Here is a 144,179-nt window from a genome sequence, read left to right as displayed (position 1 = left end):
AGCTTGCTGGATTTCAGTGTTTATTTTTCTATGTAAAGTTAATTTGAAATTTGAACATTCTCTGTTTTCTAGTTATGTTGAAGACATGGGCATTATCTAGTGTTATTTGATCTTCTCATTCTTTCTTTGTTTCTTTCTTTTTTTTGAGTCAGGGAGTATGTTGGTAGATTCAGATTTATGCCATCACCATTGTGTTGGCTACTTCAAATTCTTCCATAATGTTTACTCTAAATATAATTTACCAACAAGATATATAGGAATCCATTGACTCAAATTATCTTATCTTTCTGTTTAAGCTTCTGTATCTGTTAAGAATTCAATTGGGCTTCTGGTTGAGGGGACCCCAAAACCAATGGTTTAAACAAATTAGGGGTCTTTCTTGTGTAACAGGAAGTAGGGGGTAGTGGGCATTAGCTCAGCAGCATAGCAATGTCAGTGTTGATATCTCTGTGACATCTTAACCTTTTCCTTGTTGTTGCCATAGTTGTAATAAGGCTGCTCCACCTCTAGCATTACATCCAGAATCCAGACAGGAAGAAGAACAAAATGCAAAGGGCAAAAGGCGTTTGTGGACTGTCAGCTCCATTTTAAGGATCTTTACTAAAAACCCCATCCAAAAACTTTTGCTTATGCCTAATTGTCCAGGGCTGAGTTAATGATAATCTCTCGCTGCAAACAAAAGTGGGAAATGTAGTTTTTGTTCATTTTAGGGTTTTTGTTTGTTTTCCTAAGTACCTTATTGCCCATAACAAAATTGGGGAGCTATTAATAAGGAAAAGGATACTGAGTAGGCAACTAACAATTCTCCTCTACAGCTCCCAAATTCCAGAGTCAAGAGTTGCTGGTCTTGCACCATTGACTCAGAAACAATTCCCAGACCCATGACTATTGGCCATCTTTGGGAGGCTCTAGGAAAGCCTATATCAAGAGAGGTAAGAGAACGACAGAGGGACTAACCAACTATAGAAGAGAGCAAGAATAAAGCAAGACTGAAAATTGTCCCAGGCTGATTGACCCTTATCTCAGAAGAGGGCCAAAAAGCAAATAAATAGTTCTTTTTTAAGAAAAACAAAAAGCACATTAAGAAATGCCTTAGTTTATAAACAAGGACATAGTTATTATCATATCTTTGCTCTTTTCTCCACTCTTTCTCCAAATGGAAGTAATCCTATAATGGAACAACTTCTTGAGGAGATAAAATCTAGCAGAAGATCATCTGTTCTCAGCATGGAAAGATCTAATGCGCTAAATTCATTTCCAAAATGGCCCTCAGTCATCTCATCTAACACACACACACACACACACACACACACACAAACACACACACAAACACATTCATAGAGACTTTCATGAATGATGCCCGCATAGATACATATATCCAAATAACCATTAATTCAGCTACTTGTCCATTTGAGTAACCTCATTTGCTGAAATATGTACATTATTCATTATTCTTTTGTCTTAAATGCAAGCTACTTTTGTAGGTACCCAATTATTTAAGATTCATTTCAGAGAATAGGGAACTAGATACTGAAAAATTCCCAGACATAAAGACAAACATCCAAGTTTATGAATACACCCATTTATTTACTCCAGCAGACAGAATCTTGGCATATAATGATTGCATTTTGATCCACAGAAAATTCTCAGGAGATATGAACTTCTTGTTCTACCACTAGCTAACTGTGCTATTTAGAGCAATTTACTTAGCCTCTCTGAACATCATTCCCCATTTTTAGAAGAATGATGTCGGTATTAGTGTTTCCTCTAAGTTTCAAGATCCTATAATTTTAGATATTCTTATATTCAATTAGTATTTGTTCAATGTCTGCTATGTATTAGGCACTATTATGTGTACTATGAACACATTATAGTCTAGTAATTATAATGAGGGGGGATTTCAAGTCAATTAAAAGGAGAAAGTAAATTAAATACCTAGGAATAAATTTAAACAAAAGGTGAAAGACCTATACACTGAAAACTACAAAACATTGCTGAAAGAAACTAAAGGGCTAAATGAATGGAAAGACATCTCATATTCATGGGTAGCAAGACTTAATGTTTTTAAGATGGCGACAGTACTCAAAGCAATCTACAGATTCAGTACAATCTCTATCAAAAATCCAACTGCCCTTTCTTCAAATTCATATGGAATTGCAAGGGGCCTTGATTAGCCAAAAACAGTCTTAAGAAGAGAACAGTAATGGGGCGCCTGGGTGGCTCAGTCAGTTAAGCGCCCAACTTCACCTCAGGTCGTGGTCTCATGGTCCATGAGTTCAAGCCCTGTGATGGGCTCTGTGCCGACAGCTCAGAGCCTGGAGCCTGCTTCGGTTTCTGTGTGTGTGTCTCTCTGCCCCTCCCTGCTTATGCCCTGTCTCTATCTGTCTGTCAAAAATAAATAAACATTAAAAAAATTTTTTTTAAAAGAGAACAGTAAGAGGACTCACATTTCCTGATTTCAAAATTTACTATAAAGCTACAATAATCAAAATGGTGTTGTACTTGCATAAAGATAGACATATGAACCAATAGAATAGAATTGAGAGGTCAGAAATAAGCCCATGCATCTATGACCAATTGATTTTTGACAAGGGTACCAAGTCCATTTAATTGGAAAAGAGCAGTCTTTTCAACAAAAAGTTCTGAGACAGCTGGATTTCCACATGTAAAAAGAATGAAGTTGGACATCTACCTCACATAATATATAAAAATTAAGTCAAAACGGTTTAGTAAACTAAATATAAGCACCAAAACCATAAAACTTAGAAGGAAACAGGGGTAGGTCTTCATGACCTTGGATTTGGCAATGGATTCTTAAATATGACACCAAATGCATGAGCAATGAAAGAAAAATAGATCAATTAGATTTCATCAAAATAAAAAACTTCTGTACATCAAAGGACACTATCAAGAAAGTGAAAAACCAACTGACAGAATGGGAGAATGTATTTGCAAATCATATATCTGATGAGGAATTAATATGTAAAATATAAAAAAGAATTCCTACAACTTGACACTAAAAAAAACCAAACAACCCAATTAAAAAATGGGCAAAGAACTTGAATAGAAAATTCTCCAAAGAAGAAATACAGATGGCCAATATGCTCAACATCACTGATCATTAAAATCGTCATGAAAAACCACAATGAGATACCACTCTTCGCATCCATTAACATGCCTATTATTAAAAAAAAAAAAAAAAAAAAAAAAGGAGGAGTGCCTGGGCAGCTCAGTTGCTTAAGCATTGGATTCTTGATTTCTAGTCAGGTCATGATCTCTTGGTCATGAGATCAAGCCCTGTGTTGGGCATGGAGCCTGCTTGAGATTCTCTCTCTCTCCATTTCCCTCTCCCTCTGCACACCCCCAGAAAAAAAAAGGGAAAATAAAACATGTTGGCAAACATTGGAAGTTGGAAACTTCCACTGCTGGTGGTAATGTAAAATGGTATAGCTACTATGGAAACAGACTGGTCGTTCCTCAAAACACAAAACATAAAATTACTATATGAGTCAGCAATTCCATTTGTAGGTATATAGCCAAAAGAATTAAAAACAGGGACTTTAATTTTTTTTTAACGTTTATTCATTTTTGAAAGACAAAGAGAGAAAGTGCAAGTAGGGGGTGGGACAGAGAGAGAAGGAGACACAGAATCCGAAGCAGGCTCCAGGCACTGAGCTGTTAGCACAGAGCCTGATGAGGGGCTCAAACTCATGAACTATGAGATCATGACCTGAGCCACAGTCAGATGCTCAACCACCTGAGCCACCAGGCTCTCCCAAAAAAGGAATATTAATAAATATTTGTATACCAATGTTCATTGCAGCATTATCACAATAGCTAAAAAGTGGAAATGACTTAAGTGTCCATCAACAAATGATTGCATCAACCTATGCACATAATGGAGTATTATTCAGCCATAAAAAGGAATGAAATTCTGCTATATGTTCCAATATGGATGAAACTTGAAAACATGTGAATTAAAGTAAGCCAGACACAAAAAGGACAATTAATATAATTGTCCACTTTATATGAAATATTAGAATATGAAATATCTTCTATGAAATATCTAGAATAGGCAAATTCATAGAGGCAGAAAGTAGATTAGAGGTTGGGAGAAGGAAACTGTTGATTCATGGTCACAGAGTTTCTGTTTGGGTTTTGAAAAATTGGGACAATAGGAAATGGTGATTATTCATCCAGTGTTGTGAATGTAATTCCACTGAATCATACACTTAAAATTGGTTAAAATGGTAAATTTTATGTTACATATATTCTAACCACAATAAACATTTTTCCAAAAAATAAAAATGAGAAGGTAACACAGCTAGGTAAGAAGATTTGGAGACAGATGCTCTCACATTATAGGAAGCTATTGGCTATGCCTTGAGACATGCATGCAGATGTATACAGACGCAGACTTATACATGCACAAACACAACTAGGTACCTAAACACTGATAGCCAGATGAACACAAGAGTTACATACCTACAATTTGCACTTGAAATATAAAGATGGTTGATTTTAAACCTCCATCAGAATTCAACCATCCACACAAAGGTGCACACACCTACACACTACATTATGTAACATAGCTACAAAGGTTGCCAAAGAACCTGTTAACCTACAGAAACACATGTTCTACATGCCTACACACACAGAAAGACATCCCACAGAAACCATGATGGATGATGTAACAGCAAAAGAGTTCAAGGGCATGTAATGGATTCACTGATTGATAGGTAGGAGAATCTGGGTAGTGAGCAAAAAGATAAATATTGGAAGCTAAGAGTTGTATGGAAGGGAGGGAATTGGAGGATGGGTCAAATGGGTGAGTGGGAAGATGAGTGGCTGTCATAAGAAAACATCATACGGCTTCTTTGTCAAAGAGATTCAAATCAGAATAAGCTTGAGTTGCCAAGTTTTACTCTTTCTCTCACCTGTTACTATATGATCTCTGGTTATCAGAGAACAAGCTATATATTCAATTACCTTTATAATTACACTAGCCCTTCCAGCTGGTCCCCACACAATTATAGAGGAGTTCTCGGGTGAGTTCAATGAGCTTCCTGCTGTCTTCTTTCTGCCCAGATACAATGAATCCTCCTCATACATTGTCTGAATTCAGCAGTGGGAAGGCCCCATGCCCACTGGCCTCCAGCTGGGGATGGTGGGTGAGGAGGGAAGTCCCAGACTGACCAAGATCTTTTTACTGATGGTTGAGCTGAGGAAGTGATCTGGAAATGGTGAGTCAGGAGCCAGTGATCAGCATTTAGAGCTGACATTCAAAGGGAGTAGCCAATGAGAAGAGAAACAAGATCTTCAAGACGAGCAGGAGTGAGGCCTGAGTGCAAGACATCCCCCAGGACATACCTATTGTGTTGGTCCTGGTGTCCTTTGTGGAGGCAAAAGCTGTACCTGGGGCACCTGGGTGACTCAGTTGGATAAGCGTCTGACTTCGGCTCAGGCCACAATCTCACGTTTCGTCAGTTGGATCCCCACATTGGGCTCTGTGCTGTCAGTGCAGAGCCTGCTTCAGATCCTCTTCCCCTCTCTTTCTCTGTTTCTCTCTCTCTCTCTCTCTCTCTCTCTCTCTCAAAAATAAAACCTTTAAAAAAGAACAACAGAAAACAAGCTGTACCTCAGCAGAGAGTTGCTTATGGCAGTACTTAGCTAGAGCCTGCCAGGAAATCACGAAGGAGGCACAAGGGCTCTGCCTCTAGTCTCTTTCCTGGGCCTTTTCACCTCAGCACTGGCACTTTATTTTTCTCTCTTCAGAAACTAATTCCCTTCTACCTCCTATTAAAATCTTGAATGACCATGAGAATTAACGTCATATCCTTGTCTGTTTGGAAAGAGAATCCTCACCGCTAACCAATAAAAGCAGAATGAGTTACATACAATTATCAGTACTTCCTCTTTTTCAACCTGTTTTGAAAAGCTGAAAAACAGCCTAGGCTAGTATAGGGTGTTACAATTTAGCAAACAAAGTGACATCTTGGTCTGTTCTGTTTTTTCCTGAGTTTCATAATACAGTAATTTTCTGAAGAGAGCATACGGATTGAATAGAAGTTGGTCTTTAATAGAAAGTCAAGATTGGCTTTGATTTTTGACTATAAGTATTATCTTTTTTAAAAAAGTACAGTACTTTTTAAAAAATGTTTATTTATTTTTGAGAGAGAGAGAGCGTGAGCAGGGGGGGAGGGACAGAGAGAGAGGGAGACAGAGAATCCAAGGGGGCTCTAGACTCTGAGCTGTCAGCACAGAATCCAACGTGGGGCAGAACTCACGAACTATGAAATGTGAGATCATGACCTGACCTGAGCTGAAGTTGAAAGTTTAACTGACTAAGCCACCCAAGCACCCCCAAACTACACTACTTTCAGTGAATTTTTAAACGAGTATAACTGTTATAATTTTAACAGATATTAATAACATTTGGGATGGGTGTTTGTGTGTATGTAAGTGCCAGAGATATATGATTTTGCTGGGTGAAGTCTATGGTTCATGAAATCACTATTCTCAATACCGAGAGCAGTTAAAAAATGTTTTTGTCATTTGGCTGTTATAAGTCCATAGTACAAGTTATTTGAACATAAAGGATGTTGATTCTTAGATAAAATTATCATGTTCTGGCTCTTCACTTACTTTGAATTCAATTGTAGTAGAAAAATTATTCTATCTTTGAAAATAATTTAACTTTTGTAAGCATGCATGCATGGATAACTCCAAAATGAATAGTGAACTTAAAAAGCTGAAACCTCTTCTGACAGCAGCTTAACTTAATTCTGGAAGAAATTAAGGAAGAGAAACATCAGAAGTATGTCCCCTCTTTTAGATATAATACAAACTCAAGACAAATATTCTTGACTTGAACCATCTGAGAAAAGATTCTGACTGTCTTTCCATGTGATTTGCATATAACTCACATGCCTACACAAAATATCACAAGCCAGCTGCCTCTGTAGGTTTCCTATTCAGAGGAAAGAAAGCAGACCATTGTCAGAGTGAGGGAGGTGAGGAATGAAGACCAGCAGCTAGGTATGGACTCCACGGTTCGCCTAAGCCCGCACTGAGACAAGGGCCTACCAACTTCGTTCCCCAACCCCCATCCCGCCCAGCTCCCCTTACCCTGATGACAGGGACTACTCCAGGTGCTCCGGCCAGGAGGCCTGAAACATAGAGCCAGTGTGGATAACCAGGTGGTATTTTGTTTTGTGTTTTTCTTTAAGATGTGTATGGATTAAAAGTCTGTGTTTCTGTTTTAAATGTTAGGAGTTTTCATTTTTTGCTTTGAAGTAAAAACAAAATGTCTTTTTTAGGAAAATAACACTTGTTTAGAAAACATAGAAAAGCATAGAAAAATTAGAAAACATAGATAAGCAGGGGTGCCTGGGTGGCTCAGTCAGTTAAGCGTCCGACTCTTGATTTTGGCTCAGGTCATGAGCTCATGGTTTGTGAGATTGAGCTCCACATCCAGCTCTGTGCTGACAGCATGGAGCCTGCTTGGGATTCTCTCTCCCTCTCTCTCTGACCCTCCCTGGCTTGCTCGCTCTCTCTCTCTCAGAATAATTAAATAAGCATTAAAAACATTTAACAACAGAGAAACATAGATAAGCAAAAAAATTATATATATATAAAAAATATCAGTTTATAAACCTATGTCTAGAATATTTCCATTTTGATTTGATTAGATATATATTGTGTGTATATATAATCATTTTTTAAAAAATAAAAATGGTAATATTCTAGACATAGAAATTTGTAAACTGATAATTTTTTACAGAATATATAAGGAACATTCTTCGATATCACTATATAGACATTTATAACCTCATTCATGGGCACATGATATTTTATTAGAAGTAGCATTATTAATTTACCTTCAATTGCTGGACACATGTTGTAAAAGTGTTTCACCATTATTTGCAGTACTATGCTAAAACATACTTGTACGTGCATCTGTTTATATGAACTGTTTACTTCCTCAGGATAAAATTCTAGAAGAGTTGTTAACTATACTCTTTTTAAGGTTTTTGATTCATTTAGATAAATTTCCCTACAGTAAGATTATTATCCGTCTACATTCCAACCAGCTGAGTGTCATCATGTTCATTTCTATACACTGTCAACAAAACAGAATATTAAAATTCTTAAAAAACTGTTTTCAGAAGAAAATAAAATGAAGACTTGTGGAGAAGAAACGTATAACTATAAATGAAGGAAATAAGGACAAGGCAGGAGAAATAATGTTCTTTTTCCCAGACACCTCTAACTCTAATCAGATTCCTTAGTTTTTCTTCCTCTTATTTATTTATTTAGGTCATGTTAGGGACATTGTAGTAGACACTCACCAAACTGATTTCTTTTCTTCCTATGCACACAGCCAGACTACATTTCCCAGGCTCCCTTGAGGCTAGGCATGATCATGACTTCCGTCTAGCAGAATGTGGATGGGAATGCTCATATGTTGTGAAGCCTGGCCCCTGATCCTCTCCTCAGTTCTCTTTTTTTGTCTGCTTGATGTAGAGGCCTCTGAAACTTTGGAAGATGGCAATATCCCAGAAAGAAGGAGCCCAGGTCCTTAAATCACTTTATGGAAGGCCATTTGTCAAATCCCCATACTAAATTGTAACATGCAGTTAATATGTTTTCTTAACCACCGAGATTATAGAAAAACTGTAAAATTCAGATAAACGAAAGAAAAAATTACCCAGAATTCTGAATACCAGAGGTTAACTAATTGTTACAGAAATTAGTCTACTCTGACAAATCCAGGCATGTTGCTGCTTTTAGTCAACCCACATTGGAATTAGTGTTAAAAAAAAAAAAATGAGGGCTTAGGAACCCCTGGGTGGTTCAGTTGGTTAAGCGTCCAACTTTGGCTTAGGTCATGATCTTGCGGTCTGTGAGTTGGAGCCCCGCGTTGGGCTCTGTGCTGACAGCTCAGAGCCTGGAGCCTGCTTCAGATTCTGTGTCTCCTTCTCTCTCTGCACCTCCCCAACTGACACTCTGTCTCTCTCTCTCAAAAGTAAATAAACATTAAAAAAAAAAAAAAAAAGAGGGCTTGGTATTATTTTCTCTTTCACAACATCATCCTCTGTTTTGAATACCTATTGTGGAAAATAATAAGCTATTATGTATACAGTAATTATATAGAGAAAACTGTGTTTATGTGGAAGGTGTATTTTTCCGTACATACATCTCACATTCATATATTCATGCCAAAGGAGTAGAACATTGACATAAGTAAATAACTTAATATCACTTACTTGATTTTGGATGTTGTCAGCCTGTGGTCAGAAATGTACACTTAGGTTTGAGGGAGACAGTTTTGTTTTTTTTTTAATTTTTTTTTCTTAACGTTTATTTATTATTGAGAGACAGAGAGAGACAGAGCATGAGCATGGGAGGGGCAGAGAGAGGAGGAGACACAGAATCTGAAGCAGGCTCCAGGTTCTGAGCTGGCATCACAGAGCCTGTCGCGGGGCTCGAACTCACAAACTGCAAGATCATGACCTGACCCAAAGTCGTCCGGACACTCAACCGACTGAGCCACCCAGGCGCCCCGAGGGAGACACTTTTAACGAATCATTCCATTTGTTCCCCAAATTCCTAGCTCCTATGAAGTTAGGAAGATCATGTGGCCAATGAAGTGTGAGCAGAAGCCCCAGATATTCCTTCTGGTTGGAAGTAGTGAAAAAAGTACCTGAGATCCTCTTGTCTCTGTTTCTGCTGCTGTGGAGGGTGCAAGATACAGAGAATTGTATGAGCCTTGTATTTAGGACAAGATAGGTTTATGTTGCAGTTATCCAATTAATCTGAAATCCCAGTGTTTTTTTTATGTAGTTGTTTTTATGTAGTTGTTTTTAGTTATGTAGTTGTTTTGGATTTTTTGAGCCCCAAGTAACTTATGAAATAAATTTAAATTACACTTACTCTATGTGAGAACCGATGATGGTGTAGAGACATAAAGACAGTAATGACAAAGAATGAGTGGGATTTCTTGCCCTGCTAGGCAAGTACATGTATCACCTATTTTCCACCTGTTAATAATGAAAAGTGATGTATGGCAAGGAGTGGAGAAATTAGTTTACAAAGAGATATAAAATGAAGCACAGACGCTTTGCTCCGTTAGTATCTAATAGCTTTAAATGAATTTTCCTCAAATCAATGAATGATACTTCTCTATTGTATCTGAATTTTTTATAATGAATTTGCATTATTTTTATAATTAGAAAAATGTATTTCTATTTTGAAAAGAAAAATAATCACTGTTAGTGAATGAAGAATGCGTAATTGTTTCCTCCACTGACCTGTATTCAAGAGCACCTAACACAAACAATGCTTATCAGCTTCTTTAACTGTTTAATTCAAAGCCTGAATTCCTTGAGGGCAGATGCAGGATTGGAATTTGAGAAGCAAACACAGTGAGGGGGCACCTCATGGAGGCTCAAATATGTGAGTTGCCTATTGAATGACTGTACCTACACGGTGCATATTTACCTATCATCTCTTTCATTTCTGGGATTATTTGCTTCTGTTTCAAGTGATATTCCAAAGAGCTTTATGGGCTCTGGACTGGCCCGTAAGTTCACACTTAACAGGGTCCAGCGATGCAATAATAGAATTGCCAAAAACAGCATCTGAATTTCTTGTTAAATGGAGTCTCTGTGCGCAGACTCCGCTTCACTGGCATCATTACTCTCCCAGAAAAAAACAGGAAACCAATTATAACACCAGTTCCCTACCTTTTTATACTTTTGTATTGCCCAATTACTACATGTAGGTAAGTACATCAGAAATCATCTTGTTATAGCTATAGATAAAATTCTTGTTATCCTGTTACCCATTTTAGCTCCTTTTTCCTTTGCAAGTTATTTGCTGCCATGCCTTAGTCTATGAACAGCTGAAGGTCATTTTCTAAATAAGAAACTCAGCCAATTTATTTCAATTTTCCCATTTTTAAAAAGTTTTGGCTACCAGGAGCATAAGATTTCATTTGTGATAAATTACCAAATTTCAAGTAAGTGGTAAATGAAAATTGCCTGGTATTGTGTAAGGAGGGGTAATTTAAACTCTTTGTGGGAAGCAATTGGTATTTTAAATAAGCCTTCTGTTGACTGTCTAAAACTATTTTAAAGGGCTTCATGCAGTGCTATATCTTTAAATTTACTTTACTATTATAGTCATTTTACTAGCTACAGAACTACAGCCATCTATCTCTGGTTGTCTCTTTCTGACACCCACAGATGTATCCACCCACACACTCACCCACGCAAACCTACACTCTGACTCACATTCAGAACAATTGTCAAAAAATCCCCACTCCCTGTCTAACTAAAATGTTCCTTTCAAACACAGGCTACTTGTTTGATCTATTTCCCTGTATCTGTGAGTCAGTTAAGTCTTGTCTGATCTACCCAGTAGATGAGAGCCTACATGTATGTTTTTTTTTAATATGGATTTGGCAAACCTGATACATATTCAAGCATTTGAGATCATAAAAGCCTGGTGAGCAGTTTTTTACTCCCAACAGTTTTGACATCAAATCTGTGGGTTTTTTCCTAACACCAACCAATTTTCCAACTCTCCAAACACCAACGGTGTGTCCTACAATGCAATTCTGACACTAACTACCAGAGTTAGCACAGACCCAACAGGTTAAGAGCTCATTCCCACAAGACTGCCCTACTTTAGACACCAATCACACATCCCAGGCCAACCATATTTCTGAGGAATAGGCTATAAATTAGATGTTCCCATGACCCCTTTCTAAGATTCCATTAATTTTGTTAGAATGGCCCACAAATGTCAGAAGCAGTTTACTTGCTATTACTGGTTTATTACAAAGGATACAATTCAGGAACAGCCAAAAGGAAGAGATATGTTGGGCAAGATACAAGATGGGATTGGGAGGGCAAAGAGCTTCCATGCCATCTCTGGGCATATCACCCTCCCAATACCTTGATATGTTTATCTGCCACGAAGGTCTCTGAATCTCATCATTTAGTGGTTTTGATGGAGATTGCCCTACATAGGCATGGTTGTGACTAAGTCTATCTCCAGCTTCTCTCTCCTCCCTGGAGGTCAGCGGGGTGGGGCTGAAAGTTCTAGCTCACTAACAAGGTTGGCTCCTCTGGCAAGCCCACATGCTAAAGCCACATAGGGGTCCACCAGAGTCATCTCATTAGCATATACAACTCAGGTGTGGTTGAAAGGGTGTTCTTAAGAGGGGTGCTCCTAGCACCTGTTTCAGGAAATTCTAAGGGTAGAAGCTCTATGTCAAGAACCACAAAGACCAAATATACATTTATCACATTTGGGAACATTTACTATAAATTAATTCTTATCCAAATGCTGGCAATTATTTCTAATTTAAAATATTATTCTAGAACTGGCAACAAGTCCATGGCTATCATTCCAGTTAGCCTGAAGAATGAGAAGAGCTCCAGTTTAATATCACATGCATCTACCTGGACTATTGAGCACTTTCATGAGGGAAGGAAGAAAGGATGTACTTCATTTCATTAAATGAGAGCAGAGCATCATTTCACTCATATATATCTTTTATCCAGTGTCATCTAGTATCTGAATCACAGCTGGGATCCAGATAGAAAGGATAAGACTGAAATCTCCAAGTAAATGCACTAAAGCTTTTTTTTTTTTTTTTTTTTTTTGGTACATTGCTCATAGGAGTGACCCGTGGACATATACTCTATGCCCATTTAATTTAATTTTACATAGATTATTAACAAGTTTGTTTATGTGACTTACCAACCAGTCAGCCAATTAGGAGCATCAAATTAAAACAACAAATTTGAAAGAGAGGCTGCTAAAGATAGGTGGAATTCTGTCAGTCTGAAATGACAGCTAACAATCTCAAAGCAGACAGCAAGAAATTTGTGAGAAATAAATTAAAAGTCTGAGGACATTCAGTGTAGGAATGAACCATTCAGTACATTCCAGGACTACCTGAGGGTATCATTGCTTTATAGTATAGAGAATTGAGTTTTATAATTCTGATAATGAATCTTCAGTAGAAAACTCAGTTTGGCTCTGTTTGAGAGGTTAAAATATGTAACCCATTTATTTATGTAGAAATAGTTTCAGGGGTGCCTGAGTGGCAAGTCATTTGGTTGACTTGATTTCTGCTCAGGTCATGATCTCACAGTCTTGAGATTAAGCCCCACGTAGGGCTCCACGCTAGCCTGCTTGGGATTCTCTTTCTCCCTCTGCCCCTCTTCTTCCTTCTCTTCTCTCTCTCTCTAAAAAAAAAAAAAGGAAGGAAGGAAGGAAGGAAAGAAAAAAATAAAGAAAAAGTTTCAAGTAAATTTTTATTATTATTTAATTGATTTTTTTTAAGTTTATTTATTTATTTTTGAGACAGAGAGAGCACAAGTGGGGGAGGGGTAGAGAGAGAGGGAGACACAGAATCCAAAGCAGGCTCCAGGCTCTGAGCTGTCAGTGCAGAACCCAATGTGGTGCTTGAACCCACAAACAGTGAGATCATGACCTGAGCCAATGTCGGATGCTTAACCAAATGAGCCACCCCACCCAGGTGCCCCTCAAGTAAATTTTTAAAAATAACAAAGTAGTATGTATTCATTTTATTTAAAACTTCATTCTTTATAGAAGAGCATAAAGAGAGAAGTAAAAACTTTTCATTTAACTGCCCCTACCCCTTCAATTATACTTCACAGATGTCCTTACATTTTCTATAGTTAATTTTTTTTTTTTTTTACATTTTGGTACTTAATGGGGGAAACCCCAGAAATCTAGGAAATTCATTTATCTAGAGAACCCATTTTCTCATGATCTTGGCTAAAGGTAGCAGGGCTATATCTATAACCACAGTCCCCATACACTAATCTGGTTAGGATGTTTTCTTACAGAAAAAGATAATACCAGCCCTAAATATGGAGATCAAAGATAGTATTATCTCTCCTTGATACTAGCTTCTGTATTCACATCTCTTTATAACCACTTCTCATTGGTTTTTTGGATATAAGACAAAATTCTTCAAGAGTACCACTGTTTATTTCAAAGATGAGTTCAATCATTGATTGCCTGTGTGGCTCAATGTCCTTTTTAAATTATGCCAACAAGTGCTCACTTCAGCAGCACATATACTAAAATTGGAACACTATAGAGATTAGCATGGCCCCTGCACATGGTTTAGCAGGAGGGGCTAGCCTCTTGGCCTGACCACTTCCTGTCTGCACCAGATGGAAAAAGCACCAAACTTCCACTGCTACCATCATATCACCTTCAGAGGTAGCCTCTAACAGGAGCTGACTTCCCATAGGCCCCAAATCAGTCTCAGTCATGGGCTCTAGGGTCGCAAGTGAAGGCCTGATAAATCTAAGCAGGAACCTGATGTGTGCCAAAAATTTCTGTCAGAATAAAAACAAAGATTTCTTATTTGCTTGTTTTTTTAAAACAACAGGCAACGTTAAGGTACAGAATTTCAATATATGCTTATACCATTTGAGGTCAAAGTTTGCTCAGCAAGAAACAAATTTCCATTTGTAACCACTCTTTTCTTATGAATTCTATGTAGATTGCAATTGAGGCATATCTATAGGAAACTTAAAACTTTCACAAGTAACACATGAATTTTTGATGCATTCAAAATACAGATTGGTGAGGTTATCAAAATAGAATCATATTTCAAAATAAGAAATACTGTGAGTCAGGACAGTCCTACCAATTATAGCAAACTTGTTTCTGAAAGACTTAGTGCCTGGGTCAGCACGATGATAGCAAAGTAACGTTTTATCAAAATGGTGTCATTAGGAATGGGTGGCAATATTTTAACCCTTTCTCCCAAGAGTTCCAAAATGCTTTTTTAGCATGTTTATAAATATTTGCTTTTGTGCGATTTCAGGAAAAGCTTTCCATACAAACATTTGGCTTCCAATGAGTCACCCCCAGTCTGGTTCACATCCAGAAGCTTCCTGTTTGGCTATCAGTGAATATTGGGCTCAATAACTGCCTTATTTTTATAACTTTCTTCAATGAAGATCAGAAAGGTGGTGGACCGAGAAAGACCTACTGAGATAAATATAAGAACACTCTTGTTTTCTTGAGAGAGTTTGACAACTATGTGCCAATACCCTAACTACCATTTAAGCTGAGCTTAATGCTGGGATTGTGATGGATTTGTTTTTGACCTTTTAAAAAACATCCAGATGGGGCGCCTGGTTGGCGCAGTCGGTTAAGCGTCCGACTTCAGCCAGGTCACGATCTCGCGGTCCGTGAGTTCGAGCCCCGCGTCAGGCTCTGGGCTGATGGCTCGGAGCCTGGAGCCTGTTTCCGATTCTGTGTCTCCCTCTCTCTCTGCCCCTCCCCCGTTCATGCTCTGTCTCTCTCTGTCCCAAAAATAAATAAAAAACGTTGAAAAAAAAAAAATTAAAAACATCCAGATGATGTTGTTACTTTTTTTAGTCATCATGTATATTTGCTAGCTAAGGACACCCCAGAATTCAGAATTACAATATGCAATTTTACTTTTACTGTTATTGGATCTGAAAACCATCAACTGAAAGCAACAGTAAGAGTAAATTACTTTTCCCCAAATTGAAATTGAAAAGAATGAGGGTCCTTAGTTAAGAATTTAAATAAATATTTCTTCAGCTAGAATTACAAAACCTTTAAGCAAACAAGAAAGCAACAGTGATGAAGCATATGAATTAGCAATAATCTTTCTGTATTTTCATTCCTAAAGGGAAAATTTTGGGGGTTGAAATGGCACAGTATGTATCTTGGGGGTAAAATGTCAATATGATAAAAATACTAAAATTTCCAGGCACAATAATGTGAATTACAGATTTTTAAGAAAAGAAATCAGTACCTTGCAAATTATACAGTAGGTAGAATATATTATTTATTCCTCTTTATTGGATTAGAATAAGGGTTGCAAATTCATGGTCCTTTTATCTTGAATTGCACTCATGTACCTAGTCTTACTTTGTTTGCATATTATATATTTTTTAAATGTTTATTTATTCTGAGAGAGAGAGAGGGCATGAGTGGAGGAGGAGCAGAGAAAGAGAGAGAAAGAGAGAGAGAGAATCCCAAGCAAGCTCTGAGCTGCCATTCGTAGAGCCCGATGTAGGGCTCAATCTCACAAACCATGGGATCATACCTTGAGCCAAAATCAAGAATCAGACGTCTAACCGACTGAGCCACCCAGGCACCCCTGCATGTTACATATTAAATGCTTAGGAATAGTCTCTGTTCTCTCTTACCTCCTAAAAACTCTCTCCCCATTGTTCTTGAAATGTGTATTTCTCTGTCTACATTTTATTTTTCCAAATTTTTATATGGACTTGGATATAAAAGCTCCATCACTTTTTCTTCACTTCTTTCATACATTGGTGAATGATAACTTTCACTTAGCCTTCAAGTGAAAAAGGCAATGAAGAGTGGTGAAGACTGTGATGAAATAGGAAAGCACATGCCCATTTAATATGAGGGTACACTGCTAAGCACCAGTAAATATGTCAATAGCCATATCTTCCAAATTTTCAAGAGAAAGCCTGAAAATATTTAAATATTTTATGATTCAATGCTTTAAAAACAAGAAATGCCATTTTAAGAGGCCAAAAACACCAACAATTACCACTGGAAAATGTGAGAGATTAAATATATGTACTTCAGTTCACATTAGGAGATGAGAGAGAGAGCGAAAGTGCTGAGAACCCTGGAGTGGTGTCCCTCACGGGCTGCCTTCCACCTCTCAGTCCACCACCAGAGCATACATTGTTCTGTGGGACATTTAGTGCCATCAGTCATCTCTGATCCACTTATAGAAACTTTCCCCTAATTTGCTCCAGAGTGAACATTCCACACTTGAATTCGTACTTGCTGGGAGAGATGGAAAAATCAATCTTAGGGCAATTATAACAATAACAGTAATGAACTTATGTTGAGAGGCACTATATAATCTTTCATTTAACAAATATCTACTGAATATCTGCTATATGCTAGAACTATGTTTTTGTGATGTGTTAGGCACTTTGTAGGCATTGGAAATAAAACAGTTTTTTAACAAAGAAAAAAATGCCTGTCCTTATGGAAATTAGATTCATTGGGGAGACAGATAATAAATAAGATGAATAAGTATATTAAGTATAATGAATTAAGTATATTAAGTTATACTTAATAAAGTACTATTAGTGGATGGTGATAAATGCTATGGAGAAAACTAAAGTAAGAAAGAATAATTTCTCTGGTTCTCCAGTGTATAATTGGAATAGAATACTTGGTAACTGGCAGAACCTCCACATTGATTTCCTTTCCTTTTTTTAATGTTTATTCTTTTTTTTTTTTTAATTTTTTTAATGTTTATTTTTGAGGGACAAAGCATGAGCAGGGGAGGGGCAGAGAGAGAGGGAGACAGAATCGGAAGCAACCTCCAGGATTTGAGCTGTCAGCACAGAGTCCAATGTGGGGCTCGAACTCATGAACCATGAGATAATGACCTGAGCCAAAGTCAGACATTTAACTGACTGAGCCAGCCAGACACCCCATGATTTCTTGCACTGTGGGATAAAAGTTGTATTAGTGGGGAAGACAAAGTGAAATATCTGAAACTGATTTGCACCTTCACATGATAGTAACTAAAAACAATATCATGTCCTGAGGGAATGGCAGAGTTTTATGCTACCGTTTAAGACCTAAAGAATACTGGCCCTCATTTATCCCCATTTAATTCACTAGTCCACTGGCTCTTAAAAAATGTCTGATCCTAAGGAATAATAAAGTCAGCCATATAGTTGCCCTGATTGCAGTTGCCATGCCAGATGTAATCTCTGCTGGAACAGAGGTTCCAGCCTCTGGTACCTTGCATTGATTAGCAAATACATTCATTTCTATTGCTATCGAGGAATGGGAACAGAAATATATGAATGACAGAGACATTTACACTCCTGACAAGGGTTAAATCTTTCACCCTCTGTCATAATATAACCCAAGGAACCTGGACTGCCTGGGCATTCTGCATATCACTATGATCCACTATACTGAAGGTACCATGTGTGATGGTTTTAAATATGCCCACAAATTCTTTGATATTTCTTCCTTCAAGAGAAAGAGCTTAATGCCTGTTCCCTTGAGTGTGGGCTGGCATTAGTGACTTAGTTCTAACAAATAAAATATTGCAGATGTGATAGTATGTGTCTTCTAAGACATTACAGCTTTATTCCTTGTTCTCTCTTGGATCACTTACTGTGAAGGAGGTCAGGTACCATACGATAAGGACACTGAAGCATCCCTTTCAGAGAGATTCATGTGGAAAGGAGCTAGGCTTTCTGTCAAAAGCCATGTGAATGAGCCATGTCAGAAGCAGTTCCTCCAGCCCCAGTCAAGCCTTCAGATGACTGCAGCCCCGGACAGCATCTTGCCTATAACTTCAAGAGAGACCTTAAGCTATACTTCCTGGCAGATCTATGCTGTAAGAGGTATCTGTGATGGGAAAAGACATTTTATATAATTTACAGCAAGCCCTAGTAAGAGAATCACTATGTATACTTTAGAGTTCTGGAACAATGTTATACCATCTACAGTAGACATCATTAAAAGTACGGTTCCTGATGTGCTACTAGGCCCTGGTATAGACAGAACACCTGATCTTGGGACATACAGTGGCTATGCAGCCAGAACTGTTCATTACAAGGTGTGTTCTGTCAGATCCACTAAGCCATAAGGTCATGTGAGCCCAGTAGAAGTCCATAGTGAGATGGAAATGGTACATTTAGGGTTTTAGTCATGAGCAGGGCCAGAGGTCAAGTTAGCTGCATATGTAGGTGGCTTAGACTTCTGGTTCATTCACCTCTATGGCACCATTGCCTCTCTCTCAGGTTACACTCATGTGGTTTTTTGGGGAGGTGGGGAACGGTAGAAAGGAGGACAGGCAAGTCCCTATGATCACTTCATGGAAAAGAAAAAAACCTGTTTTGATATACAGTTAGATCAGCTTGGTATATGGTGAAGCAAGAAATGAGCCACTATATTAGAATCCTCATTCAAAGATGGCCCTAGAAGGTAGCAGTAATTGGAAGAGCTTTGGTGGTACACCTGGTCATCTATATTATATGGAAAGAAAAGTAGCCTAAAATATAAGACTCATGTGATGAATAGTGTAGCTGCTTAGTCAGGGGTTTGGAAGAAAGATTCAAAAATTGGGAACAAGCAGGTCTAGAGAAGAAGCATGTGGATAGATCTACAGGAGTTCATTCTTCCAGCTGTTGGAAGTATTGAAGGACTCCCATCCAGAATATATTAAAAACCTTTCACATCTCAATTATAAGGAATGAAACAATCCATTTTAAAATGGGCAAAAGATTTGAACAGACACTTTATCAAAGAGGATATATGGATGACAAATAAGCACATGAAAATATGTTCAAAATCATTAGTCATAAGGAAATGAAACACTATTTCACAGGAGAATAGCTGAAATTAAAAAGACTGAACACACTGTACACTTAAAATTAATACAATGTTATATATCAATTATATCTCAGTTAAATTTTTTTCAAAAAAAGACTGAACATCCCAAGTACTGGTGAAGATACAGAGTAACTGGAACTCTTTCACCTCTGGTGAGAATGTAAAATATTGAAAAACAATTTGGCGGTTTCTTTAAAAGTTAAATGTACACTTACTATATATGATCCATCTATTTTGCCTCTATTTATTTACCCAAGAGAAGAGGAAGCATTTGTTTACATAAAGACACATATGCACATATATGCTTACATAAAGACCCACATATATTATGTGTTCACAGATGCTTTAATTGTATAATGCAAAACTGCAAACAACCCAAATATCCATCAACAGGTAAACAAATTTTGGTATATCAATACAATGGAATACTACTCAGAAGTGAAAATAAATGAACTCTAGAGTCACACAACAACATGTATGAATCCAAACTAATTACACTGAGTGAAAGTAGCCAGATCAAAAAAGACTATGCTGTAATGATTCTATGTATCCAATATTCTAGAAAATATAAATTAATCTATAGTAACAGAAAGTGGTTGCCTGGTGATAGTGTGGTGGGTTGGAGGGAAAGAGGAGGAATCACAGAAGGGCTTAAGAAATCTTTCAGGAATGACCAAATTGTACATTTTAAATATGTGCAATTTATTGTGTGTCATTATATTAAACTTTTAAAAGAAAAAAGATTTAATCTCATGCCAATGGTGTCAAGTACCTGATCCTTGGGATCAAAGACCATAATCTGGAAATGCTTTTCCCATTAACACTCAAGGAAGTGACCCGAGTCAAGCCAGGGAGCTTAGATTATCTTTAGGTCAGGTCAGTGTGGAAGCCTATTGGGAGCTGTAAGTCAGGAGATAGGTGGTATTCACTCATTCATCCCAAGAAAGTGTATGTCCAGGTAAATGGAACTTCTTAAGTCTGAGACCATCCAGAAGCATGTGAGGATAGGATGAGCTATGAATGTGGAAGGGTCAGACCCAGGTTAGGCAGAACTGGGTTTGGGCACTGAAGTAGAGCTACATTGATCCAGGAGGTGTCTCTGAGGTGTCTCCAGATTCTGACCCTTTGATATCCAAGCTTGAGTCACTTAGCAAGGGTTGTGGGCAGGAGCAGACTCCCTAACAAGAGGTGGGGTTGGGTAGATGCCCCCAAATGTGTCTGTACAGTGAGCCAAAGAATGAAAGGAAGCATGTAGGAAAATGATCAATGTGAATAATACCAAAGAGGGGCACCTGGGTGGCTCAGTTGGTTGAGTGTCTGACTGGCTCAGGTCACGATCTTGCGCCTTGTGAGTTCGAGCCCCATGTCAGGCTCTGTGTTGACAGCTCAGAGCCTGGAGCCTGCTTCAGATTCTGTGTTTCCCTCTCTCTCTGCCCACCCCCCCATCTCTCTCTCTTTCTCAAAAGTAAATAAACATTAAATTTAAAAAAAAAATTTAAAAATAACACTGAAGAAACTAGCTGGCCCAGAGTGAAAAGTCTAGTACATAAGAGAGAAAAATAATGTACCAGGGAACACTTTGGTGAGAGGGACAGTGGACGCAAACTGGAATCTGAGGGCCTCTTAAAACCTAGTCTGAATAAGTGGAGCTCAGTGGGTACCAGACAGGAATTAGCACAGATAGGGAGTAAAGTCTACTCTTCAGTGTAGTGAGGGGTATAGTCATATCAGAGGATGGATGGGAATCCTTTCTTGTATGAACCCAGTAAGGATAGAAGAGCTAATAGCCAATCAGAAGAATATATTCAAAACAAGGCCACTGTTTGATAAAATGCCAGGGGGAGGAGCCAGTCCTTGCTCACCAGTAGGGACACAGAGACCATAGAAGAATGAAAGTCCAGGGATTTTGACCAAGAGCCAAGGAGAAGATATCCAGGTCAGAGCAGAAACTGATTCTTATGGGGTGCTGATGGGAGATGTTCAGGTGGGGCCAAGCTAAAAGGCCTAAAAGCCATTGATTACAGCCAATTTTAAAGTTGGTCAGAAAGAGATGAGAAATTTACCAACAGATCTCTCAAAGACACAGGCTACTTTTGAGATTGCCAAGGAACTCTGACTCTGCCCATTATGTCATATTCCTACAGTCATGGATTAATACCAGATTACTGAGGGCCTTGGCAGCAAAGCAAAGGAGTTTAGACATGAAATAATGGGCACTAGGGACCACAGCAAGCTTTTAAGCAAGAGTACAACAAATGAAAAAAAAAATCAATCTGGCAAACTGGATAGAGAAAGAGAGAGCTTGTTAAGGAAGTCCAGTTTGAAAGCTATTACAGCAACTCAGGACTTATATGGTGAGGGAAGCAGCTGTGAGAAAAGGAGATGCTGTCAGAGAGGTGGGAGGTGAAGCCAGATTGCAGGTGATGAGCTGGTTGACTGTATGTGGTAGATGGTAACAAAAGCCATAACTATAGATGGATAGCTATGTAATAACACAAATATAGTAAAGTGTTAGCTGAAGAAAATAGGTGGTGGGCATGCAGTCTTCATGGTACAGTGCTTTTAAATTTTTTGTATGTTTGAAAATTTACACAATAAAATGGCAAGAAAAAATGGCCAAAAACTATTCCCCTTCTTCTATCTGTGCCCTTGTAATATGATTTTACAAATTTTCCCGTCAAACAGTGGACTCTTTTCTACCCTGTGAATCTGAGTTAGCCACGCAACTTGATTTGGCCTGTGGGACATTAGCAAATGTGATAATGCACAGGCTTGAACATTTGGGCATTGGGGTTTACCATTTTTCTGATCTATGGAACCTTGCAACTGCTATCATATAGATGATCTTGGACTAGCTTGTTGGATGATAGACACATGGCCTTGTTACTCTCATCACTCTAAAGCCGACAACCAGCCACCACTAGACATGTTTGTAGGACCACTGACTGCCAGCTGATCACAGATGCATCAATGAGTCCTGCTGAGAGAAGAACTTCCCAGCTAAGCCCATCCCAAATTGGCAACCCACAGAATTGTGAACAAATAATTGACTACCATTTTAAGCCACTAAGTTTTAAAAAAATTTCTATGCAGCAAAAACCAACTGATACATTCTTTTTTGGTATCCCTTTGACTCTATTCCAAGGGAACTCCATATTGAGCCCTGCCTGTCTCTACTTGGCTCTGCAAAGTTTCAGGGAGAGGCCAGTGGTATCTAGGGGTTAGAGGGAGGATGACATAGTATGGGGACAATGTGACAGAGGATGCCATGGGGTGGAGCCAGTGTGACATTAGAACAAGAGTCAATGTGACATGTGGGAAGACTCAGCTTGTTAGGTGAGGGGGATCTGTAGCTCAGAGAGGAGGGAGTTTATTTGAAAGTTGAGGGCTATTAATGTCACACAGAGAGGTGAAGATCAGCCACACTAAGTGAGGACAGGTAAGTAAATGTAAGGGAACCAGGGAGCTGAAGTATTATGGGAGACAGTGGAACAAGGCAGACACAAATGGCCAGTTGAGATTTCTCTTTGCTAATAAAGTATAGCAAAGCTCTTGGTTTATAGGCCATCCCTCAGTGGTCAGGCATTTCACCTTGGAGAAATTTCACATGCTACAATGGGAGGACAGACACTCTAGAGAGATAGGATCTGGCCTGGCTATCTTTCCTCCCTTTGGTGGCATACTACCTTGGTTGAGAGAACTTTGCTCCCTTGAATGTCCCTACACCTCCTTGATATTTCTCCCTTTGCAAAGCTTCCAGGAGACCAGGTTTGTTGTAGTTCACTCCCTTCCCAGATCTTCTTACTGCAAGAGAGCATGGAGATCACAGATATGAACCGCCTCTTTCTAGTCTTCAGCATTCTGACAGTGACTGGTGAGTGCAGGTTTCTATTTTGGCTTAAATTTTGAAAAGGTCATATTGGAGAAAAGTGTAGGAAATGGGTCTAGATAAGGTGGATAGAGAGTACATTACTTAGATAAGAATTTAGGACCCCAGTGATTAGAAGTTTCCTAGAACACTCAGAGATATCTAGAGCCCACTGATTTTCCTCTGGCTTCATGGGTGCAAGAGAAGATTCAGACTGAGATAATAAGACTTTACACAAAAGATGGTGGGTCTTGGCAAAAGAATGTGATTTTGCTATATGGCTAGGAAGAAAGCTTGAAGAAAATAGGTATCAAGAAGAAGGAAGGAAGGAGAAGAGGAGTGAATAAGGAGTATATAAATTCAGAGGAAAGCCTAAGGGAAAATTAGCAGAAGGACCCTGAGTGGTCCAACAACACCTCCTATATCAGTAACACATTGACCATTTCAAAGCACTTCCACATAAAATATTCCAAACTTCTTACTCTGGAATGTCTGCACCTGTCTCTAAAATTCTGCTCTCCTTTCCCTTATCTGACAGTGGTAACAATAATTGTAATACCAACACCAACACAAGTAAAATTAGCCCAGCAATTCAACCAGATGAGCATAGAAACTGCACCAACCTTTCTGGTTTTCCTGAACTCAGAATATGAGCCTTGTTTGGGGACCCTGATCCACAAACAGTGGGTTCTCACTGCAGCCCACTGCTTCTTACCGTGAGTAATGGAGTCCTAGAAGGAAAAGTGGTCCCCCTTAGTCACTGAGATTGTTAAAGGGGTACTGAGGCTTAGCCGTGAAGAGACTTGCCCAGGGGCTCTCAAGCCTGAGAAGTTATTGGAAGGAGGCAGGAAGTAGATGTAGGTGGTTATGAGTTCGATTTTTGGGTGGGATGATGTAGACTGAGGGAATTGGGGAAGCCGAGGACTAGGGGATGAATCCATTGGGATAAAAAGCCTATATACAATGTGGTACAGATCAAAGAATTATAGAACTGCAGTAGCAATTGCTCATTTGCCAGACAAGGAGATGGAGGTCTTGCCAAGTTATGGAAGGAACTCATGCAAAGTCACAAAGCAAGTTGGGGTAGAAAAGAAACAAGTTGAACAATAGGAAAATATCTCCTTCTTCTACTAATCCTTCATGGCCTTTTCCAGATTTCTTGAGATAAACGTTGCGGCTTCAAAAGAGAATTTTCAAAACAAGATGGGGAACTTAAGACCCACATTTATTGTCCAACACCCAGATTTTACCCGGGATTCTGCTGAGCATGACCTCATGCTCATCAAGCTGAATCATCCCCTAGAGCTCAAGGATCAGGTCAAGCTGGTGGTTCTACCCAATACCACGAATGACAGAAGAGGGGAAAAGTGCACTGTCTCTGGCTGGGGCTGGGAATGGAGGAATTTCAGTGAGTAACCCTCCCAAGACAGACCCTTAGTGCTCCTTGCGTACCCACACAAAGGGGATTATCATATAATTATTATTATAGATTATGAGATCTGGAAGAGCCCTGAGAACTTATAATATCTCAACCTCTAGTTTTATTCATTTGGAAATTGAGGCCCAAATTGGTAATGTAGCTGTTAAAGGAATCCAGTGTTCTTGCCTCATTCATCACCCAGGTGAGGGTGAAAGGGTGTCTGGGTGAGGAAGGGATTGGCAGGTAATCCTACTGGTGATGCTGAGTGTGGCTCATTCATTAGTAACTTACAGACAAGCATTCACAAATAAAAGCATGTACACACAAGCCCAAGGCATGCAGTTTTACAACACTGGGACCAGACTTGGTTTATTCATTTCATTATTTTTTCTTCCTCTGTGGTTCCTTTTCATGTTGGCTTTTTCTGAATGATGATTCACTGAATGATGGAACGATTAATAACAGAAAAGAGGGAGGGAAGGGGAGAAGAAAGAAAGATGAATATGTGAAGGATCAAAGAGAAACAAAGCCTCTTCTGTCTCTCTCCCTCTGTGTTTGTGTGTGCGCATGTGTGCACACTCATGTGCTCAGACCCAGAACCTGATATCCAGATAAACCAGACTGTCTTTTGGTTTTCTAATGATGACTGCCAAGAGTCCCTTGTAAGACAAATTCCTATTAAAATCACAGAAAACATGTTTTGTGCAGGATCATCTCTGGAGAACACACACTCATGTAAGGTAACTCTTTTCTCTCTGCCCATTTGAGTTTGGGGCTGTTTTGGGGTCCACGTATCTCCCTCAACCATTCCAATCTCCTGTCCCTACATTCAAGAAGAGATCAATGTATATGGGATCCAGGAAAGACTGTGTCCTTCCAATAATGAATGAACTTAGATGCTAGGGGGGAAACATCTCAGAGTGTTCTTATCTCTTTATGGCTAACTCTGATGTGGCCTAGAAGTAGTTGGGTGGGCCCAAGATGTCCACCAGACATTTCTCCCTGTCCTTATCCCCTAAGTCTTTCTATTCTGGGCCCCTCAGGGACTTGGCACTAGGTCATCTTTGTTTTGGCTATCCTGTCTGACCCATCTGTCCTTTTTCTAACAGGAATTAGATGCTGTCCCAATCCTGTGCCAAAATCAGCTCCATGGGATCCTATCTTGGTCAGCAGGGTGTATTTTGAAAGGTGATATTGGCTACTACACCAAGGTGTCCCGCTATACAGACTGGATCCACAAAGTTATCCACAGCAACTGAGCTCTCTCTGTTCCCTCTCCCAGTGGCCTCAGAACTGGGTCTACCATCCTTGACCCTCTTTTCCCTTTAGCCTCAGAACAAGATGGGAATAGAGCCTTTAGCTATAAGAAATTTTCGGTTCCTTCTATTATTTTGACTTCTCTTATCCTTTTTCAGTCCTAGCCTGATCACCAAAGGATTTGAGCTGGATAACGTTCTCCTAAATAAGCTACCTTCTCACCACTCTTTTCCTCTCCTTCAACTTCCTACTCACCTGCAATGGTTTCCGCAGACTTTTATGGAGAAGTTCTTCTCCAGCCCCTGCCATCCAGAGGACATATGGGTCCCAGAAATGTGACAGTGAGATGTGGCAGCTTTAGGGTGTCTCCTTTGTTTCACACCACTTAGTGCTGAGTCAGGCCTCTGTGTCAGGCCTGTGTCCTCTCATCATACCCATCATACCTAATAAGGCTCAGTAAATATTGCAATGTTAAGTAGGCTGCTGGCAAATAATTGTTAGAAATAGAGGTTAGAATTTTATGCTAACAAGCACTATAAGGGTTTCAGAAAGGGTTAGGAGTTGAAGCAGAAGTAGGTACAGAGAGGAATTAAATGGGTCAGATCTCCTGACAGATCTTTCCTAATGCTAAGCACAGAAAAATAAGGTAAATGGCTAGAAAGAGAATGCTAGAAGGATAATAAGGAAATGCTGAAATCTAGGTGAGTATAACTGTGTTTGTGTGTGTTTGCGAGTATGCACATGTACATTTGTGTGTATAGATTAGTGGGAGTGTGGCAAATAATGATCTCACTGAACCAACCAAAATCTATCGTATACCAGTTCAGCTGATTTTCTCCAAATCCTGCATTCACCTGTTCTTATCCTACCTTTATCAATTATCAGATTTTTAAAAACCATTGATATAGGTCCTAATAACATTTTATTTTGAAATTGTTTAGGATAAAAAATTGTAAAAATATTACAAGAGAGTTTCTGTGTACCCAATCTTGCCCCAATGATAATATTTTCTCTAACCATAATAAAATGCCAAAATCAGGAAATTCACATTGGTACAATGCTGTTCAATCAAATTCAGATTTTATATGGATTTCACCAGTCTTTCTTTACATACACTCGTTTTGAATGGTGAAATTTGAAATCTTACTGCATGCATAGATTCCGTAACCATTACCACAAACAGGATCCAAAACTATTCTATCACCCAATCACCAGAAAGAAACTTCTTTGTGTTACACTTTAATACACTTCTCCTGGGACATCTGGGTGGCTCAGTTGGTTAAGCATCCAACTTCGGCTCAGGTCATGATCTCACACTCCGTGAGTTTGAGCCCCGTGTCTGGCTTTGTGCTGACAGCTCAGAACCTGGAGCCTGCTTCGGATTCTGTGTCTCCCTCTCTCTCTGCCCCTCGCCCGGTTGTGCTGTGTGTCTCTCTCTCCCTCTTTCTCTTTCTCAAAAATAAATAAACATTAAAAAATATTTTTTTCAATAATAATCACACCTTCTCCTGACCCTAACCCTTGCAACCACTGATCTAGTCTCCATCACTATAATTTTGTCACTTCAAGAATGTTCTATAGCATGCAATCTGTATAATTCCACTGATCTTTTTTTCATTCATGATGTTCCAAGAATCCTTTCATTGCCATTTCCTTTCTATCTGAATAGTTTTTCAGCCATTCTTTTAAAGCAAGTCTGCTGGTGATAAAGCCTCTCAGTGTTTCTTCACCTTCTTTCTTGAAGGATATTTTTTACGGGATAAAAAATTCTGGGTTGACAATGTCTTTCTTTCAGAACTTGGAAATTGTTTGCCTCTTCCTTCTGTTCTTCAAGGAGGGGAAATCTGCTATCATTTGATTCATTGTTCCCCAGTTGGGAATGCGTTGTTTCTCTCTGGCTCTGGCTGCTTTCAAAAGTTTTTCTTTGTTTTTCCTTTTCAGAGATTTGATTATGACATGTCTGTGTGTGAATCTTTAAAAGTTTATTCTGCTTGGGGTACATTCAGTTTCTTGAATCTGTAGGTTTATGTCCTTCGCCAAGTTTGAGAAGTTTGAGCCATTATTTCTTCAAATATTTTTCAGCTCAGTGTTCTTTTTCTTCTCCTGAAACTTTGATAACACGAATGTTAAATCTTCTGTTACTATCCCACAGGTCCCTGGGGATCCATTCATTTTTAAAATATCTCTTTTCCATCTGTTGTTCATATTGATCATTTCTATTGCTCTATCTTCAAGTTCACTGACTCTTCTGGCTTGCCAATTTTGCTATTGAACTCATTATTTTAATTATGTTTTAATTTTCTATATTTATGATACTTTCACATCTTAGGAGTCTTGCTGGATAGGAAAAGACTGCCCTCCCAGAGCTAACTAATTCCTGGAGGTAGTGACTCCGTCTACCACATTCTTTTTATATGCAAACCAACCAATCCAGATCTGTACCTCAACCACTTCCTTTAACATTCATACACTAAGCCAATGTTTCCCCTGCTCTAAATCACCCTGGGTCCAGGTACTGAACAACTAGAGATCACCATGATAGCTCAGAGTCTGCTAAAATTATTCCAACTATTTGATCCTAAACCTGCTTCTACTTGACTACCCTGCGTCACCCATTCCTTCTTTCAGAAACCACAATAAAGACTCGTACCTATGCTTCCCTCTTGCCCCTCCTGCCTCCTCACTGACCCTAGTACTTCCTCATGTAGCCCTACATGGCTGGGCATGCTTCTTAATAAACTCTTCTTTTTTTTAAAAAAAAATTAAGGTTTATTTATTTTTGAGAGAGAGCAAGAGCACGTGGGCAGGGGAGTGGCAGAGAGAGAGGGAGATACAGAATCCGAAGCAAGCTTCAGGCTCTGAGCTGTCAGCACAGAGACTGACATGGGGCTTGAACCCACAAACCACAAGATCATGACCTGAGCCAAAGTTGGAGGCTTAACTGACTGAGCCACCCAGGTGCCCCTAAACTCTTTCAACAGCATTGACTTGTCAGTGTTATCATTCAGTAACCTCTAAAAATTAAGTCCTAGGTTCAGTTAGAACACCTATCTAATGAATTTTTTATTTCAGTTACTATATTTTTAAATTCTAAAATCTCCATTTGGTTTGTCTTTATATCTTCTATAAATCTTTGCTAAGATTTTCTGTTTCTTTTCTATTTGATTCAAGAGTATTTGTAATTGTTTACTGAACATTTTTTTTTTTTACTTTTTACACATTTATTTATTTATTTATTTATTTATTTATTTATGTTTTAATATGAAATTTATTGTCAAATTGGTTTCCATACAACACCCAGTGCTCATCCCAAAAGGTGCCCTCCTCAATACCCATCACCCACCCCCCCTCCCTCCCACCCCCCATTAACTCTCAGTTTGTTCTCAGTTTTTAAGGGTCTCTTATGCTTTGGCTCTCTCCCTGTCTAACCTCTTTTTTTTTTTCCTTCCCCTCCCCCATGGGTTTCTGTTAAGTTTCTCAGGATCCACATGAGAGTGAAAACATATGGTATCTGTCTTTCTCTGTATGACTTATTTCACTTAACATAACACTCTCCAGTTCCATCCACGTTGCTACAAAAGGCCATATTTCATTCTTTCTCATTGCCACATAGTATTCCATTGTTTATATAAACCACAACTTCTTTATCCATTCGTCATTTGATGGACATTTAGGCTCTTTCCACAATTTGGCTATTGTTCAGTGTGCTGCTATAAACATTGGGGTACAAGTGCCCCTATGCATCAGTACTCCTGTATCCCTTGGGTAAATTCCTAGCAGTGCTACTGCTGGGTCATAGGGTAGGTCTTTTTTAAATTTTTTTAAGGAACCTCCATACTGTTTTCCAGAGTGGCTGCACCAGTTTGCATTCCCACCAACAGTGCAAGAGGGTTCCGGTTTCTCCACATCCTCGCCAGCATCTATAGTCTCCTGATTTGTTCATTTTGGCCTCTCTTACTGGCGTGAGGTGATATCTGAGTATGGTTTTGATTTGTATTTCTCTGATGAGGAGCGACGTTGAGCATCTTTTCATGTGCCTGTTGCTGAACATTTTTATAATAGCTGCTTTAAAATCTTTGATAACTCCAACATCTTCATCATCTTGGTGTTGGCATCTGTTGATTATCTTTTCTTTTCTTTTTTTTAAATTAATGTTTATTTATTTTTGAGAGAGAGAGAGAGAGAGAGAGAGACAGAGCACGAATGGGGGAGGGGCAGAGAGAGAGGGAGACAGAATCCAAAGCAGGCTTCAGGCTCCGAGCTATCAGCATAGAGCCGAATGCAGGGTTCAAACTCACAAACCTCGAGATTATGACCTGACCTGAGCAGAAGTCAGACGCTTAACCGACTGAGCCACCCAGGCTCCCCATATCTTTTCTTATTTGAGTTGAAATTTGCCTAATATGATGAGTAATTTTGTACTATATTCTGGGCAGCTGGGTATCATAAGACTCTGATTCCTATTTAGATACCCTAATTGACCATGTAGTTAACTTATTAATGTTCAGAATGTATGTCCTAGCCCACTTTTGAGGGCTGTGATTCAAATGTCAATTTGGTTTATAAAGCCTCTATAGTGTTATAGTAGGGAGTTGCAGTAGACAGAATAATCCCCCCCACCCCACCTAAACTGTCTCTATCCTAATCCTTAGAACCTATGAATATATTACTTTACATAGTAAAAGAGACTTCACAAATGTGATTAAGTTAAGAATCTTGATATGGGAAGATACCCTGGATTATCCAGATGGGCCCAATGTAATCACAAGTGTCTTTATAAGAAGAAGGCAAAAAAGTCCAAGAAAAAGAGGGGCAATATGATCACAGAAGTAGAGGTCAGAGTGATGTGCTTTAAAGATAAAGGAAGGAACCATGAGCCAAGGCATGCAGGCAGCCTCTAAAAGCTGGAAAAGGCAAGGAAATGGATTCTCTCCAAAGACTCCAGAAAGGTTTCCAGAAAGAAAGTGGCTCTATGGACACTTTGATTTTAGCCCAGTAAGACCCATATTGGCCTTCTGATTTCCAGAACTGTAAGATAATAAATTTGTGTTCTTTTAAGCCACTAACTTTTGGTGATTTTTTTACAGTAGCAACAAGAAATTAGTACACAGTAGAAGTTCTGCCAACCAGCCCTACTATTGCAGTGCCATAGGGATGAGGACATACATGGCTTTTTCATAGGGTTTGTCACAAGAACAAGGACATTACCAATAACTTAGTGGTTTAAAACAACAAAAATTTGTTATTTCATGGTTTCCTTGGTTAAGAATCCCATAGCTCAAGGTCTGATAAGGCTAAAATCAAGATGTGGGCCAGCTACATCCCCACCTGGAGCTTCAGCTAGGGAAGGACCCACTTCTACCTCTTTCACATTGCTGGCAGAATTCATTTCCTTGCAGTTGTGTGACTAAGATCCTGGAGTTTTGCTACCCGTCAGCTGGGGGCCAAACTCAGCTCCTAGAGGCCATTCTCAGATCCTTGCCATGTGGATTCCTCCATCTTACCAATAGAAAACCTCCCTCATGCCAAATGCTTCTCATGCTTTGACTCTCTCTGATTTCGCCTTCTACTACCAAGCAGAGAAAACTCTTGACTTTTAAAGGGCTCATGTGATTAGGCCAGGACCACCCGGATAATCTCCTTATCTTTTCTTAAGGTCCACCATGCTGTATAACATAGCCTAACCATAGAGGTCATGTCCATCAAATTCATAGTTCCAGGGCAGGCATGTATTCAATGACAGGAAGCTTGGGTCAGTACTTCTTAGAATTCTGCCTACCACACACAATTCAGAAGTTTCTGTTCTATTGGGCTTCCCCTTTCCCAGTCCTTTGGCTAGAGAAACAAGATTTTCTTTTTTTTGTTGCAGTTTTCTTTTGTTTTGTCTCTGCCCACTGTTGTTTCCAGGTTGCAAATATTTGTATCATACAGACACGGATATATAGAGGGCAAGAAAAAAACCCAGGAAACTCACTACAAGGTCATTCCTCAAGTCTCAAGATGTCTAACTAATTTGCCTTTTTTCCACTTTTCAGATCTTCTGGTAAATGACTTATTCTGTTTAGTGTTTTTTGGTATTGTTACTGTTGTTAGAAGGAGGTGTAAAATGGGATGCACTTACTCCATTTTGTCTGGAACAAATGCCTGCCTTATGCTTTAGTTATATTGGGTATTAGAAAGATGAAAGACAATGCAGTTAAGAGGAAAGACTACTGAACTATATAAGTCAGGAGATCTGAGTTCTGGTCTAGACTCTATTATTGACTAGACAATGATTTTCATGTTGTGTGTGCATGAGCCCTAGGAGGATGTAAGAAGTGAATATTAAAACTTCTATTTGCAATTTGTTTAACTCATCCTTTAAACATTTCTTTTTTGGTGTATGTTTCATAATGTACACAACATGCCAGGAGATATATATATATATATATATATATATATATATATATATATATATATATATACACACACACACACACATACATAGATATATAAATAAATATACACATATTGGTGGTACATGTTCAAAAATGTTTTGTAGGATTGGTGACAATATCAGATATCTAAAATTAGACTGTCCCAGATTTTCTGGGACATCCAGTTGCCTAAATATGTCATCTTTGATTTAGGACAGCTCTCTTCAATGTGAAACAGACTGCAATTCATCAATTAAGATTCTTTTATATATCTTTAGTTGAAAATATAATTCTTAGCTCAAATAATGCTTCCTACATTCCTTAGAACTTTCATATGGAGAAATGATCAGATGGGGGTGAATCATTCCTAGAAAAGTAACCCTTTAACAATAAAATCCAGTAAATAAAATCCAAGTCCATAGTTCCAACCTAATAAAATTAGATGAGCTGAGTTAAAAGAAATAAGTGCTTTATGGAATGCATTTAAGATTATATTTAGTCAATTTGCTAATCATAAAATTCCATTAGTCTAATCTCCATCTTTAGCCTTAACTTATTTACATATATTAACATTAACGTATTAACACATTTACATATGACTCTCTGAAACTATGATCCACAGTTGTTTCCAAGTAGCTTTTCCTTTGCTTTTTCATTGCCAGAAACATTGTGAGAAAACTGGTACCCATTGCTCCAGTGTCTCAGACCTTCACATGGCTGCATGTGACAGAGGCCACTCATTGATCTATCCTATCTCCTCATCTGTTTCTGTAACAGATCCCCCTGAGCTGGCTTCTGACTGCCTTGCGAGAAGCTATCTTCTTCAACATTCTTTGTAGCTTATTGTAGCCACATAACTAATGTCTAAGGGGATGTGAGTAGAAGAGATGTGCACAATATCTGTATTACATTCTTAAAAGGATGCTATGTGCCTATTATATCTTGTTTCTACTTCCCATGGGCTGGAACATAGTTATGATGGTGGTCAGCAAGCTTCAACCATGCCCATAAAGAAAATAAGGGAAAGGTGGAATAAGATAGAAGAAGGCTTCATGATCTATAGGAACAGAGCTGCCTTCCTACCAAAAATTGCCCAACAGCTCCAGACTGCTTTGTGAGAGAGAAATAAACATTTGTCTTGTTTGATCCATTTTATATTGTGGTATCTTTGTTACAGCAGCTGATCCTATAACCTAACTAGTACACCTATTTAGTTTTTCAGCACACATTATTTTTACTATGTACTAGCTACTGTCTTAGGTTCTAGAGATTAAACAAAAATAATCACATGTACTTCCTATTTTGACTAACTTTAAACCTAAGAAAGGAAAATTTGACTCAAAGGAAAATGAGATGATAATTGACCTTTATTAACCACCTATGCTTTCACATGCATTGGTTTATTAATCCTCACCCAAAAAAAAAAAAGTTGTAAGTGGTATAATTGTACAGCCAAGGAAACTGATGATCCAGTGGCACATCTGTCTTATAAATGGGGTATTCACTCTTCATTTTTATCATCACCTTTGATCTAAGACCACTTGTTAATTGGTACTGACAGAGCAGGTAAAACTATATCTCCATGGCCACAATTGAGATTCCTCATATAATAGGCATATGTCGTTTGATATTAGAATCCCATACATTTCCATCTTCCAGTAAGAGCTCCCAATTTTCATATTAATTTTTACTCTTTCGGGGCACCTGGGTGACTCAGTCGGTTAAGCATCTGACTTTGGCTCGGGTCATGATCTCACGGCTTGTGGGTATGAGCCCCCATGTCCAGCTCTGTGCTGAGAGCTCAGAGCCTGGAGCCTCCTTCGGAATCTGTGTCCCTCTCTCTCTCTGTCCCACCCCTGCTTGCACTCTGTTTCTCTCTGTCTTTCAAAAATGAATGAACATTAATTTTTTTGTTTTTTTTTTTTTACTCTTTCTTCACTCTTCCTCACTATAGTCCATGTGCTTGAGCAAGACTAAACCTCTGTCCTTACTCAGAGGTGAAACATACTCCTTAGGCCTAAGCTAGTCAGTGTTTCATGTTCCTTTAGCCACAGTAGTTGGCTCAGGGATGAAAGGGAGATTCAAGTCAGTAACTGAGTTCTTGGGGAAGCCAACTTGCTCTTTTTTTTTGGTCTTGAACCTAAGAGGTTGGAAGGACTGGAGCACTACTGTGTGGAACCTGATACTGAAGCTATTCAGAAGATAAAATTAAAGGATGGAGCACTAATGAATCGGTTTGCCTGAAACCACCTAGACTGGAAGCTTTAGGACCTATCACTTGGGATTTTTAGTTATACAAGACAATAGATATCCTTTTAGGCCAGGTTGGGTCAGGTTTTCTGCCACTAGTGACCAAAAGAATCCCACTCATTCTTTAAAGTCTTAGCCTGTGCTGAAGGTGAGCTATTTCTACTCATTAAGAAAGTATGCATCTTTCTATCCTGTTGTTCATAATTGTATTGCTTGTTAGAACTGCAAGATTCTCAATAAACAAAATTTATGATGTAAAATACAAATGCTTTGTCAGCAACAGTAATATAGAGTCAATGGCCACCGCTTTTAGAGAGACTTTAAAACATCTATTTTACTCGGTAATTTTGGATTTGCCATGGTTTCTGGATTATGTATTTTTGATGTCAATGGTTTTCCATGTTTGTGTGCTTTAAAAATCTAATATTTGATCTAATTGTATCCTAAATCTAAATGTAATGCACAATCAGAAAGATTTCAGGCTCCAGGAAAAAATCACTAGGGAGTAAAATTTAGAGTTTTTCTGCACCATCAGGACCTCTCTTCATAAGGCTATTATCACTAAGAGCAAGAGAAGTAGTTTACTTTCCTAACACAGAGACACACATGCAGAAAGTCAGACAAAATGAAGAGACAGAGAAATATCTACGAAATGAAAGAACAGAAACAAACCACAGCAAGAAACCGAAGCAAAATGAATACAAGTAACATGCCTGATAGAGAATTTAAAGTAATGAGCATAAAGATACTCATTGGACTTGAGAAAAGAGTGGAAAACATTAGTGAAACCCTTAACACAGAGATTAAAAACAGCCAATCAGAGATCAAGAACACAATAAATGAAATTTAAAATAAACTTGATGGATATAGCGGCACTCTCAACAATAGCCAAATTATGGAAAGAGCCTAAATGTCCATCAACTGATGAATGGATAAAGAAATTGTGGTTTATATACACAATGGAATACTACGTGGCAATGAGAAAAAATGAAATATGGCCTTTTGTAGCAACATGGATGGAACTGGAGAGTGTGATGCTAAGTGAAATAAGCCATACAGAGAAAGACAGATACCATATGGTTTCACTCTTATGTGGATCCTGAGAAACATAACAGAAACCCATGGGGGAGGGGAAGGGAAAAAAAAAAAAAAAAAGGTTAGAGTGGGAGAGAGCCAAAGCATAAGAGACTGTTAAAAACTGAGAACAAACTGAGGGTTGATGGGGGGTGGGAGGGAGGGCAGGGTGGGAGGGAGGGCAGGGTGGGTGATGGGTATTGAGGAGGGCACCTTTTGGGATGAGCACTGGGTGTTGTATGGAAACCAATTTGACAGTAAATTTCATATATTAAAAAATAAAAAAAAAATAAAAATAAAAAAAAAAATAAAATAAAATAAAATAAAATAAACTTGATGGAATAAATAGCAGTCTAGATGAAGCAGAAGAATGAATCAACGGCCTGGAAGACAGACTAAGGGAAAGTAATGAAAGAAATGAAACAAATGAACAAATGAAAGAAAATTAGGCAAATTAAGAATAGTCTTAGGGAACTCAGTGACTCCATCAAGCATAATAACATTCACATTATAGGGAGGTCAGAAGAAGAAAGAGAGAAGGGGACAAAAAATTTACTTGAAGAAATGATAGCTGAAAACCTCCCTAATCTGGGGAAGAAAATAGATGTCCAGATCCAGGAGGCACAGAGATCCCCTCAAAAACAACCTAAGGAGGTCCACACCAAGACACATAGTAACCAAAATGGAAAAAGTAGTGATAAAAAAATCTTTTTAAGAAGCAATAGAAAAGACAGTTACAGGAAACTGCATAAGGCTATCAGAAGATTTTTCAGCAGAAACTTTGCAGGCCAGAGGGGGTGGCATGATGTATCCAAAGTGCTGAAAGGGAAAAATCTGCATGCAAGAATACTCTATCTAGCAAGCCTATCATTCAGAATAGAAGGAGAGAGAAAGTTTCTCAAACAAAAACTAACGGAGTTTATGGCTACTAAACTAACTCTACAAGACATATTAAAGGGGACCCTTTGAGTGGAAAGGAAAGACTATAAATAAAAGCATGAAAAGAAAAAAACACAAAAGCAGTAAAAATAAGTATCTTTATAAAAATCAGTCATGAGATTCATAAAAGAAAGGATTTAAAATATGACACCATATACCTAAAATATGGAGATGGGGAAAGGAGTAAAGAATGGGTTTAAACCTAAGCAACCATCAACTTAATATAGATTGCTATATGCAGAAGATGTTATATACAAACCTAATGGTAACCACAAATTAAAAACCAGTCATAGATATGCAAAAAATAAAGAGAAAGGAATCCAAGTATATCACTACAAAAAGCCAACTAACTGAGAGAGAAGAGAGCAAGAGAAGAAAGGGAAAGAGAAAAACTACAATGCATCCACAAATCAAATAACAAAATGGCAGCAAGTGCATACTTATCAATAATTACTTTGAATATAAATGGGCTAAATGCTCCAATCAAAAGACATAGGGTGACAGAGTGGATAAAAAACAAGAGCCATCTATGTGCTGTCTACAGGAGACACATTTCAGACCTAAAGACACCTGAAGGTTGAAAGTGAGGGAATGGAGAAACATTTATCATGCAAATGGATGTCAAAAGAGAGCCAGAGTAGCAGTAGCCTTTAAAACAAAGACTGTAACAAGAGACAAAGAACGACACTATAAAATAATAAAGGGGATAATCCAAAAAGAGGAGATAAGAATTGTAAATAATTATGCACCCAATATGAAAGCACCCAAATACATAAAACAGTTAGGGGACCTTAACACTCTCCTCAAATTGATGGACAGATCAACCAAACAGAAAATTAACAAGGAAATGGTGGCTTTGAATGACACACCGAACCAGACATATTTGGAACATTCCATCCTAAAACAGCAGAATACACATTCTTTTCAAGTGTAGATGGAACACTCTCCAGAATAGATCACATATTAGGCCACAAAACAAGTTTCAACAAAAAATTTTTTCAGTTATCTATTTTGAGAGAGAGAGAGAGAGAGAGAGAGAGAGCAAGTGTGATCAGGGGAGGGGAAGAGAGAGAGGGAGAGAGAGAATCCCAAGCAGGCTCTGCACTGTCAGCACAGAGCCCAACACAGGGCTCAATCTCACAAACCATGAGGTCATGACATGATCCAAAACCAAGAGTCAGATGCTTAACCAACTAAGCCACCCAGGCGCCCCAACAAATGTTTAAAAATCAAAGTCATACTATGTATTTATTCTGACCACAATGATATGAAACTAGGAATCAACCACAAGAAAAAATCTGAAAAGACCGCAAATACATGAAGATTAAATAACATGTTACTAAACAATGAATGGGTCAACCAAGAAATCAAAGACGAAATAAAAAATTACATGGAAGAAATTAAAATGAAAACACAACGGTCCAAAATCTTTGGGATGCAGGAAAAATGGTTCTAAGAGGGAAGTTTATAGCAATATAGGCCTACTTCAAGAAGCAGGAAAAATCTCAAATAAACAACCTAACCTTATACCTAAAGGAGCTGGCTAAGAAAAGATCAACAAACAAAACCCAAAACCAACAGAAGGAAGGAAATAATAAAGATTAGAGCAGAAATAAATGATATAGGGGGCACCTGGTTGGCTCAGTCAATTAAATGACCAACTCTTGGTTTTGTCTCAGGTCATGATTTCATAGTTCATGAGATCAAGCACCACATCAGGCTCTATGCTGACAGCATGGGTCCTGCTTGGGATTCTCTCTCTCTCCCTCTCCCTCTGCCCTACCCCTGCTCATGCACTCTAAACAAACAAACAAACAAACAAACATATTTTTAAAAAGAAATAAATTATCTAGAAACCAGAAAAACAATAGAACTGTTCAATGATACCAGGAGCTTGTTCTTTGAAAAGATCACAAAATTGATAAATCTCCAGCTAGATCCGTCAAGGAGAGAGAGAGAAAGAGAGAGAGAGAGAGAGACAGAACCTAAATAAACAAAATCACAAATGAAAGAGGAGAAATAACAACCAACACCACAGAAATACAAACAATTATAGAGGAATATTATGAAAACCAATATATCAACATATCAGACAACTTAGAAGAAATGAATAAATTCCTAGAAACATATAACCTACCAAAACAAAAGCAAGAAGAAGAAAAAATTGAACAAACTAATTACCAACAATAAAGTTGAATCAGTAATCAAGAAACTCCCAACAAACAAAAGTCCAGGAACAGATGGCTTCTTGGGGGATTCTTCCAAACATTTAAAGAAGAGTTAATACCTATTCTTCTCAAACTATTCCAAAAAATACTAGAGTCAGAAAAACCTCCAAATTCATTGTATGAGACCAGTATCACCCTGATACCAAAACCAGATAAAGTCATCACAAAAAACCCCAGAAATATATGCCAATATCCCTCATGAATATAGGTACAGAAGTCCTCAACAAAATTTAGCAAACTGAATCCAACAATACATTTAAAAGAATTCGCACACCAACATCAAGTGGGATTTATTTTTGGAATGCAAGTGTGGTTCAATATTCACAAAATAATCAGTGTGATACATCACATCAGTAAGAAAAAGGATAAAAACCATATGATCATTTCAATAGATGCAGAAAAAGCATTTGAGAAAGTACACCATCTATTCATGATAAAAACCCTCAGCAAATTAGATTCACCTCAACATTTAAAAGCCTTATATGAAAAACCCATAGCCAACATCATATGCAATGGTGAAAAATGGAGAGCTTTTCCCTAAGGTCAGGAAAAAGACAAGGATGTCCATTCTCACCACTTTCATTCAACACAGGAGTAGAAGTCCTAGCCACAGCAATTAGACAACATAAAGAAATAAAAGGCATCCAAACTGGTAAGGAAGACATAAAACTCTCACTTTTGCAGATCACATACTATATAGAAAACCCTAAAGACTCCACCAAAAGAACTGCTAAAACTGATAAATGAATTCAGTAAAGTTACAGGATACAAAATTAATGTGCAGAAATCTGTTGCATTCCTAATAATGAAGTGGCAGAAAGAGAAATTAAGAAAACAATCCCATTTACAATTGCACCAAAACAATAAAATATCTAGAAATAAACTTAAAAAGCTGAAAGACCTGTACTCTGAAAACTATAAAACACTTACAAAAAAAAATCAAGACAATGCAAAGAAATGGAAAGACAGTCATGCTCATGGGTTGGAAGAAAAAATACTGTCAAAATGTCTATACTATCCAAAGCAATCTTCAGATTTAATGCAATCTATATCAAAATGAACTAGAACAAACAATCCTAAAATTTGTATGGAACCACAAAAGACCTCTAATAGCCAAAGCAATCTTGAGAAAGAAAAACAAAACTCCTGGAAGTATCACAATTCCAGATTTCAAGTTAGACTATAGAGTGGTAGTAATTAAAACAGTATGGTACTGGCATAAAAATAGACACATAGATCAACAGAATAAAACCCAACCCCCCCCAAAAATCCACGACCCTATGGTCAATTAATCTTCGATAAAGGAGGAATGAATATAAAGTAGGAAAAAAGATAGTCTCTTCAGCAAGTGATGTTGGGAAAACTGAACAGCCAAATGCCAAAGAATGAAACTGGACCATTTTCTTTCACCACACACAAAAATAAACTCAAAACAGATTAAATACCTAAATGTGAGACCTGAAATCATAAAAATCCTTGGAGAGCACAGGCAGCAATCTCTAGCATGGCCATAGCAACATTTTTCTAGATATGTCTCCTGAGGCAAGGGAAATAAAAGCAAAAATATGCCATTGGGACTATATCAAAATAAAAAGTTTCTGCACAGTGAAAGAAACAATCAACAAAACTAAAAAGCAGCCTATGGAATGGGAGATGATATTTAATGAAATATCCGATAAAGGGTTTGTATCCAAAAAATATAAAGAACTGATACAACTCAATACCCAAAAACAAATAATCCAACTTAAAAATGAGCAGAAAACATGAACAGACATTTTTTCAAAGAGGAAGAAGCCATATAGATGACTAACAGACACATGAAAAGATGCCCAACATCACTCATCATCAGGAAAATACAAATCAAAAATACAATGAGTTATCACTTCACATCTGTCAGAAATGGCTGAAATCAAAAACTTAAGAAGCAGCATGTGTTGGCAGGGATATGGAAGAAGAGGAACTTTTGTGCACTATTGGTGGCAATGCAGACTGGTGCAGCCACTATAGGAACCACTATGGAGTGTCCTCAAAAAGTTAAAAATAGAACTACCTTATGATCCAGTAATCACACTATTAAGTATTTACCCCCAGAATACAAAAACATTAATTCAAAGGGATACATGAACCCCTATGTTTATAGCAGCATTATTGCATTATTTACAATAGCCATATTGTGGAAGCACCCCAAGTGTCCATCAATAGATGAATGAGTAAAGAAGATATGGCATGCATGCATATATATATATGTAAATATATAATCCCCATATATATGTATATATATAATCCCCAACCCCTATTTCCGCTACATATATATGCATACATGCATATATGTATATGCATGTATGCATATATGCATATAGTACATATATATATGTATATATGCACTATATGCATATATATATGTATATATATAATCCCCATATATATATATATATATATATATATATATATGTATATATATATAATCCCCAACCCCTATTTCCTCTATATATATGTGGAAATAGGGGTTGGGGATTAAAGAGTACACTTATGATGAAAAATATAAATAAAAGATGATATGAGCAAAACCAAAAGAAAAATATTTTCTTCTTTTTAGAATTATTAGAACTAATTTAGTAGTACTGTTTTAAGCCCTTTTCCTCAGAAATTATCAATTTATTGTATTTGTTGAGATATATTATCAAAAATGGATTGGATTAAGCTCTGAATCACGATCTTCCTTTCTAGTCTCATGAATTTAAGCTGGAGGAGCTGACTCTATTTTCACTGATTTTACTAATGTTAATTTTTCTGAAATAAACTATTACTATTTCATTGAAAGCTTTTTTCCACAGGCTTTGTGTAATACACACATTTATACATCGTGCAGCTGTGCTCCTGGGTTTCATTTCTCCTTCACACTATCTCCCATAGATGAAGGACATGGAACAAATGTGTCAGAACTGTGTGTGAGAGGCAGGTGAGGGGCTGAATGTGTAGGTGTGAACGTGGGGGCGTGTGTTTTAGACTGCATCTGTTGGTGTGTGGGAGCAAAGGTTTAAAGAACAAGGATGTGTGTTAGAATTCAGTGGCTACTGAAAACTCTGCATAATGGCTTTATTTTTTATATCAGATTTCCATTAAAACTCTAATTTTCAGGTTTTTGAGTGTGTGTGTGCACACTATCACAGATCTCAAGTTAACAAGAGAAGATCTCTAAAAGAATCCATAAAATTTTAGGAAAGGGCTATATAGACCTTGATGTGATATGTCATCTGTCACACTTATAATGTAACTTGACATTTTACAACTCTATATTACCATCCTCCAATATGTTTCAATTCAAATTATTTATATATCTTTTTTCTCACATATTGAAACTAGAAAATGTCATTAACACTATCACACACACACACCAACATACTCCTATTCTTATAACATTTTTTTTACCTGAATTTTAATGCTATAATTTTCTGACAGGCTGATTTTATAAACACAGCTAAAGTATATTTTTCAGTGTGATACTTTTTCACAAAATGTAACTCATCAAAAGCACCTGTACAAGAATCAATATTCTTGGATTCTACTTCTAGCCCTGACGTTAATGTTGCACATGACGCTGAACAAATAAAATCCTGTGACTCAGTACTCAGACTTCTCATCTAACTGAAGTGGTTAATTAAATAATTCCCAAGGTCCTTTCAAGGTCCATGTCTCTCTAAAAGAGACATTATTTATAAATCACCAATATTATGTTTGTGATTAACAGGAAAGAATATGAAGTAGTTTTGAAGCCTTATCCAATTATTTAATCTTAATCCCGGATAATAGATTTACATATTTAGCAGGGAATAAAAATGCTTGAAGTTTAAATCTTGCCTGCCCTTCTTATCTCAATTTGAGACAGCCTTAGAGTACAAAGGATACTATATAATTATGCAATAAGCTTTGCAAAGGAAATGACTTTGTTTTGGTCACTGCTAAATCCCCAGTTCCCAGAATAATACCTAACATATGGAGGGACTTCAAACTTGCTAAATGAATAAACAAGAAAGTGTGAAGACGGAAGGTTTTATAAAACCCAGTGAGAAAACAGAGCGAAGGCTTTGCAGGAAGGATGATAATTGAGCTAAGCCTATAGGGATGAACTAGAGTTTGCAAGCAGAGAAGGAAATAAAAACACTCCAGGCAGAGCCAACCAAGTGTGTTGTGGGGCAAAAACAGTTATCTTCAATATCTACTCTTCTTCCTTCCTCAGGAACAGAACTTATACGCCCATCACCACTGGAATGAAGGCTATATCAAAACCTAGCAAACCCCAAGCCACCTTATCAATTTTAACATCATTTTTAAAATGGAATTATAGTAGTTGCTATAACAATTAAGTAAAAAACAATTGTCCGTTACAAAACATTTTATATGCAAATAATAGTCAAGTCCCAAACCACTCTACACTGTCCCTGCCCTGAATTTCCTAAAATGGTGCAGGAAGCCTTCAGTTGGGAGTCCAGAGATTTGGTTGCAGGCCCTGAACTATCATCAGCCCTGGGACTTTGGGCAAATCTCTGTACCTTTCTCATCCTCAGTTTTCCCACTTGTAAAATGACAGTGATCAGTGATGATCAGTCCCAATCCAGGAATCATTACCTACCTTTGCAGTACAGCTTGAAGTATAATTTTAAAATGAAAAATTATAAAGCTGCCTTTAGTGAGCTGCTTCATATATATGCCTATATAGTCACATTTTAGTGGCTAAAAAGCAAGACCGCTCTCTCATTGATATTTTTCAATTCAATGAATTGGGTGATGTAAATCCTAAGATTTTACCTATTTTACAAAAAAATACCCTTAAATTTATAGACTACCATGAAAATTACCATTGGCTTTTGGGAATTTTTAACCCTTTTAAAGAAGTCTCTGGTCATGTAGGTGTATACAACAGAAGTTGGTGGCTTTCTAAAGTGGTGTTGGATAGATGAAGACATATAAATACAGAGGGGTGTTTACCTTATGCAAATTTAGCTATCCATGATAGAGGGCAAGAGGCAGAGAAAGGAAAGTTTACACAGTGAGAATGATTCTGCTCTCTGTTAGACTCCAAATGTTTAAGCACGGGTATGATTATGGTATGAGAAATCACTTTCATGCCATTCTTACAATGAGACACCATCTGCATGCTCTAAGAAGGTTGCCAGCCATCAGGTCTGCATACTTTTCACCCACGAGCAAAAGAAAAGGCAAAGAGAAAACACACTCACAAACTGATTTTGCCCTTCCCCCCAAAAGGGTACCTAAAAAAAATTTTTTTAATGTTTATTTATTTTTGAGAGAGAGAGCGTAAGTGGGGGGCGGGGGTGTGTGCAACACAGAATCCAAAGCAGGCTCCAGGCTCTGAGCTGTCAGCACAGAGCCCAACATGGGGCTCGAACCTGCGAGCAGCAAGATCATGACCTGAGCCTAAGTTGGATGCTCAATTGACTGAGCTACCCAGCCACCCCCTAAAAGGGTACTCTTTTAGATGTCCCTCCCAACTATTCTTCTGAAGAAAAATTAGCTCCAAACTTAGCAATGTAAAGCAACAAACATTACCAATTTTACCAAATATGTCAACTAACTAGAATGTAAATCAAAGCTTGAAAAGAAAAGAAAAAAAGCAACAAACATTATCTCACAATTTCTATGGCTGGGAATCTGGTATGGCTTTCCTTTCAATCAAATCATCACCTGGGCCTGCTGTCGTTTCAAGGTTCAAATGGGGAAAGATCTGCTTCCAAATTCACTCATAGTATTGTTGGCAGGATTCAGTTCCTCCAGCCTCTTGGACTAAGGGTCTCAGTTCTTCTCTGGCTGTTGACCAACGATCTCGTTTGGTTTCTTGGCACAAGGGCCTCCCCCAGGGCAGTTCATAGCATGGCAACTGGCTTCAAAATGAGCAAGTAAGAGACCAAGAGAAAGCAAATAAGACACAAGCAAGTGTCCTGTTGTTGCCTGTCCTGGTGGGGATATCCTATCACCATTTGTTCCACTTATTAGAAGCAAACCACTAGGTCCAACCCACACTCACAGGCATGAATACCGGGGGAAGGAGCATTGGGAGCCATGGTAGAGCTGCTAACCACACTAACCAAAGGATAGTTTTCCAGAATTATTATTTCAAAACTGCAATGCAACACTCTGCCACAAAGACACAGAAATCTGTTCAGAATCTTTGTTAACGTATGTCTCTGTATATTGAGAATAATTGTAGACTTTTAGAAATCAGTGAAAGGAGTTCCAAGCAGAACTAGACTCAAATTTTTGAAACCCTCAATAGGCAAAAACATGTCATTCTTCTTGGTCTTGAAGCTAGAGCTGCCCAATTTGTGCACAGCAAGTGGATGCTATTGTATTCTGATTCCTTAGCAGAGTGGGGTGTGAGTGTGCCCCAAGACTCCTGCAGATGGCAAGCAGAGCAACATCTTTTACCCCCACTCTGCCAAGATGCAGGGATTGCAGTCAAGGGGGTACTTGACCACCTAGCCCCTCCTTCAGTGGACTACTTAGAGCACACTAACATAGACTTCACAGAAGGCTGTGGTCCTGCTGGGAGAGTTTGTGCTGTGCGTGCCCAAGGAGCAGAGAAAGTGGAGTTGGGCAGCTTGGGCAGGGGCTTCCAACCAGTGTAGCTCCCAACTTGGCATTTGCCCTAAATCTCTATTTTCATCTTTATTCAATGCTCCTGTGTCTTTGCAACCAATGTGTCACTTTAGGGATATTCAAGCTAGCTGTAGAGTAAATATACTGACCATGGTGTGTGTGGTAGAAACACATTAAATGAATTTGAAAATTTTTATAGAATTCAAAAACCATGTTATCACAAGAAATGTCAACATTATGTTTGTCAATGAAGAAGAGTTAGTTTTTGTTTTCAACAGTAGAGAATTTTTGAATTGTTATTTAAAATTGTTTTCATTTTTTCTGTCACCCATTTGTGAACAATTTCTTATTAATATTGACCATAAACAATTTGAAGAGCTCTTTATTGAACAGCATTGATAAGAATTCATGTGGCCACTTTGAGTATAAATCACACATAAAATGTCATGTTTAAGGAGGCAAATTCAAGTTTATCATTGAACTTAAATATATTTTATTTGGAAATATCAGACAAATTCAATATCTAATATCTTCCTTTATACTTTGTATTGTACTTATTCATCATAATTATAAGCAAAATGTAATAGATGGTTTTACCAAGCCCTATGTAGAGCGCCAAATGTCCTCCAGTTTATCGCAATACCTATATATGCTATGAACTATAAGAAAGTTTAGGAAGCTTTAAGATTAAGAGGATATTGCCTGACTATGTTGATTATTTACCTACTGCTTTTCACCTTCATAGTTAACCTTTTATAATCTGTTCTGTATTCCTTAGGGCCTGGGGTCTGCAAATTACATTTCTCAGACTCCCTGCCAGTGGTTTCCTGTTAGCATCTGCCAACACAGGCATTGGGAAAGATTGGAGGTTGGAGGAAAGGAAAAGTGTTGTACCTCTGAATTCAACAGCAGCTGAGGTGGTAGTGTGGTTGCAGGCTCCCGCTGCCCAGGCAGCAGCAGAATCTCTTTGTAATTTATAACCCTAGCCATGGAAGGAAATTTTTGACAATTCCAGTCCCTGATGTGGCAGAATCCATAGCTGCCCAGGGGCAGGAACCGGCTCATGGGCACCAGCTTAGAAACATCAAGAGCTTTCAGATCTCTGCAAATCTCCCTTTCTTCCTTTTGCTCCTTCAGCCCCTCCAACACTTTGTAAACAATTCCCTGTATTAAATCCCTCATGTTTGAAATACTGACCATGGTTTCTGTTTTCCTGACTGAATCCAGAATAGTAAATTGAGTTTTGTGTAAGGAGGAATTACTATTCTTTTCTTAAAGGCTCTAAGAGCCCATGGGAAAGGAGATGTGGAGTTCAGTCAGTCTAGGTCCATGAAGAGTATTTGAAGAGTCACTCTTCAAATCGTCTAAGGTGTCTTCTCTTTCCTAAAGCATGGAGAGAGGGCATTGAGGATGGGCAGTGAGAAAGAAGAAAAAAGAGAAAGAAGCACAGTAATGACACATGGCTCACAGTTCCACTGAGTGGACCTTAAAGCCACTGGCAAATTCTGACTGGCTGGATGAGGACTCCTGCTTCAAAATTTATGTTGGTGTCAGAAAAAAAATCCTCCCATATTGTTGATCTCTCTTAGTTTCAATCTCACCTCTTAGTTACTTATCTATACTTCTGTTTGGTGTTTCCTTCCTTGGTATTTTATTTAATGTTTATTTATTTTTGAGAAAGAGAGACAGAGTGCAAGTTGGGGAGAGGTAGAAAGAAGGAGACACAGAATCTGAAACAAGCTCCAGGCTCTGAGCTGTCAGCATAGAGCCCGACGCGGGGCTCGAACTCACAAACCACGAGATCATGACCTAAGCTGAAGTCGGATGCTCAACCGACTGAGCCACCCAGGCACCCTCCTTCCTTGGTATTATTAGCGGCTTTGCATCCTATTAGAAAACTGAATGTTAAACCATTCACATTCAGCTTGGATTACAAATATCAAATATTAGTATTTTCCTAGAATTAGAGGAAAACTTAAAAGTCTTGGTGTATCCCTTCTCTTGGTTCACCAGCTACTGAATAAGTGAGATGCTTTCTTCATTCCTTATTTGATCTAAGATCAACAGAACAAAAGATCTTAAAGTACACCCTATAACTCCACTCTAGAGAGACCTAAAAATCATTTCTTTCTTAGACTTTTTCTGTATGAACTGACTAGTTACATTCCAAGATATCTGTAGCATTTCCAGAAATGTCAACTATTGTATAAAATACCGTATGAATTCTATTTCATTCTTAAATTCCTCAAATGCTTGCAGAAAAGGCAAATACATCCATATTAATTACCTGTGCAACTTGGTACACATTTGTTTCTGGTACCCAAGCTTTGCTGTGGAAGAACACCATGACCTAGCAGCCTCTAACTGCGTCCTCATGGTTTGCCTCTACTTCATCACGTGTTGGAGTGATTGTTAGAGAGGATGAAAGGCTTTTCTCCTGTCTTCCTCTGGAGCTATGCCCCTGCTTCTGCCTTCCCTGGAGCTATGTGAGAATGGCGTGGTGTATGAGGCAAAGTCTAATGCCCAGGGATCCCAGGTAGACCAGCACAGCTGAAGAGAAGAAAGCAATTAATTATATTCCCTTTCTGCCTCATTTATTCTGACCTCCAGTGAAATGAAATTTACCCAGGGAAAGGTGCATTTTGCTAAACCCCAAACTGTCCATTCCTAGTAGTGGCCTGGTGATTGGATTTGAAACATTATACTCAGAGCTAGAATGTGAACTGCAGGCCATCTTTACCTCTGTTGTGTGTGGGGCGTGGGATGTGTGTGAAATGGTAATGATGCTCAGCTTGACTTTTGGAGTCATTGTGGTATCTGTATGTTTTAATGACTTTCAGTGTAGTGGTTTCCAATAAACCTTGTTTGTAGAAGTAGAAAGAGAGTCCATTTGTAAGTACAGAATTCTCAAATTATGTCAATATTAACGCAATCACCTTAGAGTTATATGGAGAAAGTGTTCCAGAATACCAGACCAAAGATTTATCATACAACAGCAATTTTCTGCCTTTCTGGATCTCTTTCCTTGATAATTCAAAGATCTCATTTAATCTAAAGTTGTGTAAATGTTCTTTTGTAATATGCTTTTTTTCTGAACCTCACTGTATCATATTCTCAAGTTTATGCTTGATGCCAATATGCATTTGACCATTTTTCCAAAAACCTTTCTATAGTTATTTTTATGCCACACACATACCCTTTACATATTTCTTGGAGTTGCAGTGGCTTTTTTGTTTGTTTGTTTTGTTTCTGCTTGGATTACTCAAAAGTCTGTGGTGACAGCAAAGTGAGCTGAGAGCTTCACATTTTTTAAGGTCACTGCCACTTAAAGTTGTGCATTATCAAGCTGTGTCTGTCAGTACTAAGGGAAAAACATTTTGCCTCAACCTGCCTGCAGCCCAGCCCAGACTTTGAAAAGTCTTTCTAATCATAGAGCATATCAGGTTGTGGTTTGAACACACAACCACCCAACAACAACAACAATAAAAGTCTTCAGGGACTGTCTGAATATGCTCCCTTCTTTAATAAAAATAAGACTCAGATGGCTTCTGGATAATCTCTAGCTACAAAGGGACAGCTAAATCACCACGACCTTCACTGCTGGTGAAATTCACCTTTCCGTTGAGAAAGATAAACCATTTGCACGCCAGCCACAGAGAAATTATATTTCCTAACTTTGCTTACAACTGAAAAAAGTCTTCTGATTCGAGACAGGGAGTCACAAAGGGGAAACTAAGCACACAGTCCCGGGAGTGGGGAACAGGGCTCTTCAGAAAGGAATGAACACACCTCCATGTAGGGGGAGTCACTGGGGAATGGCATGGAAATATTAGAACTTTCTACAACTACTTTTTATCTCTTCTTTTGAATATCACTATTTATGTCTGTTCTGTGATATGCAGAAAATGTCAGTATAATGTACATGCATGTAACATATACATAATGACACATAAAGTTGAAGATTCATGTTCAAATTTATTTGGGGGTACATAAACGAGAACATTTGAAGACCACTGGCCCAGAGTATACAGTTTATAAACTATGAATAGTTCTCTATCCCATAAGGAATAAAAACTCTTGCTCAAGAATTTTCTCTTGCTCCTGTTTAGCCAAGAAACCATCTATTGATTCAGCTATACAATCTATAAATTCTATTGAATGTATTGATTCAGCTCAAAGAAGAAAGGAGAGGAAGCCTTGTTATTATGTTCAGAGACATACATCAAAGGGGGTAGGAGACACAGTAATCTATTTTTGCTGTAGAGAGCCAAGGATGAGACTTTAATTCTGCCTTAAGGAGGCAGAGTGGGAAAGTTTTATGGAGGAGGCTTCTAAAAAGACGTTAGGCATTTAAAACGGTGGTAGAATCTTGGTAAGAGAAGATGGGTAAGGGACATTTCGAAAGGGAATTAATAGCATAAACAAAGGAAAAGGAAGCGAAACCACAAAGTTTGTTTATTAAGCAACCTAAACAAGGCTACAAATGTAGCCTAATGAGTGGGAGAAAATAAGACTGGCATAGGGGCTGAGGCCAGTTTATCAGGGCCTTGACTGCCTGGCTGAGAAGTTTAACATTATTCTCAAATCAATGAGGAAAAAACTGAAGTTGTTTTGGTTTGGGTTGGCTCTAAAGTTAAAACCTCACTTATTCCAAGATATACATTAGAAAGATTAACTTGGTAGCCACGTGTCAGTACGATTGGGAAGAGAACATTTAGGGAACTAATACGATCTACATGGAAAGTATCATGGTCTAAATTACATCAGTAATGGTGGTGAAAATGTAGAGGACACATTTAGGAGATGCTGAAGATAGAGATACCTTTGGATAATAGAGACATATCTGGATGGGCTATCAGGCAGTTGGATGGGAGGGTTTTGATTCTGAGATTATAATATTAGTGGACTGGAAGAATGGTGGTACAATTAACTGAAATAGAGCTGCAGGGAAAAATAGGTCTTGGGTAGCAGTGAGGAAGGGGGCCACTTAAGTCAGTTGCTCTAAGATACTGGAGATTTGCATGCAGAAAGTTTTAGGGGGATTTCAGTGATTCACTAGAAAGACTAACAGGACTTGGCACATAGCTGTAGTCACAGATGTATGTTATTACAATGAAAGGATGTCAAGAAAAATCAGCAAGGGGAAAAAGGTGCATGGGACAAAGTCCTGAGGAAACCAAGCACAAGCTTCCAAGAGTCCTCTCCCCACAGAGTTACACAGGACTTGTGGGGCAACACATGTGAAATTGTGTCTACTGGGGAAGCTCATTAGAGATTCAGTGCCTACATATTTTATCGCAGGCTGGTCACATACGTATCCCTGGTCTAGCACATACCAAAATCCAGACTCCCAGAGGGAAAGGAGGTGTTTAGCATACATCACATTGTTTTTGTAAATAGTTTAGGCACAGTGAACTGCTCTTATCAGTTCTGGGAATGGTATAAACAAAACTCAAGTTCCCAGGCCAGCCAAGGGCCAAACGTATAAGCAGGTGTTTCAAAGGATAACAGTCTCAGGCTGCTAAGTTAACTCTTTTCTGCATAAGTGGAATATCACCTATATGAAAGGAAAGGAAGTAGGACTGGGCAGAGGCAAAAGTTGAACCATGAAGCGGTTGCGGCAGAGGCCTCACCCAATCCCACAGAGAGCTCTGGAGCTGAATGGTCCTTTAAAGATGTCCTAAATGGAGCCCAGGGGTCAGACCTTCCTACCCCCACATTGACCAGGCATTGTCAGCTCCCTTCAGCTGAGAGAAATTCCTAGGCAAGGAAGAAAGGAATTGAGCCCTCTGAAGGCAACCCCCCAGAAGGCTGGTTCAATGAGTGTTTTGGTCCTATGGTCAGCATACCCCAGCATCCACCTCAGAGGGCATGATGAATTGAGTTGGTTGTATAAACGGCACTATTGCTTCTTTGCTAATTTGATCCAACCACTTTGAAGACATTGGAATTCTAATGGCAAAAACTCAAGTTCCAGGGTATATAAATTCAAACCATAAGGATGTATAGGTATATAAGACAAGCTATAAGAGTATATAGGACACCTAGGACAGAATATTTTTAAAGCATCTCAGCACCTAAGGGCCCTCAGTACAGCCCTGACTTTTCTCCAGAAAACCATATGGGAAACTTCACTGACCAGACATTGACATCTGCCTAAATCCTATTACCAACACCACCAACTCCTTAAAGGAATTCTACATTGGAATGCTTTGCCCAGGAGCATGGAATCTGCTTCTTGGGTAGACAGAGGTAGCACCCTATCCCTTAAGTGAGAAAGTGTCCAGTTTCCAAGTAATCACACTCACAATAATATTGAGACATTATTTTGCCTGATATCTTGGTGTTCACATCTCTTTTGCAAATATGAAGTCTTCTGATCTCATGTAAGCTTCAGCAGGCAGCGTGACAATTCTTATAATTGAGGAAATTGAGGCTTAGGGGTTACAGGATGAGCCTAGAGTTCCACTGCCAGTAAGTAACAGATGCAGTCCTGAGATCTGATGAGTCTGATCTCCGGTCTTCTTTCCGCTACCCCACACATGTCTCTTCTGCATCATCAAATCCCTCTCCTAGAAAACAGAACCAGAGTCCTGGATGTGCATCAGGGAGACTGGAGATTTTTTTTTTTTAATGAAAAAAATTAACATTTGAAAGATATATTCTTTGTTTTATTTGGGGCTGAAGTGCCAGAATCACTAGCACAGAAGAGAGCAACAGGCAAAACACTTCATGAATGAGGAGATTGTGGAGGTCTACAAAGAGCAATTCCTGCCTTGGGAATTCAAATATTCTGCTGTATGAGAGAAATTCTGTTGGTTTTGGAAATATCATGAATCATTTCCTGAAAGAGCGAAATAATGGAAGCTTTTCAATCCAAGTTTCCAAGAAATGTTGTCTAAAGGCAGAAGACACTTGGGAGCACCAGGCCATGTGTAGAGTTCTTTGTTGTGTCCTGGGCAGGACTGGATCTTTCCTTTTATACACTGGGTACCTACTAGCAGGGGCTTCTTCCTCCCAAGTGGTCATGTGGGTAAAGGAGAAGATTTGTTTCTCTTTGTTCTCACAAGTTACATTGGTCAGGGATGCATGGCTTTGATGGCCAGTGACAATATCAGAGCCTGGAGACCCACTTTTCAGAATATTAGTAAGGGTCTTTTTACCAGGGAATTTCCAGTGAAGTCAGTATGTGTGGTGTCTCTCTCATCAGTAACCCCACAAGAAACTCAAAAGTGCAAGATTCGTGTTTGCATCTGTGAAATTTCAGTGGAGTAGCTGCTTGTCAGCATCAGTAAAGTCAGAATGTGGTCAACATTTCCATTCTAACAGACCTCTTGTGCTCCCCCTCCGTCTTTAGCACTTTATAAGTCAACCATAACAATTCACCACAGGTTGAAATTTGAGACCATTTTTTTTTCAGTTGGGAATGTTTTTCTCAAACGATAGAGTTGAGATCAATGTGATCTTTCCCAGTGAGCAACAGAGAAGGAGTGTGGCTATGAGGCGTACAGGGTCCTGTCTCCAAGATGGAGACTGAGTAGGTAGCGATTTTGTCCTATAGGGACCATCTTTTTGAGTTTCACCCAGAAGATACAGAAAATTATGAGAACTCTGTAGAGCCCAGAACGATCTTCTCCCCAGAAGCCTTGCAGCTATGAAGAGGCAGGTAGCAGTTAACAAAGTCAGTCTTTAATTTAGTTGTCAAAGATGATTTCCCAGTTCTGCCACATTGCCTCTCCTGATGATCAAGATTAGTCTTCTCAATTTGACTCAAATCATCTGTTTGTATTTCTATGCTATCTTCTTATTGGGGAGAAGTGAAGAGTCAAGTTTTAATGATTACAGTTGGCAGTGAACCCCTCTAAACAAGTTTCTTTTCTAAATTTTTTTATATTTATTTATTTTTGAGAGAGACAGGGTGTGAACAGGCGAGGTACAGACACAGAATGAAAGCAGGCTCCAGGCTCTGAGCTGTCAGCACAGAGCCTGACATGGGGCTCAAACCCACAAACCGTGAGATCATGACCTGAGCCAAAGTCAGACACTTAACCGACTGAGCCACCCAGGTGCCCCTCTCTAAACAAGTTTGTTAGACATTGTTGAGATCTTTGTTGCTTTTTAGAACAAAAGAATAGCAGGGTATTATAGGGGTTCAGGTGACAAGAAATCGTGACCTCCAGTGGTCGCTTGTTCAGAAGTAAAAACAAGCTAACATGCTCAGATGTGCTCTGTTCCTGCAGTCATGTCCAGATGTGACTTTTTATTTTGATAGTTATCACCTGTGCCTCACACACTGGGCAGGTGTCTAAGGAGAGGATTATGGGACTGGTGGAAGCTTCTCAGGATTTCTAAACTTTTTTTTAAATGTTTATTTATTTTTGAGAGACAGAGCATGAGTGGGGAGGGGCAGAGAGAGAGAGGGAGACACAGAATCCAAAGCAGGCTCGAGGCTCTGAGCTGTCAACACAGACCCTGATGTAGAGCTCGAACCCACAAGCTGTGAAATCATGATCTGAACAGAAGTCAGGTGCCTAACCGACTGAGCCACCTAGGTGCCCGAACCTCAGGATTTCTATAAACACCAAAGATGCCTCTAGTGGCTAAGACTTTTATAGCCCTCTAGCTAAGCTGCTTGTTTCCTTAAGCCTACATTGAAAATTTGTTTCTTAAGGTAATATATATGTGAACTTGATGGGTTGCATGCAAACCAATGAACCGGACCTATATATTTTCACTGCACCAGGTTATGGGGTGTTAGAGTCACAAATCGACACTGTGTCCTCACATCACGAAACTGAAATGCTTAATTGGGTATTATTACAAAAATCACAGGCTTTGATCATAACACCCTGGCAGTATATTTGAGAAAGCTGAGTAAAACAGCAACTTTTAATTAGGCAACCAGCTTTTGTATAATGATAATAGGCATGTTACAAACACATTCATTTCAAGAAAAGCCAGGTAATTAATAGAATTACAGATTCTTAATGTCGTAAGGAATCTCCCTAGCCTCAGAAAGTTGGGATGTTCTTCAAACTCCAGTGACCTTTACCACCTGTTTATTTCTGACAACACTGCCACGGTGACCCAATGCATCTTCTCATCATCTGAAAGTGCTCCACCTCAGAGATCTTACGCTCCAAACTCTGCTCTCGGAAAGCAACCTCCAAACATTTCCGCTGTCCCCACAGCTGCTTTTCTTTAACCATCTGGCTCATGGTCTTCCAGGATAACTACAGCCTCACCGGCACTCCCTGACTCGCCCTTTGCATTTCTGGCTGATGAGTTTGGAGTGTCCCCACTCCTGTCTTTGAAAAGCTATGTTGAGTCTTGACCTGTCCATGCTGTCATTCAGCTACTTCAACGAATATTTATTGAACTGCCCTTGTGGAAGAATCATTTCCCTGGCCCCTCTGGAATGTCAGCCTCCTCTCACCAACCCCCATGATGCTCCCTCCTTCTTCTAACTCCCACACACCATTTAAGACACAGTCTTGGAGACACATCCTCTAAGAAGCCTCTCCTGACCATCCACTCCATTCCCTCTTCTCCTTCCCTTATGTTATGTGCCCATAACAATTTGTGCATATCTACACAGTGGATCAGTCTATAGTTGTTTCATCCTCCCCCACTAGACTAGTGGGCTCTAGCATACTCACCTTTGGAGTGAGTACAGGGTAGTGGTTAGCATTCAACAACCTGTTGTCACACCCTATCTCTACTGCTTATCAGCTGTTACGATCTTAGACAACTTATGTAACTTTTTTTAATGTTTATTTTTGAGAAAGAGAGAGAGTGCATTATCGGGGGAGGGGCAGAGAGAGAGGGAGACAGAGAATCGGAAACAGGCTCCACACTGTCAGCTCAAAGCTCAACATGGGGCTCGAACTCAGGAAACCTGAGATCATGACCTGAGCCGAAGTCAGATGCTCAGCCGACTGAACCACCCACACGCCCCTACAACGTATGTAACTTTTAAGCCTTGGTTTCCTCATCTATAAAACTGGTTACTAATAGGGACTGTGAGTAAACTTAGCATAATGCTTGATACACAGTAAATGCAAAATAAATACATTTGAATAAATGAATGTCACAGAAACACCCTTAGAAGATTCCCTAATAGGAAAATATTTATCTTTCAAATACTTGTAGCAGCAAGGAGCTCATTCCATGGTTGGATAACTCCAATTATAGCACAGCTCAAAAGTTTTGGCTTGGGGCTCCTGCGTGGCTCAGTCGGTTGGGCATCCGACTTCGGCTCAGGTCATGGTCTCACAGTCTGTGAGTTCGAGCCCCACGTCGGGAGCCTGCTTCAGATTCTGTCTCCGTCTTTCTCTGCCCCTTCCCCACTCTCACTGTGTCTCTCTTTCAAAAGTAAAATGAAAACATAAAATAAATAAATAAATAAATAAATAAATAAATAAATAAATAAATAAAAACTTTTGGCTTGACTCACACTAGTTTTATTGACATAAAGCAGTCCCCCACCCTCAGCGTCCCCTGCTGTGCTTAAGAATCTTGAGAATCTCTCAGTGTACCCTGTCATGTGCATCAGCAACCTGTCCCTCGGGTACCCCTATTTTTGCCACTACCTCTGGTGTAATTGGCTGCTGTGAGATTATCACTTCTGGGCAAAGCTCTTCTCAGCTAGTACCCAAGGCCGGCTGCAGCTGCCACCACTGTGGCCTCAAGTCAGGAGTCACAACCCTCCTCTGTACTGGTTAAGTACCTTTCCCTTTAATTCTCAGGACATCAGAAGTCAAAATATGTAAGAAGTTGATCAAATCTTAATGACAGTCAGGGACAATGAATGGGAAAGGGAACACAGAGAATGAGTCAATGCTCCAGGAGGAAGCACGTCGTGGCTAGCAGCCCACGTGCCCAGGAGCTCATCAGTGCCTCAGAAGGTGCCTTTCCTGGGAAATCCAGCCAGTCTGACTGTAGATGCGAGAGTTCTGATTTCCTGCCCTACCACTGACCTCTTCTGAGGACAGCTGGCTGCGAGAAGTTCCAGTCCCTTCAGGGGAAACCCACCCGCATAATCACACAGTGACTCATCACCAGCGCATTTTCCCCAAGCTGTATCATTCAGTCGTGCCTGTTGCCACTTTGTTGTTAATGAAAATATTAGCTACCGCATCTGGTTTATCAAACACTCCTAGTTCATAGGAGGGTGAAACCTGGAAAGATTTTGTTTTTCTACGATCCCCGTCTTCAACTCTGCAAAGTCTGCAATCTCCCTGTTGTGTCCCCTGACAAGATCTCTGGTAGACCTGTAGAGTTCTTGTCACTTTCAGGGATAAAATGCCCTGTCCAGTTTAGTCCAGTTAAAAATCTGGCTTTAATACAATGACCACGTTCCCTCTCCCAGCCCTGGCCAGCTCCCCAACCACGGAGGGGCTTACCTGCCTGCCCCCCTCTGCTGCCTACTCTCCTCCTCTCTGTGTCGAGACGGGGAAGAGGGACGGAACGGTAGACAAGTGTTTCTTACCCACCTGGGGTGTCGAAGGCCTCTCTGGCGGTGCTGGCTGTTGGCTCCCTCTCTGTGGCAGATGTCCAAATCTGTTTCCCTCACTGTTGCTTATGTGAATTTTCCAGAGGCCCTATAGGAGGCCCCTCACTTCACCTTCTGGACCATCTGCCCCATTCTTGGTGATTCACCCCACTGTTTCCTGTGGCCAGGGTCTACTTTCCTGGCAGCCAGTTCTCTTGGATGTTAGTGAGACAACCTCAAGCCTGGCTGCCTGCCACAGCATCCCTCTGATCCATGGTAAAATCATACATCTATCCCCAAATGCTAAATGTGGGTCATGGAAGCTTCTGGCCTCTACCCTTCTCTCTGCTCTGCCCCTCCTTCCAATTCTCTTTTCCACTTAACAAATAGACAGAGGTAGACCAGCCCATTGATGGTACAAGCAGATGCCCTATTGGTAAATGTGAAGAAAGCAGAAAAAACATCTGATCAGAATGTACCCCCCAAGGATACAATGACTCTCCAGAATTCCCTCCTCCTGGCTCCTGCCTGCTTCTAGGGACTGGGAGCAGGTGGCAGAGATGAAGGATAGAGAAGCAGGACTGGTTTAGCCACTTCTTGATAAGTCCTGAAAGGATATCTGATCTTTGTTCCTTTATTATTGTTGGGTCCTTGACATCTTTGCCCTCATCTTTGGATTCCAACTGTTAATTCCAGAGCAACAAAAAAACTTCCCATTAACATTCTGTTTTACTTGCTCAATGCTAGACATTATATTTGGGCCTTTATGTAAATGATCACAGATGAGCCTCAAAATTGTATTATTACCTATATTTTTTTGGTGAGGAAATATTTTACTGATGAGTTATTCGTTGAGTAACTCATGGAGTTTAAGTACATTTCTCAAGATCATACAGCTATTAGTGGTAGATCCAGGACTTAGACTCAGTGCATAAGATTAAAGCCCTTCTACCCTGATAAAATGTCCCTCATACAGAAAGTTCTTCTTGTGGTTGAGCTGAATTCTTGGAGGGCATCCTTGGGACTTTAAATCCCTCAATTCTAATTCTGCTTCTAGAGCCACACTAAGGAAGTCTAACCCCCTCGACATGCCAAGAGTTTTGGATATTTCTTGCTCTAGAATTTGGAACATGGCTGGCTTTATCAGAAGATCAAGCAGTTAAGACTTTTCATTCAAACATTTACACACAATTGTCATGGTCCCTGTGGCTTCTTTTCTCCAAGCTAAGCATCTCCATCTCCTTCACCTGATTCTCTCATTCATCCGGACCCTAAGTAGTATTTTACAAACATATTTAAGGACTGGGAGGGGCGCCTGGGTGGCTTAGTCAGTTAAGTATCCAACTTTGACTCAGGTCATGGTCTCATGTTCATGGGTTTGAGTGCCACATTGGTTTCAGTGCTGACAGCTCAAAGCCCGGAGCCTGCATCAGATTCTGTGTCTCCTTCTCTCTCTGCCCCTCCCCCGCTCCTACTCTGTCCCGCAAAAATAAATGTTACCAAAAAAATTTTTTTAATTAGAATTTAACATATTAAGGGCTGAAGGAAATTTTTTCCATCCTTTTTGTCCTTTTTCTTTCTACCCACTCTTTCTGGTCTAATTTGCCTTAACAGAAGAGTCAAGATTAAATGACCAATTCTTATATATCAAAGTTTAGAGGTGAAAAAGGGATATTCTGTATTCATAATATATATTAGGTTTTTAAAAATATGCAAAAGAAAAAAAACTATGAAATTTAAAAGTCACAACAACATGCAAGCAATTGCCTTTTTAAGTCTGATGGAGTTAGAATTGATTTCTTTCATTTCTAGTTTCTGTATTTTTAAAATATGTGAGTATATTTATAATAAAATTGATTCATGCTTTGAAATGTCAGAAAATTAAACTAATAAAATTAATGCTATCTTTTAAAAGAAGACAGGTTAAATTTCTTTTCTGTATATGTTCTATCTTTGTAGGGTTTTATATAAAATACTCCCTGGGTGATATTGAGACAACGGGAATATCGAGTTCCAATTTATAAGAAACGACTAGGTTAGTTCACCAGGGTTTAATTTTGAGGATCCTGAAGACTCTGATGAGAGCTTAAAAAAAAATTAAAAGATTTTCTCTTAGAATGAGTCTAAAGGTTGAAGAAACAACTATTTCTCCCAGAATCTTTTCTTAACTTTGCAGTAGGTCAGATCCAGTTGAAACCCTTGCTTGGCCACTATCTGCTATATTTTACAGGGCATACCCACTCTGGACTTCCCTGTCTTCATCTCTAAGTGACCTCTATCTTGCAAGCCTATTGCATTTGTTGAAACAAAATATATAAAAGCACCAACTGCCTCGTACAAAAAAAAACACTTGAATATAGTTCATTACAGTTAGGATACTGAGATCAACGCAGTTCGTGAGTTTGCCTCACATTGGGCTCCTCGATGACAGCTCGGAGCCTGCCTGGGATTCTCTCTCTCTCCCTCTCTCTGCCCCTCCCTTGCTCATGCTCTCTCTCTCTCTCAAAATAAATACAACTTTAAAAAAATTTTTTTTAATATTTAACATTTCCGAGATAGAAATCTAATGTTCTTTTAATCCTCTAGCACACTTTACCAATATTGCCCCTTTTATAAAGCATGTACCATGCAGAATTGAACACTGTACTTCCTCATCAAAGATTTAATCCATCACAATTGTAGTGACACTTCTCAAAGGAACATACAATAACTTACACTGCAAAACACATCATTGAAAGGAATGGCATTTACTCATGAAGTCGGTGAAAATATTTTTTTCTGAGAATTCTAACTTCAGTACATGTAAGTCTTCAGTATAGTAAAGACTCTATTCGGTAAGCAAGGAGGCTCCTCCACATTCTGACTCCCCTCTGAAATGCCCTGAGGTATCTCCTGGCACAAATCTTACCCAGTATTGGCAATACCTGCCCAACCTTTCCGTGGCCTCAGAATTTCCTTTACTCATGATTTCTCATATTTCATACAATAGAGGATAGTTGGAACCAGATGATTTCTGACTTTGTTTTCATCTCTAAGACTTGATGATTCTAAAACATAATTAACTTTTTTTTTTTTTTGTAACTGATTGAATAGCTGGAGAAATGGGCAGGTCTTACCTAAACTGGATTATAAAGTCCTTGAGGGTGCATTTTTCCAGATATACTTCTTGCCATTTTCTGTATTTTTGAAATAAATAATATTAAATTTATAGCAAAGAAATGTAAACAAAAGTATATATTCTACCTTTGTGCATAAATTGTACTCCTATGGAAAGTGCACATTATCAAAAAATTTGTTGTAAACATAATTATCTCCATGGGAGATGGAGTTAGGATCTAGAGACTCTCTTATACATAATTCTTATCACTTCCATTATTATTACAAACAAAACACAAAATTAGTATGAGATTACAAAAGAAAGCAGAGTTAAATGAGCAGCCAGGCACACAAAGCAGCAATGTATTCCTAGCCCGTGTGAACCATAGTATTTCATTTTTCTTATTTTGGTGCTAGTTCTTGATTATAATTGTAAGAAATTTCTGTTATGCAAAACATGTTCTTTAATTAGTCGATTGTCTGTCTTGCAGTTCACATTAAGAAAACTTGCTCTGGAGAAATAGTGTCTGTACTCAATACCTAGGAATGGGGGTACCTGGGTGGCTCAGTTGGTTAAGCATTCGACTTCAGCTCAGGTCATGATCTCGTGGTCCATGAGTTCAAGCCCCACATTGGGGTCTGTACTGACAGCTCAAAAGTGAATAAACGTTTAAAAAAAAAAAAAAGCCATGAATGGAAGTGTGGTCCACCTCATAACAAATCTTTTAAAGGGACCCAGTCCACCCCAAGCCCTTCAGAATCCCTGATTTTGGCTCTTTGTTCTATTTTGCTTCCATACCTTGGCTCTCAATCTCCCCACAGACCTCCAAATTGGTATCCTGATTTCAGATTTAGTATCTCAGAAGCCTCTTCAGGACACAGTTCTCAACCAACCCAACCATGGATAAGAAGAGATACTCTGTCCCTGAGCACTGCCATAGCATGTGAGATCTTCTGGCCTTTGTCCAGGTCTCACGTCTTATGAGAGGAATGCTGTATAGGTGTCACCAGTAAGAAACACGCATTAGCACTCTCAGGTCATTTTTGCCCTCATCTGTGGATGCTTACTGATAGGGCTGATCAGGGCAAGACAGAGTCTTGTCCCTTTGAAAGGTTTGATCCAGTCTAGTTCAGAAGAAAAGACTAGGATTTCTTCCATCTGGAGATTCCATAACCTATTCTTGTCAATGCTTGCAACTACAGAACAAAGTTATTTTGAGGAAGGATTTGTAGTTTTCAGCTCGATTCCTTCAGTGTGAATAAGCAGTGCTATTTATAGTTATCTCATTTTATTGCTTTAATTTATGTATCTGCAAGAATCTGTCCTAATTGTGGGTGATTATCAGGAGGGAAATGTGCTCTCATGCACCTCAGGGGATTTGTTTGTGAACCTCTGGTTTTAAATAGCCCATTTATTCCCCAGTGGGTAGAAAATCAATTTTATGGATCTTCAAAAATACATAGTAACCATCATGAATAAGAAGGTAAATATTAAAGTGATATTAGCACATTATTTGCTTTAATGGTTTTTCTTTTCTAATGATAAAGTCACCTATGTTTCTATTATGTACTTTCAGAGGTATTTCAAGTGTGATATAATACAAAGAGAGACTTTGACCCTTTCTATGAATTACTAGAATTCAAAATTGGTTAATGGCACTGATAGGGAGATACAAGGCCTGAAACAACAGAGAAGATCCTCCAAGGCATAAGAAGTGGCAGGACTGGATTTCTGCTAGTTACAGATGACCTTAAGGAAGCATGCTATGTCTAAGCAAAGTTCACCAGCCCTATCAAGTATTTGATATGTGTCTTTCCAACCCAGTCTTCTCATTAACATAGAGTTCTATTTCTCAACAAAAAATTAGATGAGAATAGTCTTTTCTCAAGACTGAAAATGCATTTTTGTTGCTTTACCTGTACTGTTCCCCCAACAGTGCCATATTCTCCATTACTCTAGGTCTGTGTATGTTATTTCATCTACCTTAACGCCATTGTTCACCTATTAAAACCCTACTCATATGAAGGACATTAAATGACACCACTTCCAAGAAATCTTTTCTGATCAAAATCAACCCTCCCCAGTTAAAATCAACATCCCTCCATCCTCATTTGCAACCTATTAGTTATGTAATGCCCCCAATTTCGAATCCGAGAGACCACCAAGGAGCTGATACCGATGCAAACGCAAGAGGGTTTATTTACAAGTTCGATCTTGGGACCAAGTATACCCGACACAGCGGAGCAGGGACTTGGACCCCTAGGTTAAGAGGCGTAGCAGTTTTATGGGGGTCAGTGGCCAATGAGGTTGTAGCACACACAGAAAGTTGCATAGTCCTGTCAGTCCACACGCAGGTGGCCAATTGAATTACAATTTACCCTATAGTAACTGTTTGAACTAGCCTATCACTCTGGTCAGAATTGGCACGCGAGTTTGGCGAGCAAAAGGTGGGGTTTACATTCTTTGGTGGTTAGGGGTTCTGCATTCCTAAGTGAGCCAGTTTCCAGTAAGGGTGTGCTCAGTGTCTTGACTAGGGTGGGGGAGTATCTTAAGCAATAAGTAGGTCATGTGTGGGGGTTATACATGAGACGGTGGGTGTAGCACAAAATGGAGTTAGTCTTGCTCTGCTTGTCCAGGGGTAGGGGATTTTTGTAAAATTCCTTGGGTCCCACAGTTATTTCATTTTTTATGTCATGACTAGTTGCTGACATAACTTACATCATTTGTTAGCTTCTACACTCCTAGAATTCAGATTGTCCCATCTATCTATGTATATCCCACAAAGTCCACATGTATCTCCTACACATGAGCTGTAAAGGAGAAGTTATATAATTGCTATATGAGCACCATAATAGTGAGAGATGGGATAAACTAGAATATCCCCCTTATTGTCTCAATTCTATCAAGGGGAAACTTGGAGTCCGAAGAATTTGAGCTAAGCCTGAGCCACCTCTCTTAGACAGTTGATGTGGTGACTCAAGTCTTTAAGTTGGGTCCAGTAAAGAAACAAGTGTCTCTTGCCAACAAAAACAGTGGGTTCCATTTTTTCTGAAAAGAGTAAGAAAAAAAGCCATGCTAATAGGAGAAATATCTTGGGGCGCCTGGGTGGCTCAGTGGGTTAAGCATCTGACTTCAGCTCGGGTCATGATCTCGCAGTCTGTGAGTTCGAGCCCCACGTCAGGCTCTGTGCTGACAGCTCAGAGCCTGGAGCCTGCTTCATATTATGTGTCTCCCTCTCTCTCTCTGCTCCTCACCTGCTCATGCTCTATCTCTCTGTCTCTCAAAAATAAATAAACAATAATTTTTTTTTTAAATAGGAGAAATATCCTTTCTTCAAGGTGAGTTTACATTGTGTTATCTTAACCAAAAGTAATGCTTGCTTTGGTGAGGTGTGATTACTAGCTAGGCTACCAGCAAGGGAAACTGATTGCAGTTCTCATAGTGGGGAAATGAGACTGGGGTTAGAACATCCACTTTCACCCTCATTCGGGGGCTTGGTGTCTGTCCCTCCCCTCCAGAGCTGACCGAACCAGCCTCAGTGCCCCAAAAAACACTTTATCAAAGCCTGAGGACCTCAACTTTTCAAGAACCAAAATGCTTTCTCTGGACAGTGCCTCCTCTTCCTTCTATGGAAGGAATTTCCTCAGAGAGAGGATAAACCCCTTAATGAAGAGTAGGGAAAGATGGAGGGAGGAAAGGACAGGAAGATGGATCTATGGAAGACATCTCTCCTTTAAAGACCAAATTGGGAAGGGCCTTTTTTGTTTTAATTTTTTTTTAATGCTTATTTGTCTTTTGAGAGAGAGAGAGACAGACAGACAGACAGACAGAATGCAAGCAGGGGAGGGGCAGAGAGAGGGAGACACAGAATCTGAAGCAGGCTCCTGGCTCCAAGCTGTCAGCACAGAGCCTGATGCGGAACTCGAACTCACGAACCACAAAATCATGACCTGACCTAAAGTCAGACACTCAACCGACTGAGTTACCCAGGTACCCTGGAAAGGGCCTTTCTTAAGATGGGACAAAGGGATACCTTGGATAGAAACATAACCACTGTTTTTCTCACACTGCCCTGCTAAGCTGGGATCTGACACCCTCATGGGGGAAAGCAACAATAACAGCAACAACAAAACATTTCACTGAGGCTCTCTATTTATTTCATCAGGTAGAGAATGGCAAACCAAGAGGTCAGACAGAGACAGAGCTGGAGGGGACTCTGCCCTCAAGTGGATTACTAGACCTGGTCATACGTGGTTAATGGCAATGATGAGGAGACCTATTGTCTACAGAAACAACATGATGAAGCAGAGAGATGGTCATACTGGATTCCCAGATTGTATCCATATGTTAGTAGAAACCATCCTAAAAAACAAATAGGAGGGACCTCATCATTCTCTGGTGATGAATAATAGGGATTCTGATACAAAATTTTCCTTTGGGCTGTCATAGTTGGGGGCTTAAGATAGGTGAGTAGAGATTTAGGGTACCATAAGGGGACTCTTTGCTGAAATAAATCATTTAGATAGGGAGGAAAGGCAAAAAATATATGTAGAGGCCATATTGAAGAGAGCGTTAAAGGCTATCTGATCTCCCATTTCCAGCTGGTGAATGCTAGAGTGTTGCTCCCCAGCTGAGTCAAATTTGTCAGAGGCTATCATTGGCTGCACCATATAGAGCTGCATCTCAGAAGCCCCTATTGGGAAGAGAAGCTCAATCCAAAGCCAAGCAGGAATCCCAGCTCACTATCCGTCTGAAGGGACCGGGCAATGAGAAATCTGGTGATGAGACACAGGACAAAGGTTTGAAGTGCCAGGTAGGAGGGTCATCTGACCCAAAGCCCTTAACTTTGCTTTTTTCAGTGAGCCAGGGTCACTGGCATTTAACTACAGAGTAAACTTTTAATGGTACTGAATTAGCCTAACAAAATGCTTATCTAAGGAATTTTGATTTTGTTCTATTAGCATTGGAGATTCATTGAATTGTTTGTTGTGATGTGTTTTCTAAATTTAGCAAGGCAATGAATGAGAAAAGTAGTGTTGACGGGGAATTATTCTGGGAACAATATAAAGAATGGGTTGGAGGATAGAAGAAATAGAGGTTGAAATTGCATGAGATGAAAAGGGACTGAACTAAAAGGTGACAATAAGACTAGGAAAAAAATGCATATTTGTGTGAGAAAATACAAATGAAGAATTAACAGGACTTGGTATTTGACTGAATATAAAGGATAAAGAAAGATAAGTTTCAAAAATGACTCAGGTTTCAAATTTAAGTGAAGAGAAAAATCTTGGCACCTACCAGGAGTAAGCGTAAGTCACCCTTTCTTTGGTTTCCCCTTCAAATTTTTCCTGAGCATATTTTGGGGAAAAAGCTCATTTTATGGAAGTTGATGAGCCAAAAATATTTGAATCAGGTGATTAGAGCAGAGAAAGAATCAGTTTTTTCCCTAATCACAAAGTTCTTCTAAGGTACATAGGGAAGATAATATAGGCAGAACTTAACAAAGATATAAATTCAAGCCAGTGTAATTTAAGTATTGTTACGCATATATTTTTAATAGGGTTGGAGATAAATGGATATTTTACTAGCAAAAGCTTCTTTGTATTCAAAAGAATTGATTTATTACATGACCTGAATGTAGCATAACATTTTCAGTTTTCAGTTGCTACTGTCATAATATCAATCAAATTTATTTTGCCAGGCCCACTGTAATTTGCTTCATTTGGAAAAGAATACTATTCCGGTTTCAATTAGTAGTTATAGAATATTAAAGTAATTTTCTGACCCAGCAGACATCCAACATTGTTCTATTTAATTTTTTCATGTCACAATTGGAAAATGAAATGTATTCTGTACAAGAAACCTTTAGAGAAACAAAAGAAAGGCACCTTCATTTAGGCATTTTTTTTTCCTGTAGCCCAAAGTCAAGAGTAAAACAATTTGGCCAGAAGATCCCACTTTTCTGTAGTTCTCTCTCTGTCCCACTGTCTGTTTGTCTTTCTTTCTGGTTTTATTTTGAAGTTTTTTTGAAATAGGAAACTGCCTGGGTATCTCTATATTAAGTGTTCAAAATGTAGGCAATAAAACAAATCGCTTGTTTCCAGTAAATAGCGTCATGCTTTGCCATATTTGGTGAGACTTCAGGAAACTGTCAGCTGATCTCATGTTTGGTATACAACTTGAAATTGCAGTATGCAATAGGCATTTGTATTTTGCAAGATACTCACCAGAGATTGTTTGATATTTCTGCTCGAGAACACCAAAGGAGCAGAACAACTTACAATTAGCCTATTAATGCCATTAACCATCACCATATTCTCAGTTTGTTCTGGTGTGTCCATGTGAATTCCTATAGACTGGAGTCCCGGGATGGTCAACGAGCACCTTTCAAGGCTGCTCTGAGTTTAAAATAATCCTTTTGTGGGAAATCCTGTAGGACTCAATAATTAAACAGCTAGTTGGTTTCTTTCAGAGAACATTATGAAATCACTTGAAACTGGCCATTTTGCTATTTGTGATGCCATCAGTCACTAGCTAGGCTAAAGGTGTAGCTCTTTTTTCTGTTCTGTTGTGACATGTTTAGCTTTACGTGGATAATACTAATGTCTTCTCCCTGTTCTTAAAACACACACACACACACACACACACAGACACACACACACACACACACAGTTATAATTCAATAAATCTTTAGTCTGTTTTATTAGGAAGTTTATAAAGGGCAGAAATCAAGAAATTTCCTTCAGAAAACAATGACCTAGTATTAGTTTTCTAGGGCTGCTGTAACAAAGTACCACAAACCCAGTGGCTTAAACAACAGAAGTTTATTTTCTTACAATTTGAGAGGCTAAAAGTCCAAGATCAAGGTGTTGGCAGAGTTGGTTCCCTCTGAGGGTGATGAGGGAAGGATGTGTTCCAGCCTCTGTCCTCCTCTTGTAGATGACCATCCTCGCCCTGTCTCTTCACATCATCTTCCCTCTCTGTATGTGTCTGTGCCTAAATTTCCTCATTCTGTAAGGAGACCAATCATATTAGAGGAGGGTCCACCAGAAGACTTCATTTTAATTTAATTACCTCTTTAAAGATCCTGGCTTCAAATATGGCCTCATTCTGAAGTACTGGGGAGTTAAAACTTCAACATGTGAGAGCATCTGGGTGACTCAGTGGTGAAGCATCCAACTTCAGCTCAGATTATGATCTCATGGTTCATGAGTTCAAGCCCCGCTTTGGGTAAGCCCCACTTCTCTCTCCCTCTCTGTCTCTGCCCCTTGTGGGATTCTCTCTCTCTCTGCCCCTTGCTCACATGCGCCCTCTCTCTGTCTCTCAAAATAAATAAGTAAATAAGCTTCAACTATGAATTTTTAGGGACATAATTTACCCCATAACATCTGGAAACAAAGTTTTGTGGCTCTTAAAGGTCTTTCATGTCTATTTGAGTCAGTGCAGCACATTGGTTCTCAGGTAAAGTGGGTCCTAAGTAAGCAGATTCCCCAAACCATGCCAGCACCCTGCTTGACATGTACTTTGGGCTTGCTTTCTTCTTCTTTTACTTCAGCTCCAGCTTCATGACATCTACTCCTTATAAGGCTGCAGGGAGACAGTTCACCAGCCTCTGACATCTCCAGAGTCTTTGTCCAGGGCATAGGGTCTGCTCCCACAGCTGCCAGTCTTTAGGGAAGTCTCAGCCACACTCCAACCACACATGTCACCTGGGATTCTGGAGCTGCTCTGCTTGTACTCAAAATCTCACGGAGTCTTCTTGACTAACTCACTCAGCTCCAGCCTCCAGGCCCTCACGGCACGGAGGATGCCAAATCCGACCAAGGGATTTGGAGGAGACACTTCACTCTGCCCTTTCCAGCCTTCTCTCTCCACCTCAGCCCATCTGTCCCACAAAAGTCCTCTCTCCTCTCACAGTTCCAAGACAAGGACTTTAATCCTGAAGAGTGGAAACAAGCAACCTCTGACATATGAATGTGTGTGTGGGTGGTGAGAGTGAGCAGTATGACCGGGTAGTGCTGTGCTGTGCAGCAGGTAGGTAATGTGTTTGCATGTATAGAAGGTATTGGTTATTTGAGCACAGAATTTAATTTTTCAGTACTGGCTCTCTGAATGATCAGCCTGTAGCCATCTACAGATAATGGTGAGATAAAGAGAATCATAGAATCTTAAGTAAAGACAAGAAATTTTGAGATACTTTTGCTAATGTCTTTGTGGTTTTAAGTGGAAAAATCTGGGGCACAGAAATATTGGATCCAAGATTACATAATAGTTCATTAAATTTTATAAGTCTGAGAGCTAACTAACATATATGTGATGATCTGATGCTATGAAGTATAACTGTGGAAAGAGTTTCATATGAAAGCACCCTGGAATATATGCCCAGTCTGTGACATCACCATAAAATATCCCCACCACCTAAAGTAGATGAATCTCTACTTCTCTTTCCACAGTTGGTTAAACAGGTGTGTACACTTGACCCAGACAAAGCCATTTAGAATCCCTTCCCTGACAATTTAGAACTGGACTTGGAGATAGAGAGCAGCAATCTATGTGACTCTGTGACAAGGTCAAGTTCCCCACTGTTCAGAAATAGCCAAGTACAGGGGCAGTGGCATCCTTTCCCCACTACCACTACCGTCCTTTGAGGTCACCCACCTTCTCCTTTGGAAAGCTTAGGAATATCCTGCTCTGTTGAAAAGGCTGATTATCAGTGTGGGGAGATCAGATGGAGGTCCTCGAATTCCTGAGTCCAGGAGGGCCCCTTCTGCTGGATGGGCCCAGGTGATGTGATGTGCTCACTTTTGTCAGTGGAAGGGCCTCTACAGGTAGCAAAGCAAAACGCCCAGCTAGTTGTGGCTCCTTGGCACAAAGGATCAGGGTAAGTGTGGGCTCACTCCAGTAGTGGCCCATGATCTGCAGGCCAGCTGGGCCCTCCCATGTGGCTCCCAGCCCTGGTGTAAGGTACTCATCATCTCTCTAGACCAACTCTGCCTCCATCCACATGGTTCCTCAGAGATCCTGGTCCCTTATCCCAGGCTCTGCTGACCTCACCTCCCTTCTCCCTGGGGAAGGGGTGGTTACAGTCAGGAGTTTCTTGCAGCCTCTTTCCAATGTATTATTATTAGCACATAAATTCTCTGCCCTGCTTCCTTTGAGGCTTTTCCTTCCAATTCTCACAATCCTTTTCTCCCTTCAACAAAAACCTACCTCATTCAGATCAAAAGCTTTGGCTTCTATGCATGTGTGGGAAATCTCTGTTAAGTTCCCCTTAATTTTGCTGTGAACCTTAAGCTGCTCTTTAAAAAAAGAAGAAAAGCTTTGGTTTCCAAAACTATTGTTTCTGAAAGACTCTTACAAAAAAGCCCCTTTTTTAAATTAAAAAACAAAAAAAGAAAGAAAGAAAGCATTGACTGTTTCATTATCTTTACATACTGTCTGGAACCTTCCTAATTCTCTTTTAGTCAATGTAGATGGCTCTGGGGGGTGGGAGGCAGAAGGAAGTACAAAACAAAACACACACACAAATTCATATTTCAAGAAATCACCTCAGTAAGTGGATAAACTCACTGTTGTTAGCGGTCATATTCCACCTTATGAATTAGAAGCAGGTAAAAGCCGGTTGTCAGGGAAAATAATGAATTAGACTCTCAAAAAGAACCAGAGAAAACTGTGGGGGAATCATGGGGGGAGGATGATGGGGTTCCTAATACTTTTTAGCTTCCTGGTTTCTGCCCAGCTAGAACCCTTTTAGCCTCATATCCTTAAATATCACTGTATTTTTAAAATCAATTTCTAATCTTTCTGTAGCTAGCTCAGGTGAACTTATATATTTAGCTAACCAAAATGGTGCTAAGGAATACAGTTTCATAGTTTCAAGGCTAATCTACACTTTCCCAACTGTCTTGAAAAGACACTATAGAGATTAATAAATAGGTGGTTAAATGGTCCAAAACTTATATTATGAAAATCTGTATTATTTATTGTAACTCTGTAGTTAAAATTTTCTTGATAAGGATTTCAGAATGTGGTTGCCAACATACAATCCTAACTGTTGGTACACATCTGGAAAGAGCTGTGGACCAGATAATATACTCGCTTCCCATGCTAACTGGGAGTTGCTGGGCTATAGATATCTTCTCTAGACAAAGGCTTCTTCTGAGTGTTGAGGAGTAGTAGCAAGAAGAGACTGGACCTTGGGAACAAGCATCAGTGTTCCGTCCTCAGCTACTACAGGATGCTCTGGATACTGTTGATTACCTTGCCTTGCTTTAAAATATTTATTTTATTTTATTTTATTTTATTTTATTTTATTTTATTTTATTATTTTTATTTATTTATTTTTGTGTGTGCATTGTCTCGTTTAATCCTTTTAGCTCTCATCAAATAAATGTTTTATTTTATTTATTATTTATTTATTTAAGTATGAAATTTATTGTCAAATTGGTTTCTATACAACACCCAGTGCTCATCCCACAGGTACCCTCCTCAATACCCATAACCCACCCTCTCCTCCCTCCCACCCCCATCAACCCTCAGTTTGTTCTCAGTTTTTAAGGGTCTCTTAGGTTTTGGCTCCCTCCCTCTCTAACCTTTTTTTTTTTCTTCCCTTCCCTCATGGTCTTCTGTTAAGTTTCTCAGGATCCACATAAGAGTGAAAACATATGGTATCTGTCTTTCGCTGTATGACTTATTTCACTTAGCATAATACTCTCCAGTTCCATCCACGTTGCTACAAAAGGCCATATTTCATTCTTTCTCATTGCCATGTAGTACTCCATTGTGTATATAAACCACAATTTCTTTACCCATTCATCAGTTGATGGACATTTAGGCTCTTTCCATAATTTGGCTATTGTTGAGAGTGCTGCTATAAACATTGGGGTACAAGTGCCCCTATGCATCAGTACTCCTGTATTCCTTGGGTAAATTCCTAGCAGTGCTACTGCTGGGTCATAGGGTAGGTCTATTTTTAATTTTTTGAGGAACCTCCACACTGTTTTCCAGAGCGGCTGTACCAGTTTTCATACCCACCAAAAGTGCAAGAGGGTTCCGGTTTCTCCACATCCTCGCCAGCATCTATAGTCTCCTGATCTGTTCATTTTAGCCACTCTGACTGGCGTGAGGTGGTATCTGAGTGTGGTTTTGATTTGTATTTCCCTGATGAGGAGTGATGTTGAGCATCTTTTCATGTGTCGGTTGGCCATCTGGACGTCTTCTTTAAAGAAGTGTCTATTCATGTTTTCTGCCCATTTCTTCACTGGGTTATTTGTTTTTCGGGTGTGGAGTTTGGTGAGCTCTTTATAGATTTTGGATACTAGCCCTTTGTCTGATACGTCATTTGCAAATATCTTTTCCCATTCTGTTGGCTGCCTTTTAGTTTTATTGATTCTTTCCTTTGCAGCACAGAAGCTTTTTATCTTCATGAGGTCCCAATAGTTCATTTTTGCCTTTAATTCCCTTGTCTTTGGGGATGTGTCAAGTAAGAAATTGCTGCGGCTGAGATCAGAGAGGTTTTTTCCTGCTTTCTCCTCTAGGGTTTTGATGGTTTCCTGTCTCACATTCAGGTCCTTCATCCATTTTGAGTTTATTTTTGTGAATGGTGTAAGAAAGTGGTCTAGTTTCATCCTTCTGCATGTTGCTGTCCAGTTCTCCCAGCACCATTTGTTAAGGAGACTGTCTTTTTTCCATTGGATATTCTTTCCTGCTTTGTCAAAGATTAGTTGGCCCTACTTTTGTGGGTCTCATTCTGGGGTTTCTATTCTATTCCTTTGGTCTATGTGTCTGTTTTTGTGCCAATACCATGCTGTCTTGATGACTACAGCTTTGTAGTAGAGGCTAAAGTCTGGGATTGTGATGCCTCCCGCTTTGGTCTTCTTCTTCAAAATTATTTTGGCTATTCAGGGTCTTTTGTGGTTCCATACAAATTTTAGGATTGCTTGTTCTAGCTTTGAGAAGAATGCTGGTGCAATTTTGATTGGGATTGCATTGAATGTGTGGATAGCTTTGGGTCGTATTGACATTTTAACAATATTTATTCTTCCAATCCATGAGCATGGAATTTTTTTCCATTTCTTTATATCTTCTTCAATTTCCTTCATAATCTTTCTATAGTTTTCAGCATACAGATCTTTTACATCTTTGGTTAGGTTTATTCCTAGGTATTTTGTGCTTCTTGGTGCAATTGTGAATGGGATCAGTTTCTTTATTTGTCTTTCTGTTGCTTCATTATTAGTGTATAAGAATGCAACTGATTTCTGTACATTGATTTTGTATCCTGTGACTTTGCTGAATTCATGTATCAGTACTAGCAAACTTTTGGTGGAGTGTACCAGATTTTCCATGTATAATATCATGTCATCTGCAAAAAGTGAAAGCTTGACTTCATCTTTGCCAATTTTGATGCCTTTGATTTCCTTTTGTTGTCTGATTGCTGATGCTAGCACTTCCAACACTATGTTAAACAACAGCGGTGAGAGTGGACATCCCTGTCGTGTTCCTGATCTCAGGGGGGCAGTTCTCAGATTTTCCCCATTGAGAATAATATTAGCTGTGGGCTTTTCATAAATGGCTTTTATGATGTTTAAGTATGTTCCTTCTATCCCAACTTTCTCGAGGGTTTTTATTAAGAAAGATGCTGAATTTTTTCAAGTGCTTTTTCTGCATTGATTGACAGGATCATATGGTTCTTATCTTTTCTTTTATTAATATGATATATCACATTGATTGATTTGCAAATGTTTTATTGAACCAGCCCTGCAGTCCAGGAATGAATCCCGCTTGATCATGGAAAAAAAATTTTTTTTAATGTTTATTGATTGATTGATTGAGAGAGAGAGAGAGAGAGAGAATGAGTGGAGGAGGGGCAGAGAGAGGGGGGCGGAGAGAGAAATCCAAGCAGGCTCCATGCTGTCAGCACAAAGCCCAACACAGGGCTCAAACTCAAGAACTGTGAGATCGTGACCTGAACCAAAATCAAGAGTCGGTAGCTTAACTGACTGAGCCACCCAGGTGCCCTTACCTTACCTTGCTTTGAAGTCTGCCATATCCTAGGGATGAAAGTTGTTTGCTTTCCCTATTGTTTTCACTCTGTCTGACTCTTTTTAGGGAATCTGGGCAAGCCCCCTTCTTGGGAATTTTGGTCCCATGGCTCCTTCTAAGCAGGCAGTGATGTGACCTAACTTCTCACAGCTCACTGGAATGTGTTTGTGCCTTGAGTTGGAACAATCAAATTCTCTCAGCAGGGAATTTGGAATTGGGCTTTCAAGACTCTCATCAGTCCTGGTTGATATCTGGACAGAAAGTCACTGTCAGGCTGAGCCAGGCAGACATAAGCATCCTGAAGCAGACTGCTAGTCTGACAGACGTGCGGAGGGAAGGGGAAACTGGGAAGCATTCAGCTTCTGTGATACAGCAAGAGAGAACAACTTCCGCTTCTAAATTCCCAAATCTTGGGCTCCAGTTCTTCCTGAAGTTACCCTGACTTCCTGTCCTGGGTTCCTTGAGATATCCTTGTATTCTTCCAAAAAACTTTCCTGTGCACTTAACCTGATTCCAATGGGCTCTGCTGCATTCAATAAAGAGCTCACTGTAGGGGCCAGTCATTATATAAGATAGAGTATGTAGCCTGACACCCGTTCTCCTGATTCTCAATACAGTGAATAGCAAATAAAAAGAACATAATCCAAGTTTATTTTTCCCCTTCCCGAGTATTTTTTCAAGCAGAGTGGGGGTATTTCAATTTCTTGAATTTGCTTTTCAATATGAACAGAGATTTAAGAATTTGTTTTACCAAATGCCGTTTTATTTTAGTTGAAGGCCTAGATGTGAGAGCCGGAAGTCACATATGCTTAAGATATGAGGTAATAGATTCAGGAGTTCTCATTCTAAATAATGTTGAGGCTGGGGCACCTGGGTGGCTCAGTCGGTTAAGCCTCTGACTTTGGCTCAGGTCATGATCTTGCAATTTGTGAGTTTGAGCCCCACATCAGGGTCAGTGCTGACAGCTCAGAGCTTGGAGCCCGCTTCGGATTCTGTCTCCCCCGCCTCTCTCTCTGCCCCTCTCCCCCTCTCTCTCTTTCTCTCTCAAGAAGAAATTTAAAAAAAACATGAAAAAATTAAAAGAAAATAATGAGGCCATCAGATATTTTTCCTCACAAATTTCAACTATTTGTGGAGTGATCTAGTGCCAGAAATCTCTTACTCTGTGTAGGATTCAGGTTGAACTCTAACGAATAAAATAGCTAACTGGAAATGGAATGCCATCTTTGTTCAAAATTGATAAAGTTATAGATTTCTTAGATGATTAAAGCTCGAAGAGATCAGTGAGGTTAGGACTTGTTTACCTGGAGTCCATTATGCATTAGATGAGGCAGTGAGTCCACTGAAGTTTATGCAAAAGTTGAGGCCTGTGTACATTAGGAGGAGGGGATCAGTAGACTTCACTGGATTATCAAAGGGCACCTGTTACCAGAAACCAGTGAAAGCCCAGCTTCTTTTTACAGATGAGGAAATTACAGCATGGCAAAGACCCCATAAATGACATATAAAGACAGTGGCAGAGCCAACGGCTGGAATCCTGGGGTCCTGAACCTTATTCAGTATTCTTTTGCTGCATGGCGGTATCTCCTAAGTGCTCAAATAAAAAAGCCCCTTTATTATTATTTTTTAAAACCTCCTTGATTTTTTTTAAGTAGGACTGTAACAAATAAGTAAAGCATGTTCTCAAATGGAAAAGATAAGTTGCAGACTACAAGATGTTTTTTCCTCAGTAACTCGTAGCAATAACTTAAACATTGTAAGAGTAGCTTCATGGGTTCTCAGGGCACTCATGGAACCAGCTGAGGTATATGCACCTTATAAAAGACGGACCATTTTAGAGCACCTTTATGGTTTTTTACATGCCATGATCACCACAGTCCTGCAATTTGGAGAGCATCCCTTATGATTTACCTTTACAAAAGGGAAACTGAAGGTCAAAAAGCTTTCATGACTTGCTTAAAAGTCTCATCACCTGAAGATGAGCCACTTATGAAAAGGAGGGTTTTTGACCCTGAGTCCTTTGATCTGTAGCACTTGGCTTTGAACCGCAAAGTGCACTTCTCTGGATGAGGGAAATGCAGCTTTGGATACAAGATAAAAGGTGGCTTGTTGGTGGCAGTAAATAAATGGTAGGTGCACAGCAGGACTCACATTCATGTTTCCTGAATTGTCTCTAACCACTAATAGTCAACAGGTGTTGGTTGGTTGGTTGCTTGGTTTGGGGAAGTAACACAAACCTTCCCTAGTGGAGAAGGAAAGCGGTGCAGGAGAGACAGCACTAAACCAGGGAGACAGTCTTGCCCTGGCTCTGTCACTTGGGGGAGGTGGGACCTTTAACAAGTCACCGAACAGGTGCACCTCAGTTCATTCTGAGAACTGGGCATGTGATCTCAACATTCTGGACTCTTTCAGCAGAAAAGCTTCCTTAGATTCTTCCATCTATGTGTGTGTGTCGCACTCATGATAACATTCACCATGTTAGAATTCAGGTCCCCATCTGCACTCAAGCAAACATAGAATGGACATCTTGTGAGAGATTTTGAGAGAATCAAGTGATTTTAAAAACATTCTTTTATGTTTTATTTATTTTTGAGACAGAGAGAGAGAGAAGTGGGGTAGGGGGTAGTGGTAGAGAGAGAGGGAGACACAGAATCCAAAGCAGGCCCTAGGCTCTGAGTAGTCAGCAAAGAGCTCGATGTGGGGTTTGAACCCACGAACTGTGAGATCATGACCTGAGAAAAGTTGGCCGCTTAACTGACTGAGCCAGGTGTCCTGAGAATCAAGTGAATTTTAAAAGATGCTTTTATTAAGTGAAAGAAAAAAAGAAAAAAGCAAATTTCAAAGAATGAGGCTGATTTCCTTAACTCAGAGGTTTTTATAGAAGTTAATTACCTTGTAGACTACTAACATTTTAATTTTTACAGCTCTGTGGTCTCGATTCTTATGTTCTTTGAGTTTGAGCAGGCCTATCTTTCCAAACTGCCAGGGCACATACCTCTTTTTAGGGTCTGTTGTGTCAACATACACCCCCTCCCTTTGGTGGCAGAAGCAAAGAGCAGATGAGTCAAGTTCACTTTCATGGAATTAAAGGCAGCGAAGTTCAGGGCATGTGAGATCAGGGAGAATATGTTTAGGCTGAACTACAGCTATCAGAGTGTTCTATTCATACCTCAAAGCTGCCTTTAGCATGAGGAAAACAAGCACATTCTAGAGGTTAAAACGTACTTCAAATCTTTAAAAAATATATCGCTTGATGGATTGTTTGGGTTTTTTTTAAGTTTGTTTATTTTGAGAGAGACACAGACAGTGTGAGTGGGGGAGGGGCAGAGAGAGGAAGAGAGAATCCCAAGCAGGTTCCAAGTTCGGTGCCGAGCACTGATATGGAGCTCGAACTCACATAATTGTGAGATCCTGACCTGAGCTGAAACCAAGAGTCAGATGCGTAACTGACTGAGCCACCCAGGTGCCCTATTACTGTTTTCTTCTAAACATTCTCTTCATTCTTGATTTTCACTACTTGTTTCTACCTGTCTTGCTACTTCATCTTAGCCAAAAGGCTGAGAAGCGATGGCTACCTGTTTCTGAAACCATAAAAACCGCAAATAAGCAGGGATGAAATAAAAGTAGTGTTCAAAAAGAAACACAAGATTATAATAAACAGCCAGATGTTTGTGATGGTGGCCTGGCATCATGGGTTGAGAATCAGTAGTATTTTACTGTTAAAAGGTCATTTTACTGAAACACATAGAAAAACCGAAAACAAAACAAATTTTTTCTTTTATACAAATCTGTTCTGCTGTAAGGTCTGGTGTTTCCAATTAGTTGTTACAGGATTCTACTGCAGCCTTTTGAGATGCAGACTGTGATGGCAGCTGGGATGAGTTGCTTAAGGATTCTAGTGCCCTGCCTTCTGGCTTGCATAGTAAGCTTAAATGTGTCCCATAGTTTTAAGTAAATCTATCTTAAGTTTCTGTGATGAAAGGGGCACCTGGGTGACTTCGGCACAGGTCATGATCTCATGGTTCGGTTCATGAGTTCGAGCCCTGTGTCGAGCTCTGTGCCGACAGCTCAGAGCCTGCTTCGGATTCTGCGTCTTCCTCTCTGTCTGCCCCTCCCCTGCCTGCGCGCTCTCTCTCAAAAATAAACATTAAAAAAAAAATGTTTCTGTGATGAAGGAAGGATGTGGTGTTTTATCAAGGTTTAAACAACCTTAGATTTGAATAGAAGAGGCCTGTATGAAGCCAGTTGGTAATTTTCATACTCTTTGTTTACTTTTATCACTATATTGTTTTACTTTAATGGCATTAAACAATTGCATCAATTACTCTTCCCAATTACCCTCTTTGGTAGCACTACCTTAAAGGTTAACAGTGACCTACTTAGCAATAATCAAATCCAGCCTGTTCTCATCCTAATTGATTCTTGTCTAATTTGACCTTACTGCTGACCTCTACTCAGTGGCTGCTTGATGTTACTCTTAGTCCTCCTCTCTCTCTCTGACTGCTCTGAGTATCTTTGGTGGCTCCTGTCATCCCACCTGCTCCATATGAGCTAATATTTCTCAGGATTCTATCTTTAACTATCTTCTATTTTTGTCCTCTTCACTCTCAGGGCTTCAACTACCATCTGTGAGACACCAGTACCTCCCAAATCTATGATGCCAGTCTTGACCTGAGCTCCATATTTTTCAATGTCCAGATTTTTGTTTCCAAGTAAATCCTAAGTACCTCCGCTAAGACAGAGAACCTCAAACTCAACATGTCACACAGGACTCACTGTGGAAGTCAGCTTTCACCATGGCCTTCAGTGATACCGTTTTGGGTACTCATGCCCTTGAGTGGAGGCAGAGCATGGGTCTGGGTGGTGGACACAGTTTGTAGTTCTTATTCTTTGCATTTGTTCAGGTGATAATTTTTGTTGTATTTGGGAAACCTTTGAGTTCTTAAAAAAGTATTTTAACAAAACATTTCTCGATCTTAAAAACAAAACAAAACAAAACAAAAAAATCCTCAATGGGGGTGTCTGGGTGGCTCAGCCAGTTAAGCGTCTGACTTCAGCTCAGGTCATGATCTTGAGGTTCATGAGCTCGAGCCCCAGCCCAGAGCCCACTTCGGATCCTCTGTCCTCCTCTCTCTCTCTGCCCCTCCCCTTCTTGTGCTCTCTCTCAAAAATAATAAACATTAAAAAAAGACCCTCAATTTAAAAAACACAGTATATATTTATATTTGACTTTGAGTATCTTAAGCCATCAGTGCCCATGCTTCTTCCTCCAATCTTCCATAATTGTCTCATTAGTGCCTCACATTGGCTCTCATAAAAGAGCTGGAGGCAACCTGTATTTTTTTTAAATGTACAGTCTAATTTTTCTTCATTAAGGACAGAAACCACAGCAGAAATAACCATCACCTGCAAACTAATTCCTTCTCTAGGTATCAATGGGTTCCTAAAGCTCTTGGTGCAGTTTTTTCTTTCAGAGAACAAGGAAAATAATGCCAAATTTGCAGGGTGTGAAAAGGATTTAATTAGGTCACAATTGTAATGATAAAGATAGCCTTGCAAGCTTCAAGTGAAGGCGCTATTTCTAGAATTTTTCCACTCAGTTCAGGATTTCACAATAGTAAAATTCGCTTTTTCTCTTTGTAATTAATAATTTGTAGGTGAAATTTGGAGATGTAAATGAAGTTAAATGAAGCAGTTCCTAATCTAGCTAATTTGTTTCCTTCACCGAACCCTTCCTCTCTTCCATCTAAATACACTGTAAACACACCTTAGCCTTTCATCATGGCGTTTTTCTTTGTGGGTTTATCAGTTTGTGTATACAAACTTTGCTCTTGGTGGAGTCTCTCCGGGAACAGGACTTCAAATTCTCAAAAATCCGGAACTCCATCCTGGACCTTTTACATGATCTTTGTTTTGATATTTCTTGCTGCCTGTAAGGCAGCCCTAGACATACAGATCAACAACACCAAAATGGAATGTATGTGAAACAAAATATTGAACACTAAACTCTTTCCTAAGTTCTTTTTTAGAAAGTGGCACTACTATTCCTTTTCCCAGGGTCAAAGGCATGGTAGTTTTCATCCGATTGGTTAATATGTTCCTTTCTCATGAGCCAGACATTTATTTTAATCTGTTGTCAAGTACTGCCACTTTATCATCAATGATCTTGATTGCTGTCTTCCTCTAGTAAATAGTGAGTGTCCCTCAAGGGCAGGGACCATGCCTGGAGATCTTTGTGTGCCTAGTTCCTAACATTGTGCCTGGGTATTTTTAAGCAAGGTGGCTTAATGAATGATTGCATGATTGGGTAGCTTTCATTCTTGTTCTCCCTGGTCCTGATTCTCACTGCTCACTTTGGCCACCTGAACGTTGGACACTACTGTAGTATCCTAGCCACTCCTTCTATACCTCAGAGCCAGAATCACACTCTTTGGGGGCTCCTTGAAACACCTTAAGGATCCAATTTGTATTACTTTGCTCTTATGTTCCAGACATTTTTGGACTGTTTCACTACCCTCCCGAAAAGCTTCTAATTGCTTCCCAAATTAAACCAGAACTTTGTGGGAGTTTCAAAAGATTTCACTGAATGGACATGATCTCCTTTCTAGATGTTTCCTAATAAAATTTTTGTTTGAAGTCTTTGCTCTAGTCTGTTAAATTTTCTAACGGTACTTGAATGTGACTTTTCTGCTCCCCCATTGTGGGCCTATCCCAAAGCAGTGCAATGTCCTTTTACTCCTCTGCTTAAATACCTGCCTTCAGAATGGCTTGACATTTCCTTCCTTTAGGAAGTTTCTGCTGGAATCTAGACACCACTAACAACTTAACCAGCTGATCACTTGGTTCAAAGGAAATTTAACAGAACAGGGTGCATGTGGTCTTGCCATCGAATAAGCAGAATGGCCCAAGTTACTACTTACTAGCTCTGTGATAACTAATTACCTAATCTTAAGACCTGTTTTCTCATCTGCAAAATGGGTTGTTACTTCCTGGAGTTGGATTAAATGTACAGCAATTGGCCCAGTGCTAGGAAATGGTAAATGTGATACATGGCAGTAACACAATTACCACAGGATTAAGAGTATAAACCTGTTTTTAGGTCATTTGCTTTCCAAAGCAGAACTAGTTGTCTTTTTAATAAGGGAACATAGAAAGTGACTTATTTCTCCTGTTCAAAGTCGGGAAATTCGATATTTCTTCTTACTTTTAAATATTACAACAGAGGCACCTGGGTGGCCCAGTTGGTTAAGCGTCTGGCTTTGGTTCAGGTCATGATCGTACAGTTTGTGAGTTCAAGCCCCACATCGGATTCTGCACTAATGGTGCGGAGCTGGGATTTTCTCTTTCTGGCCCTCCCCAACTTGCACGCTGTCTCCAAATTAACAAATATATAAACTTTAAAAAATACATTTTTTATTCTCTTTGAATAAATTAGGTAACCTCAAATTTCTTACCTTGAACTGTTAATTTTTGAAAAGTTAATTTTTAAATAAGTGCAAATTGCTTTTTTAATACCCTAAGCGTTGGAGTTAAGTAGGTGGCTGTTTCTGTGGTATCCTTCTCATTGTACAAGCTGTCTTGTCTTCTCATCAGTAAAAATCAGAAAGATGTGGTCCAATCTGAGACTTAGCCAATGCACGCAAAAGAAATTCACTCAATCCGTATATGGATGTGTTCTGATGAAAGAGTTAACTGGCTGAATTCAGAAAGGAAAAGGATGACCCAGTTCATTTTAACTGCTGATGGAAAACATCCTTACCTTATGCTGTTGGGAACCTGAGGGTGGAAAGTGTGTGCTTTAAAAAAAAAAAAAAAAAACAACTAAGTAAAATGATGTGACTTCTGGAGGGCCTACAGTAGAAGAAGATGCTACCAAAGAAATCACTGTCTTGTGGGAAGGGTAATAAATAGGGTATGGGGCTAGACCACGAGTGTCTGGTTTAACAGTTCACAGTTGACGATGGTAGGTCGTCTCAGAAAATTAGAAAATGCTTCTGCTGAGCCAGTTACCGGTAAGATCCCACCTACGTATGCACTACTTCAATATCTTCCCACATACTTGAGCCTAAGTGACCTGTCAGCAGAGGGTATCTGTGACAGTCGTAAGAGAATGGCCTTGCTTGCTTAGGATTGTATGTGGGTGTTGAACATGGCACTTTAAACATAAATTTATGAGGTGCAAACTTCTAATGCAAAGATGACTCATAAAGTTTCAGAATGTGTAAATATGAAGCACAATCTAACTTACCCTGTCACTGGTGCTCACCCACAGCAAAACTGGGCTGTTTACCAAACTGTTTGCACTGCCAGGACATTCACAAAATTGGCCACCCTTCCTGAGTTGGTGAGAAAAATTCTTGGGCTGGTGTTAACATTTGTGTGGCACTACCCTCTTACCTTGAACAACTGTTCTGTTTATGTAACCTGCATCTGCAACATGTTTGGTGGCAATATTCAATTAACTCTATTTCTCTGAGTTTGTGAAGAAGTCAGTTGTTTTGGAGAAGTTCCACTGGAAAACTTAAGTAGACAGCAGTTGTATAATAAAAAATTTAAGAGGAAACTTCTCTCTAAAGTGTCTGGAATCGGTCAATAAGAATAAAATAGAAAGAGGATTGTAAATACACATTTCGTATGTATGTTGAAAAAAACATAAGATTAGTATTTCATGTGATTCATTTTCGAGGTTCTTGTTGGAGAGTTTTATCCAATCGCTACGAAAATGTCATAAAAATCTCCTTTAGCTGAAGATGAACTAAACTTTGAAAATAGGTATTTAGCTGTCAGAAGAATAACCTTGGAAACTGTGACCAAACATACACAACCAGGAGACCCAGAATTCAGTAAGATGTTGTTTTAATACTTAGAAGTTTCATGGCCTTTAAAAGACAGGGAGGATATGAAAGAATAAAGAAAGAAAGAAGCTTAGTTAACCAATTCTGTAAGCAGAACCAGTCATTATTCATTGTTCCCTTAAAAGTGATTGTTAAAATTTTCTCCACTGATAAAGACTTGCCAAGTTGGAACTTAAAAAATAAATTTCCGATTAGCTTTTTCTGCACACATACAAAAAAATAAAAAGACCTTCAAGGTAATTAAAAATTTTTTTTCAAAGGTCGGTAGAAATGGAAGTCAGAGAAGAGGTTTTAAAGCTTTAACCAGTGCATACTCAAAAAGTAAGAAAAACTCTGGCCCTCGCATTTAGCTTTTGGTCACTTGTAAAATAAGAATCATCTTACAGAGTCAGTAAGGAAATAGTTAACAGTAGGGTTTTTTTAAGATTAAACGGGTTTACAATAAAAATAAATTTCTGAACATTGGCTCATTCTTTTATTAATTTTGGAGGCCCACTTGAGAATCTCATTTATGAGGACACCCATGGATAATATAATAAATAAATAAGCCTGGATTCCCTGAAACAACACCCAGGCACACAGCTGGACCATAAGGTGGTTTTTAGTTAAATAGCAGCTACCATATTTGGTTATATGCTTTAAGCTGTTACAAACACAAAACATTTACTCAACTCTAACTTTAGCTGTTTACTTAACCGAATTCATTTCCTATAAGAGACAGACCTCCTCAATTTCAGTAGGTTAATACCTTGGTTGATCTTCTTTTGAAGTCTCAGTGCAATAAGTGAAGTTACATGCATACAAGTAAAAGGTATTGTGTCAATAATACTTTTTAACATTTGAGTAACCAAGTATGTGAGAAAATTCCTTGCATGCTTATTTAGGTTTTAAGTCTTAAATACCGCCAACTATAATTGTAAAGGTACACTAGGTGCTAGTAGCCTCATAATCACCACGTCCTAAAGCTTTTACCCAAGTGGTTTTGTTAATCAAGGAAAATCAAGAAAAAACACAATTTCCCCCTGCCTTTTGACAGGTTCAGTGGGCAGGTCAAAAGAACTACTATCCTGGCAAGCAGATGTAACTGGCATTCAACTTAAAAAAAAAAAAAAAAAAAAAAAAAACAACCTAATAATTTTTTTTTTAAGTGGCCTCAAAGAGAAATGCGCAACTGCTATGGCTTTTTATCACATCTCATGGCCTTCTGTTAACTATTCTAGTCGTGGCTGATCTCTTCTGCATCTCAATCACTAAATATGCTTTCTTTTACCTGTGAAGTGCCTACTCCCATAATGCCTACTAAACACAGAATACACATAAATGTCAGCTCCTTATTCATCCCAAGTCTGTAACACATGAAAATCTGTATTTTTATCTGAGTGGTATTAGTTCCAATTCAACTAGGTATTGGATTCACAAAGGGCAAGGATCATGTCTTAGGTTTCCTCTGTGGCCTCCACCCTCATCCTACCATCTAGCACAGTGTTGGGACACAATGAAGCTCTTTATTAACCCACCAAACTCATCAATTAAAACTTCACTGCAAAGCTTTTGCTAATTCTCTACCACAGTTTGGCTCAATATCATGTAATTAGCTGTAACACTGAGGCCAAATCACATTAACACTTTATAAATATTAGTGTATCATAAATGTTAAATCCTAATGTTCCTCCTTTAATTTATTAGTTGGTTAGATACGGTGGATAGTTTTTACAATGTCTTTGTAAACTTCTCTTAAGTGAGAACAATATAAACCAAACGCCATCCCCGACAGAGTCAAATTAAGTAACTGTTTGCCAAGTAACTTTCTAGAAATGAAGGCAGACAATGATATTTAGTTTTGACTTAAAGAGAGAAGTCCTGGCCCTGGCTCCTAACACCCAAGTCCAGCCCAAAAAATCACAGAGGGGAGGCAGAGAAGACTACTAATACCTACTGTGAAAAGTGCTATGCAGAAAGTTCTATACACATAAATGTGTGAGGCACAGAAAATCTTTATTGCCACAGGAAGCAAGTGCACTCGTCCCACCTCACCAACAGATTTAAGAGTCACAGAAACGCAGACTTCACATAATAAAGTACAACACAGACTTGGGGAGAAATGGTCCCTTGGACTATATTGGCTGTAATACTGAGGTAACCAATTGACCTTGTTCAGTGAAAATACCTCCAACACAATGAAAAAAATCAACTAATTATAACATCCAATTCATATATACAATTCAAATAAAAATATATATTATTTGCTTCAATGTATAGCAAATTTAATACATTAGTGTTTACAAAATAAAAACTGTATTCTACTGAAATTTTTCTTGTGCTTCCCCCTTATCACTAAGCTTGAAAGACCAGGAAAGTATGATACTTACGGAAACTTATTTATGGATTTAAAGATGCAGTTTGTGGGGCCATGAAAGATGGATAAATATTAGTTGGAAGATTACCGCATCTTTAAAAATTGTTGCTTATTAAAATCTACAAACTTGAACTGTAAGACACAATTAAAAAAAACCCACAAAATTTCTCAAAATAGATTAGAATACAGGAAACGTTTCATGAAACTACTGAGATACTAACCAGTTCTATGGCTAATATTAAAAACTGAACAATCTATTTAAATCATACTCCTACTATTTCTACACAGTGAACAATACCACCACAATAATCAACCTCACGCTAGCAACGAAGTTGCAAGGTCCATAAAAAGCTTCTTCAGTGGGCTAAACACTATGGTACAATTAAAACATTTAGGTAGGGGAAAGAGCCTTTCAATAGTATAAAAGTTGTTTACTGGTGTTTCTACTGTAAAGCTATTCTACATATCAAAATGAAAAAGCAATTATATATGTGACAGTGATCAGAGACTACAGTCCTGACATTTCATCCAACATTTGGCTGATGAATTTTAGTATAACAGAGTACAACTGAGTATTTTGTACACAATTATGACCTAGAGCAGAATTAAAAACAAAAAAAACCCACATATTCAACTCAGTATGCTGTTGTCAGCAATATCTGGGTTTAGATGAATCTGGAGGAAGTAGGTAAAGCGGTCAAATGTCTTCTTTTAAACCAAAAGAAAAAATGTAAATTGGTAGAAATAGTATTTGGTTCTTTTAAACTATGGATTCCAATGTGAAATTCTCCTAAGTATGCAAGTACATTATTAACATTTAAGCACACCCCCATAAATATGCACACAGCCCACTAATTAGGGGGAAGAAATTAAAACATACTTTCAAGCTAAAATGAATTTTAAGAAAAAAACTGCAGACACAAATATGAAAGGTCCACAAAATTGTAAAATAAATAACAAATACAGGTGTCAACTAAATGTCCACAGAATTATGCCTGCAAATGTGGATGTAGTGATTGTCCACACTTGTTACGGTCTGGGTGGTGAGACATTCCCCAGGGAGAGCCACCTACTTTCTCAGACTTTATCTAGGACATAAAAAAGAATTTCTGGATATAAAATGGTTCTTACTCTATAATATTATATATTATAGCCTTTTTACTAGTCACCATCCTTATCACATTTGGGGTTAACTTATTATGCCTTAATCTATTTAACACATTCTTAAATAACAATGTTTAAGTCAAGGCTTTTACACATCAGTTCACTTGTTTCAAATACTCTGTCCAAGTAATAGCTTCCTATTTTTGTTACGATACAATGATATAATGCAATCTGAGTCGACTAAGAGATTTGCTACTCTAGTGCCCATTTTTAAACTTACTTTAGTATTTATTAATTGCATAAATGTGCCTGATTAAGCCAGCAAAAGTGACATTTTACTACTAAAAAAGACACATTTCCTATTAAAATCAGTTTTATCAAATATTAAATACACAATATTTTTCTTGGTTTAAATTAAGCCATTTGCTTTCCATTTTTCCAAAGTCATTGCAACCTTGCCAATAACTACATCACTTAAACTTTCTTTATGACTGCAAAGATCTAAACTCTAACAAATAATATCTATGCTAAATACACTTAAAAGTAGACAGTGAAATTTCAAGTAAAATAAACTGTATCCACATCTATTGGACCAAACAGGTCTCCACATCTAGCTTTTACTTCTATAAATTACACAAATACATTGTACATTCTTAAATAATGAATGCTTACAATATTAATTTGTAAGCTTTTCCACGTAAAATGACTTACACAGGAATGTGAATGGATCAATATTTCTGTTACAGATTGCAACATTCTCTCAATTTTCTCTTTTGTGGCTGTTGTTTTGTCTTCCTGGTTTCCACAGACTACTGTATCAATCCTTATGCTTTGGCTATGAAATCTGTTTGAGCTGAATGAGGCAACGTTGGTTATTAAGGCTTATTTCTATGATGGAGCATTATTATCCTTAAACTGAATGCCATTTCCAGAGAACAGTGGGAGAATCACAGCTATCTTGAATCTTCAGGCTCTGTTTTGATGACTTTCTTTTCTAAAGTAAAAGCTGAGTGAGGGTAGTCTTTTAAAATCCCAAGACTCTCTGCATAAAAATGGAAACAGGGTGTGTTGATACTTTAAAATCAATGGATCACAAAAAACAAATTCAAACATATGAAACAAATCCCCCAAATCCACAGCAAACAGTATCAACTATTCATAATTCTGCAATTCCATAAAAACATTTTATGTTTATAGAGTTTGTGATTAAGAGCTTCGATTCTGGATTTAAATTCCATCTCTGCCAATTACTAGCTGTGCACATCTCCAGGCAACGTACACACCTCTCTAAGCCTTAGTATCTTTCTTCATCTGTAAAATGGGGATAGTATCTATATAGGGCGGCATGAGAGTTAAACGATGAAAGGCACAAAAAAGCATTTAACAAATAGACCATATTTTTATTTAACATTTGGTTCAACATGATAAAAAAATATATGTGAAATAAAATGGGTCACACGTATACAAAGTTACTGGCTAAAATATTTAATCACTATCAATGAAAAAAAGAGACAAAAAAAAAAATCTTCCACATTTCAACACAGAACTATCTTTAAAAGTATCTCCAGCCATGACACATGATAGAAGAACGAAGACTACTTTCATAAGGAACCATTTCCTGGAGTCAGGTGTGTGCAATTATTTCAACCTCACAAAAACACCAGAGAATGACAGCATAGAGCACTGATAGGAAGCACTAGCACTAAAAGACAAATATATATGCACACACTTTGAAAAGGATTCTAGAAATGTAACCAATACGAATAGCTGATCCGAAATTAGGCAGTTCAATTTATGAATTTACTCTCTCTATGAAAAAGTAGATTTTAAATTTAGCAAGAGTATAAAAACAGTAGCTACCATTTACTGAATTCCTATCAGCCAGGCAATTCTATATATATATATGCTATCAGCCAGACAATTCTATATATATGCTACCTGTAGAACACTCATTAACTCCATGCGATAGAAATGATACTTGTTTTACAGATGAAGCAACGGACTTCAAGTGAAGTTACTTTAACTCAAAGGCTGAGTGATACTACATATTTTCAAATGGTGTTGTTCTCTAATACTGTGTCTAACTCACTTTTTCTTGGGTGAAAATAGGTAAACATCTAACAGTAATAAGGAATAACTTTTCCTTTATGGAGTTCAGTTTACTTCTGAAATATAAATATCACCCCCAAAATGCATCTGTAAGAAAAGTTTAGACTTGGTGTACAGGGTTTTCTTAGTATGAAAAGAAACATGTAATCCCTCAATTTCACATTATGAAAGGCTGGAAAAAGGTAATTACATAAATCAGCCATGTATTATTTGGTTTTAAATCTTGTATAAAAGTAACCATTCGTGTAATAGCTAATCAAAATAGTATCAACCTTCATAAGCTTCTGTCAATTCTTTGGAATACCATTTTCTAAAAAAGATTGGCTAATGGGGCACCTGAGTGGCTCAGCCAGTTAAGACCCTAACTCGGGGTCAAGCATCCCGAGTCAAGCATCCCAGGGTCATGAATTCAAGCCTACTTTATACAAACAAACAAAAGACTTGCTATTATTCGAGCAATCTATTATTTCCCAAAGGAGAAAAACTGACTAGTAACATTGTTAGTAAATGACCTTTTTTTTTTTTTTTTTTGGCGGGTGGGGGGTGGACACGGGGTTGGAGGGGAGTAGGGAATGACAGTGGAGGGCAGGAAAACAGAATTTAAAGATATTTTATTCAAGTGTTACTCTAATAATATCCCATATTCTTACCTGACTGGGACTTTGCCTCACTGGGATAAAGTCTACTCAGCTCTCCATCCACCACAAAATGATGGGGTTGTCTGTTCTGTAAATTAGGCATTCGGAGATTCAAAGGTCTTTCTCCTAATGAAAAGGGGGAAAAAAGCAACATGAACAATACTAAAAACACTTTGTGGTTTTTCTTAAAAATAAGTTTTCACAAATTGCCTGAACACTCCTTAGGAAAGAAGTAAGGAAGGCCAACAGGCACTGAACAATTTGAATAAGAGTTAGAGAAATATCTTAAATGATAACTTAAGAGGGAAATGGCAATTCACGCTAGTTCCAAGGTTTATGAATCTGTCGGGACATTAAGACTGAAACATGAACTAAACAAAAGACTGGGATTTCCAGTAAGCACTCCAGCTTTAGCATGTAATACATCCCCCGAGTAAGGCATTTTCTTAGCAGTGCAACCATTTTATTTACCAAGACATGTCATTAACTATATAATAACACTAGAGACAGAGAAGGCTTCAAGCAACTTCCTGTTAACAACAAAGTCTATGGTAAATCCATGAAGACAGAATTAGCACAGATATGGTAATCACGCTTAATGCACCAAATCCTATTCTCTGTCATAATCCTAAATCCATCACACAGAGCTGACTGCTACCCCACAGTGCACTGTCCTGGTTTCACAAATTAAGAGTCACCAAATCTTTCATTAATTTTGCTTTTGCTTCTTAACCCTTTTGAGTCTTAACTGTCAAGGATGACTTAGAGAAGTTAAACAAGACCTCAACTATAAAGTTTCCATAATATTTTAAAAAGGAGGAATGTTCTTCTCCTCCAGTACTCTGAAATCAGCTGACATATTTTACTCTACATTTGGCGAATGCTTATTAAGATGCTATTGTTACTGGGGCACCTGGGTGGCTCAGTTGTTAAGCATCTGACTTTGGCTCTGGTCATGATCTCACAGTTCTGAGTTCAAGCCCCTCTTCGGGTGAAGCCCACTTCTCTTTCTTTCTCTGCCCTTCCTGGGATTCTCTTTCTGCCCCCTCGCTCACTTGCGCCCTCTCTCTCTCCAAAAAAAAAAAAACAACAAAAAGATGGTATTGTTACTTAGAAAGAAATCCAATATTTTGACAGTAGTAACCACTCTCTAGAAAATTGTAATAATATGTAAACAAAACAAAAAAGACGGTCCTACAAAAATTATTGTTTTTCTTCAGACACATATCACTATTTGAAGCTAGTTATTATCTTCCTCCACTGCAGCATAAGCTCCAAGCCAGCAGGGACTTAACTTCACTGATGCATCTTCAGTGCCCAGAAGGATGCCTGGCGGCACCCAGGAAATACTATGAGTAAATGACAATGACTTGAGATTTTCTTCATGTGTGAATACAAAAAAATGAAAATAATTTTTAAAATGATAAAAATACTCATGAATCATAGCTTTCTAAACCTAAATGTCTAAGAGAACAATCTCCAACATACCACACAAAATATTTTCATAGGGACTGTAGGCCAATCTAAAGCCTGAGAGAATACAAAATTTCTTCAAGTCTCTCCATTTGTATACTATCTCTACAAATCTCTACTCTCGTCACAGTACTTTAGAAGCAGTTAACCATATTCCCTTAGAAACCAAATGTTATAAATTTCATAGATAAATCTGTTTTTGAAGTCTAAAAAAGTATGAAGTTGTGGTCTTTTAAAAAATGACAAACGTCTCCCATGGAATCAGTTTCTTGGGGGGAAATGATCTATAATGTTTACGTTCCCCATTCCCACTCACCCTTTACAAAATACATGGCAAATGCATGTGTCGGCTACTGTTTAGGGATAATAAGGTAAAAACCAAACATACAAATAAAAAAAAAAACCCCAAATAATTACGAGTTACATTTGCAGGATGAATTCCTTCTTTTTAAAAAAGAGACAATTTACCAATTAATTTTTACACAGAATGTATAAAATAATCTCTCTAAAATATTAAGATTTAAAAGTAGGCAAACTTTTGTTTCTCTCTGACGTGCACCTAGCAACTGCGCTAGAAGCGTAGGCCACTCTCGAGAGGTACCTTGTCCGTCAGAGCTGTCAGCAGCCAGGCCGTTAGGGCTGTGCTCTTCCGACGTCTGCCTGTACAGCCCCGCGGACAGTCTTCTCTCAGCATGCTGCAGTCTCTCACAGCCAGCTGGGGCGCAAAGGAACTCGATCTGCTTTGCCATCACCTTTTCAGGCTGCTAGTAAGTAAAGCAAAAATAAAATCAGTAACTAAAACATTCTACATGGTTTTAATGGTTTAAAGATGCCAATTTCAGACTCCAGCAAATATATTTAGTATTCATTAAATTAGTTCACACTTCATGTGGTATACACATTCCATAAATATGCTTAGATGTCTATATCATCATGGTAAAACATAAAATGTTGGATTTTGTGCAAAAGAAAAAAACCTTCCTGCTCATCCTTGAAAGAGAATTCCACTTCAGCTCAAAGGCAAAATAACCTTAGCTTTGTTTCCCAAAGTACTGAGTCCTTTAAAATATTTTTTTTAAAAAGGAACCTCAGAGCAACAGCAACATCTGCTATAATCTGCTTCTAACACACAGGGTGACATCTTGGCATTTTTTATTTTAGGATCTGGCACTACACATGCTCTGATATGATGACAGTATGTTTGGGGGAGAAAAGGTGTAAAATGGCTGTCTAGAAGAACAAGACAAATACACCTCCCACCAAAATCAAACAATGCAAATTATGCAGGAAACACGAGTGCCAACAAGAATCTTCACCTTGCTCGTGGAATGAGACTGCGGTATTTCCCAACCAATCGTAAAAAGACATGCTTTAAAAATCACAATTAAGTTGGCTGACATACAAATTTATCTCTGTGTGTGTTTTGTAAGTTTCTTCTTTATGTATTGCTTTAAGTTACTTACATGTGACACTGAAAGCACTGTATTTATGTATTTTGCCGAGCAGGTAATAATCAAAATGCAGATAGGAATCACTACCATTCCATATAAAACAGTAGCACAAGGAAGCTCCTATATAAAATTAGTTACGAAAAATCCTGATTCACAGTAGTAAAAATCAACAGGTGAAAAATATTAATTCAGAGACTGGGATAAAAGCTTATGCTATTTTTCTGAATGCACATAAACCAGATCAAAAGAACAGTAATGTCGATTCACTCGAGCTTATTAATTGATAAAACTTCAGCAAGATTTCTGAGGAGGAAATGGAGTTTTCATCCTCTGAACAAGACAAAAACAAGACTTGGCACTACTGAATTTGACCCGAAGCAGTCACTAGGCAGAAGATCAACAGGAATAAAACTTACAGTGTTTTCTAAAAGGTTAAATTAAATTAACACCTTTTAGAAATGTTAAATTAGATTTAAATTAAATGTTAATTTTCACATACAACAATAACTCAATAGCAAAAGCACCTGAAGCTACACATTAATTTAAGGATTTTGTTACCATACACGAATTGAAATGATTTAACAATAGCTACCATGGCAATTGATGTTGTGTTGAGAACGAGTTCTAGTTTATCTCAGAGTTGTATTACACACAGCCATAGTCAACATGGCTGTTTTCCTGGTACCAAATTGAGTTTTCTTAGGTAGAGAATCTGTCTTTCTTCCTACAAACTACAAAGAATAAATATCACTCTATCAGATTCTGCTCATAACCAAATCAAACTACATTGTTGTTGCTATCTTGTTGATACAGCTGTGGATCAGATGACATTTAAAAAACCACCAGAAAGGAATCCAATCCCTGGATGCTTAAAACCGAAGCTAGCCGAAGCAGCCATTTATTGTTCATCGACAGACATTATTAGGAAATGTTAACTGGTGGTTTACGTTACCTGTGAACTAAGAGCAGCAAGTTCTTCACTCTTAGCTTTAGCCTGCTGGAAGAGTGTCTGCACAGAATCCTGGAAATCTGGAAATCCATCCTATGGGCCAAAGCATAAGTCCTTTTTAGTTGGAGTTTGTAAATAAAATATCAGAACTGGGAAGACAGGCCCAAGTAAACAGCTTTAATCCTACAGTTCAAGTAATCATGATTAAAATTTTAATGTATAATACTTCACTTCAGACTTTTATGGTACGAACTTTATTTCTACAGCTGTAACATCAGTAAAAATACAAATGAAAAAGAGAAAAAGATTTATACGTTTATACATTTCACATAGCATTTCATTCATCTAGTGGTTCAACTAGTAATATTCACTATCTTCATACTGAACATTCTTTTCTTTTTCTTATTTTTGGTTTGAAAACCACCACAAAAATATTTTCATGGAAATAGCATTTTCCATAGCTTAGATTTTCCGATACAATAGATTGCAGAAGTACAATTACAGCAAAGGGATGGACATTTTTATGAACATTTTTCTTTCACAGCCTCTACCCAAGGGCCTTCACTGGTTAATCTTACCATAAGTTTTCTTTGCCAGCACTGGGTGGTGTTGGCTTCTTAATTTTTGCCAGTTTGCATTTTGGTATCAATATTCAAAAATTTTTGTTACATTTTATTTACTGTAGTTGTGTATACATTTATTTTGTAAATTCTTCTATCCCTATAAACTTCAGAAATGCACTCTGCTTTACAGATTTGATAAATACTCAACTCTACCCTCCAGTTTTTCTAAAGCTTTATCTTGTTTGCTTTGTTTTTTAAATTGAACTCTCTAGTCCATCAGGATTTTATTTTGTTATATGTAATATCGTAAAGAACCAATGTAAATTTCCTTCGAAGTGCTACCCAATAATCCCAACCCGAATTTCAGAATTCTTCCATGTTGACTTGTGATTTCTCCTTCAGCATTTCATGTAAGAGGCAATGGGGATTTGAATTCTCAACACCTGCACTCAAGTTCCAATTCTACCACTTAACACTGGATGAGTAATTTAACCTTTCAGAAGGTTAGTTTCCTCATATGAAAAATAAAGATAAGAGCAACTATCTGTTAGGGTTGTTGTGAGGAGCAAATGAGATACTGCCTTCAGCATGTAATCACTGCTAAATAAGTGTATCAATGCATACTTAATTCTTACATAAAACAGAGCCTACCTCGGGCACTCTACTCCTGGACAATATACCAACTTACATTATTACCACTGTACACTATATGTATATATAAAAGTGTCAATCTACTACTTTTCTCAGTTATTTTGTGGGTTTTTTGGTAATTTATTGCTCCACATGAAATTGTTATCTACAAATATCATGACAGCATGGTTTTAGTAACCTTACTAAAAACTACTAAAGGATTCTTCACAGAAATGGTCATTGACCTCCAAAACATTTCTCCCCTTGTTTCATGAACTATATATTTGTGTAACAAAGGGTAAATCATTAAAAACCAAAGTTCTTATAATAGCAGCAGAAAGAGATGTGATAATAACAAAATATTTTATCTTATTTGAAATAAGAGATACGGATTCAAAAGTTTTTCCCCAACAGGGTCTTGTTTTTCCACTGCAAAACTCATGTTTTCAAAGATTTCATCTACCAAACTTCCTTTCTTAAGTAGTAATTTACTATTTTAAAATTCAAAGACATGAAATGAAACGGAGTCAGAAGCAAATAAATTTGACATCTTGAGATGGTCTCATGTAGCTTTATGGTGGGTAAACATATAATCAACATTTTTATTTTTTAATAGTTATTTATTTATTTTGAGAGAAAGAGAGAGAATGTGAGCAGGGCAGGGGCCCAGGTAGAGAGAGAGAGAGAGAGAGACAGACAGACAGACAGACAGAGACAGAGAGGGAATGCCAAGCAGGCTCCACACTCTGCATGGAGCCCAATGTGGGGCTCGATCTCACAGCTGTGAGACCATGACTTGAGCCAAAATCAAGAGTAGGATGCTTAACCGACGAGCCACCCAGGCACCCTAGAATTTTTTTAGTATTGAAAAAAGCTTCCTGTCTAGGCCCCTACAAGACCAAAGACCCTTGGCTCAGAAGAATGTATGGAAAATCATTAACGGAGCCAGAATGAACTTTATGCAAGTGTATATAATCTAAGTCTAAATCAAAAGTACACTTTTTTAGTCATTCAGTGTTTCTCTCAGAACTTAATTTAGACCTAAAAATCTAACTTTCTGTTTAGCAATCTCTCCTTTAAGTTCTGAAGTTCAACAAGGTAAGGTAGTAGAAGACTTGGAAAAGAGAAGCTATCATTTTCCAGGTGACTACCATGTACCACCAATTCCCAACTATCATTTTACATATATTATCTCATTTAATCCCCACCACAAACAACCCTGGGTTTCTCTCATTTTACAGCTACGGACATTGGCTTCAAAGCCCGTGCTCAAACGATAAAGTCCTAGACTTACATACTTAATGAAACTCCTAACAATAAACAGAGGCACATCTCTTGGATTTTCATAAGCTGAACGGGTTTAACCCTCTGATTTATACTGAGTTCCAAATCCAATTGTACTACTTATTTGCTGTGATACTGGACAGACCATTTCATCTTTCTGTGTCTACTCTGCTAACTTTAGAACCATTTTTTTTTTAACGTTTATTTATTTTTGACGCAGAGAGACAGAGCATGAACAGGGGAGGGGCACAGAGAGAGGGAGACACAGAATCTGAAACAGGCTCCAGGCTCTGAGCTGTCAGCACAGAGCCTGACGCGGGGCTCGAACTCAAGGACCATGAGATCATGACCTGAGCTGAAGTCGGATGCTTAACCGACTGAGCCACCCAGGTGCCCCTAGAACCATTTTAAAGAAGCAAAAATTGATAAAGAACACTTAGCACAATGTTTGGCACACAGATATTACCCAACAAATGTCTGCTACTGATATTTATTAAGTTCCCTTTAAAAGCTACTGGATTTAACCACAGTAAAATAGAGAACACGCTGTTAAGTGACTTACTGCATTTCTATGCTATAGCATAAGCAGCTCAGAGATTACTTACATACTAGACATCTTGGGTTTTTAACACTAAAACCAGCAGGACAATATTGACCATACTGGTAGGGAACTGTTCTAGTGGAAAGAACAGTGGAAATCTGGAAATACTTGTTTGTTCATTCATACAAAATCTCTTGTTTGCATAATAGGTTCTAGACTCAGTACTCGATGCCTGGACTCCATGCCTCCTGCCCTTCTAGCAAACAGTCTAGAGAAGGCAAGGACGAAGAGATCCCGAGCACAGACGCCGTCAGGGAAGGCTTCCCAGAAGGCATGACATCTAGGCTGAGACTTGAAAGAAGAGAAGGCTCTAGGGAAAGAGAGCAGCTTATATAAAAGCCTGGAGGCAAAAAGAACAGGAGGGCACACTTGAGAGGCTGGAGACTATTTAACATAGCTCAGGGAGAAACATAGCTCTCAGGGAGAAAATGAACCCAATCTGTGTTTCTGAAAGTCCAATCTGAATGTGATGGGGGCAATGTACTGAGGGGGCAAGGATGGTGGTAGGGAGACTGGTTAGAAGGCTGTGACCAAGACAGAGAATAGTGGCCTTACAACAGAGAAACACACGAATTCCTAAGATACGGCTTTGGCAACCAGGAGTTTGGTGGTAACATTCTCTAAAATAATGAATTCAGCACCAAGAAGGAGGCTTGGGAGGGAGCAGAAGGTTGATGAATTCAGTAGGGGACAGGCTACATCTTACCCTCTGGAGACCTCTGTGTAGGTAAGTTTGCAAGGCAGGTTCACGGAGTTGTGAACTTGGGGCAAGAGTCAGGTTGGATAACTACACTAGAGAATTCCAGCTTCTCAACAAGCCCTGGGTGGGGGGTGCCCAGGCCAGAATCTCCAATATTCCGGTATTTTTAAAGGAACTCACAGAAGAAAGAGTGATCTATCTAGTCTTCTTATGTTAAGAACTAGATGTGTGATCCCAGGTAGGAAAGTTAACTTCATTATTGTTCAATGGAGATTTAAACCATCTGCTTTATCTGGCCAGTGGAGATTTGTGGGGATTCCATGAAGTAATGCAAACAGTGACTCTTGGAAAAGCCCACATTGCTATACAAACATACAGTGGCATCACTGTCAGGATTATTCAACCATGAGAATTTGGAAAAGCTGGAAGGGGTAACTTCAAACTCTACATGCGTGCGCAAGTTTTTGGGAAATGGACACTGCTCCTTCATTAATAAAGAGAAGTAAAAACATGCAATAAGCAATAAACAATATCCAAGTAATGAGTGGTCTGTCTCTGTAATGAAGACATTAGTCATTCTGATTTTCTCCCACAGTCTTTGATAGTTCTTAACGGAAAAATACAGGACTGAGGAGCTATCACTACATGATCTAGGTTTCAGGTACCCAAAATATGTGGCTTAGAAATAAAAGTGAGAACATTCCCAAGAAACTGGTGTCTTTCATATTATGTTTGGTGCAGGACTTTTGTTATATGTCTCTCAAGCTTTTTTCCCAAGAACCAGCTGTACCACGCTATGAGCAATTTATCTTCATGTCATATTCTTGGCTGCTGCCATTAATCACAGTGTTCCCTTACTGGTGAGACTCTGATTCTGAGCACTGAGAAAATAAAAGACACAGGGTGGGATGCTGTTCGTGACCTAATTACTCTCATCCCATTGGTCTCCACCCCCATTCCTCCTCAACTTTCCCACCAAATACCGGCAAGCTTTAAAGCCACTGCTTAGCTGTCTTTAAAATGACTTGTTCCAACAGATGTTCTCAGCCTCACACGTGCATTTTCCTTTTTTTTTTCTACTCACACTTTCTATATGAATAGCAGATTGTAATGCTTCTGTTTTTCTGATCCAGAGGGGAAGAGTCTACATCAAATTAGACCAGCTTTCTCTCAATAGCTTAGTAACAGCGTAGGTGGATGTTCTGACCCTCTTCCCTCCCCCTGCCTCCCTCTCCCACCCCCACCCCCCTGGAACTGCTAGCAGATGTTTCCTCTAAGTCTTTCTTCTTCAAAACCCCAATTCTCTGACTTTCTGGACTCTATTAACAAACTGCATTTCTTTCATGCAGTTATCTCTGATTGCTTGGCACTCCCAGCCCACACAGGATCAAGAATGCTGTCACCTCCCATCTCTCTCCCTAGTTTCCAGCAATGTCAGTGAACGAAGAAAACTTACAGATGAGATTGGAACAGTAACCACCATATCCTTCCTCTCTTCCAAGACACTACTTACGACACTGAAGGTAATGACAGGGTTTGTTCTGAGAACATGTTATGTTCTTAATGAAAAAGAAAGGCTATCAACTCAAATCTATTTTAATTAATATTAAAAAAAAAATTTTTTTTTTAATCTTTATTTTGAGAGAGAGACACAGTGTGAGCAGGGGAGGGGTAGAGAGACGGGGAGACACAGAATCCAAGGCAGGCTCCAGGCCCTGAGCTGTCAGCCCAGAGCCCGACGCGGGCTCGAACCCATGAACTGTGAGATCATGACCTGAGCCAAAGTCGGACACCTAACCGACTGAGCCACCCAGGCGCCCCTAATTAATATTTTTTAAAAATGAGGGAAAGATATGAGTGCCAGGGACTTTGGCTGTTGGTTTTTCACCCCCTTTAGTTGTCAAGCTGTCTTAAACACACTGTCCTAGGTACAGTATAAGTAAATCAAGCTAATTTTTCTTGATTTACTCGGTTTAACCTCCTTCCAAAGACAGTGCTTTTCCTCATGCTAAGCATTTAGTTTAACAAATGGTAACGTCTTATATTTAAATACATTTTGTAATTTATGTTGTTAAATTTTCTACTCAAAACTTAATTGTTCGGATAAGCTTCCTTGAAACAGAAAATGGTAACTGCCACCCTTTCCCCTTTCTTCAAAGACTTCAGTTGCTATACACGCTTGGCTTTTCATACCAGACTAGCAGGAGAAAAGGTATAATTCTAACAGTGTTTTTATAGCCAAGGTTCATGAGCACCCAGGAAGGTAGTTCTGCTTTGCAGTTTAGGAGTCAGACCTAGATTAGGAGCCCTGGCTCTGCCACTAGATAGCAATGTGGCAACTTGAGCAAGCTCCTGAGACTTCACGGGTGTCTCCTTGGCTATACACAGAAATCATAAAGCCTCCATATAATGAGAGACAGGAAGGTTTGTGATCATGAATTTCAAATGCCTAGCAGGGACAGGCATACAATACATTCAGGAAAAAGCAGTTATTTTTCCAAGTGTCCCAGAGCTTAGGTTTGGGGTTTCTGATAAAAAAGGAAAGAATAAACAAAATTCATTTTTATTTTAGCTGAAAGTGGATTTACACCAAGGGTTGTATTCCAGGTGGACAAGTTATTCATCTAGCCTTGACAGGAGAAATATTCCCAAGCCTTGCTTACTAACCTACAGGGTTGAAGAGGTGCCTTCCCTAGAGGCTCCACTGAGTTACCCTAAGGCCTCCCCAAGCTAGCAAGCTTTTCCTCTGTGTCCACTTCATTATTCTAGGAATTACAGAAAGAAAGTTCAACATCTTTATGTTGTTTTGTTTTTTTAATTTTATTTGAGAGAACATGCAAGTGGGGTAGAGGGACAGAAGGAGAGAGAGAATCTTAAGCAGGCTCCACACTCAGTGTGGGGTGGCCTGACCCGGGGCTCCATGCCATGACCCTGGGATCATGACCTGAGCTGAAATCAAGAGTCAGAGGCTCAACTAACTGAGCCACTCAGGCGCCCCTAAAATCTCTAGGTTTTTTAATGTCAAACTTTCCCTGTAGAAAGGAGTGCTACTTAAGGACAACAGATTATGCTGAGTACTTTACTATAATATGTATCCTGTATTAAACAAAAACAATCAAATAAATAGCTAACTATCCTTCAAGGGGAACAACTGGGGTGCTTGGGTGGCTCAGTCTGTTGCAAGTCTGACTCGATTTCAGCTCGGGTCAGGATCTCCCAGTTCCTGAGATAGAACCCAGAGCCGGGCTCCATCCTGCCAGCAAGAAGCCTGCTTGGGATTCCCTTTCTCTCTCTCTCTCTGACCCTTCCCCACTCGCACTGGCTCACACTCTCAAAACTACCATTACAAAATATCTTTCGGGTGGGAGGGAGGTGAGGGTGGGTGATGGGCACTGAGGAGGGCACCGGTTGGGATGAGCACTGGGTGTTGTATGGAAACCAATTTGACAATAAATTTTATATTAAAAAAAATCTTTAAAAGGGAACAACTCACTACATAATAAGAGGAAAAATATCAGACAAGGATTTTAAAACTTCTAGCCAATCCTTCACAAACAGTTCAGGAAATTACATAATTCAGCAACAAGAAAACACTTTCATTTAGTTTCGTTAGTTTATCCTAATGCACTGATAATGGCACGCAAGAAATTTTTTCTTTCCCTTACGTGTCTATTTGTGATGTCATTTCTATTTTATCTACTGACATTACATTTCTTTTTGTTCATTATAAAAATTATCTTTTTTAAGGGGTGTCTGGGTAGCTCAGTTGGGTAAACGTCCAACTCTTGGTTTTGGCTCAGGTCATGGTCTCAAGGATCCTTACTTTAAGCCCTGTGTTGGGCAGGCAGGCTCTGTGCTGACAGTGCAGAACCTGCTTGGGATTCTCTCTTCCTCTCTCTGCCCCTCCCTTGCTCATGCACTCTTCTCCCTCTCTCTCAAGAAAAATAAATAAACTTAAAATTTTTTTTCTTAATTATCTTTTTAAAATGAAAAGAAGTCAGCAACTTGGCATGTATGCCAATTAGTTACTGTCAAGGATTTCAGAAACATGAAAATTAAAGACAAAATTCTCATTCATATGGACCTAGTAATTAGTAATCTGCTGTCATTTACAATGTGCTAAGGTTATCTTTATAGTATATTCTTTTAATAGAGAATTAGTAATTCAAATGAAATAAGAAACACTATGTTAAAAGAATTCTAAAATCTTTCTAGTTGTACTTATGAAGTCCTTGGTGTCAGTCATATATTCTGAACAAACTGTTCTCACTGTTCTCTAAAAATGCACAGGATTTTCTCCTCCGTGTCTTTGCCCATGCTAGATAGACTACCTTTGTGATGCCCTTCTACCCTCCACCCCACATCTTTACCTTCTGAAATCCTACCCTTATTTTAAAACCCAGCCCTGGGTGGCTCAGTTGGTTGGTTGAGTGTCCAACTTCAGGTCATGAACTCGCGGTTCATGGGTTCAAACCCCGCATCAGGCCCTGTGCTGATAGCTCGGAGCCCGGAGCCTGCTTTGGATTCTGTGTCTCCCTCTCTCTCTGTTCCTCCCCCGCTCACACTCTCTCTCTTTCTCAGAAATAAATAAAGATTAAAATTTTTTTTTTAAAAATAAAATAAACCAGCTCAAACAGTTATCTACTCAACAGAGCCTCCCTTAATTTCTCCTCATGCCAGAAACTCTCCCCTTCGCAGTAGCCACATAGAAAGTAGATCTAGACAAAGCACTAATACTTGATGAAAAGTCTTAAGGGAGTAACAAACCTATACAATACTAACTAGCTCAGTACCAGCTTCCAGAACCAATGAATAGCTCCACTATCTCAAATCTGAATTACAGTACACAAAAGAATTTGGACAAGGACTTATGCCAATACTGTATATCTTGCAAAGGATTACAGTGGATACAGGTGTAGGTACACACATGCATAACACACACACTCACACACTCTGAAGAGATACTGTCACCCTGCACCACAGGAGTGCTTTTAAAAAACTAAGCAAAAACAAAACAAAATTAAAAACAAACCAACAAAAAAAAGTAAACTGCCCTAAATTCAAAGTTAAAGTCCCTATTTCTTTCTGGGAAACATCAAGAGTGGTCTGTAAGAGCATTTAACATTCAACCTCAGCTGAGGTCATGATCTCACGGTTCATGGGTTCGAGCCTCGTGTCAGGCTCTGTGCTGACAGCTCAGAGCCTGGAGCCTGCTTCAGATTCTGTGTCCCTCTCTCGCTCTGCCCCTCCCCCGCTTATGCTCTGTCTGTCTGTCTGTCTGTCTCTCTCTCTCTCTCTCTCAAGAATAAACATTAAAAAATAAAGTAGCCTGCAGTTGACTAGTCATGTATCTTATTTGGGAGAGGTTAGAACTGTTATTCACAGAAAAATAAAATGCTGATTATCTTAATTCTAAATCCAGAACCCTTCAAATGGCTTTATGAACACTAGTAAAACAATAAACTAACCATACAGAACTATCATTCAATTATCTATAGTGCAACATATTTAAAGGAATAGAAGGGTCACATCTAATGCTATAACCTAATGCTCTGAACTACTAAAATGAAACTCAAAACATTGTGACTGGATACAAAAAATATTTTGCTTAAATTTCAGATAAGAGCCACTGAGAAGGTCAGAAAGATTTATCAATACAGCCTAACAAGAAAAAAATTACAGATCAAACAGTCCATGAGATTTGTGATCTCAAACTTTCTTTTTTTTTTTTAAATTTTTTTTAGCGTTTATTTATTTTTGAGATAGAGAGAGACAGAGCATGAATGGGGGAGGGTCAGAGAGAGGGAGACACAGAATCCGAAACAGGCTCCAGGCTCTGAGCTGTCAGCACAGAGCCCGACGCGGGGCTCGAACTCACGGACCACGAGATCATGACCTGAGCTGAAGTCGGCCGCCCAACCGACTGAGCCACCCAGGCGCCCCATCGTGATCTCAAACTTTCAATGTTCAACAGTGATCTCTGCAGACAGACAATGAGGGAAACTGGGGCTTAAATGTGAGAACAGCCTGAGTCAGGATCACAACAGGTCCTGAGTCAGGGCCAACAGTGGGAGAGGAAGGTGGTCAGAACTTCTAGCCTAGCAGCTGACTACCTTTCCCAGTCACTGGGTAGGTTTTATACCTTTTCCTCTAAATCCTCTCTCTGATGGCACGTGCCTTCTTAGCAGTCTCTGTGTTTACCTGCCTTCCCTCTCAGTGGCAGAGTCACCAAATCTACAGGGATTCTCTCTCATTATCTTGGGATGCAACAGGATAAAACTATTTCACTAGTTAGATTATCTTCTAATGGCCTTTTGGATCATTTCAAGTTTTTTTTTGCATAGTATCTGAAGCTAACCCATCTTAAACATTACTCAAGACCTAATAAGAGGTTGATTACAAATATAAGCACAACGTTTTAAATTCTTCCCTTCTTTAAGAACCAATGCTTTAGGCTAAAGTTTTTAAGAAATCAAAGATGCTTAACCATGGCCATTCATTATTTCATCTAACAGATTTTATTAAGTGCCTATTAAGTGCAAGGCACTATTATAAAATCTGAGTATAAAGTAGTGGACAGATAAGAGCTGTACTCTCATCTAATGGGGAAGACTGACAATAAAAATAAATACATAATAGTTTCATGTACCAGTAAGTGCTATGAAAACAAACAAACCAGGAAAATGAGCCTAAATGTGATTTTGAGGTAAAGGTGCCCTTTTAGAAAGGGAAGCAGCTATGTCAGAGCAAATTCTCAGCTATGAGCTAAAGCCAGGTGAAGAGCTAAAGATCTAGGTAGGGGAACAGTGAGTGATGAGGCACAAATGAGTTTGGCATGTTCCAGCAACAGAAAGTGGGTCAGTGTAGCTGGGACACAGTAAGAATGGGGAAGTGTGGTAGCAGATGAGGCCAGAGATACAAAGTTAGAGTCAGATCATAGAGGATCTTAGATGCCTCAGGAAAAAGTGTAGATTTTATTCTAGGTACGGTAGAAAGCCCTGGAAAGATTTAAGCAAGGAAGGGATTTATGTTTGTTTCTTTCTTTCTTCCTTTTTTTCTTTTGTAATTGTTTGTTTTTTTTTTTATTATTTTTTTATTTTTGACAGAGCACAAGCAGGGGAGAGGGGGACAGAGGATCGGAAGCAGTCTCTACACTGTCAGCAGTGAACCTGATGTGGGGGTCGAACTCACTAACCATGAGATCATGATCCTAGCCAAAGTTGGATGCTCAACCGAGCCACCCAGGTGCCCCAGGATTTATGTTTTTAAAAGATAACTGTGGCTTTGGTATGGCTGAAAGAATAGTCCAAACAGATGCTTAGTTAAAATAATGAGACAATTTAGGATAGTCAAACATAGTTTATTTGTTTGAACTTGAAATTAAATAATGGATGGCTAAGAGAATTAATGACCCCCCCTCCCCCCCCTTGTCAATCCCCTGCCCAAGAAAAAAAGGAAGGAGCTCTCTGACTTCAAATTTCTACTCTGCTTCAGACTGGCCTTTAAAAAGTATTTATTCCAAATTAAGGGACAGTGGTTTTGAAACCATTCTATAGTTCTGACAGCCCTAACAAAAGCACGTTTTTCTTGCTCAACTCCCACCTTACCTCTTGCAAGCCTAAAATCTGAAGGGACAGCCTCAACCACAATCCTCTAAGAGGCTTAATTATAGGCAAGTCTCCATTACTTGCAGCTACTAAATTGTCATTTCTCTCAGATTGTTAATATAAATAAACCTTGGCTCCTCTAAACGTATTTGATAAGATGACTAAATGATGTAAATAAGATTATAAAAGAAATCATTTGGAGCCCCTGGGTGGTTCAGTGGGTTAAGTGTCCGACTCTTGATTGTGGCTCAGGTCATGATCTCACAGTTTGTGACTTCGAGCCCCACAATGAGCTCTGTGCTGATGGTGCAGAGACTGGTTTGGATTCTGTCTCTCCTTCTCTCTGCCCCTCCCCTGCTTGTGATCTCTCTTTCTCTCAAAAAAATAGATAGATAGATAGATAGATAGATAGATAAAGTTAAAAAAAAAAAAAAAGAAAGAAATCATGTAACCAGGAGAGTTTTAAATCTATAAGCAACACCCACCGACATATCAAGCTGTAATAAAATGACTGGACATCAATCTCATCATTGTTTTCTAAGAATTTCTTCAGTTTCCTAGTTCAAATTAGATACTTCAAAGCAACAAAATTCTGTATTGTTTTAAAGATTCCAAAATTCACATTTTTCACTTGTTCATGGAATATCCTTTTTTTTTGGTTTGAATTAGTAAATAAACATTATTAGCATGAAAATATATAATGCATAATCTTACCTCCACTTTAATTCTCTTTGGAGATAATTCATCTCTTTCTCCACATTTTGACCTGAAGAGAAAAACTTGAGAAGGTAAAAAATTTTATCCTGAAGACATCTCAATCTATAAACTTCCACCAAAACATATACCACTGGAACCTTTACACTGGAAATAAGAGATTCATAGTGAACATGGACATAATAAAGAAGAGACTTTTTATCACTCCTAAATAAAATTAGAAAAATATGCAGACACACTTATACACTTTAAAAGGCCACTACCTAAGAACTACCCACAAAGAAATTACTTAATAAATATGTAATGATCACAAAATGAAAAAGGAAAAAAAAAAAATCAAGGAGGTTTACACTGCATGATATCCTTTTATGAATCAGTAGAAACACTTCAGGATAAAATGACCAGTGGCTCTTTAAGATGAATGCTTAAGGCTACATAAGATTAAAATACATTTTGTCTATCTATTGAAACTACAGAGGCATTTTCCCTTGACCTACAGATCCCTCTTCTGGGAAATCTCCCAAAGGTACCTACAAATATATGAAATACTATGGCCACTTAAACTACAATAAGCCATCAATTCTAAGTTATCCCTCAAAATAAAGACGTTAAAAAGTAAAAAAAAAAAGTATATCTCAGAACCAACAAAATACGTATGATGTTATCTATTATGGTGCTATTTATAATGATAAAAGACTAGAAATAACTCCAGTATCCATCAATAGGGGACTGGTTAAATAAATCATGGTATATCCACGCAATGCAATACCATGCAGATGCAAAAAATAATTCTAGATCTGTACGTACTAACACGACAAGATCTCCAAGATACGTTAAAAGCAAGATATAGAATAATGTAAATATATGCTGCCTATTGTTTTTTGGAAAAAAGGTAAAAATGAGAAAATATATTTATATTTGTTTGCAAGTGCATAAACATACACTAGAAAGCTGAAAAAAAACCTAATAAAACCATTTACACACTGAGGAGAGGAAGAGGGTAAAAAGACAGGAACCAGAGTGCAACTTTTTTATATTACATATTCACATAGTTTTGACTTTTACATGATGTAAGAGTCTTATATACTTAAAAATATATTTAACTTAAAAAAAATATATAAATGTACATACTACAAGAAATAGCTAAAAACTGTTGAAAGCAGCTGCCTCTAGGATGTGATGTGGTACTCAGAAGGGGGAAGGCGTGGAGCAGAGAAACTGCTGAGTTTCATCATAAGCCCTGTGTACTGCATGACTCCCTAAATCCTGTATATGTATTACTCTGATTAAAGCAAATCATTTAAATAAAGCAGTCAGAGAGGCGCCTGGGTGGCTCAGTCAGTTAAGCATCCGACTTCGGCTCAGGCCATGATCTTGAGGTTCATGGGTTCAGTCGGGCTCTGTGCTGACAGCTCAGAGCCTGGAGCCTCCTTTGGATTCTGTGTCTCCCTCTCTCTCTCTGCTCCTCCCCCCACTCGTGCTCAGTCTCTCTCTCAAAAATAAATAAACATTAAAAAAATTAAATTAAGCAGTCAGAAATTTTGTAGAATACAGTGAAAAAAATAAATATATCACTGAATCAGCTCTTGATTAGCTTGTTCATTCAGTCTGCAGAATTTTACTTTGTGTCAGTTTGTAAACATGTGGGATCTTTCTTTAGGCAGGGTAGCAAATGAGGCTGCTAGGAGTTAGGGGGAAATCATGACAATGACAGCAAATGCCTACAACAGTGGTTTTTCAATCTGGAGCAGGCACCAGAATAATCTGAGATACTTGTGAAAATGTGGATTCCAAGGTTCCATCCAGAAACTGTGATTTATTAGGGCCGGGGAGGGTGCTCAGGATGTGGTTTCTGAATACACATTCAATTACTCCAATGCCAGTGGTCATCAGCATCTCCTCAGAGAAGCAGTCGCACACACAACTGATGGTGAACGAGAAGTTAGGGTCCATGTGGAACCGAAGAATACAATCAAAATGGTACTACACCATTTTGCTTAGGGTTTAAGTGAGGATGAGATAAGAGGAATAAGATATTTATATCAAATTTTAAAACCACACTGCTTTTCAACAATTAAGTTTATTTCAAATATTCCATATTGCACTTCCATATTTTACATGTCCATATTCCACATCATCTGGTATCTTTCAATTTTCCCTTAAATACTCATCAATGGAGTCTTTTTTATCTATTCTGCTAATCTCATTAGCTTGCAAACACCCTGCAGCAAAAGGAACCCCTGTGCTTCCTCAGAGAGTTCAACAAGTTCATATGGTAAGTGAGTATACAAAAAAGCCTACACATGCTGACTGACTAAATCCCATCCTCACACTCAAAATCAAAGCATCTGTGTGCGAAGAACATCTAAAACCACTACCAGAACAATGTTGTGATACTAGGGAACTGTCTTTCAAAAGAAAGACAAAAGAGGATTTCAACAAAACAAGAAAAACCACTTTAGCAATGTCTGGAAAAATGTCCTACTCCCATAAAGCAATGTAAAAATATTGCCAATTAGTTAGACACTTACTTGGTGGTTCTGTAGGTATATTTGTAGGTGACTTCTCGAGAAATCTGCCTAGCCAGGGCAAACAGTTCATCTCTTCTCGTCAGCAGGGCGTTATCCTTCACACAGAGCTGAGCAGCCGCTTCATTAACAGTGAGCTGTGGATCCAAAACCAAGTTTAAAAGTTATAAACACCCTCATTTCACCAGTGTGAAAAATGCTTCACTTAAGGATATAAAAATGTGAGGTCATTATATAATGAGATCGTAATTTATAAAAATCAGGATGGGCCTTTCTTTATTCCTTATTAGTCCTAATGTCTAATTTCACAAGAAAATCACATCATCTACCATCTCTCAGGACTCAAATTAATCAAAATAGCCATCTTGGTTTTAGGTATTTATATGCTTAAAATACTTTTGTTTAGGTATGAGAATTTATAGAAAGTAAGCAAAATAAAATAAAAATAAAAAGTAAAAAATGTTCTGTATCTCATTTTTATGAAAAGCCAGGGGATAGGATATGATTTGGTGATAACATTCCCCTAATTAAAAATGAGTATACGTGGTCTGACACATTTTTCAAAGTGAACGGATATGAAAATTCTTAGAAAGGAATAAAAATTAGATGACTGGAGTTAAATATTTATCAAATCACTTAGTACCAGAGTTATCGCAAATTAGGGCCAAAAAGGAAAATCACTGTCTTAGAGTCAGTAATTCTCTAAAATTCATCGAATTCTACTTTTTCATCAAAGTATTAAATAATGCCAATACAGAGTTGCCACCTGACAAAACATTCTGTAATGAAATTTAAAGTAGCAAATGTTACCTTTGAATTCAAAACCTATTAATTTTTTCATAAATCAGAAAAAGTTTTTTTCACATATTTTTACCAACTTAAATTGATGGAGGGAACTGCGAAGAGGTATATCACACTTTTTTAAAAAGCAAGAAACATGCTGGTTCCACACATGACTGATGGCAAGATGAGAATGGGATTTGATGGCAGACAGATCTGAGAGGAGTCTTGCTCCATCACTTAGCATCTGTAGGACTTTGGGCATGTAAAATCTTCTCAGAGCCTCAGTTTTCTCAGAGGCAAAAACAGGATAATCAAAACGGGAACTACCTCAAGGGATTTTAACAAGAGATAAATGAGGAGACACACGTGGCACAAAGTTGTTCTTAGTTCTTGGTTTCCTTTCATAAAAAGGCAGGCATTTACTTTCTCCCTACCCAGGCATCCCACTTTATTCATAAAAATCTTCTGCATTTAAATTTTCAAAAATAGAAGCAAAAGAAGAAAATAAATGCAGAATGCACACCTTCCATCTACTAACATTTTCATGTATATAGTCTACTATCTGTGAACATATAAACATACACGTGAATATAGATTTGCAATTGCCTTTTCTCTAGTACGCTACATTTTTGTACATCACGTATTAAGGCAGAAAGGTGGTTTGTTTTACATCAGCACCTGGCATGTAAACTGATAAATGAATTTAAGTATTCTTTATGATCTCATTTTTACTAACTAGAAATATTCCATTATAGTTAAGAGTAATATATTATTTAAATCAACCTCACTCTGAACATTAAACTCCCCAGTTTTTCATGTACTACAAAGAAAGCTGCAAAGAACATTCTTAATTGTATATCTCTGCACACATATTCAATTATTTTCTTGGAATAAATTCCTATGAATAAACTCGTAAGGCCACAAAACATATTACATTTTAAAACTTATATATTTCACCAAATTACTCTCCAGAAAAATTGCTCCAAATCATAACGCTAGCAACAATTGTATGAAGATCCATTACTCAGAATTAACTAACACTGGTTATTTTATTTTAAAAGCTTTACCAATTTAATGTATTTTCAGTGACATTTGATTATAATTCACATTTCTTTAACTATAAAACTGATCCTTTTTTAATGTTTTTAAGTTGTTTTAAAATCTGCTTGCTCATGGCAGTTGCCGGTTTCTTCTATTGAACTATTTTGTTTCTTATGGACTTCAGGAATTCTTTACGCATTAAGAACATTAACTCTTCATGTGCAGAGGTATTTTCCTTTTTCAGTTTATCATCAGCCTTATAATTTTTGTCTTGGATGCCAAGCATAGAAATTCCATTCACACCCTAATAATACATAAATGTTTTCCTGTAATTTAGTCTAACAGCTTTATTTTTTCCACTTAGGTACTGAAACCATTTAGAATATGTTACGATAGGGAAGCCTGGGTGGCTCAGTCGGTTAGGTGTCCGACTTCAGCTAAGGTCATGATCTCACAGTCCGTGAGTTCGAGCGCCACGTCAGGCTCTGTGCTGACAGCTCAGAGCCTACAGCCTGCTTCAGATTCTGTGTCTCGCTCTCTCTCTGCCCCTCCCCTGCTCATGCTTTGTCTCTCTCTGTCTCAAAAAAAATAAATAAAAAACATTAAAATAAAAAAAAATTTTAGAAAGAATATATGATATAAATTACATACCTTACATCCTCCTCCCCAGATTTCCACCTGTAATTTACACTGGCTTATTCTCAAATAATTTTGCTACTGACAATGTTATAATAAACCCAAGTATCCTATTTTATTTTTAATGTTTCTTTATTTATTTTGAGAGAGCCAGTAAGCGAGCAGGGGAGAGGCAGAGAGGGAATCCCAAGCAGGCTCTGCACTGTTAGTGCAGAGCCCAAAGCGAGGCTTGAGCTCATAAACCGCTGTGAGATCAGGACCTGTGCCTAAGTCAAGAATTGGTTGCTCAACCAACTGAGCTCCGCTGGGGCACACCCTCCCCCCCCAACCCCAGGCTTCCTATTTTAAATCCACAACTGAATAGGAGAGCATAATAGAAGCAATGTATTTTCAGTCTTTTCCCTCTTCCTAAAGAATCATCAATAGACCAATTTCTTCCCTAAGTGCTTTTGAAAGGCACAGTGTTAATGGAGCTAAAAGTGAAATATACTTAAAGAATGATTTCCTAAATAAATTAACTTCAATTTTGGCTTAGTAGTAGCTACAATGACCTTGAAGTCCTTCTCAAGCTCCTTCTTATGTAGCCTGGTCTTTCCTGTATTCATAACCCTAAATTAGTATGGAGAACTTCTGACTGTCATTAAGATATTTTAGTTGACAACACTTTAGAGGTACCACCTTATGCACAACCAGAGAAAATAACCTTTCAACATAAACTGAAAACAGTATTTGGTATTCTTTCCACCATCCTATCAGGAACCAAAAAAGCAAACAAACATAACACATCCTTCGTTACTTGAATTCAGGCTTAAAAGATAAAAAAAAGTAGACTGAGCACTCCAGGCTGTTAGGGAGACCTCTGGTATTAAAACTGAGGTTGCAGAAATAACTATGGCCCACTCCAAGTTATAATAAGAAGCTGACTCATCAAGGTTACCCGTCAAAAATGTATTTTCTGTCAGTGTTTTCTAGATTTCATACTAATTAATAATTAAATCAATAAATATTATGATATATTTCAAAAACTTATACAAATACTCTAATACAGTAGTCACTGCAGTACCACACTAGCTTTTTAAAAATTCCAAGTGTCTAATTTTGTTAAAAGTATAAAATATTCTAATTGTTTACTTCCTCCAATTCCTCTTTTTGTGGCTAAAAACACCAAAATTCCATTCAATCTTGATGTAAAATATTTCTTGAAGTTAGCTTTCTATCATTTATAACTACACTTAAAATTTCCTTTACTGGTAGTTAAAATTATAATCTTTAACAATCACATGATTTGACTTTCCACTGAGTATTGTTAGCATAAAAATACCATGAGAACGCTGTGTGATAGGGAGGCTCAAAAGGCATTCAAGGCTTTCATTTTCCAGTACAGGGAAGGCATGACTGGCCCCCTCAAAGGAAACAAGTAAAAAATGTTGGATGAAATGGAGGGGAAAAATATCTTAAATGCATCAATAAGCCAGCAAGACAACAGTAAGGGTTAGTCAGGCTCAAATGAATGAAGACAGTATCTCAAAGGAGTAAATTGAGGACAGTTGCTAAACCAGATGACCCTGAGTTTCAGTCTTCACGGCCTGAAGTGTGGGAACATCTCTCTGGGAAGAGAAGAAGAAAAACGCAGGATCCACTAAAGGTGAGGCGTCTAAGACCCCTCCTCCACAAAGCTGAAATCCCAAAGCACTACACACCCACTATTAGCCTGAATTAAAAATACACCTGTACTCCCAGGAGAGTGCTGGGGAAATTACCTGTCTTGACCCTTGTTACTATGAGTGGGAGAAAACAGAAGATACTCTCTGGAGATTTCATAACTCCAAATCAGCCCTCACATGATTTTTAGCCCTAATTCACACTAAGTGGGCTGAGAAGTTTTTTCAGGGGGTCCCAGAGTTGTATTGCGCAGAGAACAGGTGCCTGGTAGAAGCAAAAGCAAATAACCTCTAAGAGAATCCATTTTCTTCCCAGACCTCCAAACATTCCCACAGTTCCAAGAAATATGAATGGTAGAAATCATAAAACATCCAAAGAAACAAGGCATCAAAAGTAATAATCAGCAGAAATGACAGCAGAATGAGCTCTCAAAGATTTCATTTAAAGAAATAAAAAGAGTTGAAAACATGACACGAATAATACAGTAAAGAAAAGACCAAGAAAAACTGAGAAATCAGGAGAGAAGAAAACCAGGGAGAGGCAAACAGAAGATTTCAAAAGCAGCCAGTAGTCAGATGACCACTGACTTGCAAACATAATAATGAAAACCAAAAGCCAAGGAAGTATATCTTCAATTACTAAGGGAAGATAACAATATAGAATTTGATACACAGAATAAACAGCAGTTAAGAATGAGGGCAAAATTAAGCTATATTCCAGTGGTTGGGGTAGGTCAGTAGGCTTTCATTAAGAAATTCTACAATATGGGGCGCCTGGGTGGCTCCGTCGATTAAGCTTCCGACTTCAGCTCAGGTCATGATCTCGTGGTTAGTGAGTTGGAGCCCTGAGTCAGGCTCTGTGCTGACAGCTCAGAGCCTGGAGCCTGCTTTGGATTCTGTGTCTCCCTCTCTCTCTGCCCCTCCCCCGCTCACACTCTGTCTCTGTCTCTCAAAAATAAACATTAAAAAAATTTTTTTTCAAGAAATTCTACAACATGTACCTCAAGCTAAAGGAAACTTAATTCCAAATAGTAAACCTGAGATCTGAAGAGGGGGAGGCAGGATAGAAATATAAAATAAGGGAAATGAATTCAAAATATTAGTCATTATAATAAATGTAAAAAGGTCAAATATTACAGTGAGAAGACAAAATTTGACTCGATTTTTTTAAGAAATCCAACTATTGGTATTTACAAGAGATGTATGTAAAACATGGATTCAGAAAAACTGAAAGTAAAAGGATGCAGAAAACATAAAGCAATTACTAACAAAAAGAAAGCACATGTATTTATATTAATATCAAACAAAATGGGCTTTTTTTTAATATTTATTTTTTGGCAGAGCGCAAGCAGGGGAAGGGCAGAGAGACGGGGACAGAGGATCTGAAGCAGTCTCTGCACTGACAGGCTGTCATCGCAGACCCCAATGTGGGGCACAACTCACAAACTGCAAGATCATGACCGGAAACAAAATCTGATGCTCAACGAACTGAGCCACCCAGGTGTGCCCAAAATAGGCTTTTAAAGCAAAATGTGTTATTAAAGACTGATATAGTTACTGCAAAATACAAAGAGAAACAGACAACTCCACAATCACAGTAGGTGATTTTCACACAAAAGTCTTCCTGATAGAGCAAGCAGACCGAAATGAAATGAAATGAAATGAAATGAAATGAAATGAAATGAAATGAAATGAAATGAAATGAAATAAAATAAAATACTACTTTAGAAGGTCTAGTGAAGTTAATAAGCTTGTTAAAACAGACACAGAACGCTCTACCAACAGCTACAGAAGCACATAAAAAACACCACATACTGAACTGTAACTAAAATCTCAACAAATTTTAAAGCTTTGGCATCATGCAAACCTTGTGTTCTGACCACACTGTAATTCAGTTAAAAATCATTAGAAAAATAATTAAGGGAAACCCCTCATATTTGGAAATAAAAAAACATATAAATAGTTCATGGGTACGAAATCATAAATAAAAAGAGAAGTAATCAGAATTGGAAAAAATAACTTCATACCAAAACTTTGGGAATTATGCTAAATCAATATAACCAGGTCTTAAGACCACTGCTGATTCTTTAGCTTAAAAAAAAAGTTTATAACAATGATTAATTCTGTAATTCTTTACTGCCCATGTACAGTGCATTTGGAAACAAATATAAAAATACATACAAGAAAAAAGAATTTTTAGTACCTGAGAAAGTTGAAAAAATGTTTTCAGGTGTAGATAACTTCTTGATTTTCATCCACTAAAGACCTACATACAGCTCTATGTCTTGAAAGATTGAAAGAACAGTATCCACTGCGTGTATATGAAGAAAACTCACAAACAGGAACAGTGAATTAACAGTAAATAATGTATTTCCATATTTGGAAATTGAAGACAAACCAGTATCGTTCTTTAATCTTAGGAATTTAGAAAAAACTCAAATATCTTTCATTCATTTTAAACAGTCAAGTGAGAAGATGTGAAATTATCCTACTTAGATGGTACACTTAATGTAGCACCTTCTCTTTTAATTCTCTCAAGATTTCATAATTTCCACCAAGCTGTTGAATGGTTACTAGTTTGAAGGAAGCATCCTGATTCATAAACATCTATCCTAAGCTATAATTTTGGACCAGATTCACATACTTGAGTTACAAATAACAAGTGGTCTAAGTTTCAAAAATACAAGCCACATATTCTAAAGCCCCCACCCCCACATCTCAGCCTACTAGCATTCATTTTGAGTGTTCTCTTATTTTGGGAAACCCACGATAATCTCATTACCTAAATACCATCTGTACCTATTTATCTACAGAAGCAAAGAACCCTTTAGCAAAAACCAAGTGTGAAATAATTTTCTCTCTTTTAAAAGTAGGTTAAGACTTCTAAAAGAAAAAAGTGAGGTTGATTTGGTTTATTAAAGTCATCTCTTTAACATACGTTTGCTTTGATAATAATACTGGCTCAATTCTGTGTTTCATCTGCTATGTTTAAAAAAATCACATAAAAACTAGATTAAAGCATGAAACTAAAACTGCCAACATGTTTTGCTCTTTGTTTTCTACTAATGACAACCACAACTCCTCTATTAATTCACAGGTAGTGAAAACGTCAAAGTGTATCAGAATTATAACACTAAGTGTATTTTCTGGATCTATTCCTAAATCCTTGTGAGTCTGTTATTGTATGGCAACAATACGTATAACAATTGCAAAAGGATATGCCCAACATATATCAAATTACAGACTCGCTGTTACTTTAAGACATTTTACTAACCAATTTCCTTTTCTGAGCTCCATTATGCATCCAAATCTAAAGCATTTAAAAAGATGAGGTAGTGAAATTGTTGAAAACAAGGTCAATATACAAAAATCAGCCAGTGATAGTAATTAAAAAAAAGTGGGGAAAAAAATTTCATTTACAATTATATCCCTTTTAAATCCTATACATTTGCATACCCTGTATTAAACAAAATAAATTTAAATATATAATAAACATTTAACATGCATATATATAGTACGCAATACTTGACCTAACAAAAAATGTGCAAAACCTATATGATATGTGAATAAAGAACTATAAAATTACTGAGGAATATGTAAATATAGACACTATACTTATTGTATGGGCGTTTTCATTATTGTAAATATGTCAGTTTTTCTCAAGTGAATCCATACCTTTAAGGAATTTCTAATAAAAATACCAACAAAAATTTTGGGAAATTTAACAAATGCATTAAAAATTTCATTTGAAAGGAGAAATGCATATGGCTACCTAAAAAAACAGAAGCAACAAGACTACTGAAGGAACACTTGCCTTTCCAGATACCAAAATATATTATTTAGCTATACTAATTACTGTAACTCTACACTGGTATAGGACTAGAGAGTTAGACTAATGAAATCAAACAGGACAAGATCAGTAAATAACACTACATAAAATCAAACTTCAGTATGGCAATGAGTCTGAAAGGTCAAAGGACAAATGATAATCTGTGAAAATGTTTACAACGTGAGACAAAAGGTTAATATCCTTAAAATATAAAAAGTTCTATCCAATCAATTTTTTAGAGGTTAAGAAAAACAACCCCAACATTAAAACAAAGGATAAGAACATAAAATTGGATGTCCATTACACATATAGAAAGACACTCATCCTCCCTAAGGAAAGTAAATATGAGCAATGAAAATTTTTCATCTGTTAGACTGGCAAAGATTAAAAAGAATGAAAATTGTAGTATTAGCAAGAGTGTGGAGAAATGGATACCTGCATATAGTAATGGCAGTATAGAAGCTGCAGAAGGCAATTTAGCAGTATCTACTAAAATATTAAATCTAGATATTCTCTGATCCCATAATTTTATATGTTGGAAGCTATTCCATAGAAAATATGCATGAGTCTGTCTGTAAAGGACCAGGTGTATAATATTCACGTACCACCATACATAGTATCGAAAAAATAGAATGACCTAAATGACACCAACAAGTGAATGGTTCAGATAAATAAATAATGGCACATTCACATTATGGAATATAATGCAACACAAAAATTAAAAAGGCACCTCTACGTTTACTTACTTGGAAAGATATCTAACGGTATATTCTACTGTGAGTGTACTGTTAAGTTTTTTGGAAAAAAAAAAAAAAATGAATTTGGAGGGCCACCTGGGTGGCTCAGTCGGTTAAGCATCCGGCTCTTGGTTTCCGCTCAGGTCATGATCTCACAGTTTCCTGAGTTCAAGCCCTGCATCCGGCTCCACGCTGGCAGCACAGAGCCTTTTTGGGATTCTCTGTCTCCTCTCTCTCTGCCCCTACCCCACTTGCTCTCTCTCAAATAAACTTTAAAAAAAAAAAAAAAAAAAAAAGGAATACCAATGTGAAAATTAAAAAAAAAAAGGAATTTGGAGAACAGTGTGCAAAATATGATCCCTTATTTGTATGTGTAAAGAAAACTATCTGAAAGTTTACAGATTCAATTACTTTACATCCTTTTGTAATGACTGAATATTTTTGCAGTAAGTATACATTCTTTTCTGTGTTAAAGTACAAATCTTAGGAGAAAAATCTAACGTTTCTTACATGGAATACTATATTCAACTGAACATTTTTTCAATCTTTACAGGATAAAAGCTATTTAAAAAATCAGCAATAAAATAGCCTTTTTTAACTCTTGAAAATGCGTTTATTTTCTAAGCACATATTGAGTGTGTTAGACTCTGAAGATATAAAAATGAATGAGACATTACCTCTGCCTTGAAGGAACCCAAAGTAAACTGTGAGGGACAGACTAGTATTCAAATAAGTACAATGAAGTGCCGAAGTTACTATGACAGTAGTATACGTAGGGATAAAAATGGAAACGGAAAGGGAGATCATTCTACTTGTGGGAAAACATATCAGAACAGACTTAAGCTTATGCTTGAGTGAAATCTTAAAGATGATGCACTGACCAGATGGACAAGAAGAGAAAGGAAGTACGTGCAAAAGAGATATATATGCATTCTTCTAATTAAGGAAGATATTTCTGGACAGAGTGCTACAAATATACAATGATGAGAATTCGAATGCCAAATGTCAAACCAAAACAATTTTCAAACCTATAATAATAACGTTCATCTAATATAATTTTATTTTCTGTGCTAGCTGAAAATTCCTTTTAAGTTCCAGCTATTTTTTACAAATTTTTTTTCTAAAAAATGTCTACAAAAATGCTTTTTAAATGGTTGTATTTAAAATCCTGTTTTATTTCTTCATTAAAATACAAACTGCCTTCTAAGTGCACAGACTTTATGCTTTCCCTGCTTAAATTCTTCCCCTACACCGTAGTTCCAAAGCTCAACATGTTTGAGTCCAACGCAAAAACACCCCAACACAATAAACAAGGTCTATTTTCATAAAAGAGTTCATATTTTGCAAACACCTAAAAGTTCTTAACACTGCTTTCAGGGAGTGTATCTCCTTCGCTGCAAAATATTACCCAACTTACCTCTAAGGAACAAAACCTACCACACACATACAAAGAAAAATGTGGGCTTTTTACCTCATGAAGCGTGAGATGTTTCCCATCCTTTCTCTTGGAGTCAAACCTGCCATATATTGCACTGTACTTTCGAATTTCCTCCTCTTTGTGTGGATCATCGTCACTCATCTCAAAGATGTGCCCGATCATTTTGGCCAACTTCTTGTTGGTTTTTAGCAGCTCTTTCACTTCATTCAAGTCACTTTTTGGCAGCGTGGGGGCCATCCGCTCCACACACTCGGCCACAGACAGCGCAGCAGCAGCGTCCAGGGCCTCGCTGCTTTCCTTCGGGGAAGCCGGGGAGCCAAGGTCTGCCGGAGAGAGGCTGTGCTCGCTCTCAGTGGCGTGGTGGCCTTGCCAGAGTCTGGACTCCCCGATACCCTGCAGCACTAAGCTCCCCACCACATCTGATTTCCCCTGTCCCAAACTCTGCACACAAGTGGTGGCAGCGCACTTGGGGATTTTTAAGTGAGGTTCCCGGGCACTGCTACTCCTGTCGTAACTGCTGCAGGATATCCCCAGCCACGTTGGTGATCCCTCTGGTAACTTATAGATGGGTATGCTACTGACAGGCAGGGAAGTCAGTGGCTGATTGAAAAGGCCAGGGTTTGTAACCCAGTCTCTCAAAGCTTTCTGTAGCCTTCTGACATGAAGGGGTTTGCTAGCCATGCCCACGAGTGCCATGATTTCCAAGAATTCCTCTTCTCCAGCTTCACAGAGCTGCTGGACATCATCACCACCTTGTTGAATAAAGGCATCAAAGTAAGACAGCAGATTGGCTTTTTGTAATATTCTATACAACTGCAACTCCCCCAGGGTCCTGGGTAAGGCCGCAGCCATTACTGTGGATGGTCTTAACCTGCAAGAAGAAGAGAGGAAATACTCATCTCACTTGCTCCAAAATTCTTAAACCTGTTTTTCAAACACCACAGGATTTACAAATACAGTGTGGGAAGAACAAAGACAAGGAGCATTTGCATAGCAACTGTTAAGGAAGCATCCCCCCTCTACATAAGTTCTCTCATTTTATTCTCCTACCAATCCTAGTGGTCAATATAATTGTTTCCATTTTAAAGTGAAAACTATAAAGAATGCAAGTAATTTGCCTAAAATCTCACAACTAGTTAAGCAGAAGTCTAAGACTCAAACGAAGGCTTACAGGGCTCTATATCCTCTACTTTTGACTTTTCACGTTGCTGCTTCCATGGTATGGATACAGAGGTGAAGTGAAGGATAATCAAATTCAGAAGGACATAATAAGTATGTTATACTGCCATTTGCCGAATACTTATTTTGCCTCAGACAATATGACAAATACTTTACATTACATCTACAGATGGTCCCCAACTTACAGGTTTGACTTACGATTTTTCAACTTTGCAATGGTGCGAAAGCCATATGCATTCAGTAGAAACCATGCTTCAGATTTTGAATTTTGATCTTTTCCTGGGCTAGCAATACTCTCTTGTAATTCTGGGCAGCAGCAGTGAGCCAATGCTCAGTCAGCCACACAATCATGAGGATAACAACCGATATGCTTACCATCATTCTGTGCCCATGCCAACCACTGGTTTTGACTTTCAGTATTCAATAAATTACATGGGTATTCAACACTTTATTATAAACTAGGCTTTGTGTTAGATGATTGTGCCCAACTGTAAGCCAATGTAAGTGTTCTGAGCACGTTTAAGGTAGGCTAGGCTAACCAATGATGTTCAGTTAGGTTTGGTGTATTAAACGCATTTTCAACACATGACATGTTACAACTTACTGGAATGTTACCCCAACTATAAGTCAAAGAAGATCTTTAATCCTCTCAACAGCCCTGCGAAATTGGTACAGTAATTCCCATTTTATGAAGAAAAATTAGCAAGATTAGTCTGGCAGGCAGAGGAAGATAGATTTCAGTATGAATTGGAGGTGAGAAGATAGAAGGTGGTGGTAATTTAAGAACCAAGAAAAAGAGAAGCAGGAAAAATTCAAACAAATAAATGACAGGATTTGGTGATCACTTAGATGTAAGTGATGAAGGAAAGGAAATGGCTACCATTTTTTGACACTTTCTGTGATTCCACGAAGAAAAGAGTTAATAGATGACTACAGGATTACACAGTCTAAGAACCGCGACAGGCATTGGGGATACAGAAAAATCAGGATGATGAGATTCTCTTTCAAACATATGGCACTTGAAGATGGCGTAAGGTAGAATGCTTAAATAGATATGCCCTGCATGCAAAGTAACAGACTGGAGCCTAAGTGTGTATAACGGTTAGAGATACAGAATGGAAAAAGGGAGGGTGGAACAGCCCTCCAAAGAAACAGTGGAGAGCCTAAGACAGAGTCCAGGAAGAAACATACTCTTAGAACCCAATCAAGACAGAGAAGCCTGCTTTTAAAGAGACAGAACAAGACCCAGCAAAGCACTTCTTGACCTCTTAGCAGCCTTTAAAAGTTATTCACAGTTGCCTGGAGACCTCCCACATACAAAGAGGAGTTGGCCAAGTACTTCCATTTAAGAGAAACAAACAAACATGTTGTAATCAACCTACTCCTTTAGGATTAAAAAGTATCCTATAGCCCTCCATGGAGAAAGTTACCGAAAGCCAAAAGAGTATGGACATCAGAGGAAAACGGAAGCTCCACTTGCAACTCAAAATTGTACAAAGCAACAGTTAACTGGGAGATACGGCAAGCAGAGGAGTCTTAGGAACATCTCTAAAGGCCAGGAGGTCACCAAATCTGGGACTTCTGTTTTATGTCATCGACCAGAATGCTATACAAAATCCTAGTCTCAGTCATCCCATTGAAGAAGAATGTAACTCCCTAACACCCTAAGGACTGACTTCTAAGGGGACCTCTGTGTCATCCACAATCTGCTTGGATCAAGTAGTGACTTCCTCAAATTTTATGGTTCTTTATTTTACCAGGGTATTGCCAGGTGACTTGATGACCTGTCACCAAGGGTTATATCCCTTTATAAGGGATATAAAAAAAACAATTTAATTGGGGAGCAGCAGCCATCACTTGGGGTGCTACTAAAAAATACAATTTCCTACGTCATAGAGTTGTACCCTAGGAGACTCATGATTTGATAAATTTGGCAACATACACTAGAAGATCCCTATTTAGTATACCTTCTGGGTACCACAAACTCCTACATATTGTGATCATCCAGATTTTTTAAGTCTACCTTCATATTCATGCCACCTCAGCCCTCTGGCTAAAAACATTCTCGCATCTTCCAAATCACCCACAAGAGGATCCGCTTGCCCTCCCACTCCAGGGAGCCTCTCCAGGGAGAGAGCGTTTCATCCAGCTGGACACTAACCCCTAAGAACACAGTTCTTTGGAACTACAGACGCAAGATAAAGTTCGTATTGAACTACATTATACCAAATAGAAGGACTTCTAGAAAGTGTCTGAGGTAGAAAAAAGGAAACCTCCTTTCCCATCATGCACCTAATGCAAGAGCTTCAAAGACTTGCAGCTCAAGAGTATACAAAAAAAAAAAAAAAAAAAAAAAAAAAAAAAATACAGGTACACACACAATCTTTTTAATAAAAGGACTATAACTTTGCAGGGTTTGTGATGATTTCATCATATGTGCTCCCCCAAATTATACAATAAAGGAAAGACTACATGAGAAAATCTGTAAGAATAGTTTTTGAATCTTTTTATTAGCAATTAAGAAAGGAAAGGAATATATGTTAGACAAATATAAAAGAGAAAAAACTTAAGAACTAAAGACCCAAACTTAAGTTTTATTCTTCTGACATTAAGTCTATAAGTTTGGAAAATATTAATTTAAAATGTCTATCCTTTCTCATCCTTACCTAGAAAGAAAAGAAACCCTCTAGTTCCTAAGGGGGTAAGAAAGTAGTGCCATTAAGAAAGCAGTAATTATCATACTGCCTCCGTAATGACTGATAGGACCAAATGTGCATTTCCAAAGTCAAGATACCAGATGAAAGATAAATAAGTCAACTATTTAGAGTCCCAGGAGGCTTCTAAAGGCCCACACTGACTGCTGGGAAAGGAGTTTTCTCCTTAAGCTTTTGCTTTAGGAGAATGTTTCAGTTTCCTACAAAAGCCAGTTGTGATAATTTAAACACCCACCACTTCATACATTAACTTGATTTGATTTAAAAGAAAATTCTTATAAGATGAGATTTTCTGTTTTTACAAACGCTGTATCTATACATGCTTCAACATGAAGGTCAAACAAGTCAAGAGCAAGCATCTATCTACATCTCTCCAATCTTTAGTAAATATAAAAAGATCCGAACGACAACACGATAAGCAGGTAGCTAATAGTATAGTAAATCTACTCAGCTGAAAACTACTGCTACCTGGCCTTTGTAGGATGCTGAAACAACCATGCTGAGTCTGACCTTTTTATGAATTCCAAAGTTAAGAGAAACCGGTTACTAATTTTTACTGCATTCAAAATCTCAACCAAAGGCCTGCTGCCTATATACAGCAAACCTCCACTTGTACTAGCTTGAATGTTCTCAGCCTGGTCAGTTCAAGAGGAAGAGGAATTAAACAACAATGGATTCAGTTAAGGCCATTTGTTATTCATTAATCTATTTTTAATGGTAATAATTGTTACAGAACCTTAAAAACAAACTCACTTTGCTTCCTTACTGGATACCATCAGTCACCTGTCAGATTTGAATTATGTTCAATAAAATAAGGGGTTAGCTTGGCCCAGAAAACTTGACAGGTCAACTCCTACTATTTTGTCCTTGAACCACAACGAAGCACTTAATATGGCTACAGGAAACAAAACTTCTCTGGCATTTAGTGTAGGACAGAGGCCTTTACTGGTCACTAGAGAAACGAACCTTTCCCTTAAACCTGCCTGAATCCATTCCAAGAAGCTTCAGCCTGCCTCCTGGTCCTACAACTCTATCAAAACTCTCAGGCAGCTATTATCATTAGCCTCTCTCTTTAACCTCTCTGCAGCTTGACAGAACTCCATGAAACACTCTATGCCAGACTTTGGTAATGGCAATGCCTTCCTTAAGTGAAAGAGTTCTCTAAACTTTTACATTAAATCTCTTTTCTATTGTCTTTCCATATTCTCCATCAAAAGAGAATCTCAACCACTCCCAGGCTTCAATTATCACAAAAAGCAGACTGACCTCCAAATCTTTATGTGAAGATTGGACCAGTGCCAGGGACCATGGGGTTACTGGCAAATGTGCAACAAGCACTGGCTAGTGAGTAAAAAACATGTCTTTCACACAGGCCTACTTTGTAAATGAAAGTAAACACTTTGTGATTTAATAAAATAATAAACTTATTTAAAAGTGTAACCGAATTCAGGGGTGCCTGGGTGGCTCAGTCGGTTGAGCGGCCGACTTCGGCTCAGGTCATGATCTCACGGTCCGTGAGTTCGAGCCCCGCGTCGGGCTCTGTGCTGACAGCTCAGAGCCTGGAGCCTGTTTCAGATTCTGTGTCTCCCTCTCTCTCTGACCCTCCCCTGCTCATGCTCTGTCTCTCTCTGTCTCAAAAATAAATAAACGTTAAAAAAAAAAAAATTAAAAAAAAAAAAAAAGTGTAACCGAATTCACAGTAGTGGTCGAAGTGGTCACAGTAGCTGTTGTCATTACAGTATATGTTTCTCACTCAAAAATACTAAAAATTATCAATGAACATGTGCAATTTTTTAATTAAAAAAATAATCTTCGTAACTGAAAAGTTTTGAGAACCATCAGACCAAATCATTTTTCTGATAATTTCACATTTCAACTACTACCTGGAAATTGTCAAAACTTCACATTTTCCTCCCTTCTTCCACACTCCCAAATCTACTCTTCCCAACTCTTATTTCTTTAGTTGCGCCACTAGTCTTTCATCTTTGTTTTCCTCTTCCTTTCTCAAATCCTCATCTCTTTAAACCACATCACCACCCTTTTTCTTTCTCTGCCTCAAAAGCACCCAATTCTAGTTTTGACTGCTTCTTGCTTCAACTTTGAAAACAGCTCCCCCTTACCTTCAATACATCCCATACTGCAATACCTACTTTATCTTCCTAAAGATCTTCCTCTTTACTCCACCTGTGCAAATGCCCCCACTGCAAGGGAAAGAAATCCAAACTACTCATACAGGCATCCCAGACCCAAACCTACCTTTCCAGCCTTCTCTCTGGTCCCAAACATGCCCCTGTGCTCATGCCAAACTGATACACCGGGCATTCCTCGAATGTGCCTCCCACTTCCCTGCCCCTGTGCCAGGCACGCTCCCTCCCACCCACCTCCACTAGCCTTTTCCATAAAGCCTTTCCCACACCCCCTTGGTGTAGGTGTCCTCTCCCTTCTCTGAACCCCACACTACTTCCTGTCTCATTTTTTCCCCACTTATTCAAATATGCCAGTTACTGACCTAGTCCTGGGGATCTGGAAGAAAGATGACCTTCATGGGGAATGAGTTAAGAGGGAGTAGGAAGACAGATAAGCAGACACTTAAACACTGTGACAAATGCCATTCTAAGTGTTATACATAAGAAGCCACAGAACAGAGAAGCAACCCCACCTGGCTCTGCGGAACAGGTTACTGTCAGGCTATAAGCTCCCTGAGGGTAGGAACCGGCCTTGTTGTCCCCCTCTGTTCCTAGCAAAGTGCTCAATGTAGAATAAAGTCTCTATGAAGGCTGCTGTTGAATGAAACCAACATTTGAGACAAAATCTGATCATTGGCCCCCTTTCACATACCAAAAGGGATGCTCTCTGTGTAAATTGGTGTCCTGAAGAATTTCGAATCTAGTAACAGTGCTTTAGCTGTTACTTTCCCTATAATCTCCTACATTCTCTCATCCTCAATATTTATTTCTCATAAGGCTGTATGGTTGATTCCCATAACATGGCTATTTTTCCAAGAGATCAAAGGATGCATTCCCTGATGCAGAAACTACACATGATTAGTGTTAGAATATACTTCATGTGTTAGTCCAGACCCAGCACCAGCATTTTAAGAGATCATGAAAGAGAAATCTTTTCCCTCCATTTCTACAAATAAAAATGCAATAGAAGCTATCCTCAAATAAATACCAAATGGATTCATAATCACTACTCTTGAATCCTCCTCTTCATGACATAGGAAATATACACACTTTTGTGAAGTCGGTGGCATTCCAAAGAGGAGAGACTCTTCCAGCAGTGAGGAGAAAGCAAGGGCAAAATCCCAGTAAAATGTGACTGATTTTTTATGCAAAGGACTATAAATTCCTTCCTCCCAACACAGCCTGAAATTTTTACTTTAAAATTGTCTAAGTTAACAGCAGCTTCTTACAGATTTATAAAAAATGTGAAAAAAACTTGGGAAGTTAGCTCATGAGTCATTTACAGATTAAGGTGAATTAGTTCCACCAGACTGTTTTCCTCTTAACATCTAGATGAGATCCAGTGTGTGCCAAAGGAATGAAAGATAGGGACTGGAAATGGTAAGGAAAAAACAGGAAACTTGAGGGTAGAGACTGCATTTAAAGCCTCTGAAGTACCACCAAGTTCGGAAGACTGTAGCTTAAAGGTATAGGGCCTGGGGAGAAGGGCTCAGTGGGTTACAACACAGGTTGAAACACAAAAGGTTTACGAAAAGCCAGAACTGGGCTTAGGAACAGATGAGCCTTAAGCCTAGGAAATGAATTCTAACTTTCATCCTAGTCCTACAACTCAAGTTAAAATAATTAAGTTTAGTTACATCATGGCTTACACTTAAGACTGCAGACTTGGCCTAGGCACTAACTCCTGTATGTTCCAAGTGCCAAATAATTTACTTAAACACATTTACTAAGCATTTAGTGATCTTAAGGTATTCTGGATCTCATTGCTGTCATAGCTGTGAATTAAACATATAGCTCCTAATGGATATTAGTCGTAACTTGGGAAACTTAAAATGTTCCCTCCTATTGATTTTTTCTGATTTCTGAATGAAGCTGGAGAAAATGTCTTACAGACCCCTTAAAGTTTTAATTAAAGTATCCAATGCTTAAGTTTAATCTATTAAATTAGAAAAACATTATATTAGATTTATTTTTTCAATTAAACAATAACTATGCATTAACATAGGTATTTTATAGGATACGGCTGGAAATTCTTCAATTAACTCACAGCCAAATCATTCAAGAAACATTGTCCCCTGAGCACACAGAATGCATGTAGTGTATATAAATGTTATCACTTTTTTCAGGAATTTCTCTTTGGGGCGCCTGGGTGGCTCAGTCAGTTAAGCGTCCAACTTCGGCTCAGGTCATGATCTCGCGGTTCGTGAATTTAAGCCCCGCGACGGGCTCTGTGCTGATGCCTCGGAACCTGGAGCCTGCTTCGGATTCTGTGTCTCCCTCTCTCTCTGCCCCTCCCCTGCTCATGCTCTGTCTTTCTGTGTCACTAAAAAATAAATAAATGTTAAAGAAAGAAAAAAAAATTTCTCTTTAAAATTAAATTAATGTACTGTGCAAATTAACGTGCAGCCCCCTAAACAGAATGTATTGAGAAATGACAAACTATTTGAAACCCCAATGGTATGTTTTAGCTGTGAGAATTCTGACAAGATGAGGATTACTATTTTTTCCCAGCATCAACTTCTCTGATTTCCCACTTGTTCCATTATTAAGTTTAAGAGAGTTTAAGACATTCTACTATTGTACTAGTTTTTTGAACATGTCAGATCAAAAAGGAAATTTGCATTTAATATCGTAACTGTGCTAATCTTCATTCTACTGAAAAGTATGAAAGAAGCAGGTAAGATAAAACTAAATCCAAAGCAAAGGGGCTAGGGACCTTTTATTATGCCTGAATGGGGATTATTTATTCCTTAATAGATTTAAAGAACTCCATGATGAAATATACATATGCAAGACAATTATACATTAGCAAGATCTAAACTGTTCAAAACATTATAAAATGGTCCTTTCCATGAAAGAAATATAAAGCATAAAACATCATATTCATAATGCACATGAAGAGCACCAACAAAAATAAACAGACTTCTAATGGAATAGATGAGACCCAAGTCTTAGAAAAGAGTCTAGGTCAAGAGACACACAAACCTGCCATATTTGTTTCCATTCAACTACCTTTTACTTTAAATATTTAAAGCTCATGCAATAGATTCTTCAAAGGTCTCTCCCACTTTGTAATACATTTCTTCTTTCAGAGCATCCACAATGCAAACCCCCAAAATCCTTAATAATAAACCATTATGTCCTTAAAGTGTGATTAAAATATCGGAAGCTTTAGCTGATTCTCAGAGGAATGAAAATCTATTAACTTTCCTATAGGAAAATGGGTGTTCCTTAATAGTCACAAAAAAAGGAAAATTTTAAATTATTTTAGTTGAGATTAAATTATATCAATAATTCTGAAAAAGGATGAGATTTAATTAATATATCAAATTACTTATTAGACACATAAACTCACTAAATCTTCTTTTATCAGGTTTAGTATTCCGAAGGATTTCTGTCATTTTAATTACATCCACAATTAGCAGGCAGAATGACATAAAATTAAAAGTCTACAATGCCTCAATGTTATTATTATTAATATGGATTAATTCACATATAACAGAGATCACCAGAGACAAGGAATAGGAGATTTTTCTAATACCAGGATGGCATATTAACTTTTGTGCAAGATGCTAAACTAATAAAATTAAAACAAGAAACTTTCCCATGGTTCCTTGAAATTATTTTCTTTCAAGACCTAATTTTCCAGCATCCAACACCCCAACAAGAACAAAGAAGGCTGACCTTGCCAGACAGCTATACATTCTTAAGAGGACTTTTATATGTATTTTAATACCTAGGGGTATAACATAATTTTTAAGCTTAAAGGACAATATTAAATGTCTCAAATGATATTGAAAGATGGAGGAAAAAGGATACCCTTGAATCTAAGAGCCCACTTCTACTGGCACTTAGGTTAGAAGCAGCTCTTTTAAGCCTTCACCCAAAATAGAGAAAGTCCTATGCATCCTTTTCCAATATTTCTCCTTAAAACCCACACATAAATTGTGACGTGTCATAATTTGGTATGTTTCACAAGGGAAAATCTTCAAAAAAGTGAAAATCTAAAAAGGTAATTCACTGTGTGCACACTTTTCTAACAAAACAGCCTAGCATTTCCTACGTGACTAATCTATTTTAAATTCCGTTCCTCTGTTCCTATGCAATCTAATATTATCTATTAAAACTGCCAAAATATTTTTAAACAAGATCTGAGAATTTCCCTCTCAGCTTCTGATCTTTGCACTCCTTGAGTTTGCAGACACGTCACTGGCAAACCAATTGGTAGTGACAGGTTACTCCAAGTCAATTCTTTGGGATGCAATCTGAAATTGAGTTACCCCAAATTTTCCATGCCTCACGGATCTCAATGAGTGTGGTGGGATAAAGCTACATGCAAGTCAAAGATTCCTTCAGATAACCTGCTGCAAACTTGGTCTGCAGAATCTATACCTGCATCTTCCAACTCAATTATCCTTTTCCAAGACCTCGGAATATTTTTATATTTTTAGGCTTACTTGGAAGTGTCGTTTCATATCTTACGCCTTGTGAACCCTGAGATTGAAAGCCATAAACCTGATAGCACTTGCAATGTTTCTCCATGAATAAGATCACACACCTCTGCCTGCATCCAAGGCTTTTATGTCCCACATGTGTTTGCAAATTCCACACTCGGCCTTTGTGAGCACGAGTCTCTCGCTTCCCTGCACCTTGGTGCCAAGTTTCTGTAAGCCACTTCCAAGCAAAACTCTCCTTCCGCTTTTAAAAAGAAAACTACATTTGGAAGGAGAGGATACCCAGGAGAAAAATTAAGACTGAGTGTAACATTTCTATAAAGTAAACAAATCAACAAAAAGATTCCCCCCCTGGGGAAGGTGGCTGCAAAAGTCAGGGGCCAGCGCGAACACCCACCACGCACAATACACCACGCACCCCCGAGCCCCGCGCGACGACCCCAGTCGCGTTAGAATGGACTCGCACCCCCGGCTCTCTCGGAGGAAAGACGCACAACCCAGGCCCGCTGCCTTGCTCGCCCTCTTCTCGCTGCCCCGGCGCACCGAATTTCTCCGGGAATCGCCCACACGAGCCAGATGCCGCCCTCTCCTTCCGGTGGCGGCCGCGCGGGGCCCGCTCCCCAGGACGCCGGCCCCCGAGTGCCCGCGCGGCCCGGCGACTCTGCCGCCCCAAGTTCGCCCGCCGCCTCACGAGCGCCAACGCGTCTCGCACTTGGCAGACAGCGAGCAGGTACGTACTCGGCCAGCGGCTGCAGCGGTCTTGGCACACTCTCCCGCGAGGACTGCTCAGCCCCAACTCCGAAGTGACGGCCCCCAGCTCTCCCTCCTCAGGCGGCAGCGGCGGCCGGGACGCCCCCGCTCCCATCGAGGGGGGAAGGGAAGGTGGTGGGCGCGCTCTCCCTGCTTCCCCCCCAGCTCGGACCCGCCGCTCCTTCCTGCCCGCCAGCCCCGACGGCGCTCCGCTCGGCCGCGTTGGCGGCGGCGGCTCCTCAGGGCTCCGGCGCGCGGGCGGTGGCAGCCGCACCTCCCCCGCCGCGTCCTCCCTCCTCCTCCCTTCCCTTCTCCTCCCGGCGCGCGCTGCACCCTCCCCCTCCCCCGCCCGCCTCCGCCGCCTCCACCCCCCGCGCGCTGTCACATTGGGAGATTCCGCTCTTGCTACATTCGCCGCTCCGGCTCCCGCCCACGCGCGGCCGAGTGACGCAGATCCCGGCGTGGGCCGCCGCGGGGCGGGGGCGGGGGCGGCGGCCGCCGGGACCCGGGCTCGGCCTCTTCCCGCCGCCCCCTCCGCGGAATCCGGAGGGCGGCCCATTCACACGGCAGCTGGGAGGAACCAAGTGGGCGCCCGGGAGGGGGCGGCTCCCGCGAGTCCCGCTCCGGGCGGGGGGAGGGGGCGGGAAGGAGGGAAACGGGGGTGGAGGGCGGGAGGGGACGCCGCCTCGGGCCTGCTCTCCAGCTGCCAAGTGAACCGGGAAGATTTGCAATTTAAAAAAAAATTCTTTTTTAATGTGTGAGGTTCCCAATATAGTATTTCAAAGAGCATACCCCGCCAAATCCAACATCCTCCGGGAGGCTGACTTGAAAAAAAATAGAGAGCGCCCTCGGCCCACTAATCTGGGCGCCGTCCTCGCCCCCGCAGGCGAGGCGGGTGCGCCAGGTGCGCCCCTTGCCCTTTGGTCCCAGGCGGCCTGCGGGAAGTTAGCCGCGACCGCACTGAGTGGGGGCGGCAGGTGCGCAGAGCTGGGAGAAAAACTGGCGATTTTGGAGAATCTCTGCCTCGCCCATCTTGCCCCCTCCCCAGCACTGCCTCGGCGTTGGGGGTGGGGGAGGAGGGGAAGAGTGAGAACCCACAAACCCGAAGTGCGGATTTGACGACTGTCCTGCTTTGCCCGGCAACTTAATTCCACCCTTCTCAACCCTCCTAAAAACCTGCCTGTGTTATTTTACTGGTTAATATTTTCTATTTCCTGGGTGAAGAAATCCGATGGTGCTTAGAACAGTTCTGGGGTGTATTTAAACAGAGTTCCCGAGGCACGCTATAGAATTTTTGAGTTTGGTTCGCATCAACTTTTCAAACCCAAGAAAGTATTAAAACACCTCCATAAATGTACCTCAACTACTGTCACAATCTTTGGAAATTTGTTTTAGAATCTATTATCTCTTTACAAAAACGGGAAAATGAAAGAATTCCCCGAATGTTTAGCAACGTGCTCTTGAAGGGCAGAACACATTTAGTAAATCTAAACTACTGCAGATACAGGTAGAATTCCGTTTTAACATACATATAAAAACTCAGTTTTATAGGAAGCCATTCCCACATCCTGGCTGGGTTCCCAGTGTGCCTACTTCGCTGATGGGGATACAAGGCATTCTTTGAAATGGGAAATTCTTCATACCACATCTTTATGTTGCAGCAACGGATAGGATGATAACATTGAAAGAAAAAGGCCTTATTAAAGTACTGAACTTCTTTTTTTCTTTCTTTCAAAAACACGTTGAAAGAATGAGTATTACCACAACGGGATATATATAATTAAACTTCTTTTTCCAGTGTTACTGAAAGGTTCTGTATGGAGTAGTTGCATTGACATATCAAATGAATAAGCATGCTTGCTTCCTCAAATTCTTCAACTGAAGAAATCACTGCTGGAAGTTTGTCTTAGCCTAATTGTCATGGTTTTGAAGTTGTGGACCTTGTTCTGCTAAAGAGAAAGTTAACAGGTTATGAAATAAAGACAATTTCTTGGAAAGATACAGGTTAACAAATTTTCAGGCAATGAAATCTGCAAAATTCTAGTTTCTGTCTGGAATACTCATGTTTTGCAAACATTGTTGGTTCTGAATAGCTAGAAAAAAAATAAGTTTCTTCCATAAGTATGTACAGTTAGTGATTCACAAGTCATGAAATGAGCAGTCTTAACCTGGACTGTTGAGCCTCCCAGTAGAATTGTTTCCAGAGTTGGTAGAAATGACATTAAATCCTTTTCCTGAGCCTTTGTATGTTTGGCCAGTCTTGAACATGCTGCTGAAAAGGAAATATGTCACAGCAGATATTTTTTCTTCCGACTTGTAACTGCTTATAGTTGTTCCCCCTCACCCATGGGGATATGTTCTAAGACCCCCCAGTGGATGTTTGAAGCCGCAAATAGTACCAAACCCTATATATGTTATGTTTTTTCCTGTATATATCTATGATAAATTTATAAATTAGGCACAGTAAGAGGTTAACAACTATGACTAATAATAAAATAGAACCATTATAATAATATACTGTAATAAAAGTTATGGAAATGTGGTCTTTTTTTCTCAAAATATCTTATTGTCCTATACTAACCCTTCTTGGGGTGATGAGATGAACTGAGGTGAATGACTAGGTATTGTGACATAATTGGCCTTCTGATATATCAGAAGGAGGATCACCTACTTCTGGACGATGGATTACTGAAACTATAGAAAGTGAAATCTGGGGCTACCATATTTCTACAGTTAAACACTGAAAACCTTCTTGTTTGTTTTGTGGGCACATTTAGGTAGCCTATTCTTCCATCTTTGCATTGCCTTAAACACTCTATGGTGCTGGGGTAAGTGATGGGAGGAAGGAAAATGAAGAAAAGATAAATTTTTAAGCTTTTAGGCATCAATTTCTATGCTTGTATAGTGTCTATATGACAACTATATAGCCAACTAGTCAGTGTGGCTGCTCACAAAGAGAATTCATCTGTATCTGATAAAGAAGCATGATTCTTGAGGTGCCTGGGTGGCTCAGTCAGTTAAGCATCTGACCTCAGGTTAGGATCTCACGGTTTGTGGGTTCATAGCCCCCTGCTTCCGATGCTGTGTCTCCCGCTCTCACTTTGCCCCTCCCCTGCTCACATTCTGTCTCTCTCTGTCTCTCAAAAATGAATAAATGTTAAAAAAAAAAAAAAGTATGATTCTTACTTACCTCCATACCACTTGTCATCCATACTGCCCCAAACACCACCTCCTGTTCCACCTCCACCCCACCCCATGTCCAGACACACACAGTTATCTTCCATTGCCAGGCCCTGGTGGTTTGTTAAGGGAAGACATTCCATCCCCTGTGGTAAAAACTATAAATTCTGATTGTTCCATATTCCATTCCATCTTGTAAGTGTGTCTTATACTTCTCTTGAATTCAATACATATGTGTTTAACAGGATCTAAAAAAAAAAATATGTTATCAGAAATTCTTCAGTGATTGGGGCACCTGTATAGTTCAGTCAGTTAAGCTTCTGACTCTGGATTTTGGCTCAGGTCATGGTCTCACAGTCCTGAGATCAAGCCCTGCATCGGGCTCTGAGCTGAGCGTGGAGCCTGCTTGGGATTTTCTCTCTCTGCTTCTGCCCCTCCCCTGCTTGCACAGTCTCCGTTTCTCAAAATAAATAAATAAACATTTTTTAAAAATCAAAAAAATACTTCAGTGATTAAAGTGCATTTACACAAATAAGGAGTTCTTTGGACAAAACCATTTCCACATTATGAAACTAAAAAAGTTTTAGTAAAACAAAAATGTGAAAAGTTGGTAGTGGTTCTGACATTTGAGTGAAAAATTTTGCTGAAAGAGCATTACTTTATTACTTTCAGAAAGATTTTTTACTTTAAAATGCCTCAGTGATTCAAAACAAAAGAATTCATAATATATTTAAAATGTTCTTAGAGGAGAGAAAGAATAGCATTATGGCTTATGACCTACAAGATTTAAGATACAATATAATGCTATCCTCCAGATTTGCTATTACTGCCTCAGAACAATTCTATACTTAACGAATTTTCCACTCTATGTGGTGGTGGCCCTACTATTAACTGAGTCATGTGTAATATTCATATAACCAGAAATATAATTAAAACTATCCTTGTTTTACAATAAGAAATATAAAGCTTTGGACGTGTACTATAAATTAAGTAGATTTTTGAATGCGTGAGAGTTGAGTATTTTCTCATTTCAATGAGACTTGAATATTTAAAAAAAGTTTCTTCAAGGTAAGCTAATAGGAATGTGTTTCATAGCTGGTAATTTCAAGAGCTTGCTCTTTTTCAAAAACTAAGCATATTTTCGCACATTGCATTTTATTATAAAACACTGTAAACAGATCTTAAGATGTAAAGGATTATAAAGTTCACCAACCTAATTCAACCTCTTGTGTATATTCAAAGTATGTTCAAATACCTTGCAGAAACTCAACATACAATTAGTTTAGTTCAAATAGCTCATTTATAAGTTGGTTATTTTGAACTTGTATTGCCATTCCTATTGGGGAAGAAAAAAAAATGAGACTGATTCCCAGCATGGGAATCTACAAATGGTTATAAAGTGCAAGTTAAAATACAGAATTACAGACTTTGGGGGGACAAGGTGGGCTCTTAGAGGTCATCTAACACAATTGACTTCTACAGTTAAAGACATTTACACTATACATTGCTAATATGAACAGCAGAAAAATACTAATATAATATTAAATAGTAAATACAACCATTTAATTGAATGAAGAGTAATTTTGGTTTTGTTTTTTATTTTTTTTAATGTTTATTTATTTTTGAGAGAGACAGCGCATGCGAGCAGAGGCAGAGCAGAGAGGAAGGAAGGCACAGAATCTGAAGCAGGCTCCAGGCTCTGAGCTGTCAGCACAGAGCCCAACGTGGGGCTCGAACCCACAAACCTCGAGATCATGACCTGAGCCAAAGTCAGACACTCAATCTAGTGAGCTACCCAGGCGCCCCAATTTTGGTTTTATTTTTAAAAATTTGTGTTTAAGGTAGAAGGGAATGTAAATGTAAAGTTTTGAGAAGACTTTCCAAAGAGAATTTCTGGACACTTTTTAAGGAATTGGGACTGGTTTTTCTTCCTTCTTTATCTTCTCTGGCAGTAGTGATTACAACTCAGCTACTCTTTCTCTTCCTATCCTTTTCCTTCTCTGACATCGTCCATGCAGGATTTGTACAGTTAACTGTTTCATAATGCTGTTTTCAGGTCTCAACACTGACTACTGTCCACCTATCCCTGGCTGTGATGAACTGAGTGTTTGTGTCCTCCCAAATGTCATTTGTTGCAATGCTAATCCCAACTATTAGGAAGTGGGCCTTTGGGAGATGAGTAGGTCATGATGGTAAAGCTCTCAACAATGTGAGTGCCCTTGTTAAAGAGACACCACAGAGTTCTCTTGCCCCTTCTAACATGCGAGGACATAGCAAGAAGATAGCCACCTATGAACCAGGAATGGCTCCTTTTAAGACACCAAATCATCTGTCAGTATCTTGATCTTGGATTTCCAGATTGTGAAGAAATTAATGTTTGTTGTTTAAGCCACTCAGTCTATGGTATTTTTGTTATGGCAGCCTTAATGGACTAAGACACTGGTCACTAATAATTCTCAGCTAACTACACAAGGCATAGGGTGGAGAATGGGTGAAATACTCTGCTCATAGTCTCTGGAATTTATCCAAATTGTCTTCCATATGCACACCTCATTCTGGGCTTTCTCATTCCTCACAATCCCATGTTTGGCTTCTGCTCTCCACCCAACTGACTGAGACTGACAGAATTCTATGCTCAGTCACCCACCTTTCTCTGAGCTGCTCTCTTACTTCAGGTCTGCACTTTGTAGGAAGGAGACCCTCTTTTTTTTTTAATTTATTTATTCATTCAGAGAGAGAGAGAGAGAGAGAGAAAGCATGCACACAATTGGGGGAGGGGCAGAGAGAGAGGGAGAGAGAGAATCTTAAACTGGCTCCACACTGTCAGCTCAGAGCCCAATTCAGGGCTCAAACCCACGAAATGTGAGATCATGATGTGAGCCAAAATCAAGAGTCAACTGCTCAGTGCACTGAGCCACCCAGGGCACCCCCAGCTAGTGTACCTCTTTTAAGCATTACATATGAGGGTGGATGAAAGATTTTGGTATTTTCCTTGCCAAAAGTGTGTTGACTTGTCAGCCAAGATACGGGGCTTTTTCGAGTTCATGAAAGGAGGAAGGGAATAGGAATAGCATGTAAGAGAAGAGAGCTGTTCTTAAGGTAAATGGGCAAGAGTTGGAAGAAAGTGGAGGGAGAAAAAGAGACAAAGAAAATAACCATGCACCTGTGAGAAGCTGACTCAAGTGGACATAACTATTCTGAAAGAAGTAGAAAGAAAGAAAGTACTGAAGTGCATGACTCTGCTGAAGAAGAAAAAGAAGAGACAGAGAAGAGATCATCCTGACATAAATTCCACAAAAGAGTGCTCTTGACCTAGGACAAATGGCAATGATGGAAGGGAGCATTAGGGATTGATCCTCAGGAAGTAGGGACAGAGGAAAAGTGGTTTTCCTGTCCCCTTCACTTAAAGAGAGCCTGTACGTTATCTTTGAGTTGGATTGGGAGTGGTGGTGTATATTTTGGGTATATGTATATATCAGAAAAAGAAAAGAAGAACAGAATAGTTTCAAAGAATACCCACCACACCAAGTGCTTTCACCCTGCGATTATTCAAATATAAGGAAATTGAGTGTGTTAATGAGTTGAGCTACTTGTCACAACAAATTTCTCAACACTGCCTTCAAGGAGCAGACACTTTGAAAGGGCAATGCATGTACTGAAAAATAGGAGATTTAAAATTATTGAAATAAAAGTAAATCAAACACGGTTCTGTCCACATGTAATTTCCAAGTTACATCTTTATTGTTGTGCACACCCAGACTTATACTTTGTGACCATCAGCTTGCCCGGGATTGGCAATAATTTATGGTAGTCAAAAAATATAAAGACTTTGATTTCCTCATTTTTTGTCAGTATATTTTTTCATTTCCTACTGAAACAACAATCTGTAATAGTGACAGAGTGAGAATTTTTTCCAGCCATACAATATATTCCTTAAATAAAATTCTCCAAATCATTCTGCTCTTGGTAAGGTTAGAGGCTCCTATGCACATGTCTGAGAAAAAGGAAAACAACATTTTAGCAGGGCGATTTGGCAAATCGAACCAGTAGTTTCAAAGTGTTCATTCTATTTGACCCAATAGATTCACTTCTAGTATATTATCCTAAGTTTATAAACATTTAAGAAGAGGATATTTATCACAGCATTATTTATAAATTTGAAAGACAAAACACCCCAAATAGTGAATTCATTGAGTTATATCACATCAATGTGATAGAACATATTCAATTTAATTTAATTCAATTAATATTTAATTTCATTTTAATTTAATTCAATTTAATAATATTGGGAAATGCTCATGATATAATGTTACTATGCAAAATAGAACAGAGCAGAATAATCCACAATCTCTCTACCTCAATACATATGGGAAAAAGTTTACGAAATGTTAGCATAGTTATCTCTGGGTGATGGTATTACAGATAATTTTTATTTTTATGCTTTCTTAATTTGCAAAAATTTCAGCAACAAACGTATTACTTTGAAAATCGGGGGGGGATTTAAGTGTTATGTTTAACAAATATTCTGGTTCAAAAGCAGTTTACAATGAAATAAAAATTAAAACAGAATTGTACTATATTTTTCTACTTCTTTGAGGAGGGCAACAAAAATCAGGAACTTATTCAGCAAATATGTATTGAGCCCTTTGTACGTAATCCATCGTGTATAATTATGTCTTGAAAGTCTACCATGTGTCAGATAGATCTAGAGATATAGGCTTAGCTTGATTGCACTTCTTTAATCTGATATTACAAACACAGTCATATCTCTTTGTTTTTGTCTGATTAATCATTCAAGTATGTGTCTGCTTGTGTCTTTTTCTCGTGGCTTCCCCCTACTCCAGAGACTTCTGCAGCCCCAGGCTTTTGTACAGTGATTCAAAGAGTGGTGTTCCTTTCTTTCATATTGGTTTCCACATCTCAAGAGTGACACCCTTGGTGTCTGAGCTGCCTCTGTTGTCAGTGTTTCTCACTGTCCCTGTTTTGCTGCAGAAAGCTGGCCAGAAAGGGGACCAGGTCCAGTGCTGGTCCCCTGCTGCTTGAGACCCTTCTGTAGGCCACTGGGGTTCTTTAGGGGAGGACGGAGGAGCCCACTCTCTCCAAGACTTCAGTTTGCAGGTCTCTGGTCTTACTTCCTTTCACAGATGCAGCCGTGTCCCAAGAATGCCAGTTCTGTGCTGGCCCTTGCTCACCTCCAAACTTAAAGCCACCCCTACCCCCCATCCCAGGGATCAAACCATGGCAATGACTCTTTCTCAGACGACTTTTTGATAGATTTAAATTTTATCTTACTGTATCTTTTCTGGATTATATCAGTTTTGAGTCATTCTTCTCATTCCTGTTCTTCGGACCTCTCAGTGTGCCTAACAGTGGAGGTTCATTTGTGTAAGGACTATTTACATTGCTGCGAAGGTTCCTGTGGCAGGCTGCCCAGATGCTTAGGATCCAGATCCTCGGAGCACCAGGGCAGTTACACAAGGCCCTTCTGTGTGTCCCGTTTTCGCCCTGCACTCCCACTCACACATACTATGGATGGGTAGGAGTATTGAAGAACTGAACGCTCTACCTTCCTTGTATGCCAAGGTCAAGAAAAAGGCAGGTTACTTACGAGGTGGCACTTGGCAAGCAAGAACAGACACTCAGAAACAGGTAGATAGTCTGGGGACAATTAGAGGCAGGAAAAGGTATTGTAAAGAAGTCTGGGCAGTCTGGACTTCCCACACGGCACAAGGGCACAACGCTCTAACAACCAGAAGTCCTGCCTGAGAAAAAAGGGGGGACTCAGGCCAGGCGGGATCGCGCCCTGCCCCCACCCCAGCTGCCTGGAGTGGTGGGACTACTCCTCTCTCCCCAGGGCTCCACAGAGATCTAGGCAACGTCTGGCTCCCCACCTCTCCCTTTGCATTTCACCCTACTGCTTCCATTTGCTTTCCCCTGCCTCCCTGGCACCCAGTGCTCTCCTGACATCTGAGTTTGTTTCCTGACAAGGAAGGACATGATCTAATTCAGATATACCTGGAGGTGTTAGTGTGTAGAGGCACAGATGTTCATGCCTGGAGATTATTTATTTGTTCAACAATTAAGCACCTACCGAAGCACACACACGAAGCCTACATGCTCAAGAGAATTAAAAAAGAAAATTCTCAGGGCGCCTGGGTGGCTCAGTCGGTTGAGCATCCGACTTCAGCTTAGGTCATGACCTCATGGCTTGTGAGTTCAAGCCCCTTGTTGGGCTCTGTGCTGACAGCTCAGAGCCTGGAGCCTGCTTCATACTCTGGGTCTCCCTCTCTCTCTGCCCCTCCCCCGCTCATGCTGTCTCTCTCTGTCTCTCAAAAATAAAAAAACATTAAAAAATTTAAAAAAGAGGGTGTCTGGGTGGCTCAGTAAGTTAAGCGACCAACTTCAGCTCAGGTCATGATCTCACGGTCCATGAGTTCGAGCCCGCGTCAGGCTCAACTGACAGCTCAGAGCCTGGAGCCTGCTTCGGATTCTGTGTCTCCCTCTCTCTCTGCCCTTCCCCTGCTCATGCTCTGTCTCTCTCTCTCTCTCATAAATAAATAAACATTAAAAAATTAAAAAAATAATTGGTTGAGCTGCATATTTCTGTTTTTGGTTCTTAATGTGTGTTCTATTTCTCAGTTGCAAAAAAGAAAAAAAAATGAAGCTGGGTAGTTTGTAGAAAATGAAATTCCAGGGCTCAGACATTCTGATTGAGTAGGCCTGGGCTGGGATTTAGGAATCTGCATTTTTAAAACAATTATGTTAGAGGATCTAAAGCCAAAAGGGACCCCTAAACCACATTTGAGAATGCTAGGGCTGTCAGGGAGTGATCCAAAAGTTTAAGCAAGAAATGAAGAACAAAGATTTGCCTGTCTGAATGTGCTAGATTAGGAAAAGAAAGATGCTGAGGATGACTTTCATCTTAGACCCAATAGAACTTATAAGTCCTATGTCTCATCCACCTGTGCTATTGAAAGATATGTGACAAATAAGGCATAGCGATTTCTAAGTACTGAATGTATTTTTTTGAGATGTCGTTTCTTTGCGAGGTTTCTTAAATATGAAATTTTTTGACCCCCAGTACATTAATTTATAATAGTCTAATTTAAGGCATGGAAGAAGCCCCTGCAATAGATATTGTGGGACAAGGAGCAGCTTTCAAGAATTTTTTGAATGAATGCATTCCCAGCCTGTGAGTAATAGTTGTTGAGTTACTGACCCATCATCATTGTGGCATGTGCTTAGGGATAGCCGATTTGCAGGGATATAGCTAAATTCTTTTTCTTGTGCTCTTTATAACCAGAGGGATATTTTTGTGACATAAAGCAACCAACATAGTATTCCTCCAAACCCTAATCCCTACAGACAAAAAAAAAAAAAAAATGGCAACTTTTGTTTGAAAGCTGTTTTTTTCTTTGGTGTTCACAGAGTTGGAAAGAGGAAGGGGAAACTTTACTTGGGACAGTTCAAAAAGCTGAGACAAAATCTGCACATATTTTTTCGTCATAATTGAAGTACTGAGGAAATACTGTAAAGGTTTTTAATTGCCACAGTTATTATTTCTTTGTAACCAAAGTGCACCCATTCATCAGATTAGCAAAAATGTCAAAGTCTGACAACACAAAATGTTGGCTAGGATTAAGAACATAGGGACTCATATATTTCTGGTAAGAGTATAAATTGAAACAATCACTTTACAGAGCCATTTGGCAATATTTAGTCTAGTTAAAGATATGTATACTCTTTGACCCAGAAATTTGTACTCTTGGGTATATTCTGAGATCAACCTCAGGAGTTACGTGCCTAAGCAGATATGTACAAGAATATTCACAGCAGCCTTGGTCTCCATAGTAAAAAGTTGTAAACAACCTACATTAGATGAACAGAAGAATTCATGAACAGATCATGATGTATTTATATAGTGGATATAGTGTGAAAATAAATGAAATAGATCTACATATCTCTCTGGAAGATTCTCACAAATATGATATTGAGTAAAAAATCTAGTTGCAGATGAATATGTACAGTGTGATGCCATTTATATCCAGGTTAAAATTTGTAAATACAAATGTGTGGGAAATTACCTTTGCACTATGGAAGTCTTTAAGTACAGTAACAGGCAAGCTATCCAAGACATCGCCGAACAGAAAGGCTTCCAGACCAAAAGGAGATGATTAAATCTCATGGTTTATTAAATCAATTGAAAACATACAGCAAGATGCAAGGTGAAAGAGATAGGTTGGGTCAACACATTTAAAACATGATGTAGGCAGGGTGGAAAAATGACACTCCCCGGTCTTCAGTCCTTTCTGTCTTCCTTGCTAAGGGTATGCTTGCAAGGACCAGAACTGAGATTTGAACCAAGTCAACACTACACTCAGAAGGTGTTTGGAGTCAAAACACACACTTCCTCTATAGGTTTGGAATCAAGTGCATCTGCTTGATGGCTGTAGCTCACATGTAAGCCTGATGAGCAGCTATGGATTTTATTTTGCATTCCTTGTGCAGCGGATGTGAGGAGCCAGTGGTTGCCTGAATTAAGACCTTGTTAATAGCAAGTGCCTCATATTCCTCATGTTATCTTCAGTGTGTCATGAATATTTGATGATTCACGATCTCATATATGTTTACTGTGTCATGACTACTAGAAATCTCTTCCTCTTTCCATCCCTTTGTAATTATGTTCATTACACAAATGCTCTACTTACTTTACCTAACATATCTAATAGGTTACTAACTTACTTATTGAACATATATTAATATTTTGCTCGCCTCTTTAGCTATTTGCTTCGGTTTTTAGTTTCATTCTTCTTCCTATGTATTCGCTTCTCTTATTTTCTATATCAGAATACAATACTCTTTTTTTTTAATATTTATTTTTGACTGAGAGCACGAGCGGGAGAGGGGCAGAGAGAGAGGGGAACAGAGGATCCAAAGCAGGCTCTGTGCTGACAGCGGTGAGTCCAATGTGGGGCTCAAATTCACAAACCATGAGGTCATGAACTGAGCCGAAATAGTTCACTCAACCAACTGAGCCACCCAGGTGCCCCTATCAGAATCTAGTATTTTTTTTTTTAACGTTTATTTATTTTTGAGACAGAGAGAGACAGAGCATGAATGGGGGAGGGTCAGAGAGAGGGAGACACAGAATCTGAAACAGGCTCCGGGCTCTGAGCTGTCAGCACAGGGGCCCGATGCGGGGCTCGAACTCACGGACCTCGAGATCGTGACCTGAGCCGAAGTCGGCGCTCAACCGACTGAGCCACCCAGGCGCCCCAAGAATCTAGTATTCTTAAATAATTCAGCAAACACAGATTATAAATACATGTGTAATATGGTTAAAACAAATGACTGGAAAGAATAACCCCCAGTGTTCTTTCTTAATATGGGTGGTGGGTATATGAGTATTATGTTATTCTTCATAATTTTTCACATCTATGCTTTTTCCAAGTAAATTTAAGAAAAGCTTGAAATAATAAATACCTGGTGTCTTACATGTAGTAGGCACTTGATACTTATCATTTTGATTTTAATAAAGTTAAAGAATTTGGGCTAACTAAATTGGTATGTTATCTTTCTATAGCTTGTGCATACATATATTTTCCAATAAATGTCAAGTACGCAGTATTTGCAAGGAAGACATTGCCACAATTGACATGGAGGATGAAAATTTGAGTAAAACAAAATTCTTACTTGAGAGCAAAAATAAGAATACAAGGGCATAAAATAAGTGCCTCCAGAGAGGTACAGATTGGGGGGTTAGAATATTCAGAGCCTCCACCAGAGGATGAGATCAGAGTGAAGTGACATTCAATCTGGGCCTTGAAAGAAGTATGTATCAATGGGGGAAACAGTAAGGAAAGCATTCCAGGAAAAGGAAATACAGTGGACAGAGAAAGTAGAGAGCATTCAAAGAGCCAGCAACCTGTCCAAATTGTGTCAAGGATGGATATGGAAGAGCAGTACAATAGGGAGTTGGGAAGGTAAGTTAGGGAATCTTTTTACACAACAGTGGTTATCTATGGTTGGAATTATGGATAATTTTGATGTTTTTCATTGTAATATTCTATATAGTCAACTTATTCTATGGTGGCCACCTATTGGCACACATTACAGTGACCTTAATAAAACTGATTTCTGATGAAATAGCAGGACAGTTTGAGTATGGAGCTTTGACCATCTGGGAAGGCAGGGACAAATACTTATTCCTGCTCTTTTTGAGATTTACCAAATCTGGTTAAAGCTCATTATCATGTAAGAATAATGAAGCCCTGAAATAAAATTATCTCTAGAAATGATCAGACCTAAGTTGGTGTTCTGGCTTAAACATAAGGGCCTATGCCTTACTGGAGGAAGCTTAGCACACAGCTGAGCTGGAAGTTCCTTAGGACACAGTCACCCTGGCCCAATGTGTGAGTATGTGACTCTAAGAAAGCTGTAAGTATGGGACTCTAAGTAAGCTGTAACTGCAGAGCCCAGGTCAGGCCCCACCACGTCTGGACAATGGCCAGAACCATCATGGGCATTGCCACAGCATGGACTGTGCAACAGTGAAAGGGTCTAGACCAATTCCCTCTAGGCCTGGCATTGGAACTATAACTCAGCCTTATCTACATTTGGACTAAGCCCCTGGAGTCTTTAGACAATTTGGGGAGAGTCTGTATTAGATTTTGTGCTGATAGAACAAGTAAAGATCTAAAAAACATAAAAATAAAAATTATGACTATCGCAATAAAATGGTTTTGTGGATTAAGTCATACAATATTTATTTAAATATTCTGCAATAAATATTTGTTAATTCATAATCAGGTAAAAGTTACTTTTATAAGTCCTACTCTGAATACCAAATTAACTTAAAAACTGCATATGATCTTTGGTGCATAATTAGTATAAAAATAGTAAAATATTAATATGAAGAGTTACATTACATTGATCTAATAAAATCAGTTGATGTTATAAGTGATCTTTGACAGTGTCTAAGTAAGGTTTGTTTCCTTCACATTAAGGACTTTGCTATACTGTAAACATAGAGAACCTGATAAAAAATCCAACGTGATCCTATCAAAGTTGGAAGTGTACTGTATGCCCCATTCCTTACAACCAGCAGAGGGAAGTTAAATTGTGTGTAATCTGCTTCATCAGGTTGGATGCATAAGCATCTTGAAAGATACTGTTTCTTCCTTGTCTAGAACCCTGCAGCATCCGTCCAAAATCTTCTAAAGAATTTAAGCTAGTCATACCTTCAAAATTCTTGAGATTTTTGTAGCTAATGCTCATGCTTGTCCTCTTGAAATATGAAAATAAAATCTGCAAAGTAGTATTATTATTTCTTAATCAACACTGAAGTTTTCATTGAGAACGATATTAGAGAAGACTGAATTATCTCACCAGTGTGCATCGGGGAAATATGGCGCACTCTGCTTATCCAACTTTTTCATTAGATTGAAAGCTCCTAGGAGACAGGGGCTGTGTCGTGATGGCTTTCAGACCTTCAGCATTTGACCTGATATAGAACATGTAGCAGCTGCCCGATAGATATTTGGTGAATTACTGTGTTTTGAGGAGGGGATAGCTGGAAGTGTTGGGCACAGCTAGGAGTGATACTCTTCACCATTCTGGACCGAAAGCACAGCTTTCTGCTACTTGGATATGTGTTGTGATTACTTCTGGGTTCTTGTAGTTCAAATTCTTGCGAGTTTGGATAATTGAACTTGGTAAAAGGATTATGATTGTGCTTTGTTGTCAAAACACTTGCAAAGTCAATGTTTTAGGAAAGACTTTTTGTTGCATATTAGAGAGGTGAACTTCAGGCCAAATGTTGGAGGCAGCCCAGTATCCTGAGGGACTAGACCCAAGAGCCAGCAAGCCCGTAGGAAGCCAGGAAGCATGCTCTCTCTCTTGTTCTCCTCTCTGTTTTTCTCTCTGTAGATTTGTTTTTCTTTTCCTCTCTCCCCTGCAGATGTTTTCACTGCCTTCGGGTGCATAGCCCCAAACACTGCTAATCCACACCTCCCCAGTGCACAGGCAGATGAGCATTTCTGTCTCGATTCCAAACTCCAGTGAGAGTGACTGATCTGCCCAGCTCAGGCCAGGGGACACTCTTTACTCAGTGTTTTGTGTGATAACAGTCTGGGGCAAAAGGCATTACAAACCTGATTTTATATTTTCTAAGGAAAAATGTGTACTGCTTACATTGCTACTTAAAACCATGTTACACTGTTGGGCTCTATACTCTCAGGAGTCTCCAGGATTTCCTTCCTTGCAGGGTGAAGAGCAGTAACAGACAGGCCTTCTCCATCGACTCCATCTCTCCGGGCACCTAGAACCTTCTCTTGACCTCCGCTTTAGGAAGAGGAGGCTAACTGCAAGATATTGCAGCAGTTTGCTGATCCCAGTACCTTCTCTGAGCCCTTTTGGATGATGAAGTGTGAAGTCTAAAATAAAGGCAATAATCAGCAAATGTTCAGTGGTGTAAAAGAAGCCAGTCCGAAGTCACTGAGCTCTGACACGCTGTGATGCTGTGATTTCCAGGACACCCAGCAACACCAAGCGGCACGACAGGACAGCCGGAGAGGCTGGAGTGCAGCCGGCAGGGGAGCAGCTGGTGGGGCTGTGGGCAGCTGGGGGGTGGGGGCCCAGGGAGTAGGACAAGCATGAGGGGGGGTGGGAGCCTCCTCCCTGCAGTCTGTTTCCCTCCGCTTACTAGGTTGGCACACGGATTGAAAAATGTACGTCTAAATCTATTTCTGGCTTCTAAATGTGTGAAGGAAACACAGAACTTTATTATTTTATTTCTGTCAAGTTAGAGACAGATGCCCCTAAAGCGTATGCATTCTGTAAGAAGTTCTTATTCTTTAGGGGCGCATCTTTGGAAG

At 38.9% G+C, this 144,179-nt stretch overlaps 2 protein-coding genes and 1 pseudogene across 5 annotated transcripts; 2 read left to right on the top strand and 1 right to left on the bottom strand.

Annotated features, from left to right (window-relative positions):
- The first annotated feature begins 14,105 nt into the window (after positions 1 to 14,105).
- LOC122229022 lies at positions 14,106 to 14,200 on the top strand (annotated as a pseudogene).
- An 8,559-nt stretch (positions 14,201 to 22,759) lies between these two features.
- On the top strand, positions 22,760 to 26,137 carry LOC122228063 (serine protease 58-like). 3 transcript variants are annotated; one of them, XM_042952921.1, is made up of 6 exons: positions 22,760 to 22,894; positions 23,209 to 23,329; positions 23,862 to 24,039; positions 24,478 to 24,731; positions 25,452 to 25,483; positions 25,853 to 26,137. In XM_042952921.1, the coding sequence occupies exons 2-6, from the start codon at positions 23,272 to 23,274 to the stop codon at positions 26,000 to 26,002; spliced, it is 672 nt and encodes a 223-aa protein (XP_042808855.1). In that variant the 5' UTR covers positions 22,760 to 22,894; positions 23,209 to 23,271; the 3' UTR covers positions 26,003 to 26,137. The 3 variants fall into 3 exon arrangements, with proteins under 3 accessions (XP_042808855.1, XP_042808854.1, XP_042808852.1); XM_042952920.1 differs by having other exon boundaries at positions 22,762 to 22,894; positions 23,216 to 23,329; positions 25,335 to 25,483; positions 25,853 to 26,128; XM_042952918.1 differs by having other exon boundaries at positions 22,762 to 22,894; positions 25,335 to 25,483; positions 25,853 to 26,126.
- A 55,856-nt stretch (positions 26,138 to 81,993) lies between these two features.
- Positions 81,994 to 128,415, bottom strand: NAB1 (NGFI-A binding protein 1). 2 transcript variants are annotated; one of them, XM_042949477.1, is made up of 8 exons: positions 128,113 to 128,415; positions 116,875 to 117,712; positions 106,720 to 106,853; positions 104,189 to 104,240; positions 92,093 to 92,182; positions 90,291 to 90,453; positions 88,229 to 88,342; positions 81,994 to 86,511 (listed from the first exon to the last, which is right to left on the bottom strand). In XM_042949477.1, the coding sequence occupies exons 2-8, from the start codon at positions 117,691 to 117,693 to the stop codon at positions 86,423 to 86,425; spliced, it is 1,461 nt and encodes a 486-aa protein (XP_042805411.1). In that variant the 5' UTR covers positions 117,694 to 117,712; positions 128,113 to 128,415; the 3' UTR covers positions 81,994 to 86,422. The 2 variants fall into 2 exon arrangements, with proteins under 2 accessions (XP_042805411.1, XP_042805412.1); XM_042949478.1 differs by having other exon boundaries at positions 90,291 to 90,450.
- Between the last annotated feature and the right edge of the window lie 15,764 nt (positions 128,416 to 144,179).

Source organism: Panthera leo, chromosome C1 (assembly GCF_018350215.1).
Source record: "Panthera leo isolate Ple1 chromosome C1, P.leo_Ple1_pat1.1, whole genome shotgun sequence".
In the NCBI taxonomy this organism is placed as follows: domain Eukaryota; kingdom Metazoa; phylum Chordata; class Mammalia; order Carnivora; family Felidae; genus Panthera; species Panthera leo.
The sequence above is the reverse complement of the archived record's forward strand: the minus strand, read 5'-3'. Positions and strand labels throughout refer to the sequence as shown.

Bases quoted from the DNA above. Each gene is read 5' to 3' on its own strand.
- LOC122228063 (XM_042952920.1), top strand. From the start codon at position 23,272: ATGGAGATCACAGATATGAACCGCCTCTTTCTAGTCTTCAGCATTCTG. The intron at 24,040-24,477 runs GTGAGTAATGGA...GGCCTTTTCCAG, and splicing joins GCAGCCCACTGCTTCTTACC to ATTTCTTGAGATAAACGTTG. The intron at 24,732-25,334 runs GTGAGTAACCCT...TCATGTGCTCAG, and splicing joins CTGGGAATGGAGGAATTTCA to ACCCAGAACCTGATATCCAG.
- NAB1 (XM_042949477.1), bottom strand. From the start codon at position 117,693: ATGGCTGCGGCCTTACCCAGGACCCTGGGGGAGTTGCAGTTGTATAGA. The intron at 92,183-104,188 runs GTAAGATTATGC...TTTGGCCCATAG, and splicing joins CAAAGAGAATTAAAGTGGAG to GATGGATTTCCAGATTTCCA. The intron at 86,512-88,228 runs GTAAGAATATGG...ATTTTTATGCAG, and splicing joins TGAGGCAAAGTCCCAGTCAG to AGAGTCTTGGGATTTTAAAA.